General features: G+C 40.8%; 1 protein-coding gene across 1 annotated transcript; it reads left to right on the top strand.

Moving 5' to 3' along the window:
- The first annotated feature begins 20,831 nt into the window (after positions 1-20,831).
- On the top strand, positions 20,832-82,183 carry LOC122104167 (guanylate cyclase soluble subunit alpha-2-like). The gene is made up of 5 exons (XM_042674871.1): positions 20,832-20,876; positions 50,346-50,407; positions 56,466-56,587; positions 74,141-74,859; positions 82,073-82,183. The coding sequence occupies exons 4-5, from the start codon at positions 74,311-74,313 to the stop codon at positions 82,181-82,183; spliced, it is 660 nt and encodes a 219-aa protein (XP_042530805.1). The 5' UTR covers positions 20,832-20,876; positions 50,346-50,407; positions 56,466-56,587; positions 74,141-74,310.
- The last annotated feature ends 27,529 nt before the right edge of the window (positions 82,184-109,712 follow it).

The following is a 109,712-nucleotide window of genomic DNA, read 5'->3' as shown; positions in this document are numbered from 1 at the left end:
ACTAATTGTGATCATTTTTATATGGAATTTTCTGGTATTATTAGCACATTCAGTTTATAAGAATAATCCCTTCAGATAGGCATTTTGTCTCTATAATATAAAGAAATAAAGAAAGAGACTAATATCAACTTTTCCAATATCACATATATTCTGAGTTTTCAACCTTAAAAATCAGGCTTTATTGCTTCACTTTTGTCCATGGAACTTGCTACCCAAATGTCAACAACTCTGTAGGCCCTTCCTGCATTTTAAAGTAAATATTTACATCTTTCAACACAAACTCAGCCTCAAACGTAAAGCTTTAACATATCCATTGGATCCATCAGGTTTTGCTTGTGTATGCTGGTATGTGGGCTTTCATTTAGGGCCTCACAGTCTTCTTGGGTTATTGTAACTCAGCCATTGCTCTACCACTTGAGCCACATCTCTAGAAAAACTATTTTACTGGTTAATTGTGTGGGGAGTCTCTCTAGCTTTTCTGCCTATGCTGGCTTTGGATATTGATCCTAAGAGTAGCTAGGATTACAGGCACTAGCCTAAAGCCACTAGCATCTAGGCCATCAGTCATTTAAAGATGCCCTATTATACATGACGATCATTATTGAATTACAAAACACATGGACAAGTTTTTCTTCAGTCATTGGAAATTATATACTGTTTCTGTTCTCAGTCTCATATTTGTATTCCATACCAGCCCTAAAAGGATGTTACCTGAAAGTGTTACATTCAACTTCTTCTTTTTTTTTTTTTTTTTGTCAGTCATGGGGCCTGAACTCTGGGCCTGGCTGCTGTCCCTCAGCTCTTCAGCTCAAGGCTAGTGCTCTACCACTTGAGCCACAGTGCCACTTCCAGTTTTCTGAATGGTTTATTGGAGATAAGAGTCTCATCGACTTTCCTGCTCAGGCTGACTTTGAACCACAGTCCTCAGATCTCAGCCTCCTGAGTAGCTAGGATTACAGGCATGAGCCACCAGTGCCTGGCTCAACTTCTTCTCTTAATAACAACCTTGTATTTCTTTGTGACAGAAATACTGTTGATCTTTGTTGTTCAGCTGCTATAGGATTTATTTGTAAACCTAAAAATCAGTACTTGGAGCACTTGTGTGATCCCAGAGCTCTGGGAGAGTTGAGTCAGCTGATAAGTATGAACCTAGCTGCCATCAAGCATCTCTTGCTCTAGTTCTCATGTTATAAACAGTGTTCTTTTTAAGGTTTATTTAGAGTATTTTGATGTTTATTCCTCTCCCTAGAAGTTGAGTATTTCAAATGCCCCTCTCCCTAACAAGTGTACTGTCCAGTGTTACATAGCACTACACCCTTGAGAGTATAATGAACTTTGTATGTTAGATAACCTTCTTTCAGGCACATACTGTGGTAGTTTTGTTGGCTGTGAGTTCACTTGGAAAGAATCAACAGTACATATTAAGCAAGAAGTTTTCTATAGGAATATCCCCAAACAATAGGGATATCCCCAAACAAGCTTATCTATTCATTGAGGGAAAATACTGTGATCAGAGGCTCACATTAAACTCTCCCTACATTTCCTCCAGTAACAATGGTTCATCATTTGTTAGTTTCAGTACTCATGGTGGCTTTATAGAACACAGCTACTACAAACGATAAAGCCCAGCTATTCAACTGTAGTGCAAGCAATTTTAAGTACTCTATTATCATAAACTCTAAGTGCTTGTACATTTCTTTGTATAAGCCGTCATTAAAGTTGCTGTTGGTATGTAATTAATGAGGTACATTCCTTACTCACTGAACCCACGGGATGGTGCAGGCAATTCAGAGAAAACAGAGGACCCCCCAAAAAGCAGGGAGGTAAAATGAAGGAGATGAAAGTATCATGTAATGGACAGGGTTTTTAACTATGTGCCCAGTAAAAGAAAAGGAGAAGAAATAGCCAGTGAGGAGAGGTAGGGGAAAAGATGAGTAAAGAGAAAAGACATAGAACCATGGATTTGGGGTGGGGGGGTTGTGGGGAGGAAGGGCATTTCATTTTGCATTTGAGGATGGGTGAAAGTGTGAAAATTGTACCAACTTGGACAGTGGTGAGAATATTCTTAGGTATACATGTATGCATACAGGCATATGGGCACATGCGCATATACATGTGGAGAAATATATTAAAATGTTTTGTGCTTTTTAAAGAAACCCTATCTAATTGATTTATTCACTTATACAAGTGATTGTCAACAGTGTTAATAGGGATTAAATTTAGAATACCAAATGTAAGGGAATTTTATCATCCAGTGGACAGAGAGTATTAGTGGCTGTGTAACTTTATCTTTATAGCTTTAGGAAGTTCTATGCTGCGCACCAGTGGCCCATACCTGTAATCCTAACTACTCAAGAAGTGGCGATCTGAGGATCATGGCTCAAAGCCAGCCCAGATGGGAATTCCCATAAGACTCTTATCTTCAGTCAACCACTAATGAAGCCAGAAATAGAGCAGAGGCTCAAGTGGTAGAGCCCTAGTCTTGAGACAGAGAAAAAAGCTCAGGAACAGTGCCTAGGCCTTGAGTTTGAGTCTCAGGACTGGCACAAAAGAAAAAAAAAAGAAAAATTAATTCTACTGTTTGAAGACATGAGTGGGGCTAGGAGAGAAGAGGAGAAGGATGGAAAGGGTGACAAGGATTAAGATGCATGGAAACCTCTTTGTGTAACTGCTTAATGAAAGAAAGGAAAAAGGAATTCTACTGGATACAGTTGCATTCATCAAGCTGGAAGAATAAAAATGAATCTTCTTAGTCTAGGATTGTTCTTCTGTTCACCAAGTCTTTCATTAAGTGGACAGCTTTTAAAGTCTGGATACCTTGTTATGTTTTTAGACTAACTTACAATCAAGTAGAAATGAAAACAGACCCCTTATTGGAATGCTTGCATACATTACTATTGAGTTGATTATGGAAATCGCACCCAGTTTACAAAGGATTTGTACATGGCATTTCAGAAACCTAGTTTCTTGACTCATTTGTACTTTCTCAAGTTTTGTTATTACTTTAGTCTTTCCAAGTTAAATCATTATACACAAAGGGGTTATTGGATTTTGTATTCTGATATCATACCATGATCTAGCAAAGCAAGTACTTCCAGTATGGTTATAATTTATATTTATCTTCATGCTTAAGTTCACAAGCCACTATGACACAAATCTAAATAGTTTCATATATTAATGGAGCATCTGATACCATGAAATTATTGTTGCATCTCAGTAATTCTCATTTGGCTATGAGTAATCATGATATTTGGAGTCATATTATGGTTAACTAACTAAACTAGGTGGAAATAAATATCTATTTTGGATTACATAGAACAAATCTTTTGCACCAAAAAGATCAGGCTAAAGATATTTCCAAATGGCAATTCCAAAAATGACAGCGCTTTTTTACCAAGGCAGTCCAGAATGCATTTCCCTACACAATGTTAAGTGTAAAATTAAAAAAGAAATCAAAGCAACAAATTCCAGTTTCGTGGTTTTAGCCGAATGTCAGTTGGTTGACATGGGTCTTTGCCAAATGTCTTCTTCAATAGCTGTGTCATTTTCTCCAGAATTATATTGGTTTCAGAGATGGTAGAACAACACCATTCTGTCCTTTTTAAGTGGTTTGACGTTTCCTATCTAGTTTCCAAAGTTAGCTTTTGAGCTCTCTGGCAACCCAGCAGGAAAGTTACATGAGGACTTAACTCTCTTCAGCACTGGTCCATGAAAGGGATTATGTTTCAGAAAGTGCTTTGTCCCAGAAATCCAAAGTATTTCCTAACACACCCCAATATCTTCACTGTGAAATTAAGGAGTAGGAAGACATATTCATTCACTGGATACCATTCATACCCTCCTCTCCCTCCGCCCTACTCTCCATCCTCTGCTTTTTTTCTTTTGGCCCAAGACTAACAAGGCATAGTGTCTGTAGTGCTTATAGTTTCAAAACCACAATGGAACAGGGAAAGCCTTTAGTCACAGTTTCCTAGCCTACCACAAGATGGGGCTCACTTGTAAATACACTATTTTTATAGTCCATCAAAACAGGAGCTTACCTAAATTTAACTCTTGCTCCTGCTCTTCTGAAGGGAGGAGATGAGTCTGTAGCAATGAGCATCTTACAAACCTTAGTGTCTCAGATAGTTTAGTCTACAGCCATGCCCTCTGAATGAATCTGATCCTATCTGAAATACTTCTTTCTGAGCTGTTTTTAAATTATCTAAATTGGTCTATTTTAGTGGCTCTGTGTGAGTGTATGTGTGTGTGTGCTTGCGCGCGCTTGCTTGTCTTGCCAAGTAAGATTTTGCATTTATTACAAAAACACCCAGAATTACTGTAGTGATTATGGCATTATAAAGGGATTTCTGTAGTATTTCATAAGAAGAAGAAAACTTTTTTTTTTTTTTTTTTTTTGCTTTTTATCTTCATGTTCATTTGTTTTCTCTCAGGGCTTTGTGCTTGGTAGGTAGGCACTCTACTACTTGAGCCAAACCTCCAATCCTATATCTATTGCTGTGGTTTTGATGAAAAACTCAGTGATGATTTTTATATCTGTAATTTCTACCCAGCTCTCTCTTCTGCCTTGAACAGTCATATATCCAAATGTCTGCTAGACATTTTTGTCTGGGCCTCTGTCAAATTCAATGACAAGAACTAGACCTTATCTCTTCCCTAGACCATTTCCTCTTGCTGTGTTCTTTGTATTAGTTGATTGTCTCCGAAATTGAAAGATGGGGTCAATGTTGAAGCTCACCCCTCTCTCACTTCCCATACTAAACAGTTACTGTATGTAGCCAATTTAATTCCTGTATTTGTCTAATCTGTCTCCTCTAATACATCTGTTTCGATCATCATTTTCTTGACTCACAAAATAAGATGGTGGTATATAATTCTTGTAAGCCTCATGATACCAACTTCTCTGATAAAGAAATTAGAAACACAGACCAGGACCTGGGCAAGCTTACATAGTAAGAGGGTTGGGATTTAGACATGCGGCTTGACTTTTTCTGCTACTCCAGGTCTTTTCTGGGTTACTTGCACAGACTGCTGTTTTTCTTGACAAAAATCTTGGCTCCTGAAGCCCAACCCTCACGTAGTCAAGTGATCTTTCTAAGGTGCAATATGGCTTCTTACAAGCTAGCAAGGTTTTTGGTGATCTTCCTGTAGCTGCCTGTAGCTTAAGTACTACACTCTAAGTAATCTCCTAGGTTGTCATTTTAACTCCATGGCTAAATGTTTGGTGAAGAAAAGAATCTATATTTTGTATTCTCTTTTCAGTATCTAGTCTAGTGTTTGGCTTGGCAAAAACATTCAATACATTCTTTTGCATGAAGGGATGAACAATAAATGCATATTGATTTTATTATTTTTCTTAACAAGACTGGGAGCCAGTTTTTATGTTTTCTGCATAAAGCTATTATCTCCAAATCTTTAGGCAATAATCCAATTGGGGACACTCTTCACCCAAAAAAGAGAAAATGAATGAAACCCATGATACAGACTTTTGTCTTAATAATAAATTACTTTATACACACACACAGAGTCATGGAATTAGTGTTTACTAGAAAGAAAAATGCTTTTATTGTTCCCAGAAAAACATTTTCTATTTTTGTTTCTTTCAATATAAATAAAACGAAAATATCCCATGGAGAAAATGTAAAAGACCCTTGTTCATGCAATTTAAATTTCTCATAAGACTAGTGATAGAAGAGGAATTGTTTTTCTTGTTTATATACATAGCCATTCAAGCATGAAATGGCCGGTAACTTCTTTCAGATTGTCAATTTACCCAACAGTAGCATGTCTGTGTTGTATCTCAGAAAATAAGGACTAAGGACTCGGAAAAAATATTGTTCTTTGTGGAAATAAAGTTGGACCCTAATATGTTGTAGTCTATTATCAGCTTCTCTTGTTCCTGATGCTATATTCAAACGAATTTGAGTGACCAGCTAACTTTAAAAATAATTATTGTAAAGGTGATGAACAGGGGGTTTACACTTATATAAGTAGGGTAATGAGTCCATTTCTTTTTAAATACTGTTACCTCCTCTCTCGTTTTCTCCCACTTACCACTCCCCATCCCGTCCGCCTCCAAGCTGTAACGTTCATTTCCAACATAGTGTCTAGGGAATATTTTTGTTGCATTAGTTCACCCTTTGTCCTGCTGTTTCTGTGTTCCCTTCCACGGATCAGATAAGCTTATATACTAAGGGTATAGAAAACAGAAAGAAAACATTAGAAAAAAACTGCATACAGGACATAAAAAGAACCTCTTTTTTTCAATTCTTGGAGTTCATTTTGATATGCTTCAGTATGTATGGTCCCATGTATTTAGCGACTGGGCTATTGTGATCCCCTGCTAAGAATATCATAGAAATATTCTAGTTATTATAAATGAGGGAAACCGTGAAACCTATATTTCTTTGGGCCTGGCTTGCTTCAGTTAATATAATTTTTTTCAGGTCTTTCCATTTCCTTATGAATGGAGCAATGTCATTCTTTCTGATGGAGGCATAGAACTCCATTATGTATCTATAGCACATCATCTTGATCCACTCATCTACTGAGGGCCATCTGGGTTGGTTCCATATCTTAGCTGTGGTAAATAATACTGCAATGAACATAGTTGTGCTGGTAGCTTTAGTATGGCCTTGTTTGTGGTTATGTGAGTAAATCCCCACAAGTGAGATTATTAGGGCATAGTCTTTTTTTTTTAAGGGGTCATAGTTTTTTGAGGGCCCTCCATACTGCTTTCCAGAGTGGCTGAACAAGTTTACAGTCCCACTAGCAGTGTGGCAGCATTCCCTTTTTGACCAGCTAACTTCAACAATACTCTGTTTACCTAATCTCCAAGTGGAAGAAGAATATTAGAAATTACTTCACAGGGTGGCACTATTTGTGTCTTACAGTGACTCCTCTTTCATCTTTCTGGATTGTGCACAAATTACATTATGTCATTTTTTATATAATGAAAGTAAGTATTGGGTTTTTTTCTATGAATGGAAAACTACCAACAAAAAGCAAATAACAAAAGCAGCAAAAAGTGTTCATTTTTGAAACAAGGAAGCAAAACTTGCCCAAATAATCAGGACTCAGGGACACTGAAATATATGACCTCATCAGCCCAGAGACAATTTTATTATGGCTCATTACATAACCTCCTGCAAACGCAAGTCTTCTGAACACCAAGACAAATGAAGGTGCGATCAGATGAACTTGTGAAGATAAGTCAAGCATTTCTCTTGGATGGCTCTACAGTCATCTTGCGTTCCAAAATACTAATCTTTTAAAAAAAAATTTAAGTGATTAATTGTGATCATGTGGATGGGGCTCTTGGATTTACACTCCAAAGAAATTATTTGAATCCTAGTTGGAGGCTCTTTTAAACAAACCTGCAAATGGTGGTTACTGCCTTCTAACAATGGGCATTGGGTGTGGGAAGTCTGGAGGGGAATTTCCTACGCTCCGAATGCTTGTTGCACACACAGTGGGGTGCACGCTCTGTTGTGCCATTTCCGAATAAATATCCCGTTTGTTCAAGTGCTTGTTCATTTGTTAACGAATGCTGTTGACCTAGGCTGCTCTCCTTGGTACTTTGCTCCTCTAGCCAACTCTCCTAGTCATTGCTTCAGTATCATTCCAGTCTGGTCATTCCAGGGACCGCTTCTTCTTCACTGTGGGCTCTGCCTTGTTCTAGGATTGTATTTATAGCTTAGCACGTAGTATGTCTTCCATCTAACCTAAACACCCAACTTGACACTTGTCAGTATTTTTTCTCTCTCTCTTTTTCCTCCTTCCCCTGTCTGTCTGACTGTCTCTCACACACATACACACACTTTCTGAACCAAATCACAAGTGTTTTCATGAAATAAACTTATCCCATGGCCTGCCAATGGAAAAATTATTATTGACAACCAAATTTTTAATCTCATAAGGAGGAACATGTTCTTTCTAGTTGCCAAAAGCAAATGTAGGGCACCCAACATTTTTTTCTCTGATAGAAAATGGAAATGTGTGAGATGGGACCCAAAGAACACCTGGTGTTTGGTATGAATTAGGGTGGGATGGATTTTTCTTGACTACCCTGGTTCAAGGTATCTCAGGACAGCAAATGAAGAGTTTCTAGGAGGGTGGGGGAGGGGCTGTTTGTTAATGGCAAGACACCATTGGCTTTCACATCACTTACTGGATCCTTTGGGATTTCCATTTTTAAAATTGTTCTTTCTGTTTTGTTTTTTAAAGATCAACATGCTTTGAACAAATGATGAAATGATGAGACAGGGCGATGATGTACTTTTTTGACTGGACTTACATTCATGGACAATATAATTTGTGGGTAATGAATTAAATATTTGAATGATATAGGTAACGGTTGTGGGTGAGTTGACAGTGTTGTATGTGTGTGTGTATGTGTGTAGGGGGGAGGATCTTAAAGAAGCCATGTATCTTAGTTTGAATGGTGTGCACCTGCTTTCCTAAACAACCAAAGCAGTCTGCTCCACTGGTTGATTTTTTTTTTTTTTGGACTAATGTAGAAGAATGTAGAAGAATGAATGACTTTTCTTGACTGATACAAAAAAATTTCTTTATGTTACTTTCCAGGCCAAAAATTCAGAATAATTTCTTTTAATGCCTGCCAGAGAAAGCCCAGAGTAGCTTTTCCAGTCTTGTTTTTTTTTTTTAAATCTTCTTCTTCTATTCCTTATTATACACACCCATCGATCCAGTTTGGACATGGTACTTAGTATTGCTAAATACTGCTAACTTTTCCATTTGCCAGGTCTAGTTTATTTATTTCCAATTATTCAGATTTTACCATTCTTCAAAGGCTAATTCAGCCCTATTTCTTTCAGAAGGAAATGGGTAGAATTTATCCTTGTTTTGGTCTAAAATATCATAATACTGATTTTGCATATGAAATCAAATTTTGATGCTATTTTCTGTGGCCATTTAACTGTTTATTATGCTTATTATTCTTCAGACATAAGGACTATGTCCTGACTTTCTGATATTTCCAGTGGTTGGTTTAATACTAAATATTCAGTGACTCAAATATGTTTTGAGGTAGGCAGATAGGGAAAGAATTAAGTTCGCCGAGATGAGTTTGTGGAACTGCATTAACACAAGCCTGTTATTACTATATCAGTGCCGCATAGCTATGAGATGTATGTTCTAAGACCCAGTGGATGCTCAAATAGTATTGAGCCCTAAGTATTACGTTTATTAAAAAGTCATATACATACATAACCATGGCAAAATTTAGTGTCATAAATTAGGCACAGCCAGAGATTAGCAATGGTCAACAAAATACAGAATAAGCAAGCTCTGCCATAACCATGGTGATTAATTTGATAACTGCTAGAATTGCCAAGTGTTTTTTTTTTGTTTCTGTGATTCTTTTTTCTTTAATTTTTATTTTATTGTTAAGATGCTGAACAGAGGGGTTACAGTTGCATGAGTAAGGCGATGAGTACATTACTTGTCGATCATTGTTACCCCTTCCATTCCTTGTTGCTGCCCCACTATCCCCTCCCTCCCCCACTTCCCACACTCCTCTCCCCCCTCCCCGCCTCACTGCCCGAAGTTGTAAAGTTCATTTCCAATATACTGTCCTGTAGGTATCTTCGTTACAATGGGTCACCCTGTGTCCTTATTTCAGCATTTTGTTATTCCCCTTCCACTCCCCAGATTAGACAAATGTATATACAAGATTCAGGATATCAAAATCGAGTACAGTGACAACAGGGGATATGCCATAGGGCAAAGAACATACAAAGGAAACAACAACAACATCAAATAATAAAATCACACAGTGCATTTAAAACAGTAACAATAAAGACAGACCTCTTGTTCCATATCTTGGGGTTCATTTCACTTAGCATCAACTTATATGGTCATTTGTATGTGGTTTTTGAGCTTTTCAGCTCATCTGATAAGATTACCCTATATGGATGCTAATTATTTGCCAAGTGATTAAGGATGTATCATTATAGCCACACGGTCTGGAGCAAGCAACAAAGGGATATTTGGGTTCAGGTACAGAATAGGGGGACGGAGCTGAATGACATTAGTTTTTGTCACAGTAACTCAGACGGATGTACAATTTAAATCTTACGAATTGTTTATTTCTAGAATTTTCCACTACTTTTTTTTCTAGGCCCTAGTGATGGGTTTCCAAAAACCAGGAAGTAAGCTCACAGATAAGGTGGGGCTGTGGGGAGGACGGGGGCGCTGCTGTATGGAGAAAAAAACAGTCAAATGGCACTTTCTCCAATGATGAGGCAGATTCCTCCCCCTCCCCCCTCCCCCATCCCCCAGTGATTGTCTGTTTTAGAGACAGCCTACAATAGAACTATGAAATGGAATTTTGTTCAGTACGAATAGTCACCTGTGATTAACTATGTGACACTGGACTGTGGACAGGACCTTCCATCTTCAGATGCCTTTGTTTCTCTATCAGCAGCATACAGTGAAGCACCTCTTCCTCCTGCTTGACTGAGCAGCTCTAAGGATCCTGAACCCAATGCCTTTGCTTTGCTTTTTCTTTCCAAACACAGAGTAGTTACAAGATTTCAGAGACAGTTTTTTTTTGTGTTGTTGTTGTTGGTTATGGGCCTGACCTCTGGGCCTAGGTGCTGTTTCTCAGCTCTCCAGCTCAAGGCTAACACTCTACCACTTGAGCTACAGCACCACTTCCAGACTTTTTTGCTTGTGTGCTGAGGAATTGAAACCAAGGCCTCATGCATGCAAAGCAAGCACTCTTACCACTGAGCCACCTTCCCAGCCCCGAGTCAGTTTTTAAAAGAAAAAACATTACATATATACAAAAGACATTTTTAAGAGGAATATTTCATGAGATAATATTCTGCTAAACTATCTTCCCTTGGTAAAATGAATATATGCTGAAGAATACTTTATGCATCTTTCCAAATTGTTATGCATATGGAAGAATTAACTTAGCCTTCACAGAAATGTGTGGTTGGATTTACATAAATTACAGATAACTCTCCTAGTCCCTCTTCTCATGGGATGGAGGTTTGTTTCTTGTTATGATTTCAAAGTTTAGTTTTCAAGCAAGGAATCGTTGGAAACTGCATGCAAATTCTAATGATAGGATGATGTTCCTACACACATCTGCCACAAATGTAGAGAGGCCATGTTCTATGCATCAAATGGCATTCGAGTGCGTATTTCTTTATTTTACATTTGTAAGATCTTGTTTATTTGCTTAGAGATGGCATTCATGAGGAAAGGCAACATTTATTTATTTATTTATTGCGGAGCAGTTTGGAAGGGCCGAGCAAGCAGAATACCAGTCCTCAAGCTCTGCACTGCATGTCATGAGGTGTAGTTGTATGAGCTTGGAGGTTCCCAGATGGGTACTGTACTTTATTTTTTTTAATTTTCATTTATTTTTATTGTGAACATACTGTACAGAGGGGTTACAATTACATGGGCAAGATAATGAGTACATTTCTTATCAAGCATTGTAGCCTCCTCCTTTGTTTCCCCTTCCCATTCCTTCCCATCCTTCCCCCGCCCCCCCCCAATCCTCCCTACCCCTCCCCACCAAAGTTGTAAAGTTCGTTGTCAACATAACGACTTGTACATCTCATTGTTGCAATGGGTCCACCTGTATCCTTATTTAAACGACCTGTTTTTCCCCTTCCCCTCCACAAATTATACCGACATCAAATACAGTGAAAGCAAGGGTTATACTGTGGGGGAGGGACATACAAAGCAACAAAGAAATAATCTTATAAATGCGTTAGAAACAATCGCATGAAAGAATAAAAATTTGAATACATATCTTAGGGTTCATTTCCCTAACATCACCTTATCTGACCTTTTCTGCTTGACTCAGACATATACTAGATATTGCAAATAAGGGAAACCACGGGACCTATGTTTCTTTGGGCTTGGCTTACTTCACTTAATATAATTTTTTCCAAGCCTTTCCATTTCCTAACAAATGGGGCAATGTCATTCTTTCTGATGGAGGCATAGAGTTCCATTGTGTATATATACTACATTTTCTTGATCCATTCATCTACTGAGGGGCATCTGGGTTGGTTCCATATCTTAGCTATAGTAAACAATGCTGCAATAAACATAGTTGTGCTGGTAGCTTTAGTGTGGTCTTGTTTGTAAACATGGTACTGTTCTTTATACCTTTGGGAAGGGAACACAGTGGTAACTTAGCATGTGTTGGCAGTCGAGGGGTGGTTTGTTCCAGGTCCCGTGCTATTTTTCACACTAGCTCTTGCTACAGAATCTCAGTCGCTCTGTATGTTTATGAAGTTGGATTTTGGAGGTTGATATGATTCAAAGAGGGGGGGAAAAAGCCAGAAGCACAGGAGCAGGATATAGGAATGGCCATGTCCAATCTGACTCAGAGGTTTGAGAAGGACAGTACTTGCGTTCAACTTAGGTAATGGGCAAAAATAACCCAATGATGACAGTCATTTATGGATGAAATGCTTCTTTCTCTCTCTCTCTCTCTCTTTGTTTTTACCCTTCAGTCTTACTTTCAAATATTACTCAGTTGTCAGGATTTCAGTTCTTGGCTTGGTGGTTTGAACCTTGAGTAATGTTAAAAATCCATGTGAAAAACCTGACAATCCACAAAGTCTGAGAATTTTCCTCCTTAAGTGAGAAACACAAGGATTTCAGAGGAGACGGAGCTGAAATTCATCTAACTCAATGTCTGCAAACCAGGTAGGGAGTCACTTTGGGAATCTGGATGAAAAGAAGTAAAAATGATTTATTTTGGCAATGGCTGCCTACACATACTACTTCTTTGGGAACAACTCCTAATTAAGTAAATTAAAGAAATGGAACATTTGACTTTAGTTCACTGTTTGAATATAGACATTTCTCCATTCTGGTACATTGGGAAGACAATGCTGTTTTGATTCATTATTAGTAAAAATCACCATGCTTTAAGTTTCATTACTGTTAACAGAGAAATGGTTTAGGGTTATGGTTTTCTTTTTTGGTTTTTGTCAGTCATGGGGCTTGAACTCAGAGCCTGGCTATTGTCCCTGAGCTTTTTTTTTTTTTTTTTCCTCAAAACTAACATTCTACCCCTTTCAACCACAGCTCCACTTCCAGTTTTCTAGTGGTTAACTGGAGATAAGAGTCACATGGACTTTCCTGCCAAGGCTGGCTTTGAACTTTGATCCTTAGCTCTCAGCCTCCTGAGTAGTTAGGATTACAGGTGTGAGCCACCAGCACCCAGTTAGGATTATGTTAATACTGAGATGTTTTCTAGGCTTGAAATGTTCATTGCTGATGTCCAGTCATTTGAATATTGACCTTGAGATGTGTTCTAGAAATTATTGTAACATGAAGATCAATTTTCGTTTCTTTCTTTCTTTTGAACATAAATTTGTTCCAATTATCTCCAGGGTACAACATCATTGAGTCATTATTAGTAATGATTTGTTAATGTTCCTTTATTTATATCTAGCCACAAGAGCACATTTCATTCTTAAAATTAGTATTTCGAGGAAACTTAGTATTTACATAAAATGGGGTTTAAAATAGATTACTCTAAAATAATGAGGGAATCACAGATCACATATTTACTACAAATTGAACCTATTTAGGGTAAATGTCTATTATCATTAGCCATGTACTATCAGGACTATAACTGATAATTCATACTTGTTATTGTTAGCTTCAAGCCTAGCAAGCTACAGACAGAAGAGCATAATTCTTTTCTATAATGTAATAAACAGAAGAATTGGGTTATGAAAACACAAGGAGATGGTAAGCATGTCACAAAATATTGAGTCGAAATGTTTCTTTTTTTTATGATTCTGCTTAATTCCAAGGACCTTGTTTCCATGGTAGTTTCAAATAAGCAGACGATCTTAGGTAGTTTAAGAAGGGATTTGCCAAGAAATTGAGTTCTCAGGAAGGATATGATGAGCAGGAAAAAGAGGAGCTAACCTTTATGATGTGCAAGAAGTTTTTTTAGGCACAAAGTACTTCCAGAGAGAAAACCAATAGCTCCACAAGTAGAAAAGTGAGAGGAAAGTCAAGATGGCTGTCTGCTTTTCCATTTAGAGACGAAAGTGCTGGAGAAGTTATGGAACTTGCTTTAGGCCCCACAGCGAGTTATAAGACAGAAAGTATGAAATAGCCATGCTACGTGAGATGCACTACATGGTAGGTTAGTGCTTTTTCATGATTATGTATTCCAGAAAGAAACTCAAATGGATTATTAGTAAAGGTAGATTTATTTATTGTGCAGGAACTACTCACATTATGACTTGAATCCTGTAGATTTTTCTCCTTGTTTTTAGCTCAATGAAAGACAAATTACAGGAGGCAAGCAGGAAATATGTTTCAACAGAAAAGCCTGGGATTAGCAATCAGGATTGGAGGTCTGACTCTCATATTTATGGGCTTTGTGACACTGAAGAAGATATTTACAACTTCTGTGCCAGAATTTCCCTGTCTGGGGGAAAAACAAAGGAGGAGGTAACAATGCATGATAGAAAATGTACTTATTATCTTACTCATGTAACTGTAACCCCGCTGTACAGTATTTTTACAATAAAAAAACATATAAAAATTTTCCCTATCTACATAACTGAGAAAGATGCCCTTCTTGGGGCATTGTAATTTATTTATTTTTTTGCCAGTCGTGGGGCCTGAACTCTGGGCCTGGGCACTGTCCCTCAGCTCTGCAGCTCAAGGCTAGTGCTCTACCACTTGAGCCACAGCACTATTTCTGGCTTTTTTTCTGCTTATGTGTTGCTGAGGAATCGAACCCAGGGCCTCATGCATGCAAGGCAAGCACTCTACCACTGAGCCACCTTCCCAGCACCATGTATTTTTTTTTGTTTTTTTTTTTGTCTGTCATGGGGCCTGGGCGCTGTCCCTCAGCTCTTCAGCTCAAGGCGAGCGCTCTACTGCTTGAGCCACAGAGCCACTTCCGGTTTTCTAGTGGTTTATTGGAGATAAGAGTCTCATGGACTTTCCTGCCTGGGCTGGCTTTGAACCGTGATCCTCAGATCTCAGCCTCCTGAGTAGCTAGGATTACAGGCATGAGCCACCAGCGCCTGGCTCCCTGTATTTTTTTTTTTTAATGAAGCAATAAAAAAGAATTTGTGCCAGGTGCTGATGGTTTATTCCTATAATCTAGCTACTCAGGAGACTGATATCTGAGGATCATGGTTCGAAGCCAGCCCAGGGAAGAAAGTCCGTGAGACTCTTACCTCCAATAAACCACCCATAAAAGCTGGAAGCAGCCCTGTGGCTCAAGTGGTAGAGGGCTTGCTTGAGCAAAAGAAGCTCAGGGATAGTGCTTAGGCTCAGAGTTCAAGCTCAAGGACAAGAAAAAAAAAAAAAGAATCTGGCACATACATAGTAGGTTTGTAACAAATGCTAATTTCATTTTCCTTTAGTAAACTTAGAAGATCAAAGGCTTGGAAGAGGATACAGGTGGAAATAAGAATGCAAAAGTAATAGAGGCTAGCACGGGCCATAATGAAGCCCTTATTTATAAAATACTACAGCTATTAGCCATCTAAGGTCAATTCTGTGGCTTACAAAAATACACATAGGAAGGGTACAATAATATTTCAGTGTAGTTGCATTCAGTATTAAAACAATAATCCAGCCTATAGAAGTGTACTAAAGATGGCTTGTTTGCTGATCTGTAGGAGTAGGTTGAGAATTGTAGGGGGCTGATCTTGGTACTTGATGCCTTTGGTTTGTAGGGCCTCTTCTTCAGAGAAAGATAATGTCTGCCGTGTGGACTTCACTATGAAACCACTTCACCAGAGAGCTGGGCTCTGTTAGCAACAACAAAATACACTGATTATTTGTCACTTTTTAAAGCTCATGTATTTGGTGGCATCAAAACAAGGGAGGTCTCTTCTAGTCCAAGTGTATTTCTGATACAAAGTCTACTAAGTATACGTCGACTTGGATGCTTTTTTTCTTTATATTTTCTCCTCCCTACTACCTTTTCTTCTCTCTCTTTTTTTTCTCCAAGCAAGTATTCTCCTTTAAGATGGTTTGACAAGGCACTATAACCAGCAGATGAGGAATTACATTGCTTTCCATGTGATCCCATGTATTTTACACAGAGAAGATGGTTCTTCTCATTTTGGTATTATCCTTAGTGTTTCATATGACTAAAAAAAAAAATTCGGCAGGAATTGACTATAGCTTTTCTACTTCATGGCTCTTGGCCATTCACTGAGAAAGCCCATGTGACCACTTTTAAGAGAGGGATGTGGCTCAAACCTCATCTTCATTTGAGTAACAGGGGCATAGTGTCAAACCTATGGGAGAGAGAGAGAGAGAGAGTGTATGTGTGTATGATTTTTTAGATTAGGGATTGAGGAAAAGTTTGCCCTAGTTAAGAATTCACCAGAATTGGGCTCCAGTGAAGAACTTACCTGGTGAGCTGACAAATTTTTATAAATCTGTGGCAAGACTGGCAGAAAGAAGATTTCCTTAGTCTTTTGATTTTAGGACAGGAACTCTGCTGGGGGGAGGGGAGGAGGAAGGCAGGCCTAGGCAGATGTTGCAGGTTTTCTTGCGGGAGACTGAGATGGATGAAAAGAAATTAGGAAGGAGTTTGGAGCTCTGAAGGCGAAGAATTTGGGGAATGAGGACTGATTGTCGTTTTTATCTGAATTTGACAGAGGTGATTTTTCTTTAGTTTTGTGGAAAAGGTGAAAATCAGATTGAACCAGGCAATGTGGTGAAGGGAAAAACATTTTGTGTGAAGGTAAGGACCAGTCACCATTGTGATGGAGGAAGGTCATGTATTTTCTTAGGGTGCATTTTCCAGTCCTTGATCAATCTGAGTGGGTCCTCAGGTGCCCATAATCTCACCAATAAACCTACTAATATTTCTGAATTGTGCTTTTTCAGCATAATACTGGCTTTATGGATTTCATTGAAACACAATACACCCAGGAGGGGGTAGATGGGTGGGAATGAATTGAACAGCTGTCTTTTCGTAAAATCAGAGCAGAATATTTATTTTTTGGTGGCCTACTCTTTGCTTAAAGTACTTGGATTGCATTTCTAGCTTAAGGGTTTTTTTTTATTAAGTGTTGAGTATGTTATGCTTCCATTTAAAAATGTTAACTCAAATGTCGAACAGCACTCTTCCTATTGAGAGCTTTTTGAACCGCACTCCTTAATGAAAATACAAAAGGAAACTCTTGAAAGCAAAGCAGCTGATGTACTGGCTGTATTTGGGTCTTCATTTGTTTCTACTTTAAAAGTCGGTGGGAATATCAGGATCAAAGGCAGGGTAATTCATACAGAAAATTGTCAGGTCACTTCATCCAGTGTTAAGAATCTTTGATCCAAATAGTTCACACAATGTCAGAAATGTCCCACAGGATAGAGATCTTTCTGGCAGTAAACTTCTCATTTAAACAGAAGGACTCCCAGGCCCCTTGCAACTGATAGGAACAAATGATACTCAGGGTTCTGCACTCCGTGTTTGGCTTTGAGACAAGAGTTGGAGTGGACAGTAAAAAGGTCCAGTTCTAAAGCTGGGTGCTGGTGGCACATGCTAGCTACCCAGGAAGCTGAGGATCCTGGTTCAAAGCCTGCCTGGGCAGGAAAGTTTGTGAGAGTTTAATCTCCAATTAAACATCAAAAAAGCTGGAAGTGGAGCTGTAGCTTACCTGGTAGAGCACTAACCTTGAGTAAAAAGCACAGGGACAGTGCTTAACCTCTGAGTTCAAGCCCCAGCACTAGTGCACACGTGCACATGTGCATACACACGTTCCAGTTCTAAGTTCAGCATTAAGTTTATGTATCAGTCACTAAAGTACTTTAAAAAAAAAGAGGACAGCAATGGTGAACTGAGATAATATGAAGGCCAGAGGTTCGTATCCTTTGTGATGGCTCTAAAATTCTATGATTTAAAGAACTTGAAAATTATCATTATTAAAGAAGAGAACTAGGAATTGCAGCCTATTTTCAGTGATTGATACTGAGAATAGTACAGTTTCTCCAATGTTGGAAGAAATGTAGTCATCAAAAATATTACCCATTGTAATTCAGAAAAACGAGCTAGTGAGAGTTTTTCACAGAACTCAGAGAAAAAGATATAGTTTATGTAAACAAATGCACATAGGACTAATTGAAACAAGAAACTCAGTCATTGATAATAAGTATTTTAAAACTGAGGCCTGACTTCCTATGATAACACAAGAAAGCATGCAGTTAGAAACTTCTTTAGCAGAGAAAGGATAGCATATATGTTATACATATATATTATATTGTTTATATGTATATGTATTCTGCCCTATTCTTGTTGCCTATTTAGGATCTGGGAATAAGCCATGCTTCTGCATCAATTTTGGTAGATTTTCCCCAAACTATAAAAGGAAACATCAAATAACATTTATACTGGATCTTCATAAACAATTGCAAAGATTTAGCATCAAAAGAAAATTGAGGCTTTGGTTTTTTAAATACAAAGAATCCGTACAAACTTATTTGCCTGGACCAATTCTTCGGGGGGAAAAAAACCAGAAATTTAAAAAAAGTTTTGGCCTTGGTATTCTGGGAGAATGAAGCCCAGCACCCAAACTTTTCTTTGATTTCTATTTTTTTCTTTTCTCTTCTCTTCTTCCTCCTTTTCCTCCTCTTTCCCCTCCCACCTCCTCCTTTTTCTTCCTCTAGCTGTACTTAGAGAATATTTTATACGACATAAAAGTCAAGATTCACCTTATCAATATGAAGCTCTTGATTACACACGTCTAGAGGAGAAGCTGTTGGCACACTTGTAATCCCAGGAACTCAAGACACTGGGGAATGGGGGTGTTTCTTGAGCCAGTCTGGGTATCATAGAAAGACCCCCATATTTAAAAAAAAGAAAGAAAGAAATGAAAAGTCTCTGCCTAAGGCAAAATTATGAACCCAAGAGTCAATAACAGTGACACCAATTATAAGGGTCATTAAATGAGTTGTAAAGTCCGTTTACACAAAACGCCACCAATTCTCAGCATTTTTTTTAGTTCTAATTTCTGACTTTAATATCTTCAAGTCACTCCTCACTGAAGGTCCACTCTTTTACCCACAGGCTGTGTGTGTGTGTGTGTGTGTGTGTGTGTGTGTGTGTGTGCGCGCGCGCGCGCACGCTGCAGTGGGATGAATGCTCTTTTGCTTTGCTGCAGGTCTGGGCCTCTGAGGTCTCTCCCTTCATCCTGTCCCTTGCCCCTAAGGGACGCGGCCGTGCTGGCACGCACTCGCGGGGCCTTGGTGCCCGGGCTGCGTGCGTGCCCCCGGGGGGGGGGGGGCGGCCGCCTCCAACTCCTGACCAGGGATGCGATGAGCTGGCGCTGTGGCGAGGCTGATCTCGGGGTGTGAAAAGCCTTTCCTCCCACGCCCCCGTGGCTCTGCCAGCTGCTGGGGTGCGCACAGATTGCGCGCAGAGAGCCCAGGGGATGAGGGACGGGGGTGGGCTGGGGGTCCCCCCCTTGGGGCTGGGGGTCCCCCTTGGGGCTGGGTCTAAAGAGGAACTGTCCGCATCGCGTGGCCGCAGGTGGCAGGCGGAGCTGTCCAGCACGGTGCCCAGCCTGAGGTCTGCGCGCCCCGCCGGCTGGGGCGGCCGTGGCCCCCTAGACGCCCTCCAGGCGGACGGGCACCCACATGTGGCCCCTGTCCTTCCCTTCCCGGTGGGGCGGCTGCTCTTGGGACGGCCAGGCTGGACGGCGTGCCCTTTCCCTGTGCCCCCTGAACTTCCTAAATAAAGTCCCAGCAAGGCTCGGGGTGGGATGGGGTGGGGTGGGGGACACATGGATCGGAGAGCCCCCATCCACCTTGGCGCGGCCGGGCTGCCCGGAGGGCGATCTCCCCCCCCCCCCGTCCCTGCGCCCGTCCCCCCCCCCCCGTACCCCGCCGTCTTTCCCCGAGGGCAGGGCAGGGCGCGTGGGGTGGGGGCCCTTGGGTCCCTGGGGCCTCGGTGCTCGGCGCGGGTCGGCCGGGAGGGCGCGCCGAGGACAGCACCAAGTGTCCTCGTTGCTCCTGAAACGTGGCGACAGGCGAGGCAGAGACTCCCAATGAGTGCGGTGGGGACACGTGATGCGGGCGGTGGGAGGATAAAGGGAGGAGGAGGAGGGGGGCGGGGAGCGGGGAAGGGGCGCGGGAGGCGCGCAGGCGGCTCCGGCACCAGCCGGGGCTCGGAGCGCACCGGGTCGGGTCGCGGCCGTCCTCCCTGCGCCCCTTCTGTCCGTCCATCCGTCCCCGCCGCCCCGCGATCACACACTCGCGGGGGGGGACCCGGGCCACGCGATCGGATCGCCGGCGGCGGCGGCGCCCCCCGCACCCCCCCCCCCCCAGCCCAGCCGAGCTCGGGGGGCCCCAACTTCCCGCCATGAGCGGCTGGTTCGCGGGGCTCCGCGGCCCCGGGGACTCCCGCCCGGCCGTGCGCGCCCGCAGCGCCCCGCGGCCCCGACTCGCCTAACGCCGCCGCCGCCGCCAACGCCAGCGCCACCGCCGATCGCTGATCCCGCCGCCGCCGCCGCGGTCGCCCGCACCGCGTCCCCGCCGCCCGCCGCCGCCGCGGCCCCGCCAGCACCATGTCTCGCAGGAAGATTTCATCCGAGTCCTTCAGCTCCCTGGGCTCCGACTACCTGGAGACCAGCCCGGAGGACGAGGGGGAGTGCCCCATGGCTAAGCTCTGCTGGAACGGCAGCCGGAGCCCCCCCGGACACCCCGGGCCCCGCACGGCCGCCGCCGCTGCCATCACCCCGGCTCCGGCTGCCGCTGTCACCGCCGCCGCCGCCACCGCCGCCGCCGCCGCCGCCGCCGCCGGGGCCCGGAGGGCGCAGCGCCGCCGGCGGGTCAACCTGGACTCGCTGGGCGAGAGCATCAGCCGCCTGACGGCGCCCTCGGTGAGCCCGCCCGCCCGCCCGGAGGGGCCCCGCGCCCCGCGCCCCGCAGGGGTCGGCGAAGTTGGAGGCGACCCGGGAGCGCGCGCCGCCGGGCCCCGCCGCTGGGGGGCGGCCGAGGGTTCCTGGAGGCCTTGGTGTGTGGGGTGGGGGGAGAGGCGGAGGGGGTGCAGGGGAGCTGGGGAGGGGGGTGTGTGGGACACTGTGGAAGCACTGAGGACCCCCCCCCCCACATACATTCTTCTCTGGGTCTCCTGATGTCAGCATGAGCATCCCGTGCGCCCACTTTCAGACCCGGGGACTCTCACTCCAGTGCTCCTTCCTGCCACCTGTTTTCTTTCCCCCAAACTTTCCCAGGCGCTGGAGGCGACAGCCGGATTTGATGTCTTTCATGTCTGTCCTCACCCTCTCCCAAAGGAGCGTGCCCCCCCTTTCCTCTCCCTTCCCCCTCCCTCCTCCCTCCAAGGCCCCTTCCCGGAAGTCCTTCCTCTCCCCATTTCCCACACCCTCTTGCTCTTGGCCTGACCTTCTCTGACCTCTGAATTCCTCTGGCCATCTGCGTCCTCCATGGCTTCCCGTTTTAAGACAGCCACGGGCAGAGAGTTTGCCCAGTTGCCTTCTGAGAAACCTGTAGTCTCTCCTCTGCACCCTGGCCTTTTATTTGATCTTCCTCTTCTTGTTTAAATTAGACGGTTGGTTCTGCCCTCTGCTCTGGGACTCCTTGGCTCCTGGTTTTCAAAACCTCTCTGATACTTCTTCCACCCTATCTCTCATCCTTCTCTTCCCCTTCATGCCAGTCTCCAGAACTTTCTGTTGCGCTCTCTCCCTCCCTCTCTCTCAAAGCCTTTCTTACAGGAAGCTCTTCACAGCCATGTGTCAAATGAACAAATGCTTGGCCAGACTTCTCCCAGTTGTGCTATGCTGGGGATGTCTGGATCAGCAGTTCTGGGGGAACACGAGTCTTCCCGCTCCTCTTTCCCCGCCCTCCACAGCCAGGTGGCCTGGGCCCTGCACAGGTGTTTACCAGAGGTCAGACCTCTGGGTCTCATCTTTCCCTGTCTTCATGAGCTCTCTTGTGAAGGAATCCACTCCAGGATAGACAGAGTGACCAGGAAGTTCAATGTTACATGGTTATCCAGCTTCCCTCTCCACACCTTGGGCTTTTTTTTTTTTTTTTAACTTTTCTGTAGTTTGCACAGTGAATCTGAACATTGACTACTCTTCAGTCTTGCTTTGGAACAACTCGTGCATGGCAGGCAGAACTGGAGAAGGAGTAGGATTCTGAGGGCCTGGGTTCTTGTATCTGGCAATGCTACAAGTTACTCCCATGACACTTGGTTGATGGAGAATGACTTCCTCTTCACAGTAAAACGACTCTGGAGTTCTTTTCTCATTCTTGGGTATTTTACTTTTCTGCCATGGTTTCAATAGCTGAGAAAGAGATCCCAGAATGGGCTGGCTGTTTTCTGAAACTATTCCCCAGGCAGCAGTAATTCTGCAAGTTACCTAATGTTGCAAATTGTTGAACATTATCTTTCCTAAGAGAAACTGAGTTCACAGTGCACCTGTAGGCTCCTGTGGTGTCCTGAAGCAACATTCGTGCAATGAAGTGATTCTTGAGTATGTTGTTCAGCATGCAGCAGATTTCATTCTTTAACATGATGATGTTACTGAGATGATGATTAGATTTTTTCAGGGAGGGGGATTGTCTTCATAATTGTAGAGTTTTCTTTTGGGGTAGGAATGAGGAGTTACAAAATCCTAAAGATGGTTGGTAGTACTTTTGTAATGACAATGTAACCTGCCATTTCAGCCTCTTTTAGCAGCAGGAAATACATGAAGGGCCCAATGTTTACTACTAGAATGAGAGGCAGGAATTGTCTCTGACAGTTACTTTTTTTTTTTTTTTTGGAAGTCAAATTTGAATTGCTCTGATAGGAAAAACAGGTGCTCAGGTAATGATTCTCAGAGTAAGAATTGTGAATATTGGTTGTGCTGAGCAGGGTGGCAGATCTAGTTGTCTTTGCTGCTTTGAAGAAGATCTGTGAGGTGGATGCTGAGAACAGAACAGTGTAAAACATCTTCAATCTCCCAAGGCACACGTAGGACATTTCTCCTCGGCTAACCTTCTCACCCATAGACCGAGGGACACAAAGAACGCAGAGAGAGGCTTCATTTCAAACCAGTGACTGAGTCGTGTGTGGCCCCCACACCTGACTGAGAATGTACTGCTCAGAAACTGCCATTGGATCCATTCTTCTGCATTGCCAGCCTTCTAAACTTAACTGGAAACACTTGGGGAGATGGAATAGGTCCCAGGTATTCTTTCTCTTTTGAGCTGAACTATTTTTTTTAACTGTCTAGAATAGCTATTTTAAAAAAAAAACCTGCCTAGGATAGCATTTTAAAGTGGGACTTGTAGCTGTTTTAAGCTCTGCGAGTCTTCCTCCATCCCGTCACAGTATCTTTAAACAAGACTGTGTTGGCTCAGGGACCTCCTGTTCACACAGTGGTCTTTCCATGGAAGGTCTCCATCACTTGGGAGTTGCTTTTTTTCAGCATGATTTGCAAGTAGCAAAATAAAACTGAGTTTTTAATACATGCTAGGACATTGTCGAGTCAGTGGAGGCATTATGTGACCCATGGAATACTCCAGATCAAGGGTTTTTTTTTGACATTTTAATAGTCATTTTTGAATACATAGATGTTGGATATAAAGATTATAATATTGCCTGGTGCTTGTACCTCATGCCAGCTCCTCATGAGGCTGAGATGTGAGGTTTGTGGTTTGAAGCCAGCCCAGGCAGGAAAATCTGTGAGTCTCTCTATCTCCAATTCAGCATCAAAAAAAAAAAAAAAAAAGCAGGAAGTAGAGCTGTGACTGAAGTAGTAGAGCACTAACTTTGAGCAAAATATAGGCCCCGAGTTCAAGCATTCCCCCCCCCAAATTATGATAAGACTTTATTATTTAAAGAATAAAATTTACAATAAAAAAACCTCTGATTCAATGAATAATCCTCATTCTAATTTTTTCCTATTTGTTTATCTCTGGGCATGATGAGCTCTCTTCTGATTTGTTGTGTTTATCCTTATTAGTCATTTCTACAAAGACATATAACATATGTCCTATAACATATAATCGTGTGGCATGTGAAAGAAACATAGGCTCTGGATGAAGTGTTTTAAAACTTTTGAAGAAAATAGACTACTTTCAGAAGTAGGTTTCATCCAAGTATTATGGAATTTGCCTAATTATTTAGAAAGTTGAGAATTTACTCTGTGGTAAGTTTGGTGGAGAGCTCTGTCAGCTGACATACTGAGTAGAAACATTCCCAGATGTGGATCTCCTGGAACTTACTTCAAGCCCTTCTTTTCAGGAAGTTGTATGGATGGGAAGCATTTAGACTTCAGCGTCTTGGAGATAATCTAGGGGAAGCTTTATTTATCATCCCTATTGGGTGGTTTTGTTCCCTGTGAATCTGGAATACAGCTAGGATAATAAAAATAACCTCCAAGACTTGACTAGAAGACATTATAAACCACTCATCACCTTGTTTATTTTGAAATAATACTTAGGAACACATATGGAGAAACAGCTGGGGATTTTACATCAAGGGAGAATTTAGTAGCTCGTTTATTTGGACTCGAGGTTTGTGTGTGTGGGGGGGGGGGGGGTGGGGTGAGTTGGTGTGTTGGCCCTGGGGCTTGTAATCAGGGGCTGGGCACCGTCTTTGAAGTTTCGTGCTCAAGGCTAGTATTCTACCGCATGAGCCACAGCTCTGCTTCCAGCTTTTTGTTGGTTAATTGGCCTAAGAGTCTTGTGCACTTTCCTTGCTTGGTCTACCTTTGAACTATATGATCAGATCTCAGACTCCTGAGTAGCTATGATTACAGGTGTGAACCACTGGAGCCCATCTTGGACTTTAGCTATATGAGAGTTGCATAGGTTGGTCTATCCCTTTGCTATCAGCTTTGAGTTTGCTAATGACAGCCTGTCCATGGTGAAATTGCAGTGAATCGAGGGTGTGGCCTGCCAGGTGTGTTTATTAGAGCACTATTGGTTGTGTGGGCATTGCAGGAGGCTGCAGAAATATGGGAAGAGAAGTAAATGAACTAGAACAAAGGCAAATGAGGAGAGGGAAGCTACTGACTGATACAGGAAATTATCCAAAACAAAACAAAGGAAACAAGGAGAAATGAAAGGAAACTGAGGTTCATGTGACATTATATTACTAAAAGCTTAGGCAAAAGCATAAGAACACAAAAGATACCTAGTTATTATCCCCCTCTAATGGTAAATAAAGTTAGCTCACCGACATCAGCAAACTCCTTAAAAAAATCCTCAAAGTGTGGCTGGAGCTAACTCAGTAATGATGAAAAATATGCAACATTGATTTGTGTGCTAGCTAGGATATTTTTGGTAGTATATCTATGGTTTCGATTTTGGTTTCAGTCAGACTTAAAAAGTGCCGAGAAACAAATTATGGAATTAGACACAGTGTATTCCAGTGTTAATTTTTTTTCTCATTTGTGGAAATTAGATGGAATAATGGGAAATGAGAATTTCAGGGCTGTATATTGCTTCCCTGGACCTTATTACTAATCATAGAGAAACAATATGGCAGAATTTTAAGAGCATGTCTGTGGGTCTTGGCCTAATAGTCCCTACAAGCTATTTTTTGAGGAAGAGACCCTGAAAAGCGAAAAATGCCAGGAACTGGTGGCTCACACCCATAATCCTAGCTACTCAGGAGGCTGAGATCTGAGGATTGTGATTCAAAGCCAGGCTATGTAGGAAAGGCTGTGAAACTCTTATCTCCAACAAACTACTCAGAAAATGCCCGACGTAGCCCTGTGGCTCAAGTGTTAGAGTGCTAGCCTTGAGCACAAAGAGGCTCAGGGACAGTCTCCAGGCCCTGAGTTCAAGCCCCAGGACTGGAAAAAAAAAGGGATTCTGAAAAGCCACCTCCTACCTGCTTGTGCTTGTAGTTTCTCTCTTTTGTGAACTTGGAATCATGACCACCTTGTAGATGTGTGTGTGTGTGTGTGTGTGTGAAAGAGAAAAAATATAGTCTTTGTAAAACTCCTAGAACTCGACAGATTAGAGCTTCAGAGTGAGATCCATTCATTTCAACCTAATTTGAATATTCCCAATGATTTTCCTTTTTTTTTCCTCAATAATTTACTTGCTTGTCACCTTATTCAAAAAGTTCATAGAGCAGTAGGCTAGTAGATGTTAAGTCCTCCCCAAAAGATAAAGTGTTTAATTTTGTTGGCATAACCAGCCAATCCATTAAAAAAAAAATTAAAACTGGAGTCCCTTCTTGGTTCTCTGGTTATGACTCACATGGGTACCGAGGCACGGATAATCATCGCAGAGTCAAACATTTCCACTAAGCTGTGATGTAGCAATTTGCAAACCACTTTTATGAATTCTATAATAACACAAGGACCATTATATTTAATTGCTAGAGCGTAGGTATTTCATAATAAATTGATTTTAAATTAGAAAAAAATATGAGATGAAAGAGCAACTACTTATTTCATTTGTCTGAGAATTGCAAGCATGCCTCATCGACTACTTTTAAAGGAATCTGGGCATGGGATGGAAGAAGAGGCCGAAGATCGTGGCCTGTGTCAGCTGGGTTTCGTGGCCTGTGTTAGCTGGGTTTCTGTCCTCAGTTCTTTGACTATCAGATCAGTTGTCAGGCCTTTGTTTTAAAGACAACTTTGACAATGGGAAATAACACCAGTGGCTGGTTGTAGATGTCACAGAATTCCTTTTAAATGGATAACTTGTGAACCACAAAGGATTCTTAGATTCCTGAGAGGCCCCTGGAGTATGAGTGTAGGTTTTTCCTCTATTACTACTGTTTTTCTTTCTCTCTCCCCCTCTCTCTTTTTCTCCCTCCCCCCTCTCCTCTTTGTGCTAGTCCTGGGGCTTGAACTCAGGGCCTGGGCTTGGTCCCTGAGCTTTTTAAATACTCTACCACTTGAGTACCACTTCTGGCTTTTTTTTTTTTAACTGTAGTTTTTTGTCTTTTCTTTTTTTGGTACTTGGTACTGAATCAGGACATTGCATTTGCTAGGCAAGCGCTTTGCCACTGAGCTACATCCCAGCCCTTGTTTGGGCCTTTTTTTTAAAAACAAAAAATTTATTTCTGGCTTTCCCTTTTGGTGCTTTACTGGAGATAAGAGTCTCACAGACTTTCTTGCCCCAGGCTGGCTTGAACTGGAAATTCTCACATCTCAGCCTCTCAGTATAAGATTACAGATGTGAGCTACCACTGGCACCTAGAACCATTCCTTCTCTTTCTATTCACCTTTGATATTGTTTTATTGCCTGTTTTGTGTAGCACTCAAAATAAAAAATAGGTATTTTTTTTTTTATTTGAAAACATACTGTACAGAGGGGTTACAATTACATGGGCAGGAAAATGCATACATTTCTTACCAAGCATTGCAGCCTCCTCCTTTGTTTACCCTTCACCTCCCTTCCCAGCCTCCCCCCTCCCCCCCACCCAATCATACCTCCCCCCCCCCCCCCCCACCGACATTGTAAAGCTGGTTTTGACATGACATTTTGTACTTCTCATTGTTGCAACAGGTCAGAATAGGTATTTTTTAACATAATAACAAGATAATACATTATGACTAGACATAAACACGCCTAGCATGAGTTATTAAGAAGGTGATTTTTCCCCCTCTTTGGGGAATTTTGCACACATCTAAGAAATACAAATTTGAATGGTACAGGCTGGGAGACTATTTACTGAGAGCTATCTACTGACTGGATTTTCTTTGATGCTCTAGTTTGATTTAACAAAATTCAAAGCTCTTATTTAAATGGATTATTTTTCTTTTGTGCTCAGTATTTTATTTTATTATATGTTATTTTTGTGCCAGTCCTGGGGCTTGAACTCGAGGGCTAGGCACTGCCCTGAGATTTTTTTTTTAATGTTTTATTCAAGGCTAGCTGTCTGTCACTTGAGCCACAGCTCCACTTCCAGCTTTTTGGTGGTTAACTGGAGTTTGGAGGTAAGAGTCTCACAGACTTTCCTGCCTGGGCTGATTGTGAACTGTGATCCTCAGATCTCAGCCTCCTGAGTAGCTAGGACTACAGGTCTGAAATATGTTCAGTCTCTTGGATGGTATATTTGGTTCTTTCAGACAGATTGTAGAGATTTTGCATCCAGGCTGGGAGAGACACTCAAGTGTGCATACCTGTCTGAATGGTGCAGACATTTGATGTTTAAATCCAAACATCTCTGTGAAGCTGTATAGAAAAAAGACACCTGGAACAGTAGCCTCCTTCTAGGTCTTTGTGAGTAACTCATTTATAGTTTAACTTAGGTGAATGTAAGGAGTCCTATAATCAGGTTGCTTACATTTTCTAGACAATTCTCTGTCAAGCTATTATTTGTCAGCAAGTAGGCAAAAGTTCACTGCTAGGAGATGGAAATGAGATCATCTTGGTCCCCAAATATCACTTTTAGGACAGGATTGGCAGATCTAGAATTGTGTCCAGTAGGCTCAGAACACCTCATAAAATAGAAAGTTCTAGGCCTTGAGTGATTGGGGAAGTAGGAAATAAATAGCAATGAAGGCTGGATATTGGTTGGGGCTGGTATGGGAATTGAGAAGGAATAAATATTCCTATAAGTAGAGTAGTGAGATATCGCTTTCTGAACTTTCCAATTGATCTTACTTGAGGCTTACAATTAAGTAGTTTTTCATGGAAGCTACCAGTTGTCAAACGTCAGAGAACAGAAGATGTAACTGAAGGAAGTTGTAGATAATAGTTTGATAATAGTGGGGATAATCTTTGAGTACATTTTGTGTGTGTATGCATGTATGTGTGTGTGTGCATGCATGTGTGCTGGTGCTGGAGTTTGAACTCAGGGCTGTGGTGCTGTCCCTGAGATTTTTTGCTAAAGGCCAACACTCTACCACTTGAGCCATAGCTCCACTTGTGGCTTTTATAGTATTTAATTGGAGGTAAGTCTCATGGACTTTCCTGCCTGGGCTGGCTTTGAACTATGATCCTGAGTAGCTAGGATTACAGGTGTGAACCATTGGTGTCTGGCTGACTTTACATTGTGTGTGTGTGTGTGTGTGTATGAATGTGAATGAATGAATGCATGCATATGCATGTATGCATGCTGGTCCTAAATAGGTAGGATTATAGACATAAGCCACTGGCATCAATCTGGACTCTACATTTTACACAGTCTCAACACATAGTCTGTCCATCAGATCACTAAGTAAAACGCTGAGTATTTGAGAGCAGAGCTGGGAAAAGAGCTCATGGTTGGAGATAATGACTTTGGAGGTAATAGATAATATCTTGAAAAACTAACAAGCTCTGAATGAAAGAGAATGAAAACAAAACCAACAGAGAACGAGGGAGCCATGCACACATCAATGTTCAAAAACAAAACAAAAACCTTCAGTGGTTTGCAGGAGACGAAGGCTTCCGTTTTGCTTGTAGGATGGGAGGTGGCTGGGCTGTGTGGAAGAAGCAACCTTAGAAGTTGGTATTTGCAAAAGAATTAAGAAAAATTAAGTGTGGTTACTTTGAGACCCACTATGAGTTTTCTCTTAGGTAAAGAATGTTCATCTTGCGTCTGAGATAGAAACTATTAAATGAGGTTTGAAGGAGGAATGTGTGAAAGGTAAATAAAGGCTATCATGGCGGACATACCTGATTTAAGGCATTTGTCAATGAAAGGAGACAGTCTGGGCATTGGTAATCCTAGCTGTACGGGAGGCTGAGATCTGAGGATTGGGGTTCAAAGCCAGCCTGGGCAGAGGGAGGGAAGGAGGAAGGGAGGGAAGCAGAGGGTCTCCAAGGCCAAGTTAAAGTTTATTAAAGAAGTAAGAGACTCTGGAAGCAATGGGGTTGTCAAACCTGCAGATAAAGCCAGGCACCAGTGGCTCATGCCTGTAATCTTAGCTACTCAGGAGCAGAAATCTGAGGAACGCGGTTCAAAGCCAGCCCAGGCAGGAGAGTTTGTGAGATTGTTATCTCCAATTAACTACCAAAAACCCCAAACCAGAAGAAATGGTGAGGTAGAGTGTTTCATTAGTCTTGAGATAAAAACATTTCTTCTAAAGATAGGGGTGAGTAAATTGAAAACCAGGTAGAAGGAAGTGTTTCCTCGTTTTTGTTTGTAGTAGCATCTTCTTTTTAGTTTTTAAAGTAAATGCATTACTGGGTGCCAGTGGCTCCTGCCTCTAATCTGTGGAAAGTCCCTGAGACTCTTATCTCTAATTAACCACTGGGAATCCAGAAGTAGAGCTGCAGCTCAAGTGGTAGAGTGCTAGCCTTGAACACAAAAGCTCAGGGGCAGAGCTCTGCCAGGAGTTCCAGATCCAGGACCACATACAGACATCCTCTCTCTCCCTCTCTCTCCCTCCCTCTCTTTCTCTCTCTCTCTCCCCCTCTCTCCTTCCCTCTCTCCCTCTCTCCCTCTCTCTCTTCCTCCCTCTTTCTCCCACCCTCTCTCCCTCCTTCTCTCTCTCTCCATCTCTCTCTCCCTCTCTCTGTCTCCCCCTTTGCCTCTCTCCTCCTTTCCCCCTCTGTCTCCCTCCCTCTCTCCCTCTCCCTCTCTCTCTCCCCGTCTTCCTCTCCCCTTTCCCTCTCCTCTCCCTCTCTCCCTCTCCCTCCATCTCTCCCTCCCCCTCTCTCTCCCTCCCCATCTGCCTCCTTTCTCCTCCCTCCCTCCTCCCTCCCTCCTCTCTCCCTCCTTCCTCCCTCTCTTTCCTTCCTCTCTCCCTCCTCTCTCTCTCCTCTCTCCCTCCCTCTCCCTTTCTCCCCTTTCTCCTTCTCCCCACTCTCTCTCCCTCCTTTTGTCCCTCCCTCCCCATCTCTTCTCCCTCCCTCCCTCTCTCTTCTGTCTCTCTCTTTCTATCTCTCTCACATACACACCCTTTGTTCTGCTCTTTTCCATGTCTGATATGACTTGTTTACTTGTAGAGCTCTTCGGTGCTGTCTTGACGTGGTGGGAAGGTCACCTTTAGGAAATAAGGGAATAGGCCTTTATTGTTCTGTCGGGTAAGTTTATACAGTTGGAAAGTATGGAAGGTAAAATAAGGCCAAACAAGATGTGCACAAACAAATTTAGCTTCTTGGTCCTCTTGCTCTCTTTTCTGGGAGCATTTTGCTTAATTTCATTAAGTAAGGATTTTTGTCTTCTTTATGTATTGCCTAATTCTGTATCTATGCCACATAGCAGCTGGTCAGTAAGTATTATTAAGTGAATAAATTTAGAGTGAATATAAACATATTTGTTTTAAAGTATCATAGAAATTGAAGCACCAGATAGAGTAATAAATTCAAATGTGTTTAAAAGGTAAAATCAACAATAATAGTAACCACAGTAGAGACAAGGAATGAGTCGATATTTAAAACAAATACATTTTTCTTTGAACTTAGGGCCTTGCACCTATTAGGCAAGTGCTGTGTCACCTGCTACCCCCAGCTCTTTTTTTTTTTTTTTTGCTTTGGTTTATTTTTTCAGATAGGATCCAGTGCTTTTTTCTCCCAGGGCCACCCTTGGATTATACTCCTCTGTCTCCCAGCTACCTGGCATTATAGGTGTATTGTTACCTTATATGTTTTTATTCTTCCTTCATACTATTTAGTATGTCTTGTCTGAATGTGTGACTTCACTGTAACCTGAACTAGAACACTAGATCTGTGGATCAAAAAGAGAAAAAAAAAAAGAAAAAAATAGTAGATTGATGTAATCATCTGTAGAATTAAAAGAAGAGTTGTTTTTTTCCATGAATATTAAAATCGTCTATACCAATCAGCTTTTATATAGTAGCAGGAAAGAGTGAGTTCTTTCTACCTATTCTATATATTTAAAAATAAGTCCACATAGCTGGGCACAGGAAGTTCATTCCTATAATCCTAGCTACTCAGGAGGCTGAGATTTGAGGATCTGGATTTGAAGCTAGCTCAAGCAGGAAAGTCCATCAAATTCTTATCTCTAATTAACCACCAAAAAGTTCCCAATCACGCTGTGACTCAAGTAGTAGAGCACTACTTTTGAGCACAGAGAGGCTCAGGGACAGTACCCAGGCCCTGAGTGTAAGCCTCAGGACCAGCAAAAATAAATAAATAACATAAATAAAAATAAAACAAGTCAATGTTGCCGGGCGCTGGTGGCTCACGCCTGTAATCCTAGCTACTCAGGAGGCTGAGATCTGAGGATCTCGGTTCAAAGCCAGCCCGGGCAGGAGAGACCGTGAGACTCCTATCTCCAATAACCACCAGAAAAACCGGAAGTGGCGCTGTAGCTCAAGTGGTAGAGCGCTCGCCTTGAGCTGAAGAGCTGAGGGACAGAGCCCAGGCCCAGAGTTCAAGCCCCACGGCCGACCAAAAAAAAAAAAAAAAAAACAAGTCAATGTTGGCAGTGGCTGGGCCAGGAATTTGAGGTATCTCAGTTATACCGGGAGAATACTTAACAATTTTACCACCTAATTTCTTTCTTGGTGATTATATGTTGCAAAGATTCCAGGAATGAAACTCAGAGTGAGTTCATCTATCCTTTAACTTCTTTCTTGGATGGTATCTTCCCTAGGGAAAGCAAGAACTTTCAAGAAAGATTGACATTACTCGAAAGCAGATTTAAGGAGCAACTGTCACATTAACATGAAACCTATGTTCTTCATTCAGAGGATTCGGTAGATCTGGGTAATAGAGGAGAGCTTATTTTTAATGCCACTGATTGAATTTTCTCATTTTTCCTGCTCTGTTAACTTACTTTTAATTCTACTCCTCCCCCTACCTCTGTGTGATGGTTTAATTTGTACATGAGTAAAGTCTTGGTTTCCTTTTCTTTCTTTTCCCCCCATTGGTACCAGGGTTTTATCTCCTGGCTTCAGGCTTGTTAGGTTGGAACTCTACCACCTGAGTCATGCTTCCAGACTGGCTTTTGCTGGTTAATTTGAAGATGGAGCCTCATAGACTTTCTTTCAATGCTTGCCTTAAAGCACAATCTCTAGATTGCTGCCTCTTGAATAGCTTTCCCTCCCTCCCTCCCTCCCTCACTTCCTTCCTTCCTTTCTTCCTTCCCTTTTTTTGCATTTTGATTCTGTTCTGGGGCTGGGCTTGAACTCAGGGACTGGGTTCTGACCCTTAGCTTTTTTGCTCAAGGTTAGTACTCTACCACTTCTCTACCACTTGAATCACAGCTCCACTTCTGAGAGAGAGAGAGAGAGAGAGAGAGAGAGAGAGAGAGAGAGAGAGTGTCTTTCCTGTCCAAGCTGACTTTGAACTGTGATCCTCAGATTTCAGTCTCCTGAGTAGCCCTAGCTACTGATAAGGGGTAAGCCAGTGGTACCCAGCTCCCAGCTTGCTTTTCTTTCTTTTTCTTTAGATAGGCTCTTGCTATGTCTCCTACGCTAACTTGTGCTCAGAATCTCCCTCCCACAGCTTCTGCAGGGCTAGGATTATAGGTGTGTGATACCTCACTTTGTTTTATCTATGACTGTCTTACCAGATCTTGGTTTGTCTTAGCTTACGAGGCTCGTTTGTTGCTATATTTTCTAGAAAGGAAAGCATACGGAGACTTGGACGATTGTGTTTTTTGTTTTTACATGGGAAACCCGACTTTATTTTCTTAGCATCTTTGAAACACCTGTCTATCAATATCTATATCTCTGAATCTCTTTACGGTGGTTTGGTAGGGCACGAGAGAAATGACTCGGTGACTGGCTTGTCAATTAAACAATAATCTGTATTGGAAATCTGGACTCAACTTAATGTCTCACCACTGTGTCTTTTAAACAATTGCCACAAGTAATGCAAATGTCTTTTTCTTTTTACCAACAGGATCTACTTCCAAAAAGGGTACATTTTTTTTTTTTTTTTGCCAAGAGTGACAATGATGGGATTGTGTTGTATTAGAACAGAGCTGAGAGTAAGAGAGAGAGAGAGAGAGAGAGAGAGAGAGAAGAGAGAGAGGAAAGAGAGAGGGGGAGAGAGAGAGAATCTTAGCTACAGACTATCATTATCCCATTTGAAAACTGAGGCAGCTGTGAGGGAGTTTGCAGCGTGGAAGCCGGAGAAGAGAGATTTATAGTTTCTACCGGATACAACAGTCAATAAATGCTCTGTGAACCTGACAGTGTTTGCAAGCTATCAAGTCTTGCTTTTATTTATTTTTTCCTCTTGTCTTAACTTACTGCCATTATATACAACATTTCAGAGGAGAAAAGCAACTTTTCCTTTTGCTCTGAATTACTCTCTCCAAAAATGTGCTTGCAATATCTAATTCCACCCCTCCCCCCCCCCCCCCCCCCCCCCCAGGCAGATCCTTCTTTTTCCAATCAGATTCTTCTGCTGCTTCTTCCCAGTGATCCACAGTGTGAATTGTGGCCCGGGACCCTTTGCCAGTTGTCTCTGTCACCATTGTGTACTGTGTTTACTGGAGTACTTGGGTTGAGAATGGGCCAAATGAGAGGAAATCAGAATGTGGAATGAAGCTGTTAGTGTAATTTTTTTTAAATCATCTGACTCTCTAGACTGCTCACAAATAACCTAGAATTTAACGTGGAGTTGACACAGATACCCAATTATTTTGACAACAGAGGTAGACTACATCATCTTGATCAGTTACACCCACAACAAATGTTACGATTAAAAACTGCATTCTATTAGCAACATGCATAGGAAAAAATATTTTGCTACAAGTTACCCCAATATAGTACTTCTTCAAGGAACTCATGCAAACAATTACTTTTCAAATAGGAGTAAAAAATGCAACAAAATAAGATCAGACTAACATCATTTTGACCATTATATCAGGTATTTGCTATCCCATAAAAATCGCAAAATGTATTCTTTTGCTTTCTATGTGGCTAAAAGAAGTGAAAGCAAAGACTTTCAAAGTAGTGTCTCCCCAAGTTTTTGCTTTGATATTTTATACTGGCTTTTTCTTTCTTTCTTTCTTTTCTTTTTCTTTCCTTCCTTCCTCCCTCCCTCTTTCTCTCCTTCCTCTCTTCCTTCCTTCCTCCCTCCCTCCCACCCTCCCTCCTTTCCTTCCTTCCTTCCTTCTCTTCTTTCTTCCTTTCTTTTTTGGTTCAAGTGGGACTCAGACTTTATACCTTATGCTTTCACTCATTGGCTAGTGCTCTGCCAGCTCAGCCACACTTCCAACCAAATACACACACACACACACACACACACACACACACACACACACACACACACACACACACACACACACACACACACACACACACACACACACACACACACACACAGAGGATTAAGGCGAGAAAAAAGTGTAAGGTAGGAATGTTTATTTTTATTAGTCCGTGTTTCCCATGTTTCTGTTTCCTCTCTTCCTAAGTGAAAACCTCCTGCCACAAAGTGTGCTCCGAGCCTCTTCCAACTGTGACAGTTTGTATTTTGAGCACTTGATCATGATAAAATGATTATTAAGCGTTTTTCTTCAGCGTGAGCCCCGGTACGGGGTGGACAGCGGCATGGGGGAGTCTGCAGGAGGGAGCTCAAATCTAACGTCTGCCTGCTCAAGTGTGGCCCTGCAGTCACGACCGCAGGGATTTCATAGAGTTTGGAAAAACCAGGATGTTTGCCAAGTGTATTTTATTTTAGGGGCGACCCTGGGTGGGGCTTGGAGTGCAAACACAAGGTACTAGTGACACACCTTGTAATGAAGAGGAATTCTGCACGGAGTTCTGTGAGGGGGTATGCTACTTTATAGCTGCCATAGCGAACCATCGCTAACTGTAGATGAAGCCTGTTTTCACCAATCCGACTCTGATTCACCTGGGAAATGTGGTCAGTAGACAGGGCAAGGGTGCCTATGATGCCCAACGTAAGGGTGTGGAAACTGAGGCTCAGAGAGGAATATGAACCTGCTGAGGTCAAGAATGCTTCCTAGTGTGTACCATAGAGTGTGTGCTGTGTCTATTTCCCATCCTCCATGCGTTATTTACCCCTTCTCCCTGTCCCGCAAGTCCCCCATCCATACCCTAGTAATTCCTGTTTGCTTTCATATCTTTTTCTTAAAAATCCCCTGTCTGAGGGAAAACATGGGATACTCTTTCTGAGTTGGGCTTCTTTCACGTCACAAGATGATGTCTCTCATTCCATCCATATTCTGGAAATGATATAGTTTTGTCATCTTTGTGGATGCATGGTACTGCATTGTGTGTGTTATCTGCCTGTCTGCCTGTCTCTATCATCTATACCTATAACCAACCTGCCTTCCTTCCTTCCTTCCTTCCTTCCTTCCTTCCTTCCTTCCTGTGTCACATTTTCATGTTCATTTATTATATATTTACCACATATTTTATGTCTATTCACATATCTACTTATCACCATCTACATTTTTTTTTTGTTGGTCGTGGCTTGAACTCAGGGCCTAGGTGCTGTCCCTGAGCTTTTATGCTCAAGGCTAGCACTCTACCACTTTGAGCCACAACACCACTTCCAGTTCTCTGGAGATAAGTCTCATGGACTTTCTTGCCCAGGCTGGCTTTGAACCACCATCTTCAGATCTCAGCCTCCTGAGTAGCTAGGATTACAAGTGTGAGCCACCAGTGCTCAGCTCACCATCTACATTTTAATGTCTCTTTCTACTTCATTCCACCATCTCTCAGTAGAGCTACTAACCAACAGTTACAATCTCAAGATAAGACATACAGTGCTGTTCAGTGCACACTCTGGTCACACCTCTTCTGTGTTGTGACTTGCTAAGAAGAGGCTAGTTCAAATGTCCTGTGGGTTTTCTTGCACCTGATCCTTCTTCCCAGTTACCCAGCTCTGACTGTGTGATGGTCCTGTGTTAGAAATGCTAATGGGCTCTTTCTTCGCTGAGACTCTGCCTCCAGACTGACCTAGTTTGCCTGCCCACTGTCAGTTTGTAGGCCCCAGGCTCCCAAGGGTGAGGCAGCTGTGAGCAGACCAACAAAAGCCATCAGCACTGCCAACTTTCTTCCCTTAGGCTGCAGAGTCTGGGAAGAGCAATGACATAACCCGAAGTTTGATTTCTAAATATGAAGAAAGTCCTGGCCATCACTAAAATCATTCCAGTGGTATAAGGATATGCCTTTCTCTGCAGGCATGCCACACACCCATGCACATCTCTACATCCTGATGTCTTGGCATAATTAAGTAACTTATTAGAAGGAAGGAGGAAATGCTAGGATAATTGTACTATAAAGTGATAGGTAAAATGTGTTAAATTCATAGTTAAATGAAAACAATAAGGCTTTTTAATGTCATTGATATCAGTGCTCTGATTGTATATTTTTAGTTTTTGTTTTTGTTTTTGTTGGTTGTGAGGCTTGAACTCTGGGCCTGGGTGCTGTCCCTGCGCTCTTCAGCTCAAGGCCAGCGCTCTACCACTTGAGCCACAGCACCATGTCCAGTTTTCTAGTGGTTAATTGGAGATAAGAGTCTCATGACTTCTCCCCGGGCTGGCTTTGAACCTTGATCCTCAGATCTCAGCCTCCTCAGTAGCTAGGATTACAAGTGTGAGCCACCGCTTGCTTGATTGTATGTTTTTGTTTTCCCTTTTCTCCTCTTCCCCTTCCTCCCCCCCCCCCCCCCCACAGGAAAACTGATAGTTTTAATTTAGTAATCTGCCTCCTAAGTATATTTCTTGTCCTTTTGGTTTAGATTATAGTAATTAAAAGATCAGATTATATGCAGACCATTCTTGAGTTTTCCTCTCCTCTCCTTCCCTCCCCTCCCCTTCCCTCCCCTTCCCTCCCCTCCCCTCCCCTCCCCTCTCCATGTGTCCACATTCCAGTCCTGGGCCTTGATCTCTGAGCCTGGGCACTTTCCTCCCTGAGCTTTTTTTTTGCTCAGGACTAGAGCTCTACCACTTTGAGCCACAGTGCCACTTTCAGTTTTTGTTGTTTTGTTTTGCCGGTTAATTGGAGGTAAGAGTCTCATAGACTTTCTTGCCTAGACTGGCTTTGAGCTGCAGTTCTCAGGTCTCAGGCTCCTGAGTAGCTAGGATAACACGTTTAAGTCACCAGCACCTATTGACACTCCTTGCCTTCGAGGAGGTCGGAACCATGGAGCCGAGTGATCCACCCTGCAGAGGGTGAATATGAATTCTGCACATTTCACCCTCTGAGACTGAAGAGTCCAATGACTTGCTCTTCTCTGTGTCCTGGGATAATCAGAGTTTCAGCCGCTGGTCAGCAACAACCAAATGCCCAGGGCTTTCCAGTTGGCATCCCAGTGACAGTGCTCTTATTTACACCAAACAAAGACTATGAAATGCATCTCATTACTTCCCCGTCAGCACATTTCTTACTGCCCAAGTGCCAAGTTTGCTTCAATTTATTTAGAATCGAAACATAATGGATTTCATGCCAAATTCTTTGGCCTACTTTCTGGAGCTTTCCAGTGAGTAGTTGAGAGACCATATCACAGAGCCCTGATGCTTGGGGTCTAGTGATAAGACAGGTTCCCCTTTGTTTTGAAAGCTGGGATTTTCCTTTCCCTTATGAATTATGGTTTTCAATGTGTCAGAGGGTTCAGATGATGCTCAACAATCTGAGTTGTGTTTATAAGTGGTGCCTTTCTTCTTTTCCCTGTGTGTTGCCCTCTGTAGCTTCGCTCATCTTACTTATGTTGGCCAACATTGGAGCTGTATCTGTTGTTTAGGCGTTCACTTTGCATCCTGACAAGTGATTGGAGGTGATGGGTCATCCATTTACAAATTAGCATTTGGTGAGATGAAGATGCATTGTACCCACAAACTGATAGACTGAATTGCAAACCCCTTTGGACACTTAAAGGTAATACAACTTTAAACGAATTAGCATGTAGGTTAGTGCATTTAGGGTTGACAGCTTGTTTATTTTGCCATTTGTTTGTGAAGTAAAAGTTTTCCTTCCCTTGTTCCTAGACTCTTTTTTGGGTACCACTTTACTGCAGCTCCTCAAATACAGAAAACAGTAAAGTCCTTGGAAATATTCAAATGATGGCTGCAAGAATTTTTTAAAAAAATATGTTTTTATTGGGAGGGAAGGGATAGTAGGGGAAAAATAAAGGGGGGGGGGTAACAATGCTCGATAGGAAAGGTACTTATTACCTTACTCATGTAACCGTAACCCCTCTGTACGGTATCTTTACAATAAAAAATATTAAACATTTTTTAAAATTTGAAAGCAAAGCAATAACATTAAAAAATGAAAAAATACGTTGTTATTCTCTGTAAGTACTTGTACAAAGGAGTTGCCGTTTGACAAAGCAGTTTATGAATACAACACGTCTTGATCAGTGTCAACCCTTTCATCATTCTTTTTAAAAATATACTGTTAGGGGCTGGGAAGGTGGCTCAGTGGTAGAGCGCTTGCCTTGCATGCATGAGGCCCTGGGTTTGATTCCTCAGCACCACATAAGCAGAAAAAGCCGGAAGTGGCGCTGTGGCTCAAGTGGTAGAGCGCTAGCCTTGAGCTGAAGAGCTGAGGGACAGCGCCCAGGCCCAGAGTTCAGGCTCCACGACCGGACCCCCCAAAATAAAAATCTACTGTTATTGTAAAGGTGATGTACAGAGGGGTCAGTTACAGATACCTGTCAGGTCATGAGTACATTTCTTTTTGAGCAAAATCTCCCCTTCCCTCACTCTCTCCCAGTTTTTCCCTCCCATCTCCACCCACAGTTGTATAGCTCATTTTCCACGTAGTGTCTAGTGAGTTCCATGCTACATTTGTTCACCCTTTGTTCTGCCTTTTCTGTGCTTTCCCCAGCCCTGCTCCTATGAATATCCTTTGGTCTCACTGTGTGAATGTCTAGAGGATTGCATAATTTATCAAGTCCCCGTGTATTTTTTAAATCCCTCCCAATCCGACCTCTTTCCTCAATTTTCTTGTGTAGGCTGTGCATTGAATTTTGTTTTGTTTTGTTTGTTTTGTTTTTCTCTGCTGGTTTTGGGGCTTGAACTCATAGGTCCTGAGCGTTTGTGCTCAAGGTTAGTGTTCTACTACTTGAGCCACAGCTCCACTTTCGGCTTTTTTAAGTGCTTAATTGGAGATTAGGGTCTCATGGACTTTCCCACCTGGGCTGGCTTTGAACTTTGATCCTTGGATCTGAGCCTCCTGAGAAGCGAGGCTTGCAGGTGTGAGCCGCTAGCACCCAGCATGCATTCAATTTATGTCTGCATTCTCTCCCCACTTCTTGTCTTCATTCATCTACTCTGCTCCTGTGGACTCCAACCCCACACTTTGAGTACCTGGTGGTTATTTTGCTGGACTGTGAATTAAGGAATTACATTAGTTGAGTTCTCCTCTGATTCTACCATATTTCAGCTAATAGGTTTGTGTATATGTGCATGCCAGCTAGAAGGGTTTACGTCTAGCTTCCACATATGAAGGACAGAATGCATCATTTGTCTTTCTGGGCCTGCCTTACTTCACTTAAAGGCCAAAGGTTATTTCCTTCCACTAAGTCCATTGCTGTCCAATAGGGTACCCAAGAGATGAGAAGCCACCACTTGGCTTTGTAGCACTTGCTAATTGACACCTTTGGACAAGGATGCCTGTCTGGCTGTAGGTGTCCTCGTCATTAGCTATATTCAGCTTAGTACGATTTAATAATTCTTAACTGCTTCGCCTTCAAGAGAAGCATGCCTAGATGCGTCAGATCCCACATACTTGGTAATATTGTATAACCTTATAAAATATAAGATCTATCTATCTATCTATCTATCTATCTATCTATCTATCTATCTATCTATCTATCTATCTATCTATCTATCTATATCTATCTATCTATCTATCTATCTATCTATCTATCTATCTATCTATCTATCTGAGAAACGTCCAAGAAACTCTTATTTTTTAAAACAGGAAATTGAAGTTCAGGAAAATAAATGTTTATTCACAAAAACCACATGGAGTAGCTAGGAGTTAACCCCTTTCAACTGTATTCTGGGTGCTGGGGAGAATGGAGTCATGAATTTCAGTTTAGAGGCTGTTAGGAGCTTGGCTTTTGCAGGCAGTCAGACTAGATTAACTCTGAATCAGAACGATTCCGATTCTTACTACCAAAGTGACTTAGGGCAAGTGTTTTAAGCTCGTCTGGATTTTAGTTGGTCGAGTTAGGAACTTGGGGTCGCAGTTCTTCCTCTTCTGAGGGGTTGCTGTGAGGATCAGGTAGCATGATGTATGGGATGTGTTGGGCCCAGTGTTTGACAGTCAGCCCCCCCCCCCCCCCCGCCCCCGACACTGTTGGAGGCTGGTCGTGTTTGGCTCAGACGCTGATTCTTATTTCACTATGTATACAGTCAGTGTTGTGCCATCTGTGAGGTTCAGAGACCCGGGCAATGTTCCCCCTGATTGCCTCAGGATATAGTGTGATCCATTTTATTTTTCTTCCCCAGCAAGTGTTCTCTAAGCAGTACCATCTTGTCTCATGGTTAGAAATATTGTTCAATGGATCCAAATTGCCTGAGAAAATGAGCAGTAGAATGATACATTTCCTCAAATCTTCCCATTCAAACACAAGCAGCCACAAACAGGACTGTCTAAACTATAACAACAGCTACAAATATGGGAAAACAATATGATAACCTTATGTTCATATCATGACATATTTTTGTTTTTTAAAAATGGAAAGGATGAATTTGACTTAAGTACTCGGGAACATTCTCCAATGAACACAAAAGAGAAGTAAGTTGTACTAGGAGGCTGTTGGCAGTGAGCGGAATTGCTCAGCAGACCTAAATCCTCGGCTGGTGCTGCTTTCAACCCTGTAACTTAGGCAAAACATCTCAGTCTCTCTGATTCCCAGTTATTGTTTCTGTGAAATGTGGTTAATGAAATCTGAGACTCAGGGAGTTGTCACGAATGTGAATGTGTAATGGGTGGAGAAACAAAAAGGACTTAGCCGGTGTGAAATGTTTTGAGAACTAAAGATTGCATTACTATTCTCTGTGATTCTTTGAAAATATCCAGAATAGCTGGGTGACTTGAATGTGATCTTGTGTGAAGTTAGGGGAAGGACTTTAAAATAAGTAACCCTGCAAAATGATTCTTCGAGGAGATATGCTTTCAGCTTAAATTAGTATTGATGGTATTGAGTCTTGTATCAAATTGCAATTTAGTGTCAACTTTTGGAAAAGCATTAATGTAAAACAACACACAAGGGAGAATACTTGGAAAGCAAACACACTTTGTAGAGGAAGACTTAATTATCATATTGATTCTACGTTAAGTATATTCAGTTTCAATCAATAATTACAGTGATAGTAATTACCAGGTGTTTTACTCTTTTGTGTATATGTCTAATCAGACAAAGTTTATTGGTTGGAATCCCCTATGGGTCAGTTAGTATAATGTTAGCTCTCAACTTCTGTTCTCAGGAGATTGCTGGAATGTCTACTCATCCTCCCCAGGAAAATAGAGGTTGGGTGAAGTCTTGAATCAACCATTGTAAGTAGAAGTCCAGTGATATTATAATACATTTATTACCCCCCCAAATGCTAGCATTTTTGAATTTTTAACTTATTTATCTGGACTGAGTTTTGCTTATTAGTAAACTTGTATGTGGGTCACTTAAAATATGATTCCAGCTTTTCTGGAAGTTTTTCATCCTTGCACAAAGTGAGGTTAAGAATACCCAGAGATGGTAGTTGAATTTGTTGTGACTCTGTTTACCCCTGCTTCACATTGCAGCCTGGACTTGCAATCACTGCTGAGAGCTGTGAACCCCCAACAAGGATTTTCTAGATGGGAGAAAGTGGAGACATCCTCACTTCCCCCTACCTCCCTCCACCCCCTGCCTCAAATTTCTTACTCCCAGGTGAAGAGACTGTTGGCTTATTTTATAGAAAGGTCACTAGCACATCTGGACTTGAAATACAGAGGTCCTGACTCTAAGTTCTATATTTAATTTTGTCTTTTTAAAATTTTATTTTTAGTTTACATGTTTTAAGTTTAGTCAGAGGCTGGGAAAATGAATATTATGCCTGGATAAGTCTCACAGGGACTGCTCCAGCTGGCTTTGAACTGTGATCCTCAGATCTCAGCCTCCTGAGTAGCTAGGATTATAGACGTGAGCCACCTATTTCTTTGAATTGTTTTATTAGCAATGTCAGACCATTGGTGACTGCAGGCATAATTATGAATACGTTTTTGTTTAAGTTTTGGAATTTTCCAAAGGGTTTCTTTTTGTGGAGGTGGTATTAGGATTTGAACTCAGGGCCTTGTGCTTGCTAGACAGATGTTCTACCACGTGACCCATACACCCAATCACAGTTATTTTTTTGAACAGGTCTCACATTTATTCTTGGGCCAGCCTGGACCTCAACCCTCCTGTTTCATGTAGCTGGGATGACAGGTATATGCCACCATGCCAAGTTTTTTTGTTGGTTGAAATGAGAGTCTTGTGAATTTTTTTTTTCTTGGACTGGTTTTGGAGTATGATCCTCCAGATCTCTACCTCCTGAGTAGTTGTGATTACAGGTATGACCTATCATACCCAACTGGCACAGGATGGCTTAGCACTCAAAGTTCTTATGTCATTAATCTTATTTACCCAAACCTCACAGGTGAGGCTCAGAACATCAACATATTATAGAGACTCTCATCCATACCATCATTTACCTTAGAAAGGATTGAGGATTGAGATTGTGTGATTTCTGGTCTTTTGTCAGTACTGAACTTTGAACTCAGTATTCCAAGCTTGATGGTTGAGTTGTTGAGGGAAAGGAGATAGGGCTCCTCCTTAGTACTATCTGAGATCGGGGCAAAAAGGGATGAATGAAAGAGAATATACAATGAATTGTTTGGAAGTACCTGTTTTGGGAGTTTAGATGGTGGTGGTAGAGATTTGGCCTATTGAAAGACAGTATAAAACCAGGTGCCAGTGGGCTGGCTTATGCCTGTAATCTTATCTTCTCTTGAGGCTGAGATCTGAGGATCATGAATTAAAGCCAGCCCTGGCAGGAAAATCTATGAGACTGTTGTCTCCAATTAACTGCCAAAAATCCAGAAGTGGAACTGTGGCTCAGGTGGTCGAGTACTAGTTTTGCACAGAGAAGCTCAGAAATGGCACCCAGGCCCTGAGTTCAAGGCCTACGACTGGTACATATACAAAAAAGGCAGTATGAAGATACTGGGTGCCCTGGGCAGAGGTAAGCCAGGGGAGGAGAGGAAATGGAGAAAGGGGAAAAGGATGTGTAATGAAAGTGTCTCTTTCTATAGGATCTTATGCAACATCTTCCTTCTTAACAGAAATTTGATTTAAAGACGTGTGTTTTCTCTAGGAACAAGCAGTTAACGTGAATACATATAGTTGTTTAATTTTGTGTGAATGTTAAAAAGTACTTTCTTATTGAAGACAGTTTCCTAGGGGAGGAAATGTTCTCTGTGTGTTAAAGAGGGTTTCTTTTTACTTATTACCTATGTAAGGTTTGAGTGGATCATGCCATCTCTTCAACTTTGGTTCCTGTTCCTCCTCCTCCTCCTCCTCCTCCTCCTCCTCCTCCTCCTGCTCCTCCTCCTCCTCCTCCTCCTCCTCCTCCTCCTCCTCCTTCCTCTTTCTCTCCCTCTCCCTCTTCTTCTCCCCCTCCCTCTCCCTCTCCTTCTTCCTTCTTTTTTGGTGATACTGGGGTTTGAACTCAGGGCATTGTGATTGTCTGCATTGGGATAGGGTCTAGTGTTTTATGCTTAGGCCGACTTGTCTCACGATCTTAGGAAATTTCCTGTATGGATAGGATGACAGGCATACGCTGCTGCACCCAGATTTTTAGTGGCTGAGATAGTCTCATGAATGTTTTTCCCAGGCGAACTTGAAATTTCCAGTCTCTTCCTTCCAATCTCCTTCCCCTGAATAGCTAGGCTTATAGGCAGGAATCATTACACCCAGCCCAAGGTTGGTTCCTTTCCATTCAGATAGTGATCATGTTAGTCTGCCTATTTCACTGGATTGGTACAAGATCTATTAGGATAACTTGTATTAAAAACGTACACTGTGAAGAACTCAGATAAAAGCCATGAAGTGTTTATTTTGTGCGGTTCAGGTCGTAGGTGATAGGATTGGATTCTGGAGCCAGATTATTTGGGTTGCAAGTCTTGGCTTTGATTCTTTTTGCCCATTTGAAATGGGGACCTAAGCCTTTTCAGTCTAAGTTTTCTTGTCCATAAAAAACAAAATAAAGCCGGGCGCCGGTAGCTCACGCCTGTAATTCTAGCTACCTAGGAGGCTGAGATCTGAGGATCGCAGTTCAAAGGCAGCCTGGGCAGGAAAGTCCGTGAGACTCTTATCTCCAATAAACCACTAGAAAACTGGAAGTGGCACTGTGGCTCAAGCGGTAGAGTGCTCACCTTGAGCTGAAGAGCGCAGGGAAGCTGAAGATTGCCCAAGCCCAGAGTTCAAGCCCCATGAACGACCAAAAAAACAAAAACAAAAATGAAAAAACAAAACCAAAATAATAGCATTTACCTCATAGACCAAAGAAGCTAATATATATATATATATATATATATATATATATATATACAATGAGCTTAACGCATATAGAAAAATTCATATATTGATGCTTTAAGCAATATATATAAGTATAATTCTATATTCATCCAACAAACTCATGTTTGATTTTAAGCCACTAGTGACAGATAAATGAGACTATGTCTGAATTCAGCAATTACTAGTACACATCATTGGGCTGGTAGTGTCTCAGGGTTAGAATGCCTGATTAGCAAGTGTGAGGCCCCAAGTTCAAACCCCAGGACTGCTAAAGAAAAAAGATCAAGCCTGCCTCAGTAGCATCTTTCTCTTGCTATCTGGGCAATGAGCTACTCTGATCATTGCTGATCTAGTCAGATAAGGGGCAGATAGCACTGACAGTGTTCAGATTATGTCTCAAGGAAGCAATTCAATACTGAGTCTACATTTGAGACATCTGGGTCCCCCAGACCAATTGGATTTGAAAATGGGGGTGGGGTGGCACTCAGGTGTTAGACTGTAATACCCAGGCCCACTTGAAAATGACTGGCTTAGAATATTAGTATGCAGTGCATATTCACACTTTTTAGTTTCAAACGATGACAGGTAATTGTATCATGTTGAAATAAGTAAAACAATAGGACTATTTACGGATGTTTCTTTGAAAACAAACCTGTTGTTTCCACTAAATCTGCTTCTGCTATGTGTGTGTGTTTGTGTGTCTGTGTGTGTTACTAAGCAGAAATGAAAAAGTTTACATCAAATGATTACTGCTCTTATTAGCATAATAAAGGCTGCAAATATCAAATAAGAGTAGGGATTCAGAGGATGTAAAAAACGTGGAATTGATCATCCAGGGCATCCGGTGGGATGGGGCCACACAGAGCCAGACTCTGCATTTCATAGCATATTCACTGTGCCTGTCTGGCACACACAGCGGGCCCACGCCTGTAATCTTAGTTACTCAGGAGGTTGAGATGTGAGGATGAAGGTTGGAAGCCATCCTGAGCAGGAAAGGCTGTGAGACTCTTCTCTCCAATTAACCATCAAAAAGGCAGAAATAAAAAGGACCCTCAAAGACAGTGCCCAAGCAGAAAGGGAAGGATGGAAGGGAGGGAGCAAGGGTGGGAAGGAAGGAGAAGGAAGGAAGGAAAGAAGGAGGCAGGAAAGGAAGAAAGGGAGAGAAGAAAGAAAGGGAGGGAAAAGAAGGAAGAAAGGAAAAAGAAAGATGGAAGACCAATGGACCTTCTTCTTTGGACACAAAGAACAGAGCAGGAGAGATAGGTGGTCCTTTAATTTTATAGGCCTCTCCTAGAGGCTCTAAGAGACAAGGAGGAGGAGGGAGACAGACTCTACCATGACTATCTTAAAAAGAAAAACCAGAGAAGTCTATCATTCCCCTCTGCTTCCTCCTATGCTATACATGGTGGCCTGGTAGGGTCCCAACTCAACACAAAGACGCATGCACAGGAACAGAGACAGCAGGAAAGAGAGAGCAGCCATCTGTGTCTTGTACCAGGGCTCACACAGAGGGTTCCAGAAGCTTCCATCCTGTGGCAATGAGAAGCTGGCTTCCTCCATAACTCTTAGAACCAGCCCCATGGTTGACCTCACAGATGGAATGGCAGGCTTAGGAAAGGTCACGGGATCCACACAACCAACTCATGAAGCCAGCCCAGCAGAGACAGAGACAGGATCATGGAAGAGTGTGAGCGGCCGCCGTTCCCAGCAGCCGAACCCATTGGCTCAGACAGGCCTGTGAAGGCCTCCACAGGCCCTGCACTGCCTATCTGTAGCAGATGGCGTGGGAATCAGGCAAGAGGCAGCGGCAAGTGTGTGCGTGCACACACGTGCATGCGTGTGGCGTGAAACAGTTGTCATTGCACAGGGCACATGTTCATCTCAGTTCTACAGAGAAGTGGAGGTGGGGTGGTGGGGTGGGGAGGGTTGCCTTCCTGTGCTGTTTTTCTGTTTTGGTTTGTTTTGTTCTTTGATGTGCTGGAGTTGATACTGACTTATTACGAGAAGCAGTGCACGTAGGATTAGAAATAGTGGTAGCTCTGTTGTGGGTTCTTTGTTTTGTTGTGTGTATTAGACTGGTTGCCTGGGTTTTCCTATCTAAATCTTAGGCTCCTCAACTAGATTTTGGAACTTATGAGGAAATAATGGTTTTCTGCTGATTAGTGTCATAACAATCATTTAACATTTGGACAAAGACTCTGCTGAATTTCAGTTAATTCACATAAAAAACAATGTATATGTGAGGAATCATTTTTTTCAACAGCGATCAAAAGCACACTGCGTAAAGTCATTTAGTTTGTAATTCAAGAGCTTTATGTATTTGTGTGTGTGTGTGTGTGTGTGTGTGTGTGTGTGTGTTGTGTGTTGTGTGTGTGTGTGTATGTGTGTTTGCTTGCCTGCCAGTACTAAGGCTTGAACTTGGGGCTTGGATGCTATCCCTTAGCTTTTATAAGGCTGATGCTCTTCCACTTGAGCAGCCCCCCTTTCTGGCTTTCTGCTGGTTAATTGGAGAAGAGTCTCACAGACTTGTCTGCCCAGGCTGGCTTCGAACCCTCATCCCCAGATCTCAATCTCCTGAGTAGCTATGATTGTAGGCACGTGCTACTCGTGCCCAGCTACAGCTTAAGTTTTCAACTCAGTTTGATCCGCAGCCATTTTGTTTTTCTGAATTCCTTCTTCAGGACAAGAACAGAGAGATGTGTCTGCGGGGTGGGATACTGCCTGTATTGGGGTCAGCCAAGGAGCTATGTTGTCAAAGGAGCAGATGAAAGAGCCGGGCTCTTCAAAGCCCTTGCTTCCCCCACAGTCTGCATTGCCTTGCATTACTGGCTGATTGGAGAACTAGACAGGAGTCACCCCTGCAGGAGGATTGGGCCTATTTGTGGGTCTTCATGCCCTGAGATTATGGAAGATGAATGACACTGATAAAGCTGTGGTTCCAGGCCATCAGACACAAGTCAAGGAAGACTGGAAAGAACCCATGATGATATATTATGGAGGCCCATAATATATAGTGTGGAAGCTAGCCTTGGCTGGCAGGAGATACTATATTGTTAGCCCATGTGCTTGAGTTTGGGGGCTCCCCTGGCCTTAGTATGATAGAGGATCTATATAAATGCAGTGCCAACTTCAAGCTCAGTCGCCTGTGCTTAAGGAACATTTCCTTTAAATGTATTTGTAAACTACACACTTAACCCTGTCTGAGTGTGGAAGTCATTGCTTCCCACAAGAAGGAAGTTCCTTTTCAGAGCTTTGCTCCTTTCACAAACATGCGCTTTGTCATGACTGGGAAAAGTCTAGTCTCGGAAAGAAAATGTCCTTTAGGAAAAAAAAAAAAGACATTTGTACACAGGTCATCCCAGGCTCCATTGGCCCTGTGCATGTTAGTTTCTGCTTTCTTTAGAAAACCTGTGTTTTGTGTCCAGAGCAAGTAGGAAGGAGAGTTGTTTGCTCCCTGGCACCTTGGCAGAGGTGTTAAGTTAGAGCAGTTAGAGGGAGTTTGCTTAGCTTGGGACTGCCAGGGAAGCCAAGGATGGAAAGGACTTCACTTGGGCTACCCTGGGCTGGATGTGTGCCACACCGACTTCCCATGTCATCTTCTTTGTGGGTCTTATGGTTTTCTTGGCTCAGGGTTGCCATTTCTTTACTCTGCTTTGACAGAATGATATGTCATTCATTCTTTGAAGCAGGCATAAATAGGCCAATCATGGTCCAGGTAAATGCCTGGGTCGAAAACAAGACCCTAGCAAGTGCAAGGCCCTGAGTTCAAGCGAAAAATGGCAATCACTCTAAAGGACTTGAGGCTCAGAATTTATCTTTATCAACTACATCTTAGTTAGAACTTTTCTACTTTTTAGAGGGACTACATTGGAGTAATTGATTAGCTAAAGCTCATGAGATCATCAAGCTGTGGCAGTGTCTCAAACGTCGAAGGGTGTGTATTATACCCACATTTCCCTACAACTCTTCCTGGGTTATAATGAACCAATGTTTAGTGTACTCTTTTGATGGATTTTCCCTACTTGATGGACAACAGGGTTTTTATTATTTAAGATAGTTGCTTTCTTGCTCTTGGGAAATCAGTCGGTTCTTATCATGACTTCTCACTGAAAAATCTGTGTTCTGGGTTGTTTGTGCTCCATTTATGGCTAAGTTTAAAACCCCAAATCTCAGCCCTGCTGCCTGAGTAAGTCTGAAAATCATTTCTTGATCAAAAATTAAAAAAAAACTATCTTGAACCATCATGAGATGGGCTAGATTATACAAGTCAGTCATGAGCTACTTAAGGGGGGAGGGGTGGTTGAAGACAAATAGGAGACATCAGAGGAAACAATTTCTTTGATACCAAGAAAGTCAGGCTGATTGCTCTTTGAGGCTGTGGGATCTGGACCCCCTGCTTCTGGTCCTACCTGAATCTCTCTATTGGTCATCTCTGATGTCAATTAACAATCCTGGGCGGGATCATCTGACAGAAAGCCTACTCGAAAGTTGAGGGGGTTAGGGCTTGGCTCAGGTGGTCAAGTGCCAGCCAACGAGTGAATACATCAGACCAAAAAAAAAAAGAAAGTTGATTACTTTCACTCAATTTACTTTTGCCTTTCAGATCCTTCTTGAATGTTTTTCTAAAAGCTAAAACTTCAGTCGGTCATTACCTGACCCAGACTGTACATACTGGTCATGAAGAACCATCACCTGTGTGTCTGTTGTACATTCTTGCCCTCTGCTGCTCCAGGCTACCTGGCAGCCGATGGGTTTTTCATTGACCTCAGCCGCTGCTTCAGAAAAATGAAAAAAAGTTTAAAAAGCCAGGAAATCCTGCCAACGTACACATTGGGAAAGTTTGGGCCAATTGCAGAGTGTTTCATTAGTTGCTCTGGAGAAAATGCCTGGCCTGGTGCAAAAGGGGTGAAAATTCTCGGAGAGAATTCAGAAGCTCCCTGCCGGCCAGCGTGGGAATGGTGCTGTTTTGCTGATCTCTCTATTCTTGTTTTATCCCATAGCCTCAGACCATACAGCAGACTCTCAAAAGGACGCTGCAATATTATGAGCATCAAGTGATTGGGTGAGTAGAAAATGGATTTTGGTCATTAAGGGAGACAAATTAGAGTGAATTTCCTCAAACACAGCTGGGATCGTGTGGTTATTCTGGTGTCCTGAGCCTCCTTTTCACATTGGCAGAGTTCTCAAAGTGTGGGGTGGGGACAAAGTGGGTCCCTTGGAGTGCTTCCCTTTGGTTTATGAATTCTTGTGTATGTGTTTGCACACATGTGTGAGAACATGCACCAGTCAGTCCTGGGCCTTGAATGCAGGGCCTGGGTGCTGTCTCTGAGGTTTTTCCCTCAACACTTTGAATCACACCTCCACTTCTAGCTTTTTGGTAGTTAATTCATGATAAGAGTCTCACAGACTTCACTGCAGGGCTGGCTTTACACTGTGATTCCCAGATCTCAGCCTCCTGAGTAGCCTAGGATCACAGGCATGAGCTACTGTGAATTTAATTCTATTAAGTGACATCCCCTTTTGATATTGTTTTCCCCTCCCTTTTTGCTTTCTGTCCTTTAAAATTTCAAGATTGAATCTCGTAATTTTGCCTCATGATGGTTATAAGGGTTATCAGTCTTACTGGGGGGGCTATGAATGGGAGAATTCAATTATAATAACACTTATTCTACTTATATGTAGAATTCAATTATAATAACACTTCAAGGATTATTACTAATGGAGCTACAGTCTTGTGCTGCTACCTATTTTCTTCATTTTCCCATTTCTCCAAGTTCTTATCATAGAGTGTGAAGTCAGATTTAATGTCCAAAGATGGGAATTCAAAGTCTTATCAGTGCATAGAACTTTGTGTGTATGTCTATGTGTGTGATCATGGGGCTCAAACTCAGGGTTCTGTGCTGAGGAGTTTTGTACTTAAGGCTGGTACTCTACTACTTGGGCCATGCTTCCATTTCCCACTTTTTTGCTGGTTGGTTGGAGATAGGAGTCTCTCAAATGTTCCTGCCACAGGGCTGATTTTGAACCTTGATCTTCAGATCAAGTCTCTTAAGTAGACAGGATTATAAGCATGAGCTACTGGCACATAGCTCATAGCTTAAGCACACATAGAATTTTCAATAAGTAACTTTATTTCTTTTGTAAAATGTGATGATGGTGTTGATGATGATGATAATGATAACTCAATGGAGGTTTACATATCATGACTAAATAGGCTAATTTCAATGAAAGTACTTTGGGCTGACTCTAGTAGAAAATGGTGAACACATATAAAAGTTACTTTCTTGAATAACGTAGCTATAAAGATTAAATTCATTGACATTGAAGTCCATTTTAAAAAAGTCACCTTGTTAGTGTTTTTTATGTGCATTTGTCTTTGTGGGGAATTAAGGTTCAAATTCTGGCTTGTCCTGAAATATCATCAAGAATCATTTTATACTCTGGGTAAGTCTTTGCCATGGACATCAGGAGCATGGTTTAGGCTATGGCGATGTGACATGATTGGTAGTTGTTTTTTCATTTTTAAACAAAATTAAAGGGAAGGAAACCAATGGAAAGATAATTCCAGTACCTAGTACAATGCCACATAACTGTAAGTGCTTGATGATTATGTTAATTGTCATTTCAAAGGGAATTGCTTTGAAACTTTGTCAGGCTAATTCTCAAGAGTGCAGTACTAGCAAAAACATACTATTTAAACTCATGAGATGGCTTTTAGTTTGAGGCCATTAGTGATTTCAAACGGTTTATCCTAATGGAGCTAAAGAATGTCAAATTAATCTTTCCCCACACATTCTAAAATAAAACTTAATCACTCTCATTGAGTTTGCTACTTTGAAAAGTATGGTGTATAGATCGCAGTAGATAATACACTTAGAGCTATTCCTACTGTGGGGACCCTCTGGCCTATTAACAAAATAAGACCCTCAAAATCACCCTGCCAAGGCAATGGTAGGCAGGACTCAAAATTCAATTAATATGGGAGCTTTTGCATAGCAATATAAACACCAATACTAGCCATCATCACTTCCCAAATATCCCCTGACAAAAAATGTTCTCCATCTGATATATTCAATACTGAATATTTGTTTGCTCTTATGTTCACTCTTGTTGCCATTCATAATATTTTTAGGACAGCACCAGTCATTCAACTTAAATCTTTTTTTTTTTTTTTGGAGTCCGGTCGTGGGGCCTGAACTCTGGGCCTGGGCGCTGTCCCTCAGCTCTTCAGCTCAAGGCTAGCGCTCTACCACTTGAGCCACAGCCCACTTTCGGCTTTTTTTCTTTTTGCTTATGTGGTGCTGAGGAACCGAACCCAGGGCCTCAGGCATGCAAGGCAAGCACTCTACCACTGAGCCACCTTCCCAGCCCCTCAACTTAAATCATTTTTCTGGGGTTATGAACATTCTTTCTACTTTGAGAACCAATAACTAACGATATAGTCTTATCTGTGAACTAAACTAAGTCTTCAAGGGCAATTGGGACTCTTTTTCTTTTTCCTTTTGTCAGTACTGGGGTTTGAAACTGGGATCTCATGTTTGCTACACAGGTGCTTTGCCACTTGAGCCAGAACCCCAGCCCCTTTGGGCTATTGTTCATTTCTTGGAGAGAGTATTGCATTTATTTTCTTGGAGCTAGCTCCAACTACTCTCTTCCTACCTGTGCCTCTTTGTAGCTAGGATTATAGGCGTAAACTACACACCTGATTTGTTGGTTGAGGGAAGGTCTTGCTGTTTTCTCTGGCTGGCTTTAAGCTGAGATCCTCTTGATCTCCGCCTCCCAAGTAGCTGGGATTACAGGTGTGAGTCATCACACTGCGCTATAGTGGATGACTGAAATAAATAGATAACCAACCTGTATTGTGATAATTAGCAGAGTGGTTGCCTCAACTTTGCTGCTCTCTGTGTAGACATGCTCTGTGGCAGTTTTTGTTCTGAAAGTTTCTTTCCTGGTTTTGCTCATGGCAAACACAACAAAAAGAGTAAGGGTAATTTGACTCTAGTATAAGGAGGTATCTCCATGTCCCATTGGATCCAGATAGGCCTATGAGCCTATTTTTGGGTGTTGGCTAACTTCCTGGGGTCTAGGAACCTTCATTCACTGCTTTTATTTGCATTGGCTCTGCTTTCTATGTCTCTTTAAAAACTGAAAAAGCCGAGCAACTAATGTCACTAACACCTCAACTAAAAGGCGTTCACACCTATATGTTTTTCCTCTGAAGAAAAGACAATTTAAGGCTTTTTAATCTCCGTGATAAGGAATGTGTTTCCTTACAGTTAGGGGATTTCAGGCAATGGAGGGTAAGTGCTGATAAACATGATTTGTCTTATTTGTAGAGGTGTGTGTGTGTGGGGGGGGGGATTGAAGCAGATGTTTTCCTATTTCTGACATTGGGTTTTGCCTAAGGCCTGTCTTAAAACAGTTCATTTTAGGTATTGTATGGAGTCAGGACAGGTAACAGAGTAACTGAACTAGCCCTCCTCTTTTTTTATTTAACAAATTTTATTGTAAAGGTAAAATACAGAGGGGTTGTAGCCCTTCTCTTTTTGAATTTCTTAATTTACACCCTTCAACCATGGGCCTTCCCTAGTTTCCATTCCTTTCCCCAAACTTGCCCTTAGATCCAATTTCTCTGTCAGAGCTCTAGCATAGTGTTCTAAGCTTCTAAGCTATTCAAAGTCTCCCAGAGAGAGGATTGGGAGGGAGTAAAATAACCTCTCTGTGCCTCATCTTCATTGTCTTTAAACATTAATTCTACTCCTTAATTTATGCACTTATTCATTTATGTATTCACAGAGATCACTTGCATCGGGGAAGAGTCCTAGAATCATTTATTTATGCTCTGTGATCCATCTCATCTCTACGGGGATCTTCATCTCTCATGGAGTTGTAAAATTCATAGTTGTAGTACTGCCACCTTCCCGCCACCTTTTTTTTTGCAAATCCTGAGGCTTGAACTTGGGGCATGGGGCTCTGTCCCTGAGCTTCTTTGGCTCAAGGTTAGCACTCTATCACTTGAGACACAGTGGCACTTCTGGCTTTTTTCTGAGTAGTTGGTTGGAGATGAGAGTCTCATGGACTTTCCTGCCTGGGCTGGCTTCAACCACGAACCTCAGATCTTGGTCTCCTGAGTAGCTAGGATTACAGGCCTGAGCCACTAGCACCCGGCAAGAGCTTTTAGTTACCTTTGTTTTCCATATATCCTTAATATGCTACCTTTGTGTGTGAGACTGATCTTATAGTACACAAGGTTGTGGTGTGTAGCACATTGGTGCCAACGTTGGCATCTTGTTCGTGTAGCTGTCTTCATCCCTTAACTAGAGACAAGAAAAAGTGCAGGTTATATTTTGGTTTGTTAGACTGTACTAGTGTTTGAACTCAAGGTCTCACACTTGCTTGGGTTGACTTGGTTGGTGATGTTCTACTATTTGAAACACAGCTCTAGCACAGCTTTTAGCTGGTTAGTCTCACAGACTTTTCTGCCCAAGCTACCTTCTAACTCTGGTAGTTACAGCTGGGTGCCAGTGACTCATGCTTTTTAATTCTAGACGTTCAGGAGGCTGACTCTGGGGATCATGGTTTGAAGCCACCCTGGTCAGGAAAAGTCTGTAAGACTCTGATCTCCAACCAGCAAAAAAGCTGGAATGTGAGGTGTGGCTCAACTGGTAGGATGCCAGCCTTGAGTAAAAAGACCGAGGGATAGAGTCCAGGTCCTGAGTTCAAGCTCCAAGACCAACACACATAAAAGAGTGGGGTAGAACAACAGGGTTAGAGTAAAGTTTCAATGAAACCTTGAGGACATGACTAAGATAATCATGCTTTACCATTACTAGGCTTTATGAGCATGCTTCATAATCAAGTAAACAACTTATTACAGTTCCCACTACAACTAAGAATGCAACAATTGCTGGTTGCATTCTTAACCCCATGTTTGGTACCTATTTGGCACTGTAGTTTTGAACTTATTGTCTTTCTCTTTCTCTTCTTGCTTTCTTTTCTCTCTTTTTCTTGGCTGTCTAGAATTTAGTTGTTTAACTTCAGTAGCTGGACATAGCTAGTTCATATTACAGCTATTTTTCTCCTTGCTAATTACTTTCACTTTTGATTATTTATTTGCAATCTCAATTTTTGTCCTCTGAGTGCCTGACTTAACTACACACATTTACATTGCCTGATTCCTATTGGTACATGACTGTGCTATTGTGACAGAGCAGTGTAGATGGATTTCCTTAGTAAGCAGCCTTGGGAAACACATGATAATCAGTATTGCTGAGATCTCTTGCTCATCCATTAGCTAACTTAACCAATACAGCTTAAAGAATGCGAATCCAGACTCTGCCTCATCGTTGTGTTAGGAACTGGGTGTGGGCTTGGTGGTGCATATCTATGATCCCAACACACCTGAGACAGAGGATTGTGAGTTCCAGGCCAGCCTGGGCTACATAACAAGACCCTGGTCTCAAAACCATCACGAAGAAGAAAATGAGAGTAGTGTTTCCTGTAGTCATTTGAAATTATATTCTACCACTCTGATTATCACTGTGGGTTCAATGTTTGTTTTACACAGCCAACCTTCTGTTATCCTTTTCCTTTTGACAATGCATGAGGAATTAAACCAAAATAATCCCAATAGAATGTTGGAAGTGCAATTAAGAGTGGGCGAGACCTGGTTAGTTTGGAAACAAACTTCAGATATATTGCTTAGGCTCCCATGATCAGATTTTTTTTGGCTGTAAATTAGCTTCTCTTCCATCTATTTACAGTAAAGAACTATATATTTTTTGAACAATAACAAGTTAGACTGCTACATTATCCGCTGCTTAACTGTGTTTGAAGAAATATTGCTGAGTATACTACCTGCCTTATTTAATTCTACGCAGGCAGTTCATAGGTCAATTGCAGTGAGCTCACATTATAGATAAGGACAGGGAGGATGGCAGCCAAAATAAATATGCTATACAAGGTCTTGGAAAGGTATGTTTTCTTACTAGGCATTTTAAAGTATAATTACTCTCAAAGTGTAGATACCCACAGGTTATGTATGCTTGGTTAGATGTATGAGTGCATTTGCAAATACTTTCAAAAATGTCTCCATCTGCTGATTTTTACTTTCCTCTTAGTTATAGGGATGCTGAGAAGAACTTCCACAATATCTCTAACAGATGCTCCTATTCGGACCATTCCAACAAAGAGGAAGTTGAAGACGTCTCAGGAATCCTCCAGTGTACCGCGAATATACTCGGTATTTTAACTATGTGTGTGTCTGGTTGGCAGAGGATGGGAAAGAGGGGAGGGGAAGAGGAAGGGCACCAGTGGTTTATTTTCTGTTTGGGCGATTTGAAGAGCTGTGGCAAATGGAGATGCAATCCTTGTCTTCACGTACTTTAACTCTGCTCAAGACTTTTGAGCGCAAGTTACTATGCTTGCCATTTTCCTGCAGATGGAAAAAAAGCAACAACATTCTAACAGAACTATTTACTTTCCTAGCTGTTCATCCGTGAGCGCTCTTTGCTTCCTATTATCTGAATTTCTCTGGCCCTAACTCTGAGCTGAAAAGATCTCATTTGGCTCTTAAAGTCATACCCTGTTATTTCTGGGAGACCCTGGGTTAAAGCTGAACTTGTGATGGATTCTACAGTGCAGAGGTCACTTTCTTGACCATCATTGAAATTTCTACTGAATTGCCCTGCCTGGGTCTGGAGAAATGTACATATTGGAGACACAAGTAGGCATCTTCTAGTTTTTGTTTTTGTTTTGGATGGTTCCAACAAGGTGGAAAGTACTGTTCTAAATGGCACTGAATTCTGCAACCTTAAGACAACTGAGCCATCCTGTGGTACTATCTGGAGGTCTTGGGGTGTGAGAGCTGTACTGAATTCCATGCAGCATTGATTCGCATGTGCCTTCCAGGACAGAAACTATAGAAAGCCATCTCAATTTTAGGATGATGTAGCAGGAATACTTTCTGCCCTAGAACCTCACAGCTTTTCTGTTTAAAAAAGTACCTCTTTGTTTGCAGTTCTTTTGGGGATCTTCCTTTTTTTTTTTTTGTCCTGACTCTGATACGCCAGGGGTGCTGGCGTAGGTGGGAGCATGGCAGTTCTGAGTGGCTGGCTCTGTACAGAAAGCAGTGTCACGTGACCTTCAGATCAGGTGATGGGTGGCGGGGTTTATTTTCCTGTATGGGAAATACTTTTCTCTGGAGATTTCAAGTCCTTTCTACCAATAAGTGCTAGGTGAGCTCAACCTATCCATCTCCAGAGTGGTCTAAGTCTGTGATTTCCACTTATCTTTGGAGAGCGTCAGTAGAAAACTGAAGGATTGAAATGAATGACTTCTTTCATCTACTTCTTAACCTCATACTGGGTTGCCCTAGAGCCTGGAAACCTGTTTGCTTGTTTCTGCACTTAAGTATTTCTTATGCTTTAGTTACCACCCCAAAGACTGGAAGACCTCAGTCAGAAAATAACACAATCGCAAATGTTTCTCTTCCCAAAAGGACCATTTCTGACTGCTTGGTGCAAGGTTTTACAGGATTTGGGGTTGAAACTTGAGTTTAGGCTCACCACAGTGGCTCATGCTTCTCTTTTTAGGAGTTTAGAAAATGGTTGTGTCTATTTTCCTATGTTTTCAAATTAGGAGTATCAAATGTAGTCTGCTTCTTGCCTTCTAGTCACCTCTTTCTGATGCCCTGGTAATGTAGCCCATTGCTCTAAAGGGGCCTTTAGCTTTAGCTGGGGAAAAGACGATGTGAACGAAGTCAGCTATAAGCAAGGCCTTTCCTGCTGGAAGGTTTTAGCGTTAAAGTTATTGCATTGTTTGCTTCATAATGCCTTTTGCTTACTGAAATGATCTAACTCTAGCCACCTGAGAAATACAAACCTGTTTTTTAAAAGCTACAATATGAAATGTCTGTTTCTAGTTCATATTAGATAGTGAAAACTGTGTTTATATTTCTGTAAAGCATGACATTTTGCATTCTTGTGGAAAGTGTCATGGTTGAATGGTTTGATGAACTAGGTTTTCAAGGATCTATATTATGTTTGCTGCAGAAATCTTACTGCTTGGCGCCAGTGCTTGGTGTTAAGTGGTATAGGACAGGGGAGAAAGGGAATGAGAATTAAGAACCACACTCTCTTCTTTGCCATCGTGAGTTAAAATAGAAACGTAGTTATGACTGTTTCAGTTTCAACAAGTTTTGATGCTATTAAGAGGGATGTGGGTGTTTGCGCTAGAGAGCTGCAAGAGCTATGGGATGGGGGAGGTGACATCGGAAAAGAACATTGATCATAGGTCACAGATCAGGCAGACTGAACGTATTTCCCAACAGAAGCTTTGTTATTTTTACTATGTATCTGCTAAGTATTGCATGACACATTTGTTTATCCTGTGCTGGTTAAGCGCCTTTTTCTCTCCCAGTAATCAAGAAGGGCATGAGTCGGGAAAGGACATTGGTTAACAGTTTCTCTATTTCGAAGGTTTCTCTCAGGTTTAATGTTTAAGGTTTCAATGTTTTGTCTTCTTCAAAAAGTTAACACATTTAAAGTCAGGACGGAACCATGCTATCAAGGGATTGCTTTGTTTGGAAAGCTCTAGAGAGGCTGAAGGAGGCACTGATCTTTGGGCCTCACACCTGCCAGTGTTTTCTGAAATGCTGTGAAATTGTAGCTTGTTATTTCTTTATTTATTTTTAAAAAAGGACCACAGATTCTGAAGTCTAGCTGCTATCAAACTTGCAGTGTTGTTTATTTTTATGTTTATGTTTATTTTTAATCAGTAACAGTGGATAGTATATACATCTTCATGTACATACTTGTTCTTTCTTCGTGAATTTTGGATGTCCACTTAGGAGCCTTCTCGTTGGAAAGATCTGAACAAGCCTTGGATCAGTGTCTTACTTCATACATGTCTTTTCCCCAGTGTTATTCTGGCAACAGATAGAAGTCCAAGAGGGGCTGATTAAAATGAGGGGAACCAAACTCAATTCTACAATGGTGCCTTTCCTCATTTCTTGCTCAACTTTCTTTTCTGATGGGCTGAGGGTATTTAGTGGTCAAGTGCCATGTTTATCTTTTTGTTTTTTTGAATGATCAAATCTTTGATAGAAAATGGCTTAATATTGTCATATAACCCATTTACATCGCTAGATTACCTATAACATTGGATAAAAGCTGCAGAAATATCAGAACTTTTCAATAGCAATAATTAGAGAAGACACGTTTCTCTTTTTGAATTCTGCCAGCCAGGGCAAATCTCCTGGCTAGATAGGCATCTTAAGAGATAGGGTTTGAAAGACAAAGTGAGGCTGAGGATCTGTCCAGGGGGAAGGGAACTGAAGACAAAAAACAGGCCAGTGCCAAGTGATCCTATTGGATCCTGGACCAGGGGAAAATTTGCATGTTTTGGGGACATTACATGAAATACGAAGATAAACTGAGTATTAGAGGATAGCATTGTATGAAAAAGCACTGACACATTTAGGTGTGTGTGTGTGTGTGTGTGTGTGTGTGTGTGTGTGTGTGTGTGTGTGTGTGTGTGTGTGTGTGTGTGTGTGTGTGTGTGTGTGTGTGTGTGTACAATGAGAGAGAAGGGAAAGAGGAAGGAAAGGAGGAGAAAACCAGAGAAAGAGAAAAAAAATAAATGGGGCTTTTTTTTTTTTTTTTTTTTTTTTTTTACAAATTGGTGAAACTTGGGAAAGGAATATGGGAATTAAAAAAAAATCCTGCAACTTATCTCTAAGTCTGATATTTAAAAAAAAACTGTGGGATTACAGTTAAACTTAAAAATAGATTATAAGTCCCAACGTATTTTTGTTTCTATCAGGTTGTAGTCTCAAAAAAAGAGAAACAACACTGTAGAAAACTAAAATAGCAAAATAGGTTTGTGATTTGGCAGTCTACTTGTATACTTAAGCGCCTTTTGCTTTTCTTAGTGTCTATAATCGGTGTCTAGATCAGATCCCATTGGATAGGGTTGAAAGCGTGAGAGACATCAAGTTTTATGGTTCACTTGTGACTTGATGTAGTGATGTGACAGACATCAAGCTTTGTGGTTCACTTGTGACTTGATTTAGTGATGTGGATCATGGAAATGAGATTGATGTAGTGGTGATGATTCTATCATTTTCCTAATATTCTATCAGAAGAGCTGGTTGGCTCATCCATGTTCTAGACTGTATATTTTTTTCATCTTAGAAAATTCTGTGTCCAGCTAGGCACTGGTGGTTCAGGAGGCTGAAATCTGAGGATCATGATTTGAAGCAAGCTGAGGCAGGAAAGTCTGTAAGATTCTTACCTCCAATAAACTACTCAGAAAAAGCCAGAAGTAGTGCTGTGGCTCAGGTGGTAGAGCACTAGCTTTGTGCACAAAGAGGCCCAGTGCCCTAAATTCAAGCCCCAGGGCCAAGGAAAAGAAAAGAAAAAGAAAAAGCTGTGTAATAATGAATATACATACATCAGAATAAAATAAAAATAAAACGGTAGACAACCTCTGTTGCCTAAGTTTTCTGTTTTCTTGATCAGATAGTGACAGTCACACTAGGATTTCAGTTTTTTCTCAGAATCCTTTTACTATTAGATAATTTTCAGCTTCCCTAATACTTGGTGTGATTTGCAAAGCCTCATCAATCATTGACATATTCTCCTCTGTAGATTCTGATTTTTTTTTTGGATTGCTTTTCTGACATTTTAAATACCAGGGTAGATTATTTTTCATAGCCTGCTATCAGTCATTAGATAGCATTGCCATGTGCTATAAAAGTGCTTCTATATTTAGTAGCAGTGCTTTGTTCGTTTCCTTACAGCAGTGAGCAAGTATGGTTAGTTCAGTAGAATTTTCACTTGAAGAGGGACATCATGCTAAGTAGTTGTTGAGAGGTTAAATCTAATTGAAGGGTATGTAAAATGAACTATTTAGAAGATGACAAATACCTCTGTTACGATATGGATAGTTAAAATGATTCCTAGCACCCAGATATAAAACTTAAGGACCTATAACAGAGATTTGTATTAGTAAGTCATCTTTAGATTTCAAACTTAATAAATGCACAGGTAAATGTCTCAGGTCCACTCAGTTCTCCTCACCTCTCTTCCCTCCAACCTCAATACTTTGATGTTACCTGGGACCTCACCATCCTAACCTTGTGGTAACAAAAATTTTAATTAGATAATGAAGTGAATATAGCCTAGACAACCAGGAGACAGACCTAATAATAGCCGTAATCACAGATCATTATTTCCCCCCCTCACCTTTATATAAATCTTAGACAAATAGGATTTGTGGGATAGACCAAATGATATTTACACCTGGTGACTTGATTGAGGTTGGCCTTATTTGTATCTTATGTAAGTTCTGAATAGTGACACAGGATGCTAATGATAGGTTGTACTGTAGGGTAGGTCTATAGACAGCAGAGATCTAAAAATAAGATTGTCCATGTTTGGAGATTTGCACTCAGAACAAGGTTGCCATAGTCACAAGGCTAAAAAAAAAATCTCAAATATCTATTTGTCTTTTAGGGTACCCAGGCCAACCATTCCACTGTTAATGGGTTAGAAAAAAAACAAGCTATGCTGACCTTTGACCTCCTTCTGGAAGCTGGAAGGGAAATAGCAACACTATTTTGGCAAGGCTGAGAATGCTCTAAGAAGAGAAAAGCCAGTGGACTTTTCTACTTTTAGTTGTGCCTTTTTCCTGCAGCAGAGCAAAGCAGCATTTCGGTTTCATTGTGTGCAAATGCAAGATCTTGCCGCTCGGTAATATCTTTTTCCTGTCAAGGACTGGACTCAGTTGACCTTTTGGATAATACGTTTTTGTTTGCTTTCGGGTTTTAGGAAAGATCTCTCATATAAGCTTTTGTTTTCTTTGGGAGTTAGAGTGATAAAAATTTATGGGAATAAGAAGAAGTCAAAATTCAGACATTTTTTTTTTTGTTTTATAACTCTTTTGGGTCAGATAGCCTTAAATCATCCTAGGAGATGAAAGTACATCTTTGGTAGTGTCTCCTTCCTCCTCTTGGTTCGACTTGAGATGTTTTCCCCGGCTTCCCCTTTCTAGGAAGGAGAGTGACTTCTTTTTCGTCCCTGCTGATTCCCCCCTTTGGGTGTTTCATGGGAGACAAATGTAAATGGCAGGATACAGATGTTGGGATGAGCCAGATGTACGCACGCGCTGGGCCTTGACGAGACTGCTTGGATTTGGGAAGTGATTCTTGTGAGATGTTATTGGAAATGAGAAGAAGGAATGTTTTTTTTTAAATGCCACGTGGGTAGGACCTGCTCATGTATCTCACTGGCTACATCATGGAGGAGTATGGGAGCAATTGATTGGTTGTGACATGTGCCATGCCACCAATCACCAGTATAATCAACCAAATGCATGCTACACTTCTCCATGTACACGCCGCCATGCACCCATCTCTCCCAAAGGTGATGCTCAGTTGAAGATGATGACCGCCCCTAATAGAGGGAGACCATACCTGAGTCGAGGATACACGCAAGTTAGCTGTGTTTCTCCACTAGAATCTCCAAACAAGCTTTCAAAGTTTGTTATGGCCACCTTCATACCCTGTTCTTCAACCAAACCTGCTTCTGACATTCCTTTCTGTGAATTTGTGTACAAGTCCTAGTGAGATCGTATTAACTTAGGTTTTTTTTTTTTGGTTGATGATGAATCCCCCATCCCTTTTTTTGTGGTACTGGGATTTGAACCCAGAGCTTCATGCTTGCTAGGCAGGAACTCTACTGCTGAGCCACATCTTCAAGGCCAATTCTGAATATGGTTAGTGGCTACCACTTTACCTTGTTCCTCCCTGGCTCTTCCTTTTAGTCTCTTCTATGCTAATATCTGTATGGAAAGAATCCAACCCATACCCACATCTGTGAACAGCCTTCAGCCTTGCTACCACTGTCATTCTTGCTTTGGAAAGATACAAGACCCGAAAGTCACGGGCCTGACAGTATTTTTTATATTACCTACAACTCTGCCTTAGTGAGTTCGTTTGAATTTCATAAAAATCCAAAGAAACCTTGATATTAGTGTATGTATTTACACATTTATTGGGCTCTGGGTGCTGATTTTGTGTAGGTAACAGCCAAATGAAGCAAATGCTGCATTATGTATCTATACAGCACTCTCTCTTTTACTTTGGGTCTCTCACAAACATCTTATTCTAACTCTTGGGTCAAAGATACAATAATAAAGAAAAAAAATCTGTCATAATTCCTTAGTATCCTGGTGGTATGTCTTCCCATTAAATATATGTTTATAATATAATATATAAAACCATAGTGCCCATGGACTGAGAATCTTTATATCTTTGTCTAGATAATGGTTTATAGGTGAGATTTCTAAAGAGAAATGATACAAAACAAAAGGATAGAACATAAGACAATGACTTGATACTGTTGACTGATTTTTTTGAATATAAACCAGAGCAGCATGAAGCAGTCCAACCATAAGGAATGGTCAATTAAAATATGACAGCTCTGCTTGGGAGAATGTTAACCAGCTGTTTAAGTGAGAACTGTGCGCAGAGGTTATGTGACAGCAGGGGGAAATGCGTGTGATGGTGTTGGAGCTCTGCTTCTCCCAGAAACAGATTCTGAGATTTGCAAGGAGCCTATTAGACAGCCTCCTCAGGACTGGTGGTCCAACTAGACAAACACTCTTAGGATTTAAGGCCTGAGATGATCTCTGTGGTTTGCAGCCCTGCTGTCTGAGTCATCATTTTTTCTCTCTTTCCTTTCCTTTTTCCCCACAAAAATGAGCACATGTTTATACCCCAGTGATTTCACCAGGCTATGTTCCTGATTTGAAAAGTGTGGATGGGGCAGAGGGAGACGTTAAATTGCTGTACCTGTTTCAGCCCTACAGAGGTTCCAGCTGGTTTCTTCTGAACTCCCCCTGACTGAGACAAGAACATGGAGCTTTGGCAACCCAACTCTTTCCCTTAAAACTAGCTGTCTTGTTCCACAGAAAGAAAAGTGTTTGGCTATAAGCATTATGTACCTAACTATGTGAATAAAATATGGGTGGGTATGTATGAGGCGGGGGGGAGGGAGAGAGGGAGAGGGGGAAAGAAAGAGAGAGGGAGAGAGGAAGAAAAGAGGAGAGGAGAGAAAAGGAGAGGAGGAGAGAAGAGAGAAGAGTGAAGAGGAGAGAGGAGCGAGGAGGAGAAAGAAGAGAGGAGAGAGAAGAGAAAGAACAAAAGCAGAAGTGGAAGAATTCATAAGAAAATACCCCTGGGGCTGGGAAGGTGGCTCAGTGGTAGAGCGCTTGCCTTGCATGCATGAGGCCCTGGGTTCGATTCCTCAGCACCACATAAGCAAAAAAAGTAAAAGCCGGAAGTGGTGCTGTGGCTCAAGTGGTAGAGCGCTAGCCTTGAGCTGAAGAGCTGAGGGACAGCGCCCAGGCCCAGAGTTTAGGCCCCACGACTGGACCCCCCCCCCCCACCAAAAAAAAGAAAATACCCCTTTCACCAGGTAAATGAGACTAAACGGATTAGCAGTTTCCTTTATAATACAAGAGTTTAGGTACTCCTCATCTCCTAAATCTCTCTCCCTTCCTCCCTCCCTCCCTCTCTCTCTCTTTCCCTCCCTCCCTCCCCTTTTCCCTCTCTCCCTCCCCCCCCCCTGTATATGTGTGTGTGTGTGTGTGTGTGTGTGTGTGTGTGTGTGTGTATGCATGCAAATGTTAGGCTTTCCCATGCATTTTATTTGTGAAATTTGAAGCCATCAGATTAACTTTGAGATTCAAAACAAATATGAATAGTTGGTTTAAACAGGTTGCTAATCTCAGCTATTCCTACAGTGGCCTTACCTAGGATGCGAATGAGGAAATAGCTGTCTTGTCTTTCCTATATGCTCATTTTCACAGCTTCTTTAACCAGTCCAGCATCTTCTCCCTGCCTGATCAAAAGTGAACTGGGCATGAAAAATGTAAATGGCACAGGGAAAAAAAAATCAAATAAGGTCCTGGAAAAGTTTGTAGTGTACATCCTAGTGAGGAATAAGTACAGACATGCATTTCCCCAAGTTAAAGCACAGATACACAACAGACTGTAGCCCAGGTACAGGGCTTCTCATGATAGGTCTCTTTATCTGACACAGACTGCCTGTATCTCTCCTACTTTCTTGTCCTTCTAAAGTATAGCTTGTATTCATTGCGAATCACTCCTACCATTTGGGGCTTTTTATTCCCCCTAATGTTTCTGTGCTTTATCTATTTTAAACAATTCTTTAGTGCTGCCTTTAATGCATCCTGAATTAGTTCTTTGAAACTATGAAACGAGATGACAAAGGGAGAACACGAGAGTGAGTCTGAGGTACTTTAAAGGATTCCTGTGAAGAAGCTACTAGAGGGAGGTTTGTTCAAATTGCCACAGAAGGTAGAACTAGTGGACTCAAGTTTCAGGGCTTGATTTTCTTTTTGCCTCAAATGGAAGACGAAAGAAGCATGGTAATTTCTAGATAGGAAGAACAGATTTCCCAAGCTGCTTGAATGGATGGTAGGATGGGTTATGTAGTGAGACAGCTGTGTGTTATTAGAAACTGGGCCCGCTTTCCTGTGAAGTTCCAGCACAGGGAATGGCTGCCTGCATTGATGAATAGCGAAATGATGTATCTACGAATGGTCTCGCAGGCAAGTGCAGATACACAATCCTCGTGATGCCAGTCTCTGAGGGCATAAAAATATTAGAATTGCTTGCTTGTGAATGGTGTGAAAACACTATGCTATGCTGTTGTAATAAGCTCCACTGTGGATTTGTGGTAATGTATCATGGCTGTCATATTTGAAACCCAATGCCTGGACTTGGAGGCATGGTTCAAGTGGTCGAGCGCCAGTCATGAGCTGAAAAGCACCACAGAGAGTGTGAGGCCCTAAGTTCAAGCTCCAGAACCTGCACATGCACGCATGCACACACACGGGTAGACACACATACACAAAACAAAACCTGGTACTGTTTAACTGGAGAGCACATATTTCAGCTCTTTGGCTACCTAGTTTGATAGGAAAAGAATTCCGACTTGCACCAGCGTCCTTCCTTCACTACGGTCTAAAAGTGAAATCTTTTTAGTACCAGCTGGGCAGTGGCATAGCTCCCAAATCTTGGTTGGAGCCATTGAGGAGGGCAAGTAACAATTGAGCCATTTTTTTTTAAGCAGAGGAAAATCAAAGAAGTCTCAGCAGTGATTAACAGCGTGGAGCAAGACCCATGAGACTCCATCCTTGTGGAAATTTATGTTCTCTGGCTGCTGTGGCGATCAGTTTGGACAAGATGGTCAGTGGCAGAAGCCAGAATCCATGTATTGGCATAATAAGCACCCCTCTTCCTCCTCCTCTTCAGCTAGCGGGTATAAAAGACCCGTGCTTTTATCTGCAAGATGGCAATGCCTGGGAGTCCTTTCCACATTCCCATTTTCACCAGGTGGCAGATTGCATTTCAGAAGCCAGCCAGGTGTGGGGACAGAACTGAGTCAGGCAGCCCAGTGGGGCACCTCTTTGTAGTTCCCTGGCAGCTGTGGCACCGCTGCTGGGCTCCTGGCTTGGTGTCTTCCACAACAGGCCTTTGTGTCACTGAATAGGTTGCCGGCTTAGCAACGCACTGATGTTACATTTGCTGCCTTGAGTCTGTTCACTTCTTACTACTCAGCACCTACACCCAGTATTTGTTGGCAAAGGAAGAAGAATTCAGCTAATAAGGACTTACAACCACTAAGTTAGTATAGCTTGGTCAACCTGGAGTAAAAAGACTTGGCAGAGACTGAAGGATATGCAAAGCATTGACTGGAAGAATAACACATGCATGCCTACAGGAGTGCATATCTGCATATATGGTATCTACCTACCTATATCACATGATATGCATTTATCATACATGACATAAATCTATTATATATGATTATGCATATATATCATATGTAAATATTATTGAATAGTATATGTATAGTATATGCATATTATATACATATATGTATATACATATGCATGCTATCTGCATATTATACATATTATATATATAATGTATGAGATGGATATATGTATAGTATATGCATATTACATATATATGTATATACATATGCATATTATCTGCATATTATATGTATTATATATATAATTTATGAGATGGACATATAGTCAGCCCCACACAGCTGTGCATTTGTTAATTCTTTCATCTGCCCATTCAAAAAAATTCACCAAAACAAGGTACAGTGTTGTGTTGTGGATGAAAGAACCCTCGTTTACCTTTCTAGGATCTTTGCATGCATGTTCTGTTATTATAGAATGTTTTTTTTCCGTCTGTTCCTGCTTAGCAGCCTACCTAAGTGTTATTTGTCCTTTAGATGTGTCATTTTATAAAGGAAGATTTGTTGTTGTTGGGTTTTTTTGGGGGGGTTCACTCGATTACATTATGCTCCATGATATTCTCTCATGTCATTCTGCCCTTATTATAAGCCCCATTGTCATGTGTATTTGCTTGTACAGTTGTTAGGTTATGCATACAATTACAGATAAAATTATCTGTCACCTAGCTAGTGACAGCTCAATAGCTCCATTTCTACTCTGATCACCCTTCGATCTCTAGTGCTCAGCACTGAGGTTGTTAGAGAGAGATGGGGAACAGGATATTGCCCTTCTCATTGCTGTTTCCCTTCGGTGTCTTCAGTTTGATTTGCAAGAAAGGAAGTATCATAGGTACTTTTATAGTATTGATATACTGATAATATTGGAATACATTTGTATGCCACTCTGCTTCTTAAACGCAGTTGATAATTATTTAAAGCATTCAAGTATCTGGGTAAGGATTGACTCCATCTTGATGATGCCAAATTTCTCATTATTTAAATTTTTCTTTTTTCTTTCTTTCTTTTTTTTGGGAGGGGGGTCCGGTCCTGGGGCCTGAACTCTGGGTCAACTCTTCAGCTCAAGGTTAGCGCGCTACCACTTGAGCCACAGCACCACTTCTGGCTTTTTTCTTTTTGCTTATGTGGTGCTGAGGAATCGAACCCAGGGCCTCAGGCATGCAAGGCAAGCACTCTAACACTGAGCCACCTTTCCAGCCCCTTCATTATTTAAATTTTTATCCCATGGCTTTTTTGTTGTTGTTGTTGTTGGTTGTGGGGCTTGAACTCTGCCTGGGTGCTGTCTCTGAACTCTTCAGCTCAAGGTGAATGCTCTACCACTTGAGCTACAGCACCACTTCTGGTTTTGGAGATAAGAGTCTTACAGACTTTCCTGCCAAAACTGGCTTTGAACGAAGATCCTCAGATCTCAGTCTCCTGAGTAGCTAGGATTACAGCCATGAGCCACCAGCTCCTGGCATCCCATTGTTTTTTTTGGTCTGGTCATGAGGCCTGAACTCTGGGCCTGGGCGCTGTCCCTCAGCTCTTCAGCTCAAGGCTGGCGCTCTACCACTTGAGCTGCAGCGCCACTTTGGCTTTTTTCTTTTTGCTTATGTGGTGCTGAGGGATCGAACCCAGGGCCTCAGGCATGCAAGGCAAGCGCTCTACCACTGAGCCACCTTCCCACCCCCCATCCCATTGTTTTTTAAGAGCATGTCCTGATGGATTTTCACTATTGTACAGGGCAAACTTAAATATCACAAATCATTTTGTAATGAAAATATATAAAATGATTCTAGTAATACCAGTTCTTCTCTATAGTTAAGTTTATCTTAAATACTTTAGGGGATTTCCCTCCCCCACTTTTTTTTTCTTACTATGTGTAGACAATTATTTGTTATTGCAAAGATACTAAAATCTTGGCTTTTAAAATACGATTGTGTCTTGGTATATATAAGACATAGAATTAAATGAAGAAAATTAATCTATATATTTTGAACTAATGTTTGAATACTCTATATTCTTGTAGGAGACAGAGATGCCACTAATCAATCAATCAATCAATCAATCAATCTAAAATAATAGCAAGTTTTTTTTTTTGATGCTTAATACCTTGGAAATGGTAGAGATCATTATGCTACTATCTCAAATGCTATGAAATAACAAAGGTTTTATGTCACCTCTCTCTCTCTCTCTTTTTTTTTTTTTGTCAGTTGTGGGGCCTGAACTCTTGGCCTTGGCACTGTCCCTCAGCTCTTCAGCTCAAAGCTAGTGCTCTACCACTTGAGTCACAGCGCCACTTCCGGCCTTTTCTACTTATGTGGTGCTGAGGAATTGAACCCTGGGCCCCATGCATGCAAGGCAAGCACTCTACCACTGAGCCACCTTCCTAGCCCTTGTTTCACCTCTCATAAAGACTCCACTGAGACTATGTTGACAGATCAGATAAGAAAACAATTCCTTTGCACTTATAATTTGATCGGTAGGATTTGCTCAGTGGGACTTTCTCTTTTCATATTTGAGAAGTATAATACCAATCCTTACATCTTCTCTGGTAGGCAGATGCTAAGTCTGTGATTGCTTTATAAATTGGTATGGAAGTAGAACACTATTTTTGCAAAAATCCATCCAGATTTCTAACTTAATTATTTTCTTCAAAAAAGATTGTCTCCTAAAATATGAAAGTATCTTTATTTATTTATATATTTATTTTTAGTGTTTTAAATGCTTTATTTTTTTTATTGGGAAAATACTGTACAGAGGGGTTACAATTACATGGGCAAGATAATGAGTACATTTCTTATCAAGCATTGTAGCTTCCTCCTCTGTTTCCCCTTCCCATCCCTTCCCCTCCCCACCCTCCCCTCACCAAAGTTGTGAAGTTCGTTTTTGACATAACGGCCTGTACATCTCATTGTTGCAATGATGTGAACTTGAGATAGTGTGTTATGTCACTTAAATATTAGGTTGATGAAATCTATAAAGCATCAAACTATGAGATGTCTGCAGTTCACAGAAGGGAGTTTGTTGGTAGGTATTCAGCTCTTTGAGTTTTAAGCAATTTGAAGGTCACCTCCCATTTTGATTTGTTCCCACACTGATGATCTTTGACCCAGAAAGGTACTAATTTTTTTTTAAGTTTTATTGTAGAACTTCTCCCAGATCTATGATCCTAGGTTAGCACCTTATCTGACTCTCTTCATTTAGTTTCCAATGAAGTCAACATTTCCCTTGGAGGTCAGAGTTTAAAATAAAAAAAACAACAACCCAACAGTTTTATAAATTAAGTGATTTTACCTTCTAGTGATTCAGCTGAAGATTCAGGTTTCTGTTTCTTCATCTGACTCGTATATCTTACAGCATGCTAAGTCTCTGGCCTCCCTTCTCCATTGAAATTGCTCTTTCCAAGGTCCCCACAGACTGACAAATGCAGTTGACTGTTTTCTGCCCTGGTCTTTCCTGAGCTTGCTTGCGGTGGGTTTTGATACCTCTTCCCCACTATGCCTCTGTATTGATTTCTGTGTTCTATGAATTTATTAGTCAATACTCAGTGACCCCGGCAGATGACATAACTATGAGCAAGACGTGTATGTTTCTTCCCTGTGTGGAAGCTTTGCTTGCTTGATACTGTACTTATTATACAAAGGCTAGTCCTAGACAGATGGGTGAGGTATGTCTCTGCTAGGTGTAGTTGTATGAATGTGTGCAATGTTTTTTAAAAAACATTCCCCACCTGTACAAGGAAGACAATAAAAATACCTATTTAATAATTTCAAAAAGGACTCAAATGAGATGGGTTATAAACCATTTAGCGTCCTGCATGACAGTTCTTTCCATTCTTACTGTCAGGGGCTTTCGTCTCTCTGGTTGGCATTCTTAAGTTTGGCCTTAGCACTCCCAATCCAACGTTGATAATGCAGCTCCCTTCATTTCACACCCCCCACTTCTGCTGGCTCCTCCATTATCCACTTAGGATCTGCTGTGCCCTGGGCCAGGCTGGGCCCTACCTTTTGCTCCTTCACCTGGCTTCCATTACAGTTCATCTGCTGTGGTGTTCTGTTCTTCCTTACTGGGTCCTTGTAACAACTGTCTGTGTTCCTCTGTTGTAGCCCAATCACAGGCAGTGTATAACTTGTAGGGGCCCACGGGAGAAAAAAAAGACATGTCTTTTTTTAACACAATGTCCTTAAATGTGGTATAACTGTACCCTGAAATACATGATTAAACGTATCCAGGAAGTGCTTGGTTTCTAAGGAAGAGTGTTATTCTCTCAGTGCCAGGTGTTGCGCTGGTGCTAGGCAGGCAGATTTCAATGGGACAAGCACCTTGTTTTCAAGCAATGAGCAGTCTGAGCTGCTATGAGATAGTACACAAGGGTCAACCAACAGGCCCCTGCCACAAAGGAGATGGATTCTGTTTCCTTCAGGGATAAAGGACACCAGCGTTTTGGGCATCAGCCTTTGCAAGGAGGTGATTTAGTATTATTTTAAAATTCTGACTTTCAGCTTCCACATTAACGAGAATGGTTTATTCTAAATCCTGCTTCTTGAGGGAATGTATTCTTATAGACCCAAATGTCAAGCTGTCATAGCGTCTTGCGATTTGAGGAGACGAGCATTGTCTATACGTTTCGGGTGTTTTACTGCAAGGTGGGAGATTTGCGTCAACTGTAGGTGGGAACTGAGCACTTGTCTGTGCTGAGAGATTTCCCTGTGCGTTTTGCCTTTTGAGATGAGGTTTAAAATGGAAGCCGTGGCTATTGATTTGCAGAAGTTGCAGTGATCTTTCTCAGGACTCTTTTTCTTCTTTTCGGATGTGCACTTCAGCAACAGTGGAAAGAAAAATCTTTCTTGGTTAATTTGACATTACGGTGTCTATGAGACCACTGCGAATAGAGTTAGAGTATTATCCTTAAAATATTTCAAACCTGTAAAAAAATTCAGCTTTATTCAATGATACATGTAACGTTTTGGCCTCTGGTATGCCTAGTGACATCATTTAAAAACGAACAGTTATTGTGTCTTAAAGTAGAACAGTGCCTTGTAGAGCAGCAAAGTTTTCTTGTGGCTACAATCTTGCACTACAGTGGCTTTTATTTTGTTGCCTCTGGTTTGTATTTTTTTTGAGGGGGGCGGTGTTTCTTTGAGATTCTGGCATTGATAGTAGAACCTGAGCTTGCTGGACTGTTTTTATGTCTGTTCACTAATTGCAAGGACTTTTTCATTTAAATGAAATGCCAGTTGCGACGCACCCCCCCTCTCCTCTTTTATTGCTTGTAGAACCTAAGCTTTTAGGAGATCAAGTCTTCAATATTTGGAAACAATCCATGGGATATTTTCAGTGGTATTTTGGATTCTTTAGTTCAGGAAAAATGTTGTAGAGTACGGATTCTGAATTTAGTTTTGGGGAGGAATTTCATAACCAGAAAGTTTCTTACTTGGGAGTACTATCATTGAATGTAGGCATTGAGTGTGTGTTAGATTTTTTTTTTTTAAATTTATGACATGATGATGTAAGGATTTGGCATAAAAAGAATGTTGTTGAGGAAAATGTGTTGATGCATTTCCAACATAATCAAATCAGGAGGACATGGTTTGATAAGCCCAAAGAAATGAGGGTTTTTAAGAGGAGAAGCTGATAGTCTCAAATTAAAGCAAAAACAAGGTTAAGTCAGGGGAACAAATAGTATTATGCTGGTTCTGTAATCCTGACAGCAGCTAACAACAGAGCAGTTGGAGTAGGGGGGAATATCCTCTGATTTGTTCTGTCCTCACATTAGAGGGCTGGGCAGGCAAATGCTATTATCCTCAACTCTGGTTGTGGTATTGTGAATGAGCACGTTTGTTGAAGGACAATCTTGTAATGTAGCCGCGGGAGAGTGTGACGATGTGTTCATCTCCCTAGGTGATGTTCTCACGAGCATCTGCACATCGCATCTGTGAAACGAAAGCCAGTGTGATAGATTCCTCCATAAAGGGAGTCATTCTCTTAGATTTTTCTCTTTATTACTCACTTTGATTGTGTGTGTGTGTGTGTGTGTGTGTGTGTGTGTGTGTGTGTGTGTGTGTGTGTGTGTGTCCGTCCTAGAGCTTGAACTCAGGGCCTGAGCACTGTCCCTGAGCTTTTTTGCTCAAGGCTAAAAGCTCTACCACTTGAGACACAGCTCCACTTCTAACTTTTGGAGTCGTTTCATTGGAGATAAGAGTCTCAGGGACTTTCCTGCCCAGGATGGCTTTGAACCGTGATCTTCAGGTCTCAGCTTCTGGTAGCTAGAATTTAATAGATGTGAGCCACCAGCGCCTGGCCTTCATGTTGATTTTTTTCTTTGTCAAAGTGACCTAATTTGGCTGACACAATTGTTTGAGTAGAGTAAGCATGGTGTTTAACGGAGCAGCTTAGGGATGAGGGGAGGGGGAGGGGAGAGCAGAGGGCCTTTTGGGAAACATCTGGAGCTTCTTTTAATTTTGCCACAGATCTAGGTCTGATTTAACATAGTCTATTTAAACACAAATGAACAATACGTTCATTCTCATTAATGCCTTAGATGTGTTCAGACGGTGAACTAAAGTTTACTTTCTTGGCTTCTAAACAAATGAATTAACTTCTGTGGGAAATTTGTGGGCCTGAGGATGGAGGATAGTATCTCTTTTGCTTCAACACATTTACTGTCTCTTTTGGTGAGCATTTCTTGGTTTGTTCTGTCAGTTGTGGGGTTTGAACTCATGGCCTGGGCACGGTCCCTGAACTCTTGCAATCAAGGTTGGCGCGCTACCACTTTGAGCCACAGCTTTCCTTCCAGTTTTCTAGTGGTTAACTGGAGATAGGAGTCTCACAGATTTTCCTGCTCAGGCTGGCTTTGAACCATGATCCTCAGATCTAGGCTAGGCTTACAGGTGTGAGCTCTTTTCTTCGGATCCGGCTTCCCTGACATTCGCTTTTTCCTTTCTCTTGAGGTTTGAAGTTCGAGGAAATCCAAGAGAGATTTGGCGAGGAGTTCTTTAAGATATGCTTTGACGAGAACGAGCGCGTCCTTCGCGCGGTGGGCGGCACCTTGCAGGACTTCTTTAATGGCTTCGATGCGTTGTTGGAACACATTAGAACTTCCTTTGGGAAACAAGCCACCATGGAATCGCCTTCCTTCCTGTGCAAAGAGCTCCCCGAAGGGACCCTGATGCTCCACTACTTCCATCCGCATCACGTCGTGGGGTTTGCCATGCTGGGCATGATCAAGGCGGCGGGCAAGAAGATCTACCGTGTGGATGTGGAAGTGGAGCAGGCTGCCAACGAGAAGCTGTGCTCCGAGGCTTCCAAGCCCGGCAACTGCAGCTGTCTGACTTTCCTCATCAAGGTGTGTGAAAACACCAACCTCACCAAGAGCCTGCCCCAGGGCACTTCCCGCGATCCGGGGGACCTCAGAATTAGCATCAACACCTTCTGCAGAGCCTTCCCTTTCCACTTGATGTTTGACCCCAACCTGTCAGTCCTGCAGCTCGGGGAAGGCCTGCGCAAGCAGCTGCGATGCGACACCCACAAACTGCTCAAGTTTCAGGACTGCTTTGAGATCGTTTCCCCGAAGATCGACGCTACCTTCGAGAGAGTCCTCCTGCGGCTGTCCACTCCGTTCGTGATCAGGACCAAGCCCGAGGCGTCCAGCACCGACAATAAAGACAAGGTGAGTACAGGCAAGTTGGCCCTGGACTTGAGATGGGTGAGGGGAGCTGGTAGAAGGGATGATTATCTCCACAAATGACACGCTGGCTACCCTTGTTAATTATTTAGAGCACGAGAGCTTTAAGTGCCATCTAGAAGATTACTGGTCCCTGGATGTATATGTAAAGGGGCTGGCCCTGTTCCCAGTCGTTTGCATAATGCTTCCCTCCCTCATTAATTTATTTCAGTACACGAAAGCACACATTTACTAATACTGGACATAGCAATTACAGAAATGATGGGACCAACTCAAAAGTCTCATAGTAGCTACTCAGGACTATTTCCAGTGTTGATGACAAAACTGATTTCATCCCACGAGGCCTTGCTGCTCTATACATAAATAAAGGTTAAAAATGTGGTATCTTCTCATTCCACATTGCAGGAACCTACACTCTGCATGCTATATTTGTGTTACTATACCGAATAAGGGAAGATCTAGAAGCTGGAAACGGATGATCCTAAGGGTTCTGCTGTTATTTTATTCTAGTATTGAAACAGGAATTCCTTCTCTTCTTAGTACTTCACTGCTGTGAGAACACAGCGAATACTAGGTATTTTCATTGTGGATTTCCTTGAATTCTTTTTGAGAGATCTGGGTTCTAAGTCATACAATATCAATGAAAAAGTACCAGAAAACAATCCTAAAATAGTCAAGTTTAAGCACAAATTTTCTCCTACAGATAAAACGTTTTAAAAAGTAAATGCTAATATAAATAATGAAATATAAAAAAAATCAGCGATGAGCATTTTTTTGCCCTTGGTAATAGAGTGTCAGTGATTTTTTTTAAAGAAAGAAATACACTGTTAATTTTCAGAACAGATAATCTGAACAGTCAATCAGTTTCGAATAAAATAGCTTCCTACCATTTTCTGTAGAGGTAAGTCAAATTCTCTCAGCGTCCTCATCCTGTTTCTAACCTTTTTTTTGGGGGAAGTTATTAGCTATTGGAAATGAGCAGGTTGCTATTTCCTAAATGAACAATTGTAGAAATTCCGAAGAGCTCAATGAAGATTTCCTGAGGATTTTGTATAGTATTGGTTTTTATCATTGATTAGCTTTTATAATTTTGAACTTCAGTAGGATAAACGAAGTATTTGAGAAAGTTTGGGTTGGTGCATATTTATTCAGTGTGACTGAATCGAGCAATTTGGGAAATTAATTCAATTATAGTTTTTAATCATATAGGTCTCAGAATTTGAAATTACTTAAGGACACATCTGGGTTCCAGTTGGGCATATTTAGACATTCTAGTCTGAATGAATTCTGCCTGTCCAATCACATAAAGTTTTTTTTTAAATTTTTACTATTTTAAGTAGTTGTACACGAGTTGCCATTTAACAAAGCAGTTTCTGAATACAGGGCCTCTTGATCTATGTTTCCTCTTGCATCATTTCTCCCCATCTCTCCCAACTCTATTCCTGCCTTCAATTTTCTTAGTTTTGAGGCTAGTCATTAAATGGTAAGACTGTATTCTCCCTTCACCCTCATCCCCTTCCTGTCTTCATTTGTCTACTTCTCTACTCCACCCCCTTCCTTTTAAGTACCGGCGTCTTGGTGTTTCTTTTCTTGAACTGTGAGTTAGTCTTTCTAAAGAATTATACCACTTGAGTTCTCCCCCGAAACCACTATATTTTGATTAATATATTTGGGTACCCTTGCATTGCACCCCAATGTGTTTACTTATATATTTATAAATTTGAGCTACATGAAGGTGCTTTTTAATAATACTTTCAATGTGTAAATGATAAACATATGTAACAATTCTCATTTTGACTTTTGAATCCTGTCAGAATGGAAGAGGCTTGTTCAAGCTGTATTTCTGTGCCTCATTGTGGTAGTTTTAGAACTGGAATCACTCTATTTCCTTAATTTGGAAAGTATTAAAGCTGTCAGTTTAGAAGTTGAATGTTTGGCTAGAATGATTTGAAGCATCTCTGGTCCTTAGAACTGAAATGAGTATTTTTGAAAATATTCTGGAACTAGGATGTATTATAACCAATGTTAATTGCTTCATTTATTTTATAGCTTTGAGAAAAATCAATTCAATTTGAAGTTACTTCTTCCGATTTCCCCCCCTCTATATTTCATTTGGCTTGTATTTCTATTTAATTTGTATACCAGGGTAAGAAATAGACATAATGAAATGGTGACTCAAATGTCAAGGCCCCCTGCCAGTTCCAATAATAAGGAACTGTGCTCATTGAGAAGATACAATTATCATTTAAACATGTCTGTGGCAGTTTAAAAATAAGGCAAGATTTTTAGTTAGAATAAAGGACAGTAATCTGCTCATCATTTTATCTACTTTTCTTACCCAACTGAGTTTACCAATGAAGGACCTTTGGAAAGATTCTGTAGCTCCAAATTAAAAGTATAGTCAGCATTGACATTGAGTCTTAGCCAGATGAATTGCATTTTTGAAGTAGTAGGTCATCATTCTTACTTACAGAAAACAAAAGGGAAATCAGGATTAAAATTAGGTCCTTGCTGATAAGCGCAATCTTGAGATGTAGTATTTCCTCATAATAGCTGAACTTACTAAGATATATCTACATATTACCTGAAGTATTATTCTGTAGTTGGCATTGTACTACTTTAAATAACAAGGTATTAGAAGGTTTTACACTAAAGATTTTCATTAACTGTTTGACTATGCACTCAAATAGCAGTGAATCACTACTATGTCGTTTAAAAAAAAAGTCTTCAGTAGTCACATGATAGGCACTTGCAGATGGAAGTAAAAATGTTTTTAGTAAGTCCTTTTGTGTTGTCAGCTATGAATTGTGTATGACTAGTGATAGAATGGACTCATGAGTAATTTGGTAACATAGCAATTAAGGAGAAAGCCAGCATCCCAGAATCCAGGTAATTTCCATCTTTTTTTTGATCATGGGGCTTGAACTCAAGGCCTAGGTGCTGTCTCTGAGCTCTTTTGCCCAAGGCTAGCACTGTACCACTCTTAACCACAGAACCACATCCGGTTTTCTGATGGTTAATTGGAGATAAGAGTCTCATGGACTTCCCTGCCGGGGCTGGCTTTGAACTAGAATCCTCATATCTCAGCCTTTTGCATAGCTAGGATTACAGGCATGTGCCACCAGCACCTGGTGATGATATCTATCTTGCTTCTGGTATAATGACTACACACATGTAAAGGTGGCCCTCCAGGTGCAAAGCCGCTCTCTGAAGCATCTGATGCAGTGACCATGGCAGGCTTTAGCTCAACAGTGTTGAAGTCAGTAGAGAAGCTTCTAGATGGTTTGGCCAGGTACTGATCCCATCTTCCTCCAGGGCTCATTCATGTCCTCATGTTCATTATTTCTCCCCCTCGCCACCCCTCCCCTCCTTTCCCTCCCAGGTTTTCATCTTTTCTTGAACTCTATTTTTCTTCTCATCATTTTCCCTGGTCAGGCATCAACCATTAGTTATAGATGAATTATTACTAAAGGAAATCAGATACACACCAGTGAATAAACAACTGGATCAGAAATCCACCTTAATTTGTGCTGTGATCTCAGTGTTAGGAGACTTTGGAAATTTCTTAAGTAGATCTTTTGAGTTAACTGTGGTCAATCTGAGAAGAAATCTATTATGGTCAATGAACAGATCTGGGGTTAACATATAGTCATGTAAACCTGGGCCACACTCTGTGTGTGTGTGTGTGTGTGTATGATGGTATAACCAATGTTTGTACAGAGTGTGCAGGTAATGGTCATGATGTGTGGAGAAAAGTGTCAGCCAACTGGGAGAGAGCTGTCTGTGTCAACCCTAATTTTAGATCATTTCCATTCATCTCTGAGCATTAGATTCCTCCATGTGGAAATTAAGAAATCTCGGCTAATCATATTTGCAGTCCTTCCTATGAGGTCAGTCAATCAGAAAGCTTTCTGTAGTTCCTGTGACTCAACCTTCCAAGATTCATTTTCAAGGAAAGACAGGGGGATTGTGACTTAGCTACCAGGAAGAACTCACCTTGTTTTCAAGACTGACCGTAACTCTCTGACAGTCAGGGCTGCTGACCTGAGACAGTTGTGAAGATCAATGATAATCCAGAGAAAATTCTTAACATCTTCAGCACCAATATTAAGGGTTGGGTAAATGTTCCTCACGATTACTGCTGCTTCTGATATTACAGATGTTCTTTAGCATGTTCATAAAATAGAATGTGGGCCCTTCCCATCTCTTCAAGGATTAGAAGCTTACACACGTTGTCCAGGGCCTCTGTGGGGATCAGCTTTCTAGTTACAAACTAGCCCTATTTTAAAATCTGTTGTCAGATTGAGAAAAGTGTAGGACCGAGGGTTTATTACGTGTGTCTACTAATGCCTCTTCTGTTCACTTGTCTGAATACTTCGCAGTGACTTCCAGAACAAAACCGACAGGTTGACTTAGGCACCCACAGAAACAATAGTGGGTTTTCAAAAACAGTAAATAACATGAGTTCTTTCTGACATTCTTGTATTGTTATCTAGTAGAAATGCGTGAAAGAACTTCGATGACACCCTGGAAGGATCCTGGTATTGGAGATCCATCATTGCTGGGCCAGATGAAATAGCATTGCTCTTCCCCTTCCCCTTGTTCTCAGGGCTGGCACTGGGGAAAAGCATACAATTAGATTTGTCTTTTAATTTTTAGAAGTATCTTCCCATTTGTATGATTGATTAGAAGGGGCACCTAAATGCAAGTTAGTTTCAAACAATAGAGGGGGGGGGGCTGGGAAGGTGGCTTAGTGGTAGAATGATTGCCTCGCATGCATGAGGCCCTGGGATCAATTCCTTAGCCCCACATAAGCAGAAAAATAAGCCAGAAGTGGCGCTGTGGCTCAAGTGGTAGGACACTTGCTTTGAGCTGAAGAGCTCAGGGACAGCGCCCAGACCCAGAGTTCAGCTCCCATGACTGACCAAAAAAAGAATAGAGGAGGAAATAACCTCTCTTTTTCAATGGTCATATTCATTAAGTGTTCCTTTACTTTTTCTAAACTGGTATCCATCTTTTCCATCTATTTATCTTAACATACCACGGTGAAACTGCTGAAAGGCAAGTTTCCTGTTGTTTTCAAGAATACATTTTGACAATCATCAAGATATATTGTATTCTTAAACTGCTTTGTTAAATGGCAGCTCCTTTGTATAACTACTTAAAGATGATACTAAAAAAGAATACATTTTGACTTAAACCTTAATTTGGGAAAGTGTAAACATTCTTTCTCTGTTGACATCATGGTATTTTATTAGAGAATTTCAAGTATTAAACTGTAGTTTTAATGATGGCCAACTTGACATGAAGATTTTACGTGTATATTAGCAGATCATCAGACATAACTTCGTCCAAATTAGGTGATGGTTTTCTTTGCTCTTATATGTACAAATGCTATCTTTTAGTTTGAATTTCTGGGGGGCTTAATTTTCTCTAGACCCTGCTGACAACTGCCTTCTAAAGTAGATTAGAAAAATAGATTTTGAAGCAGATATTGGTAATGGCAAGCATGTTAAAATCAACATATAATGCTGTTATGAATAATTGCTATTTTGTATGGAGGACCTAGAAGATAGATTCCATGGTGGATTACATATTACTAACACCATTCTTAGGTTTAAAGTGTGTATTTTTTATCATGTTTTCATTTTGTCAGCAAGAAAGGTTTTCAGTTCTATACTTAACAAACAAGTTGCCTCCTATCAGAAACCAGATCTTATTTAATTCTAGTCTTATAGGTGCTGAGGGGAAAATGAGTCTCTTTAGGTAAAAAAAAAAATGCAGAATCCTTCATTAATTTGCTCCCTTGATTTTTTTTTGGGGGGGGGTCCGGTTGTGGGGCCTGAACTCTGGGCCTGGGCACTGTCCCTCAGCTCTTCAGCTTAAGGCTAGTGTTCTACCACTTGAGCCACAGCGCCACTTCCGGCTTTTTTCTTTTTGCTTATGTGGTGCTGAGGAATCGAATCCAGGGCCTCATGCATGCAAGGCAAGCGCTCTACCACTGAGCCACCTTCCCAGCCCCGTCCCTTGATTTTTAATTTTGAAATTTTTTGTCAGTTGTGAGACTTGAACTCAGGGCCTGGACACTGTCCCTGAGCTTTCTTTTTGCTCACAGCTACCTCTCTACCACTTTGAGTCACAGTGCCACTTGGCTTTTCTGGTGGTTAATTGGAGATAAGAGTTTTATGGACTTTCTTGCGTAGGCTGGCTTTGAGCAGAGGTTTTCAGATCTCGGCCTCCTGAGTAGCTTCGATTATAGGTATAAGCCACCAGTGCCTGGCTGCTCCCTTGTTTTTAAGCTGGAATCATTTTGTTTCAGCCAGTAGATGAATGAACTAAAAAAAAATCTGAAGTGCTGATTTGAACGTGCTGTCTCTTCAGTCTTAATTCATGTGAGCATTTTTGTAATTGCACAAGGAAGTGTGTTTTAATAGATATATGTGATTGACCGATCATCACAACAGTGCAGTTGTAGAAAAATTTGGCACTCTCAAAAGTTGCCTGTCAACATTTGCAGTCTATTTAATATCTGATTCTACCCTAGCCAAAGGCCTATTTCTCATTTCTTTAGACTGGCTCTGCGTCCATTTTTCTTGTAAATATGAGTACGTTTGATTGTTTTTGTTGTTGTCTTATATTGGCATACTTTTGAAGTTTTCTGCGTTGTAAGCATGTAGCAATCATTTATTTTCACAGTATTGTACTTTCCCCCTTGGCTGTGGTAAGTAATGGTGGAGGAAATCGTCACACAGAAGTGTTCTGCATGGCAAATTTAATTTTCCATTTCTCTTGGGCAGATTCATAGAAGGGGAACTGTGGTGTCATAGAAAAAGTGTATGTGTAGATTTTTAAAGAAATTGCCAAGTTTTCCACTTCTCATTTGTACAGCATTACATCATTCCGTGTATATATATTATAATATGTCATATAGGTAATATTATATATGCAATTTGGCTATATCTGTCATTATTTTTGGCTTTTTTGTTTTCAATTAGGGGTTTACTGTATTTCCTGTATAGGGGAGGGAGGTAGTGGGGATCGAATTAAGAGCTCACTCTTACAAAGCAGGGCTCTCTACTACTTGAGCCATGCCTCCAGCATCTTTGTTTTGGCCTAGTTCTTTCCAAGATACAGTCTGGTTTAATGCCTAGGATAACCTGGACTGTGATCTTCCTATTTGTGCTTCCACATGACCTAGGGGATGACAAGCAAGTGCCACCGCATCCAGACATTGTGTTTCCCCATAGCTGGGGTAGCAGGGGTGTGTCACGTCACTGGCACCCAGCCATTGGTTGAGATGGAGTCTTAGAGACTAGACCAGATCTATCATGAGTAGTTAAACATAGTAAAAGTTGTCTTTAAAACTTAATTCAACTTTCATGATGCTTTGTAAAAAGACCATTTATGCTTTTCAGGATCTATGGAATTGAACATTTAGGAAATGCCCAAATAGCAAACACATCCTTACGCACCATTAACAAGTTACCTTCTGGCTTATTTAGTTGTTTGATAATTAGGGCCATCTTCACATTTCTATTCTGATCTCTTCTGAGACAGATCTATTTCTCTTATACTTAAAAATAGGACCCAGACCCATAGTATTTTCCTTTTTCTCTATGACATCATGAATGTAGTTCATCACACTTTGTTTTTCTGAAAAGAATCAAAGTATTTATGCTTGAACCACTAGACTTGGTTCCCTTTCCTTTTCTCTTAAGGCAATGTGTATTTATCATGGAAGTTCATGGGTATTTAAAAAAATATCCGACCTTATCTGCGGAGACAAGTAGAACAAAGTTGATCATTCTTGTTCTTTGAAGAAGTCCAAAGATGGCTATTCCTGGTTAGTGCAAACTTACCTATAATGTTATTGATGGCTACTATTAAGAGTGCTTGCGATCACACGCAAATCCCATTCAAAAGCTTGAGATATCTATTGAACATTCAACACTAGCTTCAGAGATCCTTGAGAAATGAAATGTGTGAGAACATTGCTCTTTTCATATGTGCTTATGGAGATCTTACATTATGAGTTGTAGTACTTTTCTATATTTCTCTATATGCTCTTATGAAATCCATAAGTATAGGTCTTATCCTAAAAGTCCAAGAAACGAGGCGAAAAGGAAATTCTTGCATTTTACTTTGAATTTTATGCTATTTGGACATGTTTCCTAGGTAGTTATTAATTCTGCTTATCTTATTCTTTATTAGATTAACTATGGAAACTCCTTTTTCATTTTTTAATCATATTCTAACTTGCTCTGTAGTTTCAGGGATGTTTTCTGTGCTGTAAGATTGTTATCTGGTAAAAATACAATATGCATTATTTTTATGTGCAATATTTCCGTTCTATATTATCTCTAAAGGAAATAAAATTGTATAGAGCTGTACCCCCTATCTAGAAAAAGAAATAATATCTAATACATTATTTTTAGGTTCTGTTTTCTGTTTTCCTGTAATTCTCTTGGTTTTATGGGATTATGTATTTAGCTGATTTTCCATTTCAGTCAGTTTTTCCATTCTTGGGTAGATGCTTTTTGAACTTGAATCTACAGTCCTAAGTTATAGAAGAGAATGAATAACATTATCCTGTTTGAGAAAATCAAATGCTCTTAACTGGCAAGGATCACTGGCCACTGTAAAGAATGTGTTTCCATTTTTATTTTAATTTTTAGAGAGCATTATCTTGTAAAATTGATATATGATTTATCTCTTTAGTGTCCCTAGACATTTCTTTCAAGAGAGAGAGTGACCCAAGTGTTGCCAATATTCATCTTAGGAGATATTTCTCACTACTATCATATAACAATTTGAAGTAATTTAATTACGAAAATGTGTTGTGAGCTTTCTTACCATCTAAATATAGAGCATATGTCTGTCTGCTAATTTGATAGTCCCAGGGGAAGATGATCAAGTGGCTCTGGTATGAACTGTTCTCTAAAATCTGAGCCAGGCCAGATTCCTGAAGGAAGAAAAATACTCTCATAAGCTTCTCAGGGTTTTTATTAGTTTGTGAATAACATTACCTTGAGTATTTTCTTTTTTTTTTTTCCCTGCTTTTTCCCTTTAATAATTCTTGACTCACTACGCTTAAATTGTTTTTTTTTTTTTTTTTTTTTTTTTTAACCAGGGTGATGTAGAATCTCAATGTTTTGATTTGCATTTCCTTAATGACTGGAGACATTGAACATTTCTTCATGTGTCTATTGGCCATTTTTACTTTGAGAAGATGCTCTTAAGCTCATGGACCCATTTATTAATTGGACTCATGAAATTTTTGTTTGTTTTGTTTTTTGGGTCCTGTCATGGGGCCTGAACTCTGGGCCTGGGTGCTGTCCCTCAGCTCTTCAGCTCAAGGCTAGCGTTCTACCACTTGAGCCACAGCGCCACTTCTGGCTTTTTTCTTTTTGCTTATGTGGTGCTGAGGAATTGAACCCAGGGCCTCAGGCATGCAAGGCAAGCGCTCTACCACTGAGACATCTTCCCAGCCCCTCATGAAGTTTTTTGAGGATTTAAGTTTTTTGTTTTTCAGTTGCGGGGCTTGAATTTAGGGCCTATGCACTATCCTTGAGCTCTTTTTGCTCAACACTAGCCCTCAACCACTTTGAGCGACATCCCCACTTCTTGTTTTCGAATAGTTAATTGGAGATATGAATTTTGAGAGGTCTTTTCTGCCTGGGCTGGCTTTGAACCACAATCTTCAGATCTCAGCCTCCTGGGTAGCTACGATTACAGCTGTGAGGATTTAATTTTTACAATTCCCCGTGTATTTCTGGATATTAGGCCATTAAAGGAAGAACATGAATCATGTAATTCCTTTAGAAGGCAAAGGCAAAGTTCAGCAAAATAAAACACTAGGAAGCGGGTACTCAAAAGGGGTAGGGTAGAGTCAAGGAGAAAAGGGTGAACAAATGAAGAGGAAAAGAGGCAGAGAATGCAGCCAAGAATCCAATGTATCTCCTACAAAAGTAAGAAGATTGGAGGGAGGGGCATGTAGGTAGAGGAGGGAAGAGAGAATACTGAAAGGGGTGATGTTCATCAAAACACATTGTATATACAAGACACAGGGTACTAAAATCAAAAAGAATGACAACAGGGGATAAACCAAAGGGGGGAAAAATGAAAGGAAAGACAAATAATTTTACACAGAAACCCTACAAAAATAAAAAACAAAAAACCCTCTTGTTGCCATATCTTGGAGTTCATTTTGATTAGCATCATTTTACAGGGTCATGTGTACATAGCTATTAAGCAATTGTGATCCTCTACTAGGACTATCCTAGATATATACTAATTATTACAAATGAGGGAAACTATGGTATCTATGTTTGTTTGGGTCTGGCTTACTTAATATGATTTTCCCCAAGTCTTTCCATTTCCTTATGAATGGGGGGTGGGGAAGTCATTCTTTCTGATTTGGGGAAGGGAAGAGGAATAACAAAATGGTGAGTCAAAGGACAAAGGGTGAACACACACACACACACACACACACACACACACACACACTCACACAGACACAGACACACACACACACACACACACACACACACACACAAAAGCGATACTCACAATGCACTATGTTGGAAATGAACTTTCTAACTGTGGGGGGGAAGGGGACTGGGGGGAGAGAAAGTGGGAGAAAATGGGGGAGGGGGTAACAATGTTTGACAAGAAATGTACTCATTTACCCTATGTAACTATAGCTTCTCTGTATACCACCTTTCCAATAAAAAGTAAATTAAAAAACCCCCCAACACAAAACCCCACATGATCGTCATAAATTGCTTTGTTAAATGGCAACTCTTTTGTACAACTACTTAAAGGTAATTTTTTTTTAAAAAGTGCATGAAAACAACAACAACAAAAGAGACCAAGAATCTCCCTTGTGGGAGGAAAAAAAAGAAATGAAAAATTGTATTTACTTTTACTTCTCATACTGTGGTAGGTGACAGAGTGTCCTGGGTTCGTTCCTCATGTCCTTGTTCAGACATGTCCAATTTTGTTCATTATTTCATTCCTGCCTGGCATATGGCAGGATCCCAGGAATGATAACATGATTTTGAAATTCATTGTGCATTTTCTAAGGCTGCAATGTGAGAACACGCATAACAGCATTTGAAAGGCATTACTTGATGGTAAAGTCCTGCACTCGAGGTGGTTATTTATGCATATTTATATTTATATGTATAATTTGATTTCTTAGGCAATACTTCTCTAAATTATCACTGTAATCTACCTGGCCTAAAAGACAAATAGAATTACAATTAGATCCTAATGGTACAATTTCCTAATGGGTCCTCATTTATAATTAGGAGTGCAATTGCAATTGCTGCTCATTACATAAGCAGATTGATCTTACTATATTTCCCTATCATTTTTTTCTAGCATGTTTCTGTTTTTTTTTTTTTTTTAAATTTCAAGCTCCTTGTTTATCTTCTCTTCCCTTATTTTTTGGCTTTTGCAGCCTGTGTGTATTCAGGGTTCAGTGCATGGCTGTGTGTTGACTATTCATTATAAACATACTGATGTGAGTGTAAGAAATACATGCAGTTCTCAAGGGATTGCTTTACATTCATTTCCTTGTTTGTGTGTGTGTGTGTGTGTGTGTGTGTGTGTGCATGTGTGTGGTGTGTGCGTGCTTTTTTTTTTATTACATTTTGAGTCTGTACACTCTATAGACCTTGGAAAGTATTTCATTCATGATCTTTACCTCCAATTTCACCTCAAAACTTTCATCTCAGCACCATTCCACGTTTGTACAGTTAGTGCTTATTTAGGTCAAGGCAAAGTGCACTTGATGACTGTGTTGTAGGTAGACAAAGCTTGTCCATACATTCAATTCCTGAGGCCCCTCTCCCCTCCCCCTTTGCACTAGCCGCTGTGTAGTGGTAGGTGGTGAGGACTGAGTGATAACTCAGCCTTCCTTCCATTCTTTCACCAGCGTGAAAGGCAGAGCCTAAAATACATAGTGGCCACTGCTCCAGTGGCTGAGGGCTGTTTGCGCATGTGCTTGGACTCTGTTCATCAGTTGCTGACAATGAGCAATGCAGTGGAATAATTAGTTCATATATACGATCACATGCAATCTTTCCAATAGAAGTAAGTCTTGACATTCATCTTGCACATCAGGAAATTGGGGTATGGATAGTAGGTATGGGAGTATTAAGGAACGAATAATTGGTTCTTTGCGGAGGAAGTAGAGATGGAATTGAGGAAGAGGAGATTGGCTTGATGATACTGAGTCAAGAGAGAAATCTGTAGGATTTCTGGGTGGCGTATTCTGAACAGAAGAGTGCTAGGTTTTCATCATCTTGAAAGCTTTGTTTTGATTTGAGCACAGTTCATCTTGAGGCTTGTCGTTTTGGCCTTGATCCCTGGGAATATGTGGAAGGGCAGGCTGATGTTCCAGTTGGCTGGAAGTATGGAAATAGCTGAAGGATTTTTCTAGTCAGGTCCAGTAGGAGTGGAAACCATGCTGTAGGTCCTGGTCTTGGAGCATTTCAGGATATGGGAAATTGAATTTAGTGAACATGGAAATAATGATGAGAAATCCATAAACAAGTTTTAAAAATAGGTGACTTCCATGGCCTGTTCCTGGCTTTTCCCAGGGGGTCACATGGGCACATTGCATTGCACATGGACTGGGTAAGGGAGAGGGTATAACAATTCACCTTACAGCATCTGATTTTCTCTGACTTTAGTACGTACTGCGTGTATTTAATTGATAGTCAAATATTTTTTAAAAGTCACAATGAAGCTTATACCAGGATTCAGAATATAATAAAATTTCAAGGAAAAAAAAACCCAGAGGCTTCCTTAGTTTTTTTACTAGAATATAATTGCTTTTGTCGTTGAAGGAACACTGAAGTATCATTGTTTGAGAGTAGTTTTAATAAAGAGTCTCAATAAAGGAAACTCATTAAATATAGATTATTTTTCACAAAAGAAATAGAGTTTTATTGCAGATAACTTTATTCAGAACTGAATATTAATTTTTCCAACCTAAAATTTAGCATTCTGCTGCTTATTGAAACCACTAGCAAAGCCTGCGCAAGAAACAGCTCGCAGAGTTTGTTTAATGGCTATGTGAGAATTCATTTGTGATTAGAAGAACCAAATGGTAAACAATTAGGAAATGTTTACATCAGTTGAAATAACCCAGCTTCTTTGAAGAGATTAAAATTACCCCCAAATAGCAATCATGTGTTTGCTTTCAATGAGGTTTAAATAATTAACATGAATGTACTTGAAATTTTGAATCGGGGGAATGTGATTTAATGGCCTTTGCATTCATTCCTAATGCTAGAAATAAAACATGTTTTGCAAGCGGATTAACTCAACCCCAGCCTCATTCCAGGGAGGTGGGTCTGTCTGTCCAGAAGGTTACCCCAGGAGAGTAACAATGGACAGTCTAACCTATTATCAACTTACCTGTTGAAAGACCATGAGAGCTCTACATGATTTCTTTTTTTAATGTATATATTTTTACTGTAAAGTTACTGTACAGAGGGGTTACAGTTCCATGAATAGGTAATGAGTACATTTCTTATTGTTACCCCCTCCTTTGTTTTCCCCTACCATCCTTTCCCTCCCCAACTCCTCCCCCCCCCACATGATTTCTTTTCTTGAAAATAAGCAACATGAGCATCTTTTTAAAATTGTTTTTCTCGTGTGCATTGATAGTAAGAGGGGTTTTGCTGTGGTATTTCCACACACACTCACAGTTCAATTTGAACAAACTCATTTCCTACATCATTTTCTTATTGCTCCCCTCCTAGCCCTCTTTTCAAACAGCATTTGGTGAGTTTCATTGTGCTATCAGCCTGTGCATTTATATAACATCCTTTGATCCTCATCTCCCCTTAGCATCCCTTCTCTTCCCTTTCCCCTCCTGCTAATCTCTTTCTGGACAATCCTCCTTTTGTATTCATGTCCCTTTACCATTTTTTTTGTATATTATCATCATCATTTTAGGTAGGTACTTCACAAAGTGAGAAAACAAGCTATTTGGCTTTTTCACACACACACACACACATATATATGTGTGTGTGTGTGTGTGTGTGTGTGTGTGTGTGTGTGTGTGTATTATAAAAATACTCTACAGAGGGGTTACAGTTACATGAGTAGGGTAATGAGTATATTTCCTATCAAGCATTGTTACCTCCTCCTTTATTTTTCCCCTACCATCCCTTCCCTCCCACCTCCCCAACTCCTTTCTCCCCACCCTGCCCGAAATTGTAAAGTTTGTTTTTGATCTAGTGTCTTGTACATCTCATTGAACTTGCTTTTCTCAACAGAATGATCTCCAATGTTATCTACGTTCCTGCAAATGACATAATCCTTTTTTTTAAATGGCTGCAAAGTATTCCATGTTTTCTATATGCATTCATTGGCTGTTAGGCACTTTGACTGGTTCTATAGTTTGTCTATTGTGGTTAGAGCGGCGGTTCACCTAAGTGCATAGGCAACTTTCTTGAATATTGATTTACCCTGCTTTGGATCTATGTCACAGAGTGGTATGCCTAGGTGTATAGGGCTCTCATAGGACTCTTCATCATGAGCTTCTTCAGCTTCAACTTAACTTACTCCATCAAACATGCCCTTGCAAATCACCGGGGTTGAAGGATGGGGTGCGATCTATGTACCATGGTTGATGATCAGAGGATGACCTTCCAGGAAGTCATAGAACACATGTTCAAAGATAACAGGTGTGTCCAGCTGACTGCTGCTCAGTGATGTCACCTGGAGTTCTTCTAACTGAAATTTAAGGTAGTGATTAAAATGAAGTGTGGACAAGTTTGGAAAAATCATGGCAAGAAACATGCTCTTCTTTGTAAGAGTGACTCATAGGAGAGAACAGTAAAAAATAAGATTCAAGAGCAGCCTCTGGTACATGTCCTGATATGTATTTTATGTAATTGAAATAGGAAATGTAATATACATCACAGTCCTATGAATACTCTCACTAATGACTGGTTAATAAAGTTTGTTTTGGAAATCCGTCCTAAGAGAAACAGATTAGCAGAGAAGTATATGTCTGGGTGAAATGTTTAATCAGAACATGAAAGCATTATTGGTGTAGTGAAGCAGAGATAAATTACAGTTACAGTTTCATGGGAGCATATATTCAACCATATGGCTACAATATGTAATGGCTGTTTTCCTAAGAGAAATTGTTAAACTAGCGTCAAGGTAAGCTATATGTAAGTACCTCAGTTTTCAAGATATTAGCTGATAGTTTATTGGAAATCCATCTGAAATCAGAGCATGTGATAAACATTTTTCACTTGACTTTACTGAAAATTTTATCTTTTAGAACACATTTAAGAAATTATGGAAATTGAGCAGCTCTCTAGGCTTTTCTTCCCTTTCTAGCAAGGGTAGTTGGTTGGAAAAATGGAAGTGATAGAAATCTTGAGAGAAAATGATTATATTAGGTTAGAGTTCATGATAGACGAGAAAAAACACTGGATTGAGTAGATAAGCTCACAGAACTTCAAAAAAGTAGAAATGAAGAGCTCTGGAAAGGATTAAAGTATATTTTTATAGAAGGAGATTCTGAAATACTATTAACTAGAAGTAGTATCTTGCTCCCTCTACCCTTCTTATTCCATCCTCCCTTTCTTTTCCCTTTAGCTGTGTGTGTGTGTGTGTGTGTGTGTGTGTGTGTGTGTGTGTGTGTGTGTTTGTGTGTGTGTGTGTGTGTGTGTGTGTTACACACACCTCCCCTTCCCTATTCTTAGTATTTTAGAGAGGCTTTAAATAGTCAAGACGAAGAAAAAGAAACAATAAAAAAATCATTTGAAGCCGGGCACTGATGGCTCACACCTGGGGTCCTAGCCACTCAGAAGGCTGAGATCTGAGGATCATGGTTCAAAGCCAGTCTGGGCAGGAAAGTCTGTGAGACTTATCTCCAAGTAACCACCAGGGAACTATGGAGGACACTAGCTCCAAGTGGCAGGGCACTAGCCTTGAGCAAAAGAGCTCAGAGATAGTGCCGAGGCCCCAACTTCAAGCCCTATGACTGACAAAAAGAAAATCATTTGAAAAGTACACACTCGTAATTAGATTTTCATTCATTATTTTTCCTTTATTTTAATTAATAAGTTATAGACTATATGGTATGTGGATAAAAATGTAGACGTAGGTTTTGAAAACTATTTGCAAAATACTAGATTCTGAGCTGCTTGTAAGTGGTTCCTTTCAGCTTTCCAGGGAGTTGTTAATTTAGAGTTGGAGAACCAGTCTGATTTGAAAACTCAAACTCACAGTTAGCAAATTTTAACAAGCATTCATCAGTTGTCGTAAACCAACAAATTATTTTAGAACTTTTATTTGCATTTCCTTTATTTGTTATGCTTTACTCTTTCCCTAGAAGTGGAATCATTAGATTGATTTTGGAAGATTTCCTCAGTCTTATAATACAATGTTTTCAGGGTTACATTTGGTCCAGACAAAGTAAAATTGTTTGTATTAGAATTGGCTTCCTTTAAAGACAAATAAAAACCATTGCAAGCTTTTCTCCTTATCACTTCTTGAATTATTTTTATACAAAAGGAAGGATATAATCTACACATGATGTAAATGCCAAAAACAACATAAGCATGAGTATAAAAATATAAAAACATTATTTATTGCTACCATGCATATATACATCAGGTTGCAAAAACTTATTCACTCTAAAATCTGTATTCTTTTTTTTTTGTCAGTCATGGGGCTTGAACTCTGGGCTTGGGCCCTATCTCTGTGCTCTTTAGCTCAAGGCGAGCTCTCTACCACTTGAGCCACAGTGCCACTTCTGGTTTTCGAGTGTTTTTTTTTTTTTTTTTTTTTTTTTATTGGAGATAAAAGTCTCATGGACTTTCCTGCCCGGGCTGGTTTGAACTGAGATCCTCAGATCTCAGCCTCCTGAGTAGCTAGAATTACAGGCGTGAGCCACTGGCACTTGGCTTAAAATGTGTATTCTTTTTTTTTTTTTTTTTGGTCCGGTCATGGGGCCTGACCTCTGGGCCTGGGCACTGTCCCTCAACTCTTCAGCTCAAGGCTAGTGCTCTACCACTTGAGCCACAGTGCCATTTTCGGCTTTTTTTCTTTTTGCGTATGTGGTGCTGAGGAATTGAACCCAGGGCCTCATGCATTCAAGGCAAGCACTTTACCACTGAGCTACCTTCCCAGCCCTAAAATGTGTATTCTTATAATAATTTATGACCATAAATTATGTGTATTTAGTTAACATTTTCTTTTGTTCAGTAGCAAGATTGGACAAAAAGAATACCTTGGACAGAGAGAATACCTTCTTGGTCCATTATTAGGCATCCATTTTCTTCTACAACCATTGATGCTTAAAAGTTCAATTAATAGACAATAACTATATGTAATAACAATCTTCCCATAAAAAACTATACATTCAGGTGACAATGATTCAACTATATATCTTGGATAATATGAAGTTTAGATTAAATATCAGAATCTTAAAACTATTCATTTGGAAGTTACATGTTGTCATGATTTCATTGGCTTTTTAACATTTCTGATTGGAAGTGGTCATTTTTATAGTCTACATTCAAGCCAGTAACTAATTACATTATAGTTCATTGACTACAGGGGAAGATCAAAAGTTGTGAAAATCTTTTCCTTTAAACTTGTTCTTAGAAGATTTTGCACAACAGTCTTTCCTTTCTTTGCTTCTTTGTTGAACAAGTGATCTGCGAGGTTCACAGGTTTTGTCACATAATTTTTTTTTTCTGTATATAAAAAATTTCCTTTTCCTCAGTCATTTGCAATTAATGTGGTATTGTGGTGTGTGTGTGTGTGTGTGTGTGTGTGAAAGTGGTTGAAAGATCTGTGTACATTTGTGTGTTTATATATGGCTAATATCAGTGACAAGGAAGCACTAGTTAACAAATTAGGGTTCTGGCACCTTCTTACACATAAATAAAGTCATGTATTTGTTTAAGAGTGGGTTCCAAAAATTTACTGTGTTGGGGAAAAATATTTTAAGAGCAAAATTAGGAGAAGGCAAATTGGACAGATGGCAGGTGCTCTGTCTAATAAAGGGCTCACAAAGGGGCTAAGTGGAGACATCTTTTGCCAGGATTTTCATACTATTAGAATGGAAGTGGGTGGAGCTGAGACCGTACTTTAGTTGAGTGCCAATGCATCCGGCATCCCTGCTAGGACAGGCCTTTAAGAAAGGCAGGTTATCTGCCGGCAGGAAGGACACTCATCCCTCGGCTCTCTTCTGCTCTCGAGGGCTTTTCTTGCTACTCCTCGGTATTTAAATACTTTTGTACCCAAAGCTAGCACTTTACCATTTGAGTCACAGCTTCACTTCTGGCTTTTTGGTGTTTAATTAGAGATAAGTCTCAAACTTTCCTGCCCAGACTGGCTTTGAACCAAATCTTCAGATTTCAGCCTCCTAAGCAGCTAGGATTACAGGCATGAGTCACTGGTGCCTTTCCAATCTATTTCTTTTTCTTTTTGAAGGTGTACTGTGAAGATAAGTCCTATTTTGGTGTGTGTGTGTGTGTGTGTGTGTGTGTGTGTGTGTGTGTGTGTGTGTGTGTGTGTGTGTGTGTGTGTGTGTGTGTGTGTGTGTGTGTGTGTGTGTGTGTGTGTGTGTGTGTGTGTGTGTGTGTGTGTGTGTGTGTGTGTGTGTGTGTCCAGTTAGTGGCTAGGATGATAGCTTATATCTTCATTACATCGTAGATCTTCATTAGGTGCTTTTAAACTGAATTTGGAAATGATTGCTTTGCAGATCTGCAATTTCTGGCTCAAGCAGTCGGTATTTTTTTTAATATAATGTTTGATTTCTGTAAGAGTTTATGTATTTTATTTAAGTCTACAAAAGAGGAGGCTCAGGCCAGGTTGTCTTGCCAGTGTGTCTGTAACTCAGGTTTATCTGGGCTGAACTGATTCTGCTTACTCTGCCGTAGATAAAAACATGGCAGGGCCTTGCTCTACTAATTCATTCCTTTCCCTTCCTCAATGCAAATTTTAGTATGCCACTCTTATCTAAAACTGGATAGAGAAATATTCAGATATGCACCTTGAAAATTGCATTTTACTCCAGTTGCAATTTTACTGCTTTGAGGGGGTGGTCTGTATTGAAGCTGCCACATAGATGATATTAAAAATATTTTTAAATTATCTTTAGTTATACAAGGGAGTTGCTCTTCAACAGAGCAGTTTATGAATACAGCACCTCTTGATCAATGTTACCCCCTTTCAGCATTCTCCAGCCCTCCTACCCTACCCCTTTCCTCAATTTCCTTAATTTTCAGGTTATATATGGTTTTTATTTATTTATTTATGTATTTTTTTTTTTTTTCCGGTCGTGGGGCCTGAACTCTGGGCCTGGGCGCTGTCCCTCAGCTCTTCAGCTCAAGGCTAGCACTCTACCACTTGAGCCACAGCGCCACTTCCGCCTTTTTTTGCTTATGTGGTGCTGAGGAATCGAACCCAGGGCCTCGAGCATGCAAGGCAAGCGCTCTGCCACTGAGCCACCTTCCCAGCCCCTATTTATGTATTTATTTTTGCAATTTAGGTATACAGTGCATCTTGATCTGTGTTGTCCCTTCAACATTTTTGCCCCCATTTGACCCATCCCTTCCCTTATTTTTCTTAATTTTGTGGTATATGCACTGCATTCTTTCTGATTTCTGCCTGATTTCTCCCCCTTTCCCCCTTCATCATAGATAATATTTTGAAATTCTTTGCCTACATGGTGATCCAGGTTCCAGGGCTGCCTGCCATGATTCCCTATTGATCCAGTAGTGGAATTCCATAGGTATTATGAAGCCTTATCAATGCGATTCGTCAGTACCTCCCAACATTCATGTGATGTATAGACACTGATCATGTCACAAACATGGTATTTTTAGTATTTTTAAAAATCTTTTTCCCAAACAAAAATAAAATAAAAATCTTTCTCCCCCCGGCACTACTAAAACTGGTTCTAAATAGGACCGAGGTAACAGCTGCTGTAATTTATGATTTGCAAAACAGTCCAAATGGAATGTGTAACCCAGAAGCACACATTATGCCTTTGGCTCAGTTACCCAATAAATCTTCTGCCTTTTCAGCTTTAATCACAGAAAAGCTTCTTTGTAGTCAGTGTTTAGGAACTTTTTTTTAAAAATAAGGTTTTTATTGTGAAAATACTGTACAGAGGGGTTACAATCACATGAGCAAGGTAATGAGTATATTTCTTATCAAGCATTGTTGCCTCCTCCTTTGTTTAGGAAGTTGTTTTTAGAGACAGGGTCACAATTTTGTGTGTTGATCTTAGAGCATTAGGCCCTTTACATAGCTGCTTCCCCTAAATAAATATATGTATTTAAGAGAGAGGCAGTGACTATAACAGAAAAAAAAAAGAATGGTGTTGCTGTAAGATCTTCTATATCAGGTGCTGGAAGCCTGTTCCACTGAGGCTGGACAGCCTTGTCTTACTCAAGTGCATTTCCAGCAAACCGTTATGACCTGCAAATCATACGAGTATTATGAAGTCTTGAAAGTCAGGCATAGTGATTTGTCACCTGTTGAAACTGGGTTGAAGCCAGAGCCTTCCTTTTCAGATGATCTGTATAAATCTTTTGATGACTCCTGCCTTTGTGGCTACTGGAATGCACAGCCAGACAAGTTACTTTATTTCCTTCATTGTCACCGATTACATGCTTTTTATTTGTGTTTGGTGGTAGGGATGGAGCCGATGCATGCTAATAAACATTTGTTCTACCACTTAGCTATATTCTAGCCTCTTCAGTAAGCATTTTAGCTTGTCCATCATTGACATTAAGCCTTCCAGCTAAGCAAGGTTCTGGGCACATCTTCATTTTCTTTTTCATCTCTTTGATAGATAAATCATCAGTTGCATGAACTTTTTAATTTTTTTCTAGTGCTGGTCTTGGGATTTGAACTCAGGGCCTATGCACTATCCCTGAGCTGCTTTAGGTCAAGGCTAGCACCCTACTCTTTACTTCTTGAGACACAGCTCCACTTTTGGCCTTTTTTCAGTAGTTTTGGTGGAGATAAGAGTCTCACAGACTTCCCTACCTGGGCTGGCTTTGAACTGGGATCCTCACAGCTCAACCTCCTGAGTAGTTAGGATTTTAGGCATGAGCCCCCAGCTAATTGCATGCACTTTCATGGTTGGCTACCCCCAGTTTTGCCATGTATGTTTATAATCAAGCTAGGTCCACTTGCGCATGGTACCACACTGCTGTATGTGTAGGGTAAAAACAGTTTGCCCAGTTCCTCTCTCCCCATTCCATACAAGACATCTCTCATTTATCTTCCTCATCTTAGAGTCTCTGTACTGTTCGCTGTACACTGTTAGAATGTTAAGTTGAGCAACTATTTACTATAACATTAAGAATAAGAAAAAGTGACTAAGAAAAAGTGAATTTTTGTTTTTTTACCCTTTTTCTTTAGCTCTCTTTCTTCAGATAGATCCAAGCTTTTGGCCTATATGATTTCTCTTTTCCTGAAAGAATTTTGATCATTCCCTGCCCTGCAGCTTGGTTAGCTACAGATCTTCTTCGGTCTTATTTGTCTGGGAAAGTCTTTCTCCTTAACTTTTGTAGGATATAGAATTCTAGATTGGCAATTAAAAAAACAATGAGAAATATGATTCACTGTATTCTAGCTTACCTCTCCAGATGAAGGGAAGTTGTTAACTTTGTTAGTTGCTCTTTCCACGTCCTTTGTGACTTAACTCTATGTCCTTCAGAATGCTTTGTACTGTTGGATGATTCCAATTATCTATAGAACTATCTCAGATTTTTTTTCAAACCCACATGAATCACTGTGGCTTCCAGGTTTCATTTACAAAGAAAAAGCTCTAGTCTTTCTTAATAGTTTTTGAAAAATTCTTGACATTTCAGAATGAAACCAAAATGTATTAATATTCACTTTTACATTGTCTATGACATACAAAAATTCATGAGCCCTCAAAACTACCCAAAACAAACCCACCTCACACCCAAAAAAGAGGGTAAAGAAGCTTATAAAAGTAAATACGAGTTGGGTGCCAGTGGCTCATGCTTGTAATCCTAGCCACTTAGGAGGCTCAGATCTGAAGTTCAAGTTTGAAGTCAGCCCAGGCGGGAAAGTCTGTGCAACTGTTTATCTCCAATTAACCACCAAAAAACTGGAAGTGGAGTTGTGACACAAGTGGTAAAGCACTAGTCTTGAGCAAACAAGCTCAGGGATAGCTCCCGAGCCCTGAATTCAAGCCCCAGGATGGGCACAACCAACAGCGACATTAAATATGGATCTCAGCAGGAACAGCTGAACAGAGGAAGGAATTAAAATGCTTTAATTTAAAAAGATCACATTAAACTCATACTATTTTATTTTGTCACAAAAGATATCTGACTGCATTCTTTTAAAAATTACTCTAAATTGGAGCGTTGATTTAATGATGTTCCTCATATTCTACGTTTAAAATACTTGGCCATCCCATCTTACTGCAAAGGCTGTTTTCCTTCATTCGTTTGGTTATTTTTTCGCTTGTTTCTCACTGGCTCTCCCCACATCCTCTACTCCCTTTCCTGGTGCATGCATGGGTGTGTCCTTGTGAAATGTGTAGCACATGGATTTCTTTTTATAAATGTCATTGTATTTATTTGTTATTGTATCGATCTGCCTAAATTATGTAGTGGTATGTGGCTCTTTCTCTTCTCTATAAATCTGCTCATGAGTTTGTTGAGTTTATTGAAACAGCCAATGAGAATATTGGTTAAAATTATATTGAATGTACGAATTTGAAGGCAATGGCGCTCTTGATGGTGCGCAGTGTATGCTTAAGTGCTAGGGACTAGACTTGGTCATTAATGCCGTTATCTCCTTCTCTCTGGGCATGTTGGTAAGAGTGCCCACTTTCTTTTGCCTGATATCTATCCGGTTTTAGTGTTCTATCCTAGTTGGATATTTACTATATTTGCTATATGGAACTTAACAGGTGATTAGTAGGCTCCAAATACATCATTGTGTGAACGCCTTAATAAATGTTCCCAGTTGCAACTGGAATTCTAAGTCAGAGCCTCACCTTCTGGTTGAGGTCTGGCCACTGGCCACAATATGCCAAATGAGAAACGTAATGATGGAGGGTAGGGACAGATGTATTTTGCCACAGGAAGAGGCAACGTAAGCACATCTCAGCTTTGGGGTGCAGCCATGAGCGTCAGGTTGAAGTAGAGGAAGAGTAGGAGCAGGGGGTGAGACGGGAGTTATCATGGAATGGTCCTGGCTAAGGTGAAAGTTACGCTCTGCCTGGTCCTGATAAGAAAGGCCTTGGTAAGTAGGCCTTTCAACTCTGGTCAGAGGACGTTCTTCTTTAGCCTCTGTCATTCCTCGATTCTACTCTATCTGCAAGGTGACTGCCTAGAGTAAGGCTCAGAGCAGAGGAAATCTGTGCAGAATGGCATCAGGAATGCCCAGCATGTCTAATACCTTTAATTATCCTTTGGACATGTTGGTGGGGGGGGTGGCTAGGAGGAGGAGTTGATGCATTTTCCGTGAAAGTAATTTCTTTGTACCTGTTATATCATTGCCATGCTTTTGATTATGTAATTTTCAATTCTAGCACTCTGCCAAAAGGATTTTAAACCCTATCTGCTTCTTCTTGCCATTGTGTGGGTAGATTATTGTGTGTTATTTACAGAACAACAAAATTGCATCTTAGCTACCATAGAATAGTTACAGGGAAATGGGTATTGGTTTATTTAAACTTTTTTTTTTTCGGGGCGGGGGGAGGGAGATGGGGGAGTAGAAATCAGGTATGTGGTCTAGGTCCCAGTTCTCTTAAGTGGCAGAACTGTGTCATCCCCCAAGACTTACGTTGAAGCTCAAACCTCCTGTATGACTGTATTGGAAAGAGGAGCTTCAAGTGGAGTGCCCTGAAATGAGGCAGAAACTTCAGAATGAGAAGCCAGCAGCTGCAGTCCACAAGGCCTCACCAGATCCTGTCCAGAGCAACACTGTGACACTGAATGCAAGATGGGAGGAAATAAGTCTCCATCCATTAAGCCACTCCAAGCCTGAATGCTTTGTTACTGCAACCTTTGATGACCAAGACACTAAGTCTGGTATTAGAATGATGGCCACATTAATTCACATTTTGGAAGACAGGATTATGAGTCAACTTTCCCTTAGAGATCATTTTATAACCCTCTATTTTTGTCCTTGGGTGCTTAGGCATTGAACCAAGTAAATGAGCCATTGGTCATATCTTTCCACGTTGGCTGACTCCTAATGAGCATGGAAACTACCTTTCCTAGCCATCTCAGAGCCTCGCATCCGAGGCTCAGCTTTGTGCCTCGCTTCCTGTCTTTTCTGACGCTCAGGCTGTGAAATTATTTTGCAGCCCAATTCAATTAGGTCATCAAAGACCTAAGCGAGGTTTCTGAAATGCAAAATGGGATTGCTAATACATCTTAACATTGTTCAAGAGTTGAGTCACCTAGAAAATTAGATAATTGCATTTAATTATTCCTGATATTAATTGGCATCACTTTTTTTTCTCACTTCAGGAGTGTCTTCATCTGTTTCGGGGGTTTTTATTTTCAGACTGCACATATTAATTACATTCACAATGGGTTTTAGATTTTGATAAGCCATGGATTTGTGATTAAATATAAGATAAAGCTTGTTTTAATTTTTGGCTAATTCAGTGCCTGAAATACATTAGGTAAGTCAATAGCTAGATATTTACCTTTCGTTGTAAAAACAACTTAAAGCCTTTCAAGTCAAAATTCATGGAGAAGTTTGAAACAGACTTTCAATTTCTTTTCCATCCCCTCCCTATCTTATTTTCCTTCCCTCTCTCTTCCTTCCCTCCCTTCCTTATCCCCGCCTCCCCCACCCCCCTTTTTTTGTGCTAGTTCTGGGGCTTGAACTCTGGGCCACTGTTGCTGAACTTGAGGCACAGCTCTACTTGTGGCTTTTTGGTGGTTAATTGGAGATGAGAATTTCGTGGACTCTCCTGTTTGATCTGGCTTCAAATCAAGGTCCTCAGATCTCAGCCTCCTGAGTAGGATTACAGGCATAAGCCACTGGAACCCAGTCCCTCCTTTTTTACTTTCTTCCCTTCCCCTTCCCTCCTCCTTTCCTTTCAGGTCTCCCTCTTTCCTTTTTCCATGTAACCTAGGTTGGCCAGGAACTCAAAATCCTTCTGTCTCAGCCTGGAGTCAAGGACATGTGTCAGGACATCCCTGAAACTGATTTTTAAAGAGCTTCTCAATGAATACTTTTGTTCCTTTCCAAAGGGTTCATGAACTACTGAAATATACATGCTCATGAATAGTCAATGAGTGTGTATTCTAAACATTCATTTAACATAAGCATCTATGACGTAACATAGGAATTAGACATCCGTTGACATTAAAGGTGTGGAAAATTGGAAAAATTTCAGGATGCTATTCATCTCCAGGTTTGGGATGAGATACAGATAAACCCCTGTGTGTATTCTGCTCTGCTTTGCTCTGAAGAGGGTGTAGGTACGAGGAGGAATTGTCAGATATATCTGCATTTCATTTACTTTGCAAAGCCAATGGTTATCAATTGCTCTGACTTACATCAACTATCAAATAAGTTTGGTTACTTAAGAAAGACTCTGAGGCTTAAAGTGCGGTAGCTGTGAGAGACTTAGTTTTTCTGTTTGGTGAAAGCAGAATATGATTCTGATGACTTCAATTTCCTTTATTTACCCACAGTTTGTGATTGAATAATGGCTCAGAAGCTGATGGTAAATGAGTCTTATTTTTCTAAGAAAATATTTTATATCAGCTCTGTCATTTTTATATTATTAGCTCAGAATTAGGGGTGCTATGTCTTGAGTGTTCTCACAGGAAGGCTTGAGAGCAATTGTAGACAATTTTACCCAATTTTGACCATACTGTGGTAAATTTGATGGTAAATTAGAAGGGAGATAATAACATATTTCACAGAAATCCTTGTGCCACGCTGTACCTTCTCTGCCCTTGACAGTCTCCTTTTGCTCCACTTAAATGCAAATAGCTATTCCATGCCTTTCTTAAAAAAAAACAACAAAATCTTTTAGTGGTTACCAGTTTTAAAACTAGTTCACAAAGTTATAATCTCCTGGTTTTCCTTTGAGTAGCTTAGGATCAACCAGGGTTTGAAGACTGACAGTTAAAAATGAATTCTCACCAAAGATTTCATGACCCTGCCCGAAAAGGAGGTTTGGAGCTGATTAAATCAAAATGGAATGAGCAAAACTCACAGGAAATGGACAATCCTTTGGTGGGGTGAACTGGAATTGGCTGGACTCCAAGGGAAATCCTGTAGTGTTGTCAGTAGGTAGGCTTGCTTTTATGATTCAGTGTAATATAATCCACGAGGGGACATGAAATGTAATACAAAGACATTCCTTGTCATTGTTTCTCTGGAGGAAGTTTAGTCAGGGTCAAAGTTAGATTGAAACAAGATAGAGAGGTAGGGTAATCGAAGTGAGAAAATTGGATGTAGCCAGATAGCATTGAAGAATAGAAGAATGAAATTGTATGGGCAAAGCTTCAGAAAGTGGTAATAAGTGTTTGTTTTTAAATCATTTCCAAGCATGTGATCTTTTTTGTTTTTTAGTATTCTATTCTTTGGGGTCACATCTACTTAACTATTTATGTATTTATTTTATTTTTTATCCTTCAGCGTTTAGACTCTAAAAATGAATCTGAGTTTGAGCACAGAATAAATCATTGGGCACACACACACATGCTTGAAATTGGGTTAGAATTCTTTTATCTTAGTCATCTTTGCAGGATTTTGACTCATACCCAAGAGAAGTACTTTCATGTGGCTAAGAAACTGGTAACGTGGGACTTGTGGTGTGTTTGTGGGTGACTGCTGGATTTGTGCTAACGTGGCAGCAGTTTGATTCACTGTTGTACCATTGGTGCAAATGTCCACACAGGGAAAAGGCACAAAATGTCTTACTATTATTATGAAGCTAACTTTGGCCTTAATGGATTCTCTGAAATTCCAGAGACTTGATCACCACCGGATAAGACTGTCTGTACAATTGCTCTTAAGCAATTGTGTGAATATTCAAACATAGCTCCCTTGATTCTGTGCTAATAATTTTAGGATGACAGTGCTGATCTAAAATACTTGTGTGGTCTGAGGACTACCTTCTAAGTGCAGAAAGGCTCAGTCTGTTATATCCAAGAGGAAGAGGCACATGCCGTTCCTTTTTAGATGTTTTGTCTGTTTAATCTAAAAAGTGCAACTGTAGTTTTGTCTTTAAATTCATGGCACTAGGGGTATTCATTTTCCCTTTTCTTTCCCCTTTCCCCTTTTCCCCTTTCCCCTTTTCCTCTTTCTTTCCTTTCTTTCTTTCTTTCCTTTTTTCTTTCTTTCTTTCTTTCTTTCTTTCTTTCTTTCTTTCTTTCTTTCTTTCTTTCTTTCTTTCTTTCTTTCTTTCTTTCTTTCTTTCTTTCTTTCTTTCTTTCTTTCTTTCTTTCTTTCTTTCTTTCTTTCTTTCTTTCTTTCTTTCTTTCTTTCTTTCTTTCTTTCTTTCTTTCTTTCTTTCTTTCTTTCTTTCTTTCTTTCTTCCTTTCTTTCTTTCTTTCTTTCTTTCTGCTAGGGCTTGTACACTGTCCCTGACCTTTTGTGTTCAAGGCTAGCACTCTACCACTTTGAGTTACAGCTCTGCTTCTAGTTTTGGAGTGGTTAATTGGAGCTAGGAGTCTCAGAGACTTTTCTGCCCAGGCTGGCTTTGAACCACAATCCTCATATCTCTGTCTCCTGGGTAGTTAGGGTTAGAGGCATGAGCCACAAGAACCTGGCTTCATTTTCTTTAATGCTAAAATTTCTACTATCCTTCTTCAAAAGAACTATAATAGCTTTCCTGAAAATTATTACTTAAAAAATTAAGGATTGGAATAAACAATGTTATCTTTTCTTGGTTAAGTTTTAAAAGTAAGTTTCTTACATGTTTCCTAAGATGTACTATCACTTGTTTAGCAATAGTGTAAGAAAAAAAAACTAGACACATAGAAAATGTTCTCAGAAATGATTCAGAGGAAGCTTATCACTGGCAATAACCAAGAATCATTTTCAGTATTACAGATATTATAGGTTTATTCAAGTATAAATATTTTATTATTTGCTTCTTTGGTACATTGGGCTGTGCAATTATAGCTTACATATTAACAAGTATATTTGGTTATTAAGACATTTCAGTAGGTAATAGACATTATACATCTACAGACTACATACGTCCTAGATGTTGCTACTGTTTGTTTGTTTGTTTGTTTTTTTTTATCAGTTGTAGGGCTTAAACTCAGGGCTTAAACACTGTTCCTGAACCTCTTTGTGGTCAAGGCTGGCACTCTACCACTGGAACAACAGTGCAACTTCTGTTTTTTGTTGTTAATTAGAGATAAAGAGTCTCACCGGGACTTACTTGCCCAGGCTGGCTTCGAACTGTGATCCTCAGATCTCAACCTCTTGAGTAGCTAGGATTATAGGAGTGAGCCACCAGCACCTGCTAGCTGTTGTGTCTTTGTCTTCTTCTTCTTCTTCTTCCTCCTCCTCCTCCTCTTTTCTCTTCTTCTTTTTTTGGTTGGCCATGGGGCTTGAACTCTGGGCTTGGGTGCTGTCCCTGTGCTCTTCAGCTCAAGGTGAGCGCTCTACTGCTTGAGTCACAGCACCACTTCTGGTTTTCTAGTGGTTTATTGGAGATAAGAGTCTCACGTGGACTTTCCTGCCTGGGCTGGCTTTGAACTGCGATCATCAGATCTCAGCCTCCTGAGTAGCTAGGATTACAGGTGTGAGCCACTGGTGCCCGGCAACTCTAGCTTCTTAACCTACAAATGTATGTGTTTCAGGATCTCCCTCCCCAAACCCATTTGATTAATATGCATCATTTAATGCATCATTTCTTTTTTGGCTGGGGTGGGGAGTGAACTTCTACACGATTATCCAAAGGATTATTTTTTTAGAACTACTTAATCCCAATTATTATCTATTTAAACAAAATGAGAATAAATATGTCAGTTTTTCTATTGAGGAAAACTACATTCACACAGGATAGACTAGCCAGCTGGTTGCTTGAGCTTTCTCTCGTCACTGTTGTTTGGGCATATACAGGCAAAGCCCAAGTCCTGTAATTATGTCTGAGTTAATTTACAATGCAAGGCACTCGCCCACACTGCTTCTATTTATTGCTCCATGGAAACAGCATGCTTGGGCTGCTGAAAAATTTTCTACATGTAGGACATTTACACTTCTATCCCTTACTATATTCTTCCCCATGATGAAACATAGTAGTTTCATGTGCTTTAAAAAATACATATTTTGAACAAGTGAGTTTGTATAGGTGAATGTATTTGCAGTCTCTCATTTCACTGCTTTTTGTTTGGCAGTTGAAAAATAATAGTTCATCACATCTTCTCGCTAAAACAAAACACCCTTAGTTTAAAAACCTCATTTACATATGCCAGCACATTTTAAAAATGCTTATTGACATGTAATTTTAATATACTTTATGGAGATAGCATTTACAATCCAAAATGCTCCAAGGAAGGTAGTGAACCATTTGTAAAGAAATAGAAAGACCTGGACTGAAGTATGCTACGTGAAGGTAAGTCAGGCATAGAGAGACAAAGGGTCCCTGTTTTCCCTTATATGAGTATGTATATTTACAAGGAAATAAGTTGGGTGTACACCAGTGTGTACAAATGTATGAACTGAAATACCATAGATTCAAGGGAGATCTGAAATAGTGTAATTACTTTGAAAGGTAAAAATCAAAATTCAGCAACAGCAGGAAGTGGGTACTAGCAAGGAGCCAGGTAAGGAAATGAAGAGGAGAAGATGGGAGAACTCAGCCAAGAATCCAGTGTATATTCTACAAAATTAAGAAGAGTGAGGGGAGGGGCGGGATGGGTGGGAATGGGGAAAGGGGTGACATGGATCAAGATGTATTGTGTTCACACACTGCATCTATTTAAAGAGAATAATAAACATTCTTTTGCCAAGTAAGATTTAAAAGATGATCAAAGACTTAAAAAGTCATGTTTGCTCTACAAAATTTTCAGGTTTCAAAGGTCCTATAACAAATCTACAGGTATGGGATTTGTTGTTGTTATTGTTGCTAAAAAAGGGAATTGTGAGACAGAGCAATGGATTCTGGAATGCTTGAGCTAAGGGGCTGGCTTTGGACACACCTGAGATTAGAAAGCTAAGAGTCTATATTCTGCAGATGTTTATGAGACTCTATTATGTCCAAGTTTGTTTGTATATATGTATGTTTGTTTGCATGTGTGTATGATAGTGTCTTGCTATCTAGCCCGGACTGGCCATTAAACTCACTGTGTAGTTTAAGCTGTTCTGAAACTTGTGGTCTTCTTGCCTTCAATGTGGGAATCCCTGCAATGCTGGGATTACACGAGTGTACTACCATGCCTAAATTCACTATTTTGCGTCATTTGAGTGTTTATGTGATTTTTTATACATGATATTGGGGTCATTTATAAACACACAGTGCTCATCCTGGGAAAAAAACCCAAAAATAGTTACATGGAAAAATATTATGTCTCATCATCTAGGAAATATGAAATTGTCATCTGAGAAGGATGAATTTAAGTATGGTTTATTCTTGGGAATATGGTTCAATGAGTTTCATTACTAACAAGGGTAAAGGATAGAAAATGGAAGCCTAAAGGCATGGTAATGAAAAAAAATCAGGCATCCAGGTTTTATTTCATGTATATTATTACAAAAAATAATTTAATGGATGTCTAATTTTGTAACATTAGAAAAATTGTTAGTGCTAGATTTAACTATAACCTTCTGCACTAAGCCTTTGAAAAAGGCTTTTCTTTTTGTTTTTTGATGTACAATGTGTTCCCCATCTTCCTGTTCTCAGGAAAATAGTTCTAAAAAGAAGATGGGGGAAAGTAGGAAGGCATATTAAGATAGCTAATTGGCAAAGAAATTAGTTGTTACTCCCCCTCCCCATCCATGAAATGAACTTTTCAAACTATTCTTACAGTCCAAACAAAAAAAATCCCAAATTCCTGTCACTTTGCCATCCGGCAACCAGAAATGAAGAATTAGATACTTACTAATTCAATAGATGTATTGTGGTCCAAACATGTGTTGGCTCTAAAGGAAAAAAAAATGGCTCTAAAATGAAGATAGAAGGCAGGGGAAATAAAAACAACTGTATGATCTTTCCGGCAGCTCTGATGGTGAACTTCTCATTGTAAGACTTTGAAATCAGGATACATTGCTCATTCTGACTCGTTTTAAGTTCTCTGCATCTCTTGGACATTTTTAAGTAACTTGTAGAGCACAGTAGCAAGGCACATAGTATTATTCTTTTTTTACCCTCCCCCCTTGCTTCAGAGAGAGGTTCTCAGGTAAGTTTTGAAGTGATTTATCCAGATCGCTCATAATAATATGCTCCAGAGACTGAGAAAGAAGAAGGTAGGACTCTGATTCTATTGGACAAGTATGAAAATACCATTCATTAAGTCGTGCCATTTGACAGCTTCGAGTTGGATAATTGGGATGATAAGAAGGGAATTATTTCTGATTGGAGAGACCTAATCCCATGGTGTTTCTTCAGTATAAAACCATTGAATATCTGAAGGAAAATTACTTAGTTTTGACATCTGTCACTTACCTAATCATCTTCATCTCTGTCGTAATCCATTTCCTCTGGCATTGTACACAGATAATTAATCGGAACCAGATATAATAACTTGCCTGGGTGTTTGTAGCCCAGCATGAGGATAGAAGCATAGAGATGAACAGCACAACTGAGAATAACTAAGGTGATTGGCATGAAGTTCAGTGGGCTATCAAGGAAAAGAGGAGAGGCAGACGGGATATTGGTGACGGTGGAGAAGCCTGGAACCGAAGGACTGGAGGCTTAAGTACCACGATAGTGTACAAGGGACAGTGGAAAGGGTTGTGTGTCTCTTCTGAATGAGAAAGATGGCAGTGAGATATTTGAGAGGTCAGGATGGTATGTGTCTACATCAGGGTCATGCAAGTGGAGAGGAGGAGGGTCAATGTGGTAAATGAAGCCTATGACCACCCAGTGCTTGCATGGATCATCCAGTTGAACATTGTGTAGGACAGACTTCCTAATTAATTAATGGTTCGATTAATGAACAAACATACAGGGAAATACATAAGAATGGGAGAAACTGCTTTCTCAACCCCAGCAAGTGGGCATGATGCTTTCTGTCTGCAAAAAAATCTCCTGAGTCTTCTCCTGGTAACTCTGATTGATTACTTACTTCATCCTCACTAGTTTAGTGAAATCTTCCCCAAATCTCGAGTAGTCGACCCTTCTGTGAACATCCCTTCCATCCCATCATTCAGCTCTTCCCAACGCAAAAAAAAACTCCCTGGGGAGAGACACCATATAGCTTTAATCACAAAGTAATCCCCAGCATCCAATACAGGCAGTGTCTGTTATGTACTGAGTACACAGCGGACAATTTTTGAAGTCAACAAGTACTTTAGATAGACATCAATTTCACCTGGAAATACGATCTGCACAGGCTGTGTCCACCTGGAGAAAAATATATCCAGAAGTCTGCTTGCTGGTTGTCTGATTTGAATGTAGGCGTAGAGTAAAGAGGAAAGGTGACTGTCAAATTATTAGGGTTCCCAGGTGGGAGACGGGGCTGTCTTCTGATGGTGCAGGCCCTAACAGATGCATTACAGGCAGCCAATGGAACGGACATAAATGGCTACGAAGAGTTGCTCTATTCATCTCAGCAATAATTACCTTTCTCTGGGTATCTTCACTATGTCACCTCACAGACAAATAACCATTTTTCTTTATCTAAACACAGGCTCATTACACACAGGAAGATGACAGAAAGGTCCTGAAAAGTTTGCTCATTAACTACATGGTGACTCTCAGTGAATTTTCCTGTGATTTGCTAATGAGAATTGGAGTGATTGAATAAGGGATTGTGGGACTAAGGAATTGTAAGATTTACATGGATTAGTATTATAATTGGGGGTTCAGAGCTGATAACATCTTAATATCAGATCTCCAAGCGAAGCGCAAGTTGATTACAGTCTTACCATCTTTCCTTCCTAAGTATATGATTTATTCTCCCTCCTCCCCCTTGGAGGACAAATTTTATTCTTGGGGTGGGGATGCAAATTTTTATGACTTAATAAATGCAGAGGTTTTTTTTGATATGTGGACTTTTCTGTGAAGCAATAGTGAGAAAATGACAGATACTGTCAGATGTGACCAGATATTCATAGCCAGTCCCCCCGGTCCTGAGAGCTTCTCCTGTGGATTAGATTTGTACAGTCCTAGGGGAGAGTTTTGTGTCCCTGTGCAAGAGACACGTTAAACCTTATAATGCACGTTCATCTTACTCTCACCATTGGGAAACAGTAATTTAATGCCGGTTCCAACAATGTGTTCCTCTTTCTTCCTTTCACCCCTCACCCCAGTTTTCAGCAGCTTGTGCTGAATCTTGACTTTATTAAATTCATACAAGCACATTTTGGGAACTAGAGTTATTGGAGAAAAGTGAAGTGCACAGTTGGCAACTATCTGAATAATTATGTATTTGTGTAGAATTCTATTTGGAACCATGTAAGCGCCATCCTTTCTCCCAGTGTCTTCTCATTAGCCTCTGAACGAATTTGGTTATAACCTCAGATAAAAGCTTTGGCTACTTTGGCCCCGAATCTTTAAACTTCCTACCTTCAGATATTATAGACTGAAATGGCGTGTGAGAGGCTGAGTTGATTTTCATGTCCTTATTTTGGCAAAAAAATATTTTTAAGATGAAAATAAGGGAAGGAAAGAAAAGGAGAAATGGAAGGAAAAAGGGAAAGAAGGAAGAACAGAAGGAAGGAAAAGGGGAAAGGAAGGAAAGGTGATGAATTGCTCTGGTAGGATTTCCAGTGGAGGGCTTGTTACTCATCAGCTAAACTCATTGCCTTTACTAGAACTCTTCTTACATATTGTGATGACATTTGTGTCTTCCTCTTCTCATTTCCATATGAATTATATAATGATCTGTATCATATCCTTAATCAGCGATTAGCATTTCCAGAATCAAGTCATATGAAATGTATTCATGCAGAGAACATTTAGATCAGTCAAACTGATATATCAAATTACGGAGGACAATCCTCTAGCATCAGTTGCATTTTGTTTTTACTTCAGGGCTTTCCTTGTGGGTTTTCTTGTTTTTCTGCGTTACCATTGAGTTTACTTGGGATTACCTCTGGGGTGAGGAGGAAGATTGCAGGGGTATCCACCCTTCTGGCAGCATTTTACTCTTTAGGTGGATGGTGGGCCATTTAATATCCATTATTGTTCTTTCCTCAAGTAATATTTGAGGGGTGTGTGTGTGTCTGTATGTCTGTGTGTGTGTGTGTGTGTGTGTGTGTGTGTGTCTGCCACTCTACCACTTGAGCCACAGCTACACTTCTGGCTTTTGATTGGTTAATTGGAAATAAGCATCCCACAGACTTTCCTGCCTTAGCAGGCTTCAAACCATGATCCTCAGATCTCAGCCTCCTGAGGAGGTATGATTACAGGCATGAGGCACTGGCGCCTGGCATATGTAATAATGTTGAATGAGGAATCTACATTATAAGGCACTTGGTCCCTAGTTTCGTGGATTCAATTGACTTGTAAAATTCAGTTGACTTCCTGTAAAACAATTAAAAACAGAAATTTTAACCATGATAATTCATGAAGTCAGGCTTTCTGAGGTATGCCCATGTATTGAGCACTACTTCAGTTCTACAACTAAGCACTAGACTACTTTGTGATCTATTATTCATCCTTTGAACCTTTGTGGAATGTCTAA

The sequence above is a fragment of the Dipodomys spectabilis genome, unplaced genomic scaffold (genome assembly GCF_019054845.1).
Source record: "Dipodomys spectabilis isolate Male_0828 unplaced genomic scaffold, ASM1905484v1 ptg000023l, whole genome shotgun sequence".
Taxonomy (NCBI): domain Eukaryota; kingdom Metazoa; phylum Chordata; class Mammalia; order Rodentia; family Heteromyidae; genus Dipodomys; species Dipodomys spectabilis.
Note: the sequence above shows the minus strand (reverse complement) of the source record. Positions and strands in the feature narration are given on the sequence as shown.

Bases quoted from the DNA above. Each gene is read 5' to 3' on its own strand.
- LOC122104167 (XM_042674871.1), top strand. From the start codon at position 74,311: ATGGAATCGCCTTCCTTCCTGTGCAAAGAGCTCCCCGAAGGGACCCTG. The intron at 74,860-82,072 runs GTGAGTACAGGC...CACATGACCTAG, and splicing joins GCACCGACAATAAAGACAAG to GGGATGACAAGCAAGTGCCA.